The 144179-nt window shown below is 33.1% G+C and overlaps 1 non-coding gene and 1 pseudogene across 1 annotated transcript; one reads left to right on the top strand and one right to left on the bottom strand.

The window, feature by feature from the left end:
- Positions 1-27778: 27778 nt before the first annotated feature.
- LOC126025850 (dynamin-like 120 kDa protein, mitochondrial) lies at positions 27779-115975 on the top strand (annotated as a pseudogene).
- Positions 36376-36582, bottom strand: LOC126026544 (small nucleolar RNA U3). The gene has a single exon (XR_007501777.1). It is a non-coding gene; the product is annotated as a small nucleolar RNA U3 (small nucleolar RNA).
- Positions 115976-144179: the final 28204 nt, after the last annotated feature.

Here is a 144179-nt window from a genome sequence, read left to right as displayed (position 1 = left end):
TATACCCAAACTTTGGGTCTTTTCTTTTCTTTTTTTGAAATAGTGAATATGTCTGCTTTCCAAATTCTAAACTGTTTATACATACTCTGAATCTAGCATACATTAGAGAATTTTAAAACTTGAATAACATACATGAGCATTTATGCTTTAATTTGAAACACAGCTAGGAAATTTTGAAAGCAAAATCACCTTCTCTATTGCAGAATGATATATATGTAAAAAATATAAGATTTATATGCACTATTTTATCTTCTTTTTTATTAAATTCTCACAACAATTGTTGAGAAAATACAATGACTTTTAGACATTAATTCAAATAAAACTACTGGTTATATCTTCAGAGAAATTATATTTGAGGAAACAATGTTAAATATTCAATGTGGTGAACTATATTAAACAGCTTATAATTCAAATTAAAGTCTCATCAATGATCATAAAGTTAAATTCTATCTTTTTCTATACACTAAAATTTAGACATTCACAATATTAAAGGTGACGATAAATAATATTCTTCAGAATGCAAAAATTAAAGACATTATGATATTTATAATAATATTTTTTCATTTTAAAAAAGTATTTGCTTAAATTTAAAATTCTCTGAATATTTCTTTTGAGATAATTAATCATTTTTGTTCAATAATATGATTAGTTTATGCTTTTAATATATGGAAATTAGAAGACTAATAGTTTTTAAATTGTAATCACAAAATCGTATCTATAATTTTCTCTCTCCCTTTTTTAAACTTCCTACTGCTTTTTATTTTTAATTAAAATATTTATTTAAGCACCATGATGACAAACATGTTTGTAGTTAGGTTTTAGTCATAAAGTATACCCCTTCACAAGTGCAACCTTCTCACCACCAATGGCCCTCATCCCCCATTTCCCCCCAAACCCCTGTCTATCTTCGAGAAATGCATTCTATTTCTCTCACTAACTACCATTATTATGAATGTTATTGGTGGGGTTAATTTTTAAAATTTGGTGGGGGGCACACCCAGCGATGCTCAGGGGTTATTCTTGGCTCTGCACTCAGAAATCGGCCTGGTAGGCTCAAGGGACCAAATGGGATGCAGGAAATCAAACCCAGGGCAAATACCCTACACCTATGCTATCATTCACACCCCCCTCTATCATTTATTTTCACTTTAAAAAAATTGCTTTTGTAACGTGAGTTATAGTCTAGGGTTTAGGGTTCTTGCTTTAAATGCAGGGCCCCAGGTTTCTATCCCTAGCATCATATATTGTCCCCTGAGCACCTGAGGAGTAATTCCAGAATTTAGAGCCAGGATTAACCCTGAGCATTGTTGTATGTGGCCCATAAATTTTAAAAAAAAAGTATATTTACTCCTTTGGACCAGAGTGGTAATATAAATAAGCATATTGTTTGTCTTGCTTGTGCTGAACTCACATTTAAACCAGATTACACATATTGTCCCTGGAACTTGTCAGGAATGATTCCTGAGCATAGAGCAAGGCGTAAGCCCAGTGCACAGCCAGGTGCTGCCCTCCCTTTCCCAGTAAAAAAATGAGCCCCACCCAACTGTTCTCAGAGCTAACTTCTCTCTCTGGTTAGGTATCAATCCAAGAAATGATTACCATATAGAGTATAAAATGGGGTCCAGTAATGGGAAGCACCTTGCTCACAATATTATCTCTTAACTTCATTAAAATTAATTTTACGAACCATTAGATAGGAGTCTGAGCAATAGCACAAATTAGGTAGTTTGCCTTGCATATGGTCAACGGTCAGCCAAGTATCTACCTGGGTTTCATCCCATGCATCCCAAATGGTCTCCTGAGCCTGCCATGAATGATTTCTGAGTGCACAGCCAGAAGTAAACCCTGAGCACCACCGGATATGGCCAAAAACACTAAATAACAAAAACAAAACTACAAGAACATGAAATGATGTTCAGCATTAATCAGATATTTTAAGGATTTTACTGCACTAAATTTGATACCAACATAAAGTTACTCATTATCTCATATTTATAAACTTTAGATATTTTGAGCTGAAAATATATAATTTCATATCTATTTATCAAGAAGTCAATACAGATGTCTTGATTTATTTCATTCTATATATTCATTATAAATTGCAATGCTATTTTCTTAGTGATATATAATACTGCCAAATTAGTATCTTTTTCTATTTATTTTAGTGGTTATATAAAGATATGTGTGTGAATCCACCAACTATAAATCTCAAAAATAGATATGATATAATATACCTTATATCAGGACCATATTTATATTTAGGAATCTTCAAATAATAATAACATGAAGAAAAAAAGCAATAAAGTTGGGCAGAGTTCTTCCATTGACATTCCACAGACTAAACTATGCTCACAGATGCATGCTTTTGTTTGACTATACATTAAAAATGACTAAATTTAATTTGTCACTAAAGATACCCCATGTATCATAAGCTGAATGAAGACATGTATTTGCATTCTGCAGTTTCCAGCTTTCAGACAGTTGTCTTCATTTGATGGCTATTGTCCCCTTTCCAATGGACATATTTCCTAGAAACTTCTAATTAGTTTAATTTTTTAGAAATCTAAAATTAGACTTTCTACTAATGTTGCCTAATACTTTCTACTGCATAGATTGGTCTATGTCTTCTAGCCACTGTACTTCTTTTCAAACTCTGCCTAACAATTTCATGTTCATTTGGTGGTATGATTGACAAATTATCTATAAGTGAAGAAATTTCCTTTTCAATTTTCCTTTTTTAATTTTAGTCTTAACTCTTCCCCTTCCTTGTTTTTTGTACAAATATAAAAATCATATTTTATGATTTTATTTTATTTTATTTTATTTATATATTTTTATATTATAAAAACATCTTTAAGTATATGTTTTCTACCTTTGGGAGAAAATGAGAGAAGAATAGATCTCTATATCCATGTTGGTATTGGTTTTGAGGAAGAAGATTGTAGAATAAACAAAGAACAAGAAAGAATGAAGAGTGATAAATACTAGAAATTTTAAACTTCTCTACACAAAAATATACAAAGATTAGTGCAGTAGGACTGGTGAAGGAAGGGAGGGAGGAAGGGAGGGAGGGAGGAAAGGAGGAAAGGAGAAAAAGGGGGAGAGGGAAAAAAGTGGGAGAGGGAAAAAAGGGGAGAGGGAAAAGGGAAAAAAGGAGAAAAGGGAAAAGGGAAAAGGAAAAGGGAAAAAGGGAAAGGGGAAAAAGGAAAAAGGGAAGGGAAAGGGAAAAGGGGGAATGGAAAAAAGGAAAAAGGAAAGGAAAAAAGGAAAGGAAAGGAAAAAGGAAAGGAAAGGAAAACAAGGCACTTGCGTAAAATGTGGTTGACATGAATTGATCTCTGACAATCTAGATGTTAACCACCTACACCAGCAGACATTCCAAATAGCAGAACTTGGAATACTCTCTGAGCACTGCCAGATGTGACCTCCACTTCAAAAACAACTCAACAAAACAAAAGAGCTCAGCTGGTAGACTGTCTACCTTCCAGTTCAATGATAGAGTGTATTCCCTTTTATCATGCCCCTAATGAGTGTGAGATCAACTCACCATATCCAAGTGGAGGCATGAGCATTGCAACTTATTATGTGAATGATGCCATCTATGTGTAGAGACCCACATGAACACCACGAACAAAAGGCATGAGAACACTTCAATGTTTGCAGCTTCAGTCTTTAGAACAACAAAAGGAAGAAATGGATCACAGGGAACAATGGAATAAAATGTTGAAGAATACATTACATAACAAAACATATATACGCTTCAGATCTTTTTTAGGGAATAAAAGCAGAAAATGAAACAAGAAAAATGTCTAAAACCAACTAAATGTAAGGAATCTGTTGCAAATGTATCTTTCCAAGTTCTACAAAACAGCTAGTATATAAGTTTAGTAGGTACATTGACCTATAAATGGGACAAAGTGCCTTGTACTTTGGAGATCTAGGGTTTGATTCTCTGCACCCATTTCCCCAAGCACTGCAGCATATCTGGGTAAATGCAGGTTCCATCTCACCCGCCATAAAAAGAAAAAAGTATTCACAACACACAAGATTTAACTCAGTTTAAACCAGTTAGTACAAAGCACTGAGCGTGCCTTGCATGCAGCAAACCCTGTTTTATCTGTTACTACATTTGGTCCCCAAAGACCTACCAGGAGTGTCCGCTGAGTGCTGAGCCATTTGCCTTGCATGCAACTGACCAGGATAGATACAGGTTCGATTCCCAGCATCCCATATGGTCCCCTGAGCCAGGATTTATTTCTGAGCACAGAACCAGGAGTAATTCCTTAGCTCTGTCTAATGTGGCCCAAACAAACAAACAAACAAGAATCTATCTTTAAAGTTTGTATTTTCATATGCATTTATTTATGAAGATGACTGATCATTTGAAAATTTAAATACATATGTCTATTATTCAGGAATTAAACACATAATATTTGGTAGTACTTGGAGACAATTAAAACACATAAAATATATATTTAAATAGCCTAAGTACATTCACTTTTAATTATTAAAATAGAAAATGATTTTATTCTAGATAAATTAGTTTTCTGGTAATAAGTCTGCTGCTCACTACTGCATATGCTGAAATTAGTTTAATTGTTCATCCACTGTGTGAAAATGTTCTTAAAATATATTTTATTAGGATTTTAAATAGTGGCATGGTAGTTAAATATGTATTTTATAATGGAGAAAAATAATATATATTTTCATAGCACTGTTAATTTCAGCCATTTTATGCATTAAGTTAAAGCCAACCTAGTTTAAGAATAATTAGCGAATTAACATTAGCTTTTCTCTCTGATAAATTTTTATTAAAACCAAACATGTTTATAAAAAGGTCATTTATTCAACAATTTAAACTGTATAAGCACTATATAAGATACTATATATCAATCATTTAACTCAAAATAATAAAACTAAACAGTTTACTGATATGTAACTGGAATTTTATTTTTTTGCCACACTTATTACATATACAATTATATACATATATAGTTTATTTGGAACAATTTATTGTATTTTTTCTGCATTAAACTAACTTCAGTCTTCAATTTCAAAATTATGAGAAATTCCAGTGAACTCAGCATTCTTGAGAAAATTTGATTATTTTTCCCTCCAAATCCTAATAGTATCATCACCTCTATATGACTATTACCTGAACCATCCACAATGAGCCATAAATATCTGTCAATGCCCTAATGGTGTAAAATATTTCCAGACCACTATTCCTCTCTATTTCAGTATTTGCTTGTTTGTTCCCAATTTAACCATGCAAAAAATTCCAATAAATTTGTTAAAATACTTATTCCTAAACTTAATTCTTGGAATTTAATTCAGGTTATAATGCTCAGGTCACTAGTTCACAGAGCATATACTAAAATAGTTGCATTGGGGCTGGATTGATAGCACAGTGGTAGGACATTTGCCTTGCACTTGGCCAACCTGGGACCAACCCAGGTTTGATCACCAACTTTTCGTATGGTTCCCCAAGCTTGCCAGGAGAGACTTCTGAGTACAGTGCCAGGAGTGATCCCTGAGCATCACCAGTTGTGGCCCATAAAAACAAAAGCAGAATAGTTGCATCACCTTAAAGCTCTAACATTTAATTTATGTCCTCTGACATTCTGAATGTCTATTGATGTATCTTCTATCCTTTTTTGGAAATCAGTTTTTTTTTTTGACATTTGCAGTTTTGCTATTTTGAGATATAGTTTCAATGTTTTGCCTGATATCATTTTACTAACATCATTAATATTTTATTTAGGGGACCTGACCAATTGGTACTCTTAGGATCCATACACCACTACCTATGATACTAAGTCAACTGATACCCAGATATTTTACTGCTGGCATCCAAGAATGAAGTGCTGCTCAAACTTTTCAAGACCAGAGGCCACTGAAGCTTCCTCCCAAACTGGAAGAACTGCAAAACTGTAACTGGAAGTTCGAATTTAGATGCTTGTGAATGAACTATGATATCATAAGTGACTTGCAGCCCTACTCCTGTGCTATCTTTCCAATATTCCTGTGCTATCTTCCCAATATTCCTGCCTCATTGTATGATTTTAATAATATTGCATTGCTGCAGATGTGTTAGCATCCCTAAGCAAAAACTTAGTGGGTTAGATAAATCTCACTAGGAATAAGTGGGTACACAAGGCGGACAAATATGAAATATGAAAATGAAATAAATGAGACCACACAAAATGAATTGTATGGGGATCCCCGTCCAAGGGACGAGAGACAAATTTATTTTTCAGCTGATGACTTTTTAAGCATGAGCTTTGGTATGCAGTGTGTCGTCAGGGAGAACAAAAAGTAGAGCAGTACAATGGAAAACCAGGCCTAGAATCTACATATCAAATGACTGTCCTATAGGTGAGAAAGAGCCCTATTGGAGGTTTGTGGTGGAAGTGTTTTTGGATAAATAGAAAAACAGGTTTAACAAGGAAACAGGAGGAGAGAGATAGAAATATTTATGATGTTTATCTAGTTGCCGGAAAATAGAGTTTTTGGGGGACAGAAATAATTGTTTACCATCATAAAGCTAGATTCAGAAAAACAAGCTGCTGGCGCCAAGTTACACTAGAAGTAAGATTCACAAATAGACTAGCCAGCGAGGAACTATTGGCGGGCTTTGGTACCGACATTTCTTTGTCTGCAGGAAAGATGAGGCCGAATTTCTATAGTGGCCAAATAAAGAGAAAATGTAATGTTATAGAGTTATAGCCAATGATCCATGTAAAGGGTCAATAATTGACTTCTCTGAACAGGCCTGTTGTCAAATAATTCTTGGGAGGAAAAATTAGACACTGTACCAGGAAGGCAAAAGCTATGTCTGGTGCTGCCCCCCCTATGTGGGGGGTAACATTGCCACTAAATTATTTTTGCCCTTTTTTCTCTACTCTCAGAAATTACTATTATATGTGAATGCATTTCTTTTTGCCTCGTCCCACTAGTTGGTGTTTTTGGATCTTAAAAAAAATCAGTTGTAGGGGCTGGAAAGATAGTACAGTGAGTAAGGTAATTAATTGTCTTTCACCCAGCTTACTGAGGTTCAATGCCAGCACTACATATGTTCCTCCTTTACCTGCCAGGACTGATCCCTGAAACAAGGCTGAGAGTTCATCCTGAGTACTGCCAGGATACATGTTCAAAAAATTAAATTAAATCTCTTTAATTGCAATTTAATTAGCATATCACACATTTACCAATTTAAAATAGTTTTTTTTTTGTTTATCAATATTTGGGACCAGAGACCACAGTAAAGTGGTGGTGATTTCAAATCTTATAAAGAAACCTTATATTCTTCTGCATACTCCCTAAGATGTAATTCATTTGCTTTCCAAACATCAGGAAGTACTGTTTATTTTGTACAAAAATGTAGATGCTAAATCTCTGGATTTTCTGCACTATTCCCATTCTTCAGTATTATCACAACCTTCTTTCACTGTTCTAATTTAGTTCCATTTTGTCTATATAATTTTCAAAAATGGATTCTGCTTGAGAAGTGTATATGTGTGTATGTGTGTGTATGTGTGTGTGTGTATGTGTGTGCGTGTGTATGTGGATTTGTCTTAAGAAATAAAGAAATTGGGGCCAGATTGATAGCACAGTGTCAAGGGGGTGCCTTGCACACGGCCAATACAGGGCAGACTTCCAGTAGAATCCTGACATTTCATATGGTCCCTGAGCCTGCTAGGAGCTACTTATGAGCACAGAGCCAGAAGTAACCCCTGAGCGCCTTCGGGTATGACCCAAAAACCAAAAATCAAAAAAAAAAAAAAAAAGAAACTCAACTTCTGCTTCTTCAAAAACCTAGCCATTACCTCTTCATATAAAAATTACTCTACTTTTGGTGGACAAAAGCATTCCTTTTTTTTCCAAATGGGTGTTTTTGATATGGTGAGCAATGCTTTTCTGGGAACCCTCTTTTTATTGAGAATATATTGTTTTTAGTTCAGTTAGATGACCCATTGTTTTCCTGTGCTACTTCCTATCAGATCATTAAAATATATAGGCCTTAGGTTGGTATTGTTTGTTCTCCCTTATTATGGAGACTCATAGGTATATTATTTGAATGAATTTCATTGTGGATGTTTTACATGATTTGGATAAGTTATCCAGTTTCCCTTTCTGGATTAGTTGCATTTGGGGGGGGTTTGTTTGCTTGTTTGTTTTGTTTGTCTAGATCACATCATGGTCTGAGAATTATTAAAGATCTCACACCTTTCCAAATCCAAATGTAATTTTTATGTAGGAATAATTTATTTCAATAGGAACACAACCACATTTTCTAAAAGTTTAATTAATTTCTGATTTGATTCTGTTATTTTAAGTCTTAAAGTGTTTAAAGTGTGTAATATTCTTAATGGTAGGTATTTATTCATGAAGAATTCTACATCACTCTCCATTAGAGTGCCCACTACCCCTGTGTTCCCTCTGTTATACCCTATAATATTTTTCTTTTATGTATAATTAATCTGATTAGTCATCAAGTTTTATCACATTGCTAATTTGTTTAATTTTAATAACTGCCGATTTTGATCATGTTAATGGAATCTACTTAATGACTTCATCTTGCTGGAGTCCAATCCCCATGATTGGCTTGAAGCAGGGATGCAATGAGCATTAAGAAAACAAGGCAGAGGGCTAGAGCAATAGCACAACTGATAGGGTATTTGCCTTGTATGCTGCTGACTTATGTGTGATCCCTGGCATCCTATATGTTCCCCCAAGTCTACCAGAAGTAACTTCTGAGTGCAGAACCAAGAGTAACCTCCTAATGTCAATGCTTGTCCCCTGGAAGCAAGACAGCCATAATAAATAAAAGCATGGGTAAGGTGTCTCCCAGTTTTGTGAACTGTGAGTTCTGACTGCTTCACATAGTACATTTATTATTCAGGAATAATCAACATGGAAAGCAGGGAATATTATAGACAAATTTTTATTTGTCTATTAGAAATAAAGCATAAGGGCTGGTTTACATTTCATAAGAGAATGTGTGATGAAAGAAGAGCTAAGGTAAAATCTCAGAAGATTGTATTTCTAGGGGAGATGACAGATAAAAGACTGAATACAGGACTCCTGCCACAGTATATTTCTGGCAAGCAGATAAAACAGATAACTCAGAAATTAAGAGCCCTCAGATCTTTATCTTTTCTATTCTTCAGACTGTCAACTAGCTATACTTGGTTTATTTCTTGGATGACTTTATAACCAACAATCTCTGCTATATTTTTAACACATTATTTTTTTTCCCTCAATGTTATCCTATTATCACTTCACAATTTTATTTATAAAAAAAGCAAGAACTGGGGCTAAAGAAATAGCATGCTAGGTAGTGTGTTTGCCTTGCACACTGCCAACCCAGGTTCAATCCCTGACATCCATTATGGTCCCCTGTTCCCACCAAGAGTAATACCTTGGTGCAGATCCAGGAGGAAGTCCTTGGCTAATCTGGTTATGGTACAACAAAAGCAAAAATTTCAGGAAGTATTTTTTTTTAATTGTACAAAATAACATTTTTACACCACATTATACTTCTATTTGAGCAAGATTACTTTCCTCAAATAATTTAGCTATAAAATGCTGCTATAATTCTAGTTTTCAACCTTCCCCAATGTATCTTATGAAGAATAAAATTCCCATGAAGGACACAGTCCCTTTCTAGTGTTGAAAATATAAAAGGGATATTATTTATATATATCACCTTGACAAGTCAGTAATTCATAAAAGTAAATCATTCCAAACTGTAGTACCTTATATTGTTTGTAACCAATTACCTCTAGTACATCCATATGATTGATTACAAAACACCAATTTGTCGCTGTACTATAACTGAAAATTACTAGATAACAAGTTGACCTTTTCAATGGCTTTTCTAAAAGGTTTGTGCAAATCTTACATTTTAAAGGAAGCTCCTGTGTGTTATAAAATGTCATCATAATTTGTCTTCAAAGCTGTAGGTACTTTTGTGTTCTCAGGGGAATTACCATACCTCAGGAAGATTTTTGTCCCTGGCATTCTTTAAATGAACCAGAGAATAAGTTTTACACAATGCCCTTCTAGTAAATATAACTATAAAATTACAACATACACAACTTGATATTAGTTCGTTCATCTATTTATGATAGAGCTTTAAAAATTAGCGATACTGTAAATAGGTGAACTTTCCTAATACTGGTGTACTCTAATCTTAGTTAAACTTTTTTTAAATAGGGCCACATGCAGTTGTCCTTAGGGCTTACTCTTACACTTGTTTCACTCATGGTGATGCTCAAGGGACCATATGGTCTGCCAGAAATTGAAATTAATGCAAAACCAGTGTCATACCTGCTATATTACTGCTCACTGGAAGGTTTGAAACATGCATGGCTATATAACTAATATGTTATTCTGCTTTTTCATTATTCAACAAAATATTCTAAAATCAAAATAATGCTGATTTGAAATAAAATGAATGAATAAAATCTTATTTGGGAATTGAACAAAGTTTTACAAGTGGTGTAACTAGAAGGAAATCTAGCTGTGTTTATTTTACTTGTTTGGTTTTTTTTAATATTACATAACCTCACTTTCAAAATGTCATTTATTTTGTGTAAAACACTCTTCCAGTCTGATTATAGCCAGTTTATTTTCCTTTAAAAAAGCTGTCTTCATGTGATCAAGAATCATTTTTTTATTTGTCATAAGCAACACACCCACTCAGACTTTTCAAAATACATTTTAATATAATTTTGTGAAAATAGAACCATATCTATTATTTATTTAAGACACATATTGTTGGGGCCGGAGAGAGAGCACAGCGGTAAGGCATTCACCTTGCATGGAGAAGGACGGTGGTTCGAATCCTGACATCCCATAAGGTCCCCCGAGCCTGCAGGGGGCAATTAGTGAGCGTGGAGCCAGGAGTAACCCCTAAGCACTGCTGGGTGTGATCCCCCCCAAAAAAGACACATATTGTTATTTTCATTTTTTTAATAAAAACATCTACCTGTTGCTCATCTGGGCAACATAGTTAAGTAAAATTAGAATGAAAAGGAGATTAATATGATCCTATATAAAGAAGACACTCAAACTCTTAAAGTTTTTCATAGTAAATTATGTATCAAATTATTACTTAGCTTTAAAATATGAACATTTGAGATTAAATTAATGTTTTTGCTATATTTTTAATTTGAAAATTATAAAAATGTTATGGTATCTATTAATTACTAGAAATTATATATTTCAAAAGAATAATACACCACATAAATATTTTCTGAGTTTCTGAGAATATCAGCAAATAATATTCAGCATTATAATTAATTGAGCAAAACCTAGTATCATGCAATTGCCCCCATCCACACTGGATTCAAAATTCTATAACAGCCTGGTTTCCAGTATTTCCTGTGTAAACCATTTGCTGTTTTCACCACCTTATTTGGTGAAATTTGGAAGCAAGCTTACTGTCCATGTTCCACAGAATAGGAACTATTTTTGGTTCTTGCTGAAGAAAAAGTTAAACATATGCTTGCAGCCAGTTGCATAAGGATGTTATGGAAATGAATATTAATAATATTTTTTATTTTTTATTGCTGATTAACTCCTCTCATAAAATCATTTAATCATAAAAAATATCTAAGAAAATGTTAACATAGTGTCATTTTTTACAAATTTTAAAGGTTTTTTATAAAGCTTGTAAATACTAATTTCAGTGTGTGTTTGTCAAGACAAAACCTAAAATTATTTTTACAATCTGAATTAGTTTCATTCTCTCTATCCCTCATTGCCTCCCTATTTATCTCTTTTTCTCTCTCTTATACACACTCCTCTCTCCTTTTGTCAGGTATTTGTAGCATTCTTTAATGAGAAGGATCTCTTCATGAGTTTGCAACCTATAACAAATATAGAGAAAATACATTACCCTTTTCAAATTTATTTTTTGGGGGCAAAGCATAAGCACAGCTGGTAGACTGTCTTACACAGGGTTGACCTGAGTTTGATCTATGGGTTTGATCCCTGGCATCCCATACGGTTCCACAGCCAGCCAGGAGTGATTTCTAAATGCAGAGCCAGGAGTAACCCCTGAGAGCTGCTTAATATGGCCAAAAACAAACTAACAAATCAAATTTCTCTCCTGAAGTTGGTTTGAAATTCAAGAAATTTAGTTTTAAATTTGAGTTTCTCTTCTGAAAGTGTAAAAACACAATATTATTGATTTTTTCCCTTTATATTTTCTGCATTGCTTTCTAGATTAAATTTCTAACAATAACAGCTAATATCTTATTGAGACAGTTTATTAATGGTTCTAACACTTGGTGATAATTCTTGACTGTGTTTCGGTGTCAGTCTACTAGGTGATGTAAAAGTTCATATCTGGCCTTAGATCACAGTAAGCCTGTTTATACTCAAAAGAACTGAAAAATTCTGAAAAACAAAAATATGGGATTCAGTCAGTATAAAGTTTCTTTGGTAATAACTCATTCTTATGTGAGAGAACTCACTATAATAGTGAGTCACTGAATTTTACTTTTAAATTAAAACTTACTTTCTATTTTAAAAATATGGATATGTGTGCATCTTTTCAAAAATAATAAAATATTAATAGAAGTGCGGTTATATCAAAAACCAGAAGCAGATATTCAATAGTCCTATAAATCAATAATGTCAAAGTTAGTAAAATGAACATTAAACAGCAATAAGAATTAATGAACTGTTTCTACAGCAGCAAAAAATAGCATGTATGCTTTTAAACAAAGAGGCTAACACAGAGTAAATGCTGAAAGATTTATTTCCTTTTAGAAAACAGTGAACTTTTAAATGTAGTATAGACAATAACTATCTTTTACCAGTAATAGTAAGTACTGTCTTTGAGTAGGAAATGGCTATTAGAAGGTAATATTTCCAGACAGGATTTTAGTAAACAGGAATGTATTTTGTATTTGGGTGTTATCTTTATGAGGGTTTACTGTCGAAAGTTGCAGAGACAAACATATGATTTTATAACCTGGGTACAGATAAATTCTATTAAAATTACTAATTTAGGTAAATAAACTCTAAATCATTCACATTTACAAATTAATTTTGATTTTATTCTCAAAGATTTGATATTGCTTTCCAGACCAAAAAAGTTTGAGCTTGACTGCCCTGGCTATCATTTCCATCCTCTGATTTTTGGGCATTACACTTAATTTCTTTACTGGTTGTTTATCTCAAAATGTACTATAAGTAAGCCAGGTCTGTTGTGGCATTATTTGAAAAAATGATTATATATACCTGGCTAATGAAAACATCGAGGTTCTATTTAATATTCAAAAGTAGACTACTACCAAATTCACCTCTCCTATGTATAAGATCTTTATATATATTGTTACAATTTACCACAAAAATGATTAATGTAATACCAAATCCATATGAATACTAATTGCTTATATTTGTTACAATATGAAGAAAATTCAAATTCCTAATAAGTTTGCTTACAACATTAGTACCTATACAATTATACTGGTCACATCTTAGTTGGTTGTATTAATCCAACTAGAGTTTTTATTCAATTATATGTTCAAGAATATATTTCTGAATTTTTTGTTAATGATTTTTATTTTGACCAAAGTGGGTTACAAATCATTCACAGTAGTATTTCAGGTACATAGTGCCATTGAATCAGGGGCATTCCCACCACCAGTGTTGTCCTCCCTCCACCCCTGTTCCCAGCATGCATTCCATATCACCCCTCCTGTTGTAGATTGGGTATCATTTCTGGCTTTGGATTTGGTGTCACCTCTCATCATTTTTTATTTCTACTCGATGTTCTTTTTTTTTTTTTTCTTTTTTCTTTTTGGTTTTTGGGTCACACCCGGCTGCACTCAGAGGTTACTCCTGGCTCTATGCTCAGAAGTCACTCCTGGCACGCTTAGGGGACCATATGGGATGCCGGGATTTGAACCACTGACCTTCTGCATGCAAGGCAAACACCTTACCTCCATGCCATCTTCCCGGTCCCCTACTCAATGTTCTTACAACTGCTTGGTCTCTGAATTTATTGGAAACTTTTATGATAGTTTTAAAATACCAAATTCTTTTTACAAACAGTACACTGATTGAAATAAAATATTTTAAATAAAGTTAGGAGTGTTAAGTGCCTTTTCTTATATGAGCAAAGTGAATTACCAAGGCAAAGAAAACAGATACATCTAAAGTAACTCCTAGAATCAACAAAACATATGCTGCAGTTACTGTAAGAAATGGGGAGAGAAAAGGGAGAAATTGGAAGTTGTCTTTACTGTGATGTCATTATACTGGAACTTTGGTGCTGATATTTTTTTAAAATAATAGATATTAAGTTATAATAATGAGCCAAGGGAATTTGTTAAGAAAAACTTTGAAAACTATAATTAATAAACAAAAATTCACTTTGCAAACATTTTTGCTCCACCTCCACTTTTTAAACATTTTAAATATTCTTTAAGAATCAAAGCATATAGGGGCCAGAGAAATAGCACAGCGATAGAGCACTTGTCTGCATGCAGCCAATCCAGGACAGACGGTGGTTTGAATTCCAGCATCTATATGGTCTCCCATGCCTGCTAGGAGCAATTTTTGAGTGCAGAGGCAGGAGTAACCACTGATCGCAGCCTAGTGTGACCCCCCCAAAAACAAACAAACAAAAATAATCAAGACATATTTATCTACCTAAAGCCTACAAGTTTGAATAATTTTGTTACTAGCAAATTAAAAGGAAGAACAGGATAGTGTTACAGTATAAAATTCCAAAACTTTAATAACCGCATCACACAAAGAAAAGAATTGGTTACCACATAATTAGGCATATTTTTCATAACTGCTGACATATTAACATGTAAGTAGGTGTGTATATGAGTGATAAAGACAATTTGCTACTAATAGACATTTATGTAATTATTATGAATATTCAATATTGATACAAATACTACATACCATATTTCATACAATTTATCATTTAGTTATATATTGTTATTAAATATACAGAATTATATGCCTACATATTTGATAATTATATTACTAGTATATGTATTATTAAAATAGAAATCTTGATAAAATAAAATAAAAACCATATATGCTAGTACATGAATATTATTTGAAGCAGTGTCTTTATGCTATTAGTTCATCTTTCTAGATCACACAGATGGTTGATGAATTCAATACATGTTTTTCTTCTTTTGACTTAACTTTCCTTAACACAATAGCCATCAAGTCGGTGCATAATTTATGGGTCACAACTTCTTATTTTATTAATTGATTGCTGGACATTTTAGTTGTTTTAATATCCTGATTATTGCCATTGATTCTGCTGTAAAATTTTAAAGAATATTCTTTTTGAAAAAAGTTATAACATCTATGAAATATTATGGAACTGTACAACTTCTGTTGTTTCTTTAAAACAAGAGCAAAGGGGCTGTAGCAGTGCCACTAGAGGTAAGGAGTCTGCCTTGCAAGCGCTAGCCTAGGATGATCCAAGGTTCGATCCCCTGGCGTTCCATATGGTCCTCCCAAGCCAGGAGAGATTTCTGAGCACATATCCAGGTGTAACTCCTGAGCATCAATGGGTGTGACAACCTCCAAAACAAAACAAAACAAAACAAAACAAATAAAACAAGAGCAGAATATTTAAAATGATTGGCTTTAAATGACTAATTATAGAGTAGAAATAAAACATAGAAAATGTAGCAATATTTTTAGCAATTCATTATTTCCTATTTCCAACATCCTCTTTCTTTCTAATCTCTTTTTGTTTTTCTTCCTTATCTTTATGTATTTTGATTAGACATTTAACATGCATATACAAGAGTCTCTTAAAGTATACAAAAGTAAATATGCATCAGGTACATTTGGATAATTAAAAGTTTATTATATAGAAATAATCACTCTAGACAAAAACTGGGAATTGAAAGGAAGTAAAGTGATATGCATAATAACTCTTCAGTAACACTGTTACCTAAACAGAAATAAGAGGGAGAAAGAGAGACAGAGACAGGGAGAAAAAGTACCTGCCATAGGGCAGGCTGGTGTGGAAGTAGGGGTGGTGTGAGGTTTGGGTGGGAGGGTAGAGAGGAAATTGTTGGAATATGATTAATTTTTAAAAAGATTATTAGGACTATGAAGCACTTTTTCTTGCAAAGAATATCACAATGTTTAATATCCTAGGTAGAATGAGAAAAGAAATGAGAAAATTATCAAACTATGTTTTCATTTTATCTATATATTTCACTTGCCTAGACTGTGTAAAAATATAACTACTAATTATTTGACTTAATGTACCAGGTTTCCAAGTGCATAACAGAATTTATCATACAATGAAATCGTATTAAAGATAAACTAAATTTTATTTTTAAATATCTTATTTCAGCATTGCATTAGAACTGAATCCTTTTATTGAAATTGAAATTGAAATATTTTATCTAAATACATATTAAATGCCTATTAGGCTTATATGAGTCTTAGAAAACTTTTGAAGAGAGATTTAATCTTATTTGCACAAGCAGTCTCTGTCAGGCATTATTCCACAAGATCCTTGAAACTTCACCTAATAATATTGTTTGAATGTCATATTGTCTGCTGTGCTTAACTTTGTTATTTGCCATTTACTTACTGGATTGCTAAATTCAAAACCTGAATTTGGCTATTCAACCCTAAGAAGACAGGGTAAACAAAACACAGAGACATGTCACTAGTTTAAATAAAACATATCTGCCCTTTGAAAGCCCATTTCTCTTCACTAAACATGATAATCTCTTGAGCTGGAAAAGCAGTATTAACTCATGAATATAGGTTTCCATGTGAAAAGTAGATAAAGAAGTAGTACAGGATTTTCTAGAAAAAGAATCCAAGTAATACACACGATTCACTGAATTCAAAGTATGTCTTTTGTAGAACTTTTATTTAAAAATGTAAGAGATAATATACTGGAGTTTGAAAATATATCAATTAAACTTTGGCTTTTAATCCAGTGTTAATATACTGTACTGGTAGTCCTAAAATGGAAAATATGGTCTTCATGGTATTTAGTTAAATGAAGATTAAATTTGGACAATATAGTTAAAGAAATTAATTTCTGATATTTCAATCAACATATAGTTGTATCATATACTAAAAGGGATTATGTATCTATGTAAAGTTTGCAGGAGATTCCTATGATGCCTTATATATTTGAATGCCTACTTCTGGTGTGGGGTTTTAAAAGTGTTAGTTCGAGAATTAAAAAGTATAAATTCAAGCCATTCTAAGTATCATACAGTTCTGGTATCCTATTATAATGTATTTTCTGAATAGTCAATAGAGGCATAAATATAATTTAATTTTTATTATAGTCTCTAGATCTTCTTCCTTAGATCATGAATAAAGATTAACCCTGGACTAAATTACAGATTCACAGGCTTTGTCACATATTTCTATTCCTGTTAAAACTTTGGCATCTGTCCTGTGTTAAATCACAGAGCTTTATTGAAATAAGATTCCTGATTCCAATCTATTTCCTGATATATTTATACCTTTCCTGTTACAGCTGTCATGACTTCTTTATAAAGCAATCTCAATCAATATCTTATCATGACCTTTAGCTACTCTGAATGTTTCAGGTATTTCTTATCTAGAAACTACCCATGATAGTAAAAGCATGCACTTATTTATTTCCTTAGAAATATTTTAATACTAATTAACATCTAAAGGTGTTCTTTGTTTCGTTATGTTTTTTTGCTTTTTGAGCCACACCTCATGACACTCAAAAGTTAATCCTGGTTACGCACTCAGAAAACGCTCCTGGCTTGGGGACCATATGAGATGCTGGGGATCAAACTGCAATCTGACCTATGTTGCATGTGCAAGACAAACGCCTTACTGATTGCACCAGCACTCTGGCCACATCTAAATTATTTTTAATATTAGAGTATCTACAAGAATAATGAAGTTTTATTTTTTATTTAAACAAATTTATTACATACATGATTGTGTTTGGGTTTCAGTCATGTAAAGAACACCACCCATCACCAGTGCAACATTCCCATCACCAATGTCCCAAATCTCCCTCCTCCCCACCTAACCCCCGCCTGTACTCTAGACAGCTTTCTATTTCTCTCGTACATTATCATTATTAGGATAGTTTAAAATATAGTTATTTCTCTAACTAAACTCATCCCTGTTTGTGGTGAGCTTCATGAGGTGAGCTGTAACTTCCAGCTCTTTTTTATTTTGTGTCTGAAAGTTATTATTGCAAGAATGTCTTTCATTTTTCTTAAAAAACCATAGATGAATGAGACCATTCTGCATCTTTCTCTCAATCTCTGACTTATTTCACTCAGCATAATAGATTCCATGTACATCCATGTATAGGAAAATGTCATGACTTCATCTCTCCTGACAGCTGCATAATATTCTATTGTGTATATGTACCACCATTTCTTTAGCCATTCATCTGTTGAAGAGTATCTTGGCTGTTTTCAGAGTCCTGCTATGGTAAATAGTACTGCAATGAATATAGGTGTAAGGAAGGGATTTTTGTATTGTATTTTTGTGTTCCTAGGGTATATTCCTAGGAGTGGTATAGCTGGGTCGTAGGGGAGCTTGATTTCCAGTTTTTAGAGGAATCTCCATATTCCTTTCCATAAAGGTTGAACTAGAAGGCATTCCTACCAGCAGTGGATAAGAGCTCCTTTCTCTCCACATCCCCACCAACACTGCTTGTTCTCATTCTTTGTGATGCTTGCCAAGCTCTGGGGTGTGAGGTGGTCCCTCATCGTTGTTTTGATTTGCATCTCCCTGATGATTAGTGATGTGGAGCATTTTTTCATGTGTCTTTTGGCAACTTATATTACTTCTTTGTCAAAGGATCTGTCCATTTTTTCTCCCCATTTTTTGATGGGATTAGATGTTTTTTCTTGTATATTTCTGTCAGTGCCCATTCTTTGAGTAATTTTTCCATTGTTTGATCATTTGCTTTAAGGCTTTTTTCCAATTTCTTCTGCTGTATGGAATTGTTATTCATCTCATCTTCCAGTGTACTAATTATATCCTCAGCTACTGTTATCCCGTGGGAAAGCTCAACCATGTTTTTCTTCTATTTATTTACTGAGTTTTTCTGACCTGAAATTTCATTTTGGAGTTTTCTGATTTCTATCTCCATATTCTCTTGATTCTTATTAGTGTTCTCTTCTATACTTTCTTTGAGTTCTTTGAACATCTTCCATATTGCGACTCTAAACTTTTTATCTGAGAGACTGACTAGTTGGTTGGTCATGTTCAAGTCATCAGAGTTGCCATCGTCATTCTCTATGTCTGGTGCTAGCCTGCGTTGTTTCCCATTGTCACACTTGTATTATGGGTTTTTCTACGTGTTGTGGTTGTATTCATTGGCTAAATGATGTGCATGGCTGGGAAGCAAAGCGGAGTGGCCGTGCTCCTCTGGCTCCACCCTTTCTGGGTTTGTAAACTCACCTCCAGGGAAGGCTCCAAGGAAGGTGAGCCGTCCACAGATGAGCCACACACAGGATGAAATCAGGCCGAAGATGGAGCACAGCGCAGCGCAGAAGACAGGCAGATAGGGGTGCTGGCATCTGAGTTCCAGTAGAGTTCAGAGGCTTCCCCTTTCTGGGTTTGTAAAGTCAGCCATTTCTTACTCACTCACTCGCTCACTGGGTAGATTCAGAATGCAGTTTTTTGGGGGTTCAGTTCCTAGGGCTCTGAGGAGAGCTTCAAGGATTCAGAAAAGACAAAGAAGCATAGGACAGGGCTCCCTTGAGGTCTTCAGTTTCCTCAGAAGAAGAACAGCAGGGTCGAGACTCCGCAGGTGAAGCAATCAGCACTTTACCTGGCAGTCCCCACAGTCAACCATTTCTTACTCATGAAGTTTTTATTGCTATTTATATAAAGACTTGTTAAAAATAGAGTCCTTTTGGTGAATTTCTGATTAATTTAATCCTCATTTTAGTTTAACTTTTCTCCAAATGCTTTTTTTAAAAGGAAAATATATTATAGTTGTATTTTTTACATTACAAAAACGAATTTATGTAGATAGTGGTAAAAATACATAGAATTTAAACACTACTGGTTAGAGTTTTGATACTGAGTCCTGGTTAATGCTCTTTGCAAAAACATGATACAGACCACTTTAATATCTAGCCATTTACCAAAGTGAACAACACTGCTCCTGAGAATATGATGACATGATTCAGGGAATTAGTAACAGCCTGCTAGGAAACTGGGGAATAGTGTTGTTGGTTAAATAAGTCTGAAAACAGCTTTGTCCATAAAAACAATTTTCTCCTATGTGGATAAATCTGGATAGTATCATGCTGAGTGAAATTAATCAGCAGAAGAACAGATCCAGAATGATTTTACTTATATGTGGGACATAAGGAAACAAAACAAACACAAATGCAATAGAACGAAGGAATAGGCATTATCAGCAATCTAATTAATGAAGATAAAGTTAAGGTGTGGAAATAAAATATGGTGGCAGGGGTCTGGAGGACACAAGAAAAATGATGGAAAGAACCTGACACTGATGGATAGAGAAATAATATGTTTTATGAAGCATGCCATTATCAATGTTTTAAATCACAATGCTCATATATATATATATAAACTTATCAATGTTTTAAATCACAATGCTCAAATATATATATATAAACTTCACTATTTCTTCTGTTACCCAGAAATTGTGTAGATGGTATTAACCATAATAGAGACATAAAAATATCAAAGTTCATAAGAGAAAATTTTACTCTGCTCCTCCAAATTGGCATCTTGGAAGATATTGAACCAATATGATAAACAGATATGACTGAGAAATATAATTTTTATTTCTAATTTTAGAATTTGGATTTTTAGCCCTAATATATGTACTATGTGGGAAAAGGCAGGAAAATTATATATGAAAGCCTAGATGTTAAAAAGGTTGAAGTGCATTCCATCCATGTGTAAGGAAGGCTCCAAGTTTGAACTCACAATCCAGTGGCTCTCAAGTGACTTAAGTGGCCCCTAGCACTTTTGGGTTGAGCAGTTCTATTTTCTTGGCCAAAGAAATAACTAAGAAATATAAAATATCTACTGAGTCTTAAAACACTCTAATAACCAGAGACAGTGTGAAAGAGAAAAGAAATAGGAATGTTGCTCTTCATTTTTTTTTCTTTAGGTATTTGAATCACTCCTAGTTGCATTTATTCATGTTTACTAGGGATTACTTCTGATGGCTCAGGGGACCATCTGAGATGTCAGAGATGAACCTGGCATGTCCAGTTGGAAGATAAGTGTCTTCCCTGCTTTATTATTGCAGTGGCCCAGCATTATATGCCTGTCTTCAAATTATATTATTGCAATATGATTTAAAGTGTATGGTATTGAATAAGAACAGGTGTACAGATCAATGACATAGACTTGAAAATAAATTACATATCTGACCAATAAATAAATGGAGTTCATGCCATTCAAATTAAGAAAATAAAAAAGTATCTAAATCAACTGGTTATGATAGCTACATAAAATATTCATACTTGATGACAACATCATTTTTGGTTTTGGGGCCACATCCTGTGATGCTCAGGGGTTACTCCTGGCTCTTCACTCAGAAACTGCTCCTGGCTTGAGGGACCATAAAGTAAGCTGAGGATCAAACCACAGTCCATCATAGTTCAGCCATGTGCAAGGCAGTCAGTCACCCTACCTCTGCGCCACCACTCTAGCCCCTAGATGACAACTTATTAATATAAACAAAAATTAATCCAAATACAAGTAATACATTCAAGATAATCAACATAGTTTTTAAAATTTATTGCCAAAATAATGAAAAATAAGAAAGTATAACAATGTAATTACATTAAATTCTAAAATTATATTATGTAAGAAATGACATAAAACAAAAAAAGCACAAAAAACAGACACAAAAACAGAAAGACAACCTAGCAAATAGGAAATTTCATTAGCACATCTTATATCTGATTGTATATATATATACATTTGTAAAGCATTATAAAAATGTTTAACAAATATAAAATATATTACATTTTAAAATTTAGATGTCACAATAAATACAGCAAACAACTAAATTAAAATTTGGGTAGTACAGCTACCTATACATTCGCGTATAAGCCAACCCAATTATAATTCGACCCTATCAATTTTACCCTAAAAACTGGGAAAACTTTGTGACTCGAGTATAAGCTGAGGTGGAAAATGCAGCAGCCACTGGTAAATTTTAAAAATAAAAATATATACCCAAAACAATTACAATAATTGAGGAATCATTAGGTTAAAAGTTTTTCCATATTTATCGCTAAGAAAAACTGTAAACTAGCTACAATAACTTTAAAACTTTAAATAAAGGGCAGAAAACTGTAGCTTAGTGGTATGCAAGCTAAATCACAATTCCTTCTCCTCCTCATCTGTATGTCAAACAGCTTCAGCTGTGTCTGATGTAAGGGTATCAGTATAGACATTGTCATTATCACTGAGTTCGCAGATATTACCATCACTGCTGTTGGACTCATACAAAGTGCAAAATATTATGGGTTAAATAGTTCAGTGGCATACAGTTCAGTTCTTCAGCTTTGCCTCGACTTGTGCACTGAGCTGAAGTACCACCCCCTCCAGAAGATGGCAAAAGGTGACTGGAGACTCCATGCATTTGATTCGGTGGGCACTCATTGAATCAAAAGATCTGTATGACCCAAGCATAAGCCCAGTTCAGGGTTTAGGGGCAAAGATTTTGAGCCTAAAAACTCAGCTTATACTATGATAAATATCCTGTAAAGAAGATATGTGTATATTAATATAATGAATAATTTTAGAAATATTAAGTAAAAATAAATTACTAAAATGAAAATACTCATCCAAGAATTTAGAAATAAGTGTTTGTCAGAATGTTGAAAAAAATTAAAGTACACTAAATGGTAGTACAAATTTCTGCATTCTCTTTAGAAAATTATACAGTTTTATTAAGAATGTAAATATGTGGGTGAGAGTGACAGGATGGCACCACAAATGGTCCCCTTTGTCCACTAGTGCTTATTCCTGAACACAAAGCCAGTAATAAACCATCAGCACTGCTGAGTATAAATAATGCCAACATACATGTGTATAAATACATATATGTATATATAGATATATGTATGTACATTTATATATATACATGTAAATATATGGAAGTGCGATATTATTCAGCAATAATACTTATCCAAATTTTATACAAAGTATATGAAATCACTTACTTTGATTGATGGATATTTCTAACTCTGAGTACATACCGTCTTTTGCATACCATAAGAAGCACTCACCCCCTGATTCCAAAGTGCATCTTATGGAGCGAGTGCTGTCTGGAATTGAAGCCTGAATGCAGGGGAGGAGAACATATAAAAACTGTGCATCTTATGGTCAGGTGTGTATTATAGAGCAAAAAATACAGTAATCATTTTGTGACAGTAATATAGCATACAGGTTGCCTAATTGCTAATCAAGAGATAACAATAAAGAATTATGATATCCATCCTCACCGTTGTACATCTGTGCCATTAACAAAACATAAAACTTTACTTCTGGGTCAAAATAAAAGTGTACCAAAATAGTTTAAGTGGAGGACCTATACAAAGAAACCCATAAAACTTTGCTCCAAGAAATAAGAGAGGACATGCAGAAATAGAAACACATACCCTGCTCAGGGATTGGCAGGATTAACATCATTAAAATGGCAATACTCCCCAAAGCATTGCACAGATTTAATGCGATTCCTCTAAAGATACCCATGACATTCATTTTTTAAAAGAGTGGTTCAGGCACTTTTGAAATTCGTTTGGAGCAATAAACACCCTCGAATAGCTAAAGCAATTATTGGGAAAAAGAATATGGGAGGAATTACTTTCCCCAACTTTAAACTTTACTACAAAGTGATAGTTATCAAAACAGCATGGTATTCGAATAAAGACAGGCCCTCAGATCAGTGGAATAGCCTTGAATACTCTGAGAATGTTCCCCAGACATACAATCACCTAATTTTTGATAAAGGAGCAAGAAATCCTAAATGGAGCAAAGAAAGCCTCTTCAACAAGTGGTGTTGGCATAACTGGCTAGACACTTGCAAAAAATTGAACTTAGACCCCCAGTTAACCGCATGTATGAAGGTAAAATTTAAATGGATTAAAGACCTCAATATCAGACCTGAAACCATTAGATATATAGAACAGCACGTAGGTAAAACACTCCAGGACATTGAGACTACAGGCATCTTCAAGGAGAAAACTGCACTCTCCAAACAAATGAAAGCAGAGATTAACAGAGGGGATTATATTAAGCTGAGAAGTTTCTGCTCCTCAAAGGAAATAGCGCCCAGGATACAAGAGCCACTTACTGAGTGGAAGAAAGTATTCACCGAATACCCATCAGATAAGGAGCTAATCTTCAAAATATACAAGGCACTGACAGAACTTTACAAGAAAAAAACATCTAATTCCATCAAAAAATTGGGAGAAGAAATGGACAGACACTTTGACAAAGAAGAAATACAAATGACCAAAAGACACATGAAAAAATGTTCCACATCACTAATCATCAGGGAGATGCAAATCAAAACAACGATGAGATACCACCTCACACTCCAGAGATTGGCACACATCACAAAGAATGAGAACAGTGTTGCTGGGATGTGGAGAGAAAGGAATTCTTATCCATTGCTGGTGGGAATACCATCTAGTTCAACCTTTATAGAAAGCAATATGGAGATTCCTCCAAAAACTGGAAATCGAGCTCCCATATGACCCAGCTATACCACTCCTAGGAATATACCCTAGGAACAATAAAATACAATACAAAAATCCCTATCTTACACCTATATTCATTGCAGCACTATTTACCATAGCAAGACTCTGGAAATAACCAAGATATCCTTCAACAGACGAATGGCTAAAAAAACTGTGGTACATATACACAATGGAATATTATGCAGCCATCAGGAGAGATGAAGTCATGAAATTTTCCTATATATGGATGTACATGGAATCTATTATGCTGAGTAAAATAAGTCAGAGAGAAAGAGAAAAACACAGAATGGTCTCAGTCATCCATGGGTTTGAGGAAAAATGAAAGACATTCTTGAAATAAAATTTTCAGACACAAAAGAGAGAAGGGCTGGAAGTTACAGCTCACCTCATGAAGCTCACCACAAACAGGGATGAGTTTAGTTAGAGAATAACTACATTTCAAACTATCCTAATAATGAGAATGTATGAAGGAAATAGAAAGCCTGTCTAGAGTACAGGTGGAGGTTGGGTGGGGAGCAGGGAGACTTGGGACATTGGTGATGGGAATGTTGCACTGTTGATGGGGGGTGTTCTTTACATGACTGAAACCCTAATAACACAATCGTGTATGTAGTCTAGGTGTTTAAATAAAAATTATATTAAAAAAATTGAAGACAACTAATAGGGAACAGGGAGACAGTTTAATAGGATGGAATGCATGTCTGGAATGCACAACATCTCAAATTCTGTCTATATTACCACCTTGCAGCCCTGATTACTAAGAGTGTGATCTTTGTGACTCACAGCTTTGTTATGCCTGAGAGACATTTCACAGACTAGAGCGACCAGAATGTTGCAGCCTCTAGTTCATGTTATCTCAAGTGAATGTCACTGGCAATGGCTCTAAGGCCCCATAAATAGGGTCTTCCTATACATTTTTGACAATTTATGAATATTTTCACTTTATGTATATTAAAAACCAACAAAGAAACTACAAACATCCACAATGACATTAATACATAGACTTTGTGAAAATTATATTACTAGAGAGAAAGAGGAGGAGGGATGGGAGTAAATCATATTTTTATAAAAAATTTTTAATTATTTTTTAAAAATTTTTAATAAATTATTTTTATTTAAACACTGTGATTACAAATATAATTATAGTTGTATGATTACAGTCATGTAAAGAACACCCCCCTTTACCAGTGCAGGATTCCCACCACCAATTTCCCGGATCTACCTACTCCCCACCCCACCCACACCTGTACTCGAGACAGGCTTTTTTTCCCCCTCATTCATTCACATTGTTATGATAGTTTTCAGTGTAGTTATTTCTCTAACTGCACTTATCACTCTATGTGGTGAGCTTCATGTCATGAGCGGCACCTACATGGGAAGATGGGGGGAAGTAAGGATTGGGACTGAGGCAGTAAAATATTAGAAATGAGATTTGTAGGGCAGTATCAAGGTCACAATACAAGATGGATGTTATGGATATATAAAATATAAGCATAAAATACTATCAATAGGAAAACAAAGAGAAAAAATTTCCAGTGACTGTCCCAACATAAACCAGTGCTAGAACGGCCCACCCTCCTCCCAAAGTGCATTTCTCTTAGTGTAGGGAGAGGTAGGGGGGAAGCCTGAGGACCACTAAGAGTCCACCTGAACCCATTTCTGGCCATATGAGCTGGCACCCAGGGAAGCATATTTTTAATAGTTTGATGGTCCTGGAAATTTTCTGTTGCATGTGATAAATTTCATTTATATTTATGAGTGTAAGTTAGAATACCAAAAAACCAAATATGGCAAATTAACAAAATTAGAAATTAAATAAATATTTAAATTTTGACCTCTGAAGCCTATCATTTCATAGTATGTTAAAATGCTCTAAAAATGTGCTAGAAATTCTATATTATCTTGTTACTAATGAAGATGCTAAAACATGTAGGAAGAATAAATAACTGTCAAATTATGCTTTAGTGTAAATAAAATCCCCACTCCTATCCTAAAGACCCAATCTAATAATGAAAATTAAATGCACCTGCCCCCCCAAAAAAAGATTTTTTTTTTTTTTTTTGGTTTTTGGGCCACACCCGGTAACGCTCAGGGGTTACTCCTGGCTATGCGCTCAGAGGTCGCTCCTGGCTTGGGGGACCATATGGGACGCCGGGGGATCGAACCGCGGTCCGTCTCCTAGGCTAGCGCAGGTAAGGCAGGCACCTTACCTCCAGCGCCACCGCCCGGCCCCAAAAGATTTGTTTTTAAATGCATAGGATAATCTAAATATAAGGAGAGCTAGAATCTATGATAGAGTGATCCATATGACTTTTTATTAATATATTCATTACTAAATCCTGTTTATTAGTCTGTTAATTCCATTCATTTTTATTTTCTGTATCACATCTAGAGATGCTAAATGTCCTCTCCTTGGTACTTGGTCGCCATTTGTGGTGGTGCTTTGTAAACCATGGCAGTAATCGATCTTTCTGACCTTCATGATTGCAAAGTATGCACTTCACCCTGCTAGGCTCCAAGACCATCTTTTTGGGGGTGTGGATGAAGAGTGAGATGGAATACTGTGATAAATTCAAGACAAATGTTCTGATGCTGATCTAAATGCTATATTGTCCCAGTTGTGCCTTTATAGTACAAAATATAGAAAGGCAGGTAGAATATATCATTTGAGTCAAATTTACCTTATTATTAGTTTAGAAGTTAGATTGTGTAACTTTTCCGAAGTAGAAGTGTCAACTTGGGCATAATTGACAACAAAAATGTATAACTATGTATAAAAAATTGAAATGGGTCTCAGAGAAAGTAAGGGACTAAAAAAGCCCCAAAGCAAATATACCCAAACCATAGTATTTATGCTAGTAGATTTGATTAAAAGATCTCTAGGAGAACAGTACAAGAGATCCAAGATAACCATGTTTTTCCTTTAGTAAAGAACTAAAGTCTTGGGGGGGCAAGTAAGAAAATGGCTTGCTTTGCCACATTCATAACATGCCACATGCTGGTGCCACATTCATAACATGGAGGTAAAAAAACAAAACAGACAAACAAAAAAAGTATAACCTAAGTATACTTAGGCTGGGAGCATCCCCACAGTACTTTTTACTACTACTGAAGAGATCCCATCCTCAGCAAAATGCTAAGAATTTAGATATACAGTTGTCCTTTGTTTTGTTTATTCAGCATTACTGCTGTTTTTACACTGCTGTACCTCTTAAGAAAATATTCACAGCAGGAATAATAACGGGGAAGCTGTGCAAAAGTTCCTTTCATTAATTTTATTAAAAATGTATTAGTATTCTTAGGGTCCAGGAGAAAGCACAGTGATTGGGCTTTTGCTTTGCACACAAAGCCCATTCAGACAGACCTTAATTCAATCCCAGAGTCCCATATGGTCCTCCAAGCCAGGAGTAATTTCAGAGCACATAGTCAAGAGTAACCCCTGAGGGTCACAGGGTGTGATTCAAAAAGCAAAAACATACAAACAAAATATGTATTAGAATTCTTTCTGGGCCACACCTAGTGATGCTCAGGGGTAACTCCTAGCTCTACACTAAGAAATCACTCTTGGCATGTTGTTTCTGGCTCTGCCTAAAATCATTCCTGGCAGGCTTGGGGAGCAGATAGGATACCTGTAATTGAACCTGGGTCTGTTGCATGCAAGGCAAATGCCCTACTTACTGAATTCCTTGTTTTTATAATCTATTCTATTTTCTGGTCTACTTGACTAGATCCAGGTGTTTATTGACTAGGATTGTTAATTAGAAGGACTGATAAAGAAGGGGAAAAAATCTAGATGTTTCTGGTGCAAGGAGCCAAATATTAGCATAAGGAAACCAAGTGTGTTTGTCTAGTTGTAATGATTTTATTGGGAGATAATTGGTCTTTTTGGGCACTTGTGCCAGGCTCCATGTCATTTCAGCAGTAAGTTGTTTCTAAGGCCTTCGTCTTATTTTCCGGAGCATTCTCACAAATGGCCATACCAGGAATGCTAGGTTTGATAATAATCATGCCTGTTCTCTAACATAAAATATTTATATTTTTATGATGGTTATTTTCATAATAAATCATCATAAATTTCTCCAGTGTTGGTTCCATTATTTTCATTGGTCTTTGAAGGTGTTCCTTTCTATTTTATAGAGAACTTATTCTTCCTCACCACCATCCTCTGCCTTTGTCTCTGTCTCTGTCTCTGTCTCTCTCTGTCTCTTTCAAGTCATAAAATTTTTGAAACTAATATTATTGTAGAAATGAATGTTGGAGCATTTGATGAGTCAATGTATTATAGATGTCATGCAGATTCTGCAACAGTTTGTCCAAGGTTCCCAGGTTTTTCAATATTTTCAAAAATAAAAATATTGAGTTTGAGCCAGAGAGATAGCATGGAGGTAAGGCATTTGCCTTACAGGTCAGTTGTTCGAATCCCCTTCCCATATGGTCCCCTGTGCTTGCCAGGAGTGATTTCTGAGCCTAAAGCCAGGAGTAACCCCTGAGCGCTGCCGGGTGTGACCCAAAAACAAAAAACAAAAACAAAAACAAAATAAATTAAAAAAATCGAGTACTATGTCCAGCCTCATTTAGAAGGTAAAAAGTTCATTAGAAAGTAGAGAAAGAAGAAATTACTTTTGTGGGGAGAAACTAGCATAGGACTAACTAAATATGCTCATTTTGGTAGGGGTGTATTGGGGAGTTATGGGCAAACTTCAATCTTTGTACAGGCTTTTAAACGCTGTTGGCATTACTTATCAATGGGTAAGAATGATACAAATGTACCGGGGACAAGCAGTCTCATGAACAATGAGTGGAAATTAAAAAAATGATCAGACCTAAATATCCAACCCAAAGTCAGCAACAATAGAATCAAGAGATACAAACTACAACAAACTACACACAAAAGGGACCTTTTACACTAGCAATTCAGGGGGCTAAAGGTGGATGCTAGGAACAGGGGCGGAGGGAGGTCAACACTGGTGGTGAGGAATGGCCCTAATTCACTGTTGCTATTTACCTTAAATATAACTGTGAAAGACTTAGAAAAGAAAGAAGAAATGCAAGGATCCTATGGAGTGGTCTGACTGATTGAGACTTTTGGGTTTTCCTTAGGCATTGATTATTATATTAATCTCCCAATGAGCCTAAAAAAGAGGTAGAATTCTATGGCCTCTGGGAATTAAAGAACAGTTTTAAAAATGTGACTATCACAGCAGCTGGCAAGGGGAAACTGAGTCTTCCTCTTCCTGTGATACATCTGGCATTGCCTTTCTTGTTTTTAATGGAATTCTAATTAGACTAATCAGTTTTAATTAGTATGCTGTCATGTAGCAATCTAATAAAAAACTGTGTCTATAAAAATCGATCTGGCCTTGATGCTAATTACTCTCCTAGATGCTAAGAAGCTGAACTATATGAAACAGGAATTAATTGCTTCCCAGCAACTTGATGCTGTCTCATTTTTTTTGTTTCCTCAGTTCTCAACACCTAACATCTACTTGTCTCCTAAGGGCATTTAATTTGTCCTTTTTCAATTTCTTGAACTCATCTTGTTTGCTTTTGTAACCAGAATAGGGTATAGCATTCATTGAAAGAAAAACGATTCAGTTATTATTGTTATAACTTTTATTAATATACCTATTTATTTTTCCCTTAAACTAAGGACTAGTTTAAATTAAGCCACAAATTTTTTTTCAGACTGATCTGTCTTCACATAAATCAAAGTAAGAACTGGGATATGAATAGTATCAGATTTACTAAGCTCAATATTAGTATTATAAAATAATTATTTTAATTCTCATATAGATTTATCTATATATTTTTTCAGGGCAATGTAACCTTTAAAGGTCCAATAGATGAATTGTTCTAAGAATCAAAGAAGCATGTTTCATTTGCTACATTTTACAATCTAATCATTTAGAAGCTTATTTTATTTGGATTGTAAATAATTAAATTATAAATTGAATAGACTGACAACATTGAGGTCAAGTTTAAATGCCTTAACAGTAGATTCTGACTTTTGATTAAATATTTATTGGAAACAAAATTAATGCATATATCCATGTCTAATATATGTTGAATAACTTTTTTCCATTGGCTATTTAAAGTAAATTTATTTTAATGGTATTTCCCATGTAAGAGCAGGTAGAAATTTACTCAAGCAAGAGATTTCTGGATCTTAATACAAATAAATTCTTTCTTGTGGTGGGGGCACACTCTGTGGCACTCAATATTACTCCTGTCTGCTCTCAGAATTCACTCCTCACTAGGGACCATATTGGATGCCCAGGATCTAACCCACATCCATCATGGATCAGCCACATTCAAGGCAAAAGCCCTACTGCTGTACTCTGGCCCACAATTTCATTATTGATTATTAACCTTTGTTTAAGATTTTGGTAATTTTTAATTGTTGAATTTTTGTTCCTTCCAACCCCTCTGCCATGCTCCTGAAGGAGGTATTACCTTCAAACACATCTAAATTTTTACAAGATATCCCATAAGAATATTTGGAACATTTTAATAGATGTATTCATGTTTGTTTCTTGATGTCAACCAGTGTAAGAGATTAAGAGAAAGTTAAGATAATTTGAATGGTATCACTGATATAGTTCTTATTTCAGTTCTTCTCACAGTATAGTGGTACAGCTAATAACTTCATAAACTATTTGTTACCTGTGGGAAAAAAAATCAAAGAAAATAAAAAGATCAAATACTAGAATGGATTTCACTTAAACAAGTGAACACTTCACTTGAATCATATTATATTTATGTTTTTCATAATTTAACTTTATCAACATCTTTAACAGGTAAATTATCAAAGAAAATGTATTAAATATAAATGTTTTTACAGGTTATATAATAAGGTTGGGAAAAAAACTCAAATTGTTCTATTATCATCTCAACATTTCACTACATTTTAAGCATTTCAGGTAAAGAGTAGTTTTATTCCAGGGCTGGAGAGATGGCATGGAGGTGGGGCGTTTGCCTTGTATGCAGAAGGACAGTGGTTGGAATCCTGACATCCCATGTGGTTCCCCTGAGCCTGCCAGAAGTGATTTCTGAGCATAGAGCCATGAGTAACCCCTGAGCACTGCCAGGTGTGACCAAAAAAACAAAACAAACAAACAAAATAAATGAGTAGTTTTTTTCCACTATAATCACTGACTAATAATTAATATACTTATTATTTTATATAATTACTCAATTTATTGAAATATAATGAATGAATCTGATGGTATGATGGTATGAAAAAATGTTACTTTTTATGAAGGAGCCTGTTGACAGTGATTACAGTTATTCTGAATACAGATAAATACCTAAGTAAAAATTTGAGAGAATTTTTGAAATATGTATCAAATCCTGCAGTCAACAAGTCTACAAGTTGATCTAAGATAAATTCAGAACATTTAATCATTTAACACGAGCTGTCTTTAATCCCTAAACGTTAAATTCATGCCTTATTTATTAATATTCCCCCTCTGTGATTCCCTAGACTAACATCGACACTGCAGCTTTTCCAGTGATGACTTGGAGAGCAAATAGGGACAATGGTAGTGGAAAATATGCAGTGGTGAAGAAATGGGTGTTGTTGGATATTGTATTACTAAAAATCAATTATAAACAACTTTGTAACTATCTCATGGTGATTTAAATAAATAATTTTATTAAAAATAAAATAAATGCCTGGCCCAGAGAAATAGCACAGCGGTGTTTGCCTTGCAAGCATCCGATCCAGGACTAAAGGTGGTTGGTTTGATTCCCGGTATCCCATATGGTCCCCTGTGCCTGCCAGGAGCTATTTCTGAGCAGACAGCCAGCAGTGACCCTGCGCACTGCTGGGTGTGGCCAAAAAGCCAAATAAATAAATAAATAAATAAAATGTAACTTTGAGATAAAATAATCACTTAATATAATAAAGGAAAATGTATTTATTTAGTAGAGGTCAAATTTTGCTTCTGTAAGAAATGATTAAATTTAAGGAGTTTGGGTAATTATTGTAATGCATACTGGCTTTCTTCTTTCCAGAAGATTAACAAAATGTTGAAATGTTATAGGAAAAACATTGAAGGTAAATAAGTATGTTTTAAGATGACTAATGGAGTGTTAAAGGAGGCAAACTAGAAAATTTGTAGTGAAAAAAATGATTGTTAAGAACATTGTTCTTATTTTATTTTATTTTATTTTAATTAATTATTTATTTTGGTTTTTGGGCCATACCCGGTGATGTTCAGGGGTTACTCCTGGCTATGCACACAGAAATCGCTCCAGCTGTGGGGACCATATGGGACACCAGGGTATCAAACCATTGCCCTACTGCTTGCGCTACCACTCCGGCCCCCAACATATTGCTTATAATAAATAAAATTAAACAGAGTTATGAAAAATTTGAAAAAAGGTGCATTGTGGTGTATGACTTCATGGTACATTTGTATTTTGGGTTTGCTGTAAGTTTTAAGACAAGAATCCTGCAAACTTTATATTACTACTTTTGGGAAGTTATTCTCATATGTAAGTTTCTGAATACAAATTACATTTCACTAAATAATGTTGCACATGTGATTATTTTTAGACAAAATTAAAGTGGATGTTTTCGTCAAGGTATAGATAAACATTTTGTTTATCTTTAAGAATTTTAATTGCTAAAAATGTTTCAATAACAAGTGATAACTAGACCAAGATTTTAGTATCTATTTTTCTCACAGTTCCAAGAGTAACTGCAGATGAGACAAAAATGTAATTTATAAATTTCAATTAGATGTAACAATTAGGGACCAGTGAATTGGCGCTAAAGGTACGATGTCTGCCTTGCAAGCACTAGCCAAGCAAGGACCGCGGTTTGATCCTCTGGCGTCCCAAAAGGTTTCCCCAAGCCAGGGGCAATTTCTGAGCGCTTAGCCAGGAGTAACCCCTGAGCATCAAACGGGTGTGATCCCCAGCATCCAATATGTTTCCAGATCCTGCCAGGAGTGATTTCTGAGCTCAGATCAAGGAGTTCTCTAGGTGATGTCCTGGAGAAAAAAAAAAAAAAAAAAAACACAAACCTGGGGATCAAACCATTTTCAGTCACATATAAACCTTACCCATTTTATTATCTCTCTGGCTGAATATCTATTAAGTTGGCAAACATAGTTTGTATGTCATAAGTATAAAAATTTAACAAGCATATTACTACTTTCTAAAAATGTTCTATTTTTGGTGGTAGAAAACGTTAATGTGACTTGGGACATCTGTTTTCTTAATATTGCTAACAAGATAGATCAAAAGAGCCTTGGATATTTTCACTGTCAATGTAGAGTTTATAATAATATTTTTGATAATACTATGAGATATTTTACTTCTAAATTTGTGTGAAAAATGGAAATAGATTGAAAAGGAAAATAAAATTACTTCAGTAATAAAATTGTAATTTAAATAAATGATAGATTATATGATGGATAGAACATAAACATGTCTTCTAAAGGAAGACATGACTAAAAATAGGTATTTTGGTTAGAAATAAATTTAATATTTTTGAAGGTAAAACTAATTTGATGCACTGTAAGTATATACTGATTGCACTTTTAAGTTTATACTTTTTCTATGATAACAGTAAATACATGAAAATGCTGATTTTGAGAAAGAAATTTATTATGATTACCATGAGTCAATAAAAAATTAAATTGTTTTTAATTAGTTACTATATCCAGAGTTATGAAAAAATTAATGACATTGAAACTAAAGCAATATCCATTATTTTATAAATTAAATATAAATGTGGATGATGATATCAACAGGATACCAACTAGTCAGTTTGAGAACACAGCCCATAAAATGTGTAATTCTCCCTTAGGTATTGTAAATTGACCACATAACATCATGAGTTACACTTGTAAGAAAAATGAGGTAACACATTCAGGCCAGTTGCTCAGATGAAAAACCATAAAACAAGGCAAAAAATACATTATTTAAGATTTGCAATACTGAAGGATTTTTATATTTTGAAATTTCACACATGTTTACAAAGGTCATGTCTTGGATATCTATTTAATCATAACAAGTTTAAACAATGAATATTTTAATTTTTAGTATCACACATACTCTTCTCTATACTTATAATGTGTAATTGGATAATTGAGAGATTCATATATAACTTATGAAATAAGAGACCTAGTTTAGTAAATTAATTCTTGCAGATGTGGGCTCAGAAATCCCAAATCCTCAAAGTAGATAGGCAAACCAGAAATCCAAAGAAGAACCTCATTTAAGGTACTCTGGAAGCAAAATCCCATCTTATGGAAATGGATTCATTTATGTCTTAAGATATCCAACTAATTGAATGAGGGTATATATACACATTATAAAAATAATTCATTATAGTAAAAAATTTACCAATTTAAATGCCATATTTACTAATTGGCTAATTACTAAATAACTATTATTTTTACAGAAATATGTTTGCTTAAAGTGCCATTGTTTTGTCAAAATGGTAATATTCCCTAAAGTGTTTAACAGATATAATGAAATCCCTATATACTTAATCATTTTCAAAGTAATGCATCAAATACTCCTGAAATTAATATATTTCAATAATACCACTCTCCTCAAATAACCAAAGCAATCCTCGGGAAAAAGATGTGAGGTATCACTTTCTTAACTATACTACAAAGCAATAGTATTTAAAATAGCAAAATACTGAATTACGGTCATAAATTCAATGGAATAGAAGTGTAAATTCAGAGACAGACCTTCAGGGATATATTCAATTAATCTTAAATAAAGGAGCAAAACAATATGAAGTGGAGCAAGAGAAGCCTCATCAACAATGGTGCTGGAATAAAAGGTTGGACAGATAAAAAACAAAAACAAAACAAAAACCAGACTTCTTTCTAATGCCATGCACAAAAGCTAAAATCTAACTAGATTATAATCCTCAATGTCAGAGCTAAATCCACAGGTACATAAAATAAAACATAGATAGTATGTCTCTATGAAATTGAAGCTAAGCAAGTGGAAATAAAGCATTTAAAGGGACTACAATGAACTAAAAATTTTCTGAACATCAGAAGAAACAGTGGCCAGAATATAAAGACAACCCATATGGTAAAATTATTTGCCTACTACTCATTCAATAAAAGATCATAATCCAAGTTATATAAGCACTGATAGCATTTTAAAGAAGCCCATGAGAAATGAAGAATTTTTGAAGGAATAGAAATAGCCAAATAGCGTATGAAAATTATACCATTTTTCCCTTAAACCCAATATTTCCTTGTTTAACTTTAATCTAATTGATCTATCAATGGGTGATTGAGCAGTACTAGTCTCCAACTACTACTATTTGCTATCATTGTCTTTATTCAAGTCTATTAGTTTGTTTTTAAGCTTTTCTTGTTCCTCATTAGATACATGTGTATTTAGAAATTTGATCTGTTACAAATGTACATATTCTGTGATTACTGAGAAATGACACTTTCTGTATCGTTTATTTGTAAGCATGAATCAATGTTAGTTGACACAAATATAGACATCTTAGCCTTTTTGTGAGGGTTGTTTGCTTCAAATATTGTCTTCTAATCACTTCTCTTTTGAGCCAGTGTCTGCCTTACTGTCCAAATGCATTTCTTGTAGGCAATAGAAGTTTGATTCTATTTTCTTTTTCTTTCTTTCTTTTTTTTTTTTAAAGGAGAACAATCATTGATGGCAAGAGGCAGGTGCAGAAGCGACACCTAGAGCTAGCTTCACGGTCCGGAGAGGGCGCTCTGGTTCCTCCTCATGGCTGTGGGTGCTCTACATGATGAGAGAAACTTCTCTAGTCACATACCATTGAAATGATCCCTGAAAGTATAGTCTTTGATTTTATTTTCTAATACATCCTTCCACTCCCTTTAAATTAGTGATTTAAAGCCATTGACATAGAATGAAATTATAATATTGGTTTTATAACATCTTTCTGCAGATGTTTGGCATGTCTATAATATTTGTCCTGTTTTAAAAAAGCCCCTGCAGATTTTGTAGAGTTGGTTTTGAGTCTATAAAGTTCCTGAACTGTGGTTTATCTGTAAAAATTCATGAAGTTCTATATTGTTCTTTCAAACCTGAATGAGAAATGAATTTGATTTAATTAAATAGTTTTTTTCCTGAATATTTTTTAATATTCCATCATTTTCTCTGGCCATTTCTCATTTGATAAATCTATTCTAAATCCTAAGAATGCTCCTTTGTGTGTGATTTCCTTCATTGATCTTGCAGCTTGTGATATGCTATGTCTGTAAATGGCTCTTTTTTAGCTAGTTCCCTTTGGGCCTCTTAAATCTAGGTGAATGTACTCTTTACTCTGAAAATTCTTAGTGTTGAATTTTTTGACTAACTATTCTTCATTGAAATTGCCTTCTGGGTTTCTGGGACCATGGTAAATTATTTAAGTTGTTTTTCTTGAATTCATCTCACATGTCTCTTGACTGCTATTCATTTATTTTGAGACAATCTTCCCAGTATGTTTTCGTGTGGTCTGACAACTTTCTGCAACTAACTGGAGTTTACCCATTTTTTTTATCAGTTCCTGTTACTCTTCTACTAAGGCCTTCAGAGATATATTTCATTTCACCTCTGTAGTTTTCTCATTTCATTTTGTAATCTTTACATTTCTTCACTCATATCTTCCTGTATTTTATTGGCTATCCAATTCATTGTTTCTTTGAACTCCTTAAATAACCTTCATGACTCTTCCCTATACTCCATTTAGAGATGTTTAGTAGTTGGTTATTATTAAGGGAGTCTTCAGAGAGACCATGTTCAGCCATGATTCATGGTAGGATACATACTCCTTTCCTTAGGGCTTTAATTTTATCACCAGATTTTAACTGTGTTCAGCATTTGTTCAAGAGGTTGAAATATTCTTCACTTTGTAGGAGGACAAATATGCTACTCTACTCTTACAGGCTTGGTTTAATAAGGTTGGGAAGTGGCTTGGCAGTGCTGCAGGTGGTCGCCATTTTTTGCTGCTTCTTTCCCTTTTACTTATCTTATATCAATCTGTTCCAAAACCTATGACACAATTTATATTAAGATTATGCCCTCCCCCAATTGCATCTCCATGGCTTCTGGTGCCTGCTGACAGTAGGAGACCTTGCCCTGTCTCTAGCACTCCCCCGACCACTTCTCCGAGACTTCCGGTGCCTGTTGAAGTAGGGGAACTTCCCCTGCGCCCCTGGGATAGGATAGGAACTACAGGTGGGAGGGGCTTCCAGCAGAGGCCTGGAAGGGGCGGAGCTCCACTGACTTCCACATAGGGCAGGAGGACAAGGGAGCCAGGCACAACAGTGCCCTCCACTATTGTGGCCAGGTGTGATACTGCACTGGCTGGCAACAAGAGGAGGCAGCAACAAATCAGGCTCTGCTAGAGGGCACTCAAGAGGCCAAACCTCAGCCAGCTCACCCAACAGTTCCACCCAGAGCTGCAATCCAGAGAAGGGACCCAGCCTCACACAATAGGGAGCAAAAACAGGCCGAAATCAGAAGGCACTGCTCTCCAAGCCACACTAATAAATGCAAAAAAACATGGGTAGACTGAGGAGGACCCTAACAGCTGGAGATACTGAGAGAAGCCCAAGTAAGTTCCCAAGTCCACCAAAATGCACAGATTCAAGAGATAAAGATTTAAAAGCAGCCATGACAAAGAAAATGTAAGCCATGGTGAAGAAAATGAGAGAATTGCTAGCCACTGAGTACAAGAAATCCATGAAGGAACAAATTAGCCAAATTAAAGAAGATCTGATACAAAACATGAGAGACACCATACAAAAGGAAAGAAAGGAATTAAAAGACACAGTTAAAACAAGGGCCAGCTCTAACATGATATCCTGACAATGAGGAAAATGCGAACAACTTGTCCTGAGAGCAGATTAGCATACCTTACCAGATAACGACAAGACAAAACCAGAAGACGCGGCACCATTTGGTAGGCCCAAAAGCCAAGATCGTGACTTACAGATGACTGGCTACTAGAACCACGACCAGACAGTATACACCTTGGGCCCAATATAAAAGCCCTAGTTCAGGGTTTGCACTATGACTTGCACAATAATCATGATCCCTAGTCCCAAAGGTCTGACAGAGACAACTGCAACAGAATGGGGCTTCTGGAAGCACAAAGAAAGATGCTATCCTAGGAGCCATCCTAGGTTCAGTGCAAAGACCAAGATCACCAACCACAGAAGATGGATTAAAATGACACTGAGGCAACAGAACCTCTAGAACCACAAAGACTGACTTCATCATAAGTCCCACCTCAGGATCTGTGCAGATACGGAGACCTCTACACACAGAGCTCTGATTGTATCACCCTGGACAGAGCAGAAGTCTTCCACACACACAAAAAAAAAAACACCACCGGGAGAATAAATGATCCTGAGCAAAGTCTAGAGCTGATCCCATGACAGTATACTCCAAGGACGGAGAAACCCCATATTTCTTAGGCCAAGTGAATTCCTTTTAGAATGACCCCAATATTTACTGTGCCAGGGCAGGAGGGAAAAAAAACAAAAATACAAAAACCACAAAACCTTGGTTATTTCATATATACATATATTTTTCCCTTCATTTATTATTGTTATTATTATTTTTATATACCTATCTATTTTGGTCGATTTCTCTGTTTGGGTGTGACTACTGAAATCGTGGTCCCCAATTATACTTATTTTTTTTTCTCTCTTCTTTTCTCTTCTTTCGTTATGTGCTATGCCATGTTTCTTATTTCAAGACCATGGCGTGTTTTTGGTTTGTTTGTTTGGTTTTTGGTTGTTTGTTTTGTTTTGTTTTGCTTTGTTTTTCATCTGTTTTTTTTTTTTTTTTTTTTTTTTTTTTTGTGGTGCTTACCGATATAGATGGAGTCCCCACTGGATAATTGACTCTTTTTTTTTGGACTGGTGGAGTGTTTCAACTTCTTTTTCTCCTTCATCTCCCAAATCGATGATGAGAGCCTCTAGAAGGATTCCATCCATTTTTGGAGTATTAGACTCTTACCCCAGTTTATTTATCTTCTCTTTTTCAGGCAAAATCATGCAACTTGAATTAGCTAGTCCTGCCTACAATTAGAGGGGGAGATAAGGGAGGCATTAAGACCAAACAGGGGCAAGACTACTAAGTAGTGGGTTGGATACAGAGGGGACCACATATTCTAGCCGCCCTGGGGGTGAGGGAAGAGGAAATGGGAGGTAGGACAAAAACGGAGGTGTAGGGAGGACAAATTGGTGATGGGAATCCCCCCTGATTTTATGTAAATATGTACCTAAAATGTTATTGTCAACAATATGTAAGACACTATGATCAAAATAAAAATTATATATATTATAAAAAAAAAAAAAAAAAAAAAAAAAAAAAAAGACACAGTTAAAAGCTATATGAGCAGAATCACAGAGTTGGAGAAGCACATAGAAGTGCTCGAAGGAAAACTGCAAACCAAAAACGACCAAAAAACCTACAAGGAAATAAGAGGCAAGGTACTGAAAGGAAAAGTCCAGTACTTAATGAACAAAGACAAAAGAAATAATCTAAGAATTGTAAGTATACCAGAAGGGGAGGAAATAGGGAAAGGAGAAGAACAAGTAGTCAGGGAAGTAATAGCAGAAAACTTTCCCACCCTCTGGAAAGAAGCTTCAGTGCAAATCCAGGAAGTAAAAAGAGTCCCCAATAAAATAGACCTTAATAAACCAACATCAAGACATATAGTAATCCAAATGGCAAAAAAAAAAAAAAACAAAGAGAAAGATGAACTCCTTAAAGCAATAAGGGAAAAATAACTCTCAAGTACAAAGGAAGGGACATAAGAATCACACCAGATCTCCCATTTGAAATAATTCAAGCAAGAAGATAGTGGAATGAAATGTTTAATCGACTGAGTGAAAGAAATTCAATGCAATCTCTATACAAATTCAGACATCATTCTTTAAAGAATTAGAGCAATCAATCACAAAATTTATCTGGAACCGCAAAAGACCCAGGATAGCCAAACACATATAAAAAACAAGGAGCTGGGTGGCATCTCTTTACCTAACTTGCAACTATACTATAAAGTCATAGTGATCAAAACAGCATGGTACTGGAACAAAGAAAGGACCTCAGACCAATGGGTCAAAACAGAATTTCCAGACATAAACCTCCAAATATACAGCCAACTAATATTTGACAAAAGAACCAAGAACTTGAAATGAAACAAAGAAAGTCTCTTCAACAAATAGTGTTGTTACAACTGGGAAACCACATGTAAGAAATTGAAAATTGACCCATACCTCACTTCTTATACAAAAGTCAATTCAAAATGGATTAAAGACCTTGAAATCAGACCCGAATCTATAAGAATAAAATAGGCAGAACACTAGAAGACCTATATATCAGAAAGGTCTTCGAGAATGGAGCACCAATGGCAAGAACTTTAGCATCAAACATAAACAAATGGGACTATATCAAACTAAAAACCTTCTGCATGGCAAAAGAAACCCTACTTAACACAAGAAGACAGTTAACTGAATGGGAAAATATCTTTGCACTCAACATGTCAGATAGAGGGCTGATATCTAGAATATACAAAGCACTCAGAAAGCTGAGCCCCCCCCCCCCCAAAAAAAACAAAATAAAGCCATAATAAATGGGGATATAAAATTAATAGAAAATTCTCTGAGGAAAACCTTCACTCATCATTAGGAAAATTCAAATCAAGACAACAGTGAGGTACCACCTTACACCAGTGAGGATGGCTCACATCAAAAATTATAAAACCAATATCTGTTGGCAGGGTTGTGGTATGAAAGGCACCTCTCATCCACTGCTGGTGGGAATGCCCCTAGTCCAACACCTATGGAAAGCAGTCTGGAGAGTGCTAAAGGAACTCAGAATTGAGCTGCCATTTGATCCAGCAATTGCTCTTCAAGGTATCTACCCCCAAGTCAGAAGGACATTCATTCCAAAGTATTGTGCACCCTCTATTTATTGCAGCACTCAGTATAATAGCCAAGTCTTGGAACCAACCTTGATATCCAAAAACAGATGAGTGGATCATTAAGATGTGGTATTTATACACAATGAAATACTACATGCCAGTCAGAAATGATTGCAGCAATGTGGATGGACCTAGAACATATTATGTTAAACGAAGCAAGCCAGAATACAAAAGATAAAAACAGAATGATAGCACTATTCTGAATTACCTAGAATAGGTACCAGATATATAACCTAACCCCACAATTAAATAACAGGGTGTAACAGGATAGAAACCTCAAACACTGTAATAATCACCATATACTGGGAAGTAGAGCCCAAAACAAAGGGAAGAGAAACAACACGAAGCCTGACTAAAGAAAGCAGCAACAGCGTAAACAGCAGAGTAGAGAGAACAGGTATGTAATTATCATTTTACTACAAAGGCCCATAATAATTTACTAGGGATCTTACAGGTAAAAATTATGATGGGAAATTATTGACTCCAATGGTAACATTTCAAAACATTATGGTTGAATGCCTTAACCTTACCACATTTAAAATGACCTCTCAGTTTTTCTGCCTATAGTGGTTCCTGGATACAAAGTGTGAACATCCTATGGTGGCACCTCAGTGCTGAGTCACAGGAGGCACCATACTCATCTTGCATCATGAAAATGTCCGGATATAAATCTTTAACATGCCCTTTATCTCTAGATTATGCCTTCTTTTAGGACCTGAAGTGCATGACCAGCCAAACCACCAAAGCAACAACCGTGACCTACAGATTTTTACTACAGGGCCTAAGCATTAAACACGTTCAAGCAAACTAACATGCCCTTGCTCTTTTACCCTCTTTTCTCATTACTTCATATTTTTGTTGGTATTGTTATTTGATTGTTGGTTTGTTTTGTTCTGTTTTCCCTTTTATCTCTTCCTGTTTCCCACTTCTTCCACCTTCTTCTCATTACCATCAATTCAATCCATGTCAAATAAAAACCACACAGTTACCTCTTCTATAGGAAAGGAAAGAAAGCTGATATAGAGTGCTGCGGACAATACTGCAAAGGGTAAACACCTATACAGATAACCTAACTAACACAATGGTTAGTACTAGAGACACAAAACCTATACATATCCAAAAGTTGAACTATTTGTTTCCTTTCCTTACAAGTACTATACCTACCTATCTTTCTGTACTCAGCGAATCTCTTGCCGTCCCCACCTCTCTACATTAATATATACCTAAGCTAACTTCTATATGTTTATATGGGGGCAGGAGCACACAGAGATAAGAATCCTCCTTAAGATACAAACCTAAACCACAAACAATCCATATCTATACCCTATATAACCCCTCCCATGTACTAACCCCTCTCCCCTCCTCAGAAACCTGACTATCCCTTCACCCCTTAATCCAATCCCCGATATCCCCACCGTGTTATAACTCTTTACCATCGGTTATTTACCCATTAGGCATCAAGACCAACATGCTACAGCAACGAACCAGTACCCAGTTCCCAAATGAAGAGACAGCCACTCAAACTCACACCTCATTCCTGGCAAGAAAATAAAACCAACACCCCGACTGACTCATGCAGTGTGGCCCTCCTAATCACCTCTCCCTATTGTGGACTGTGGCTTAATACCGGATTAGCTCCAAAAGGACTCCCATTGCAAGAACTCTACCCAACACCTCCCTGCGTGGAGCCCACACCTTATGAGAAAATCTCAAAAGATAATAGGGAAGCCTATACTATCATCATAAGTATAGACCTATATAACACTACCTCTTATACTGTTTCTCCCCAAATGTAAAGTAATCTCCTGTATCACTTTCTCCCTTTATCTTTGTTTTTTTTCTTTTTCCCCATTGTTAGTTTTTTATTTATTATTTGTTTTGTTCTACTTTTTGTTTTTTGATTTGATTTGTTTTGTGCTTCTTTTAGGTCACAGCTGGCGGTGCTCGGAGGGTGCTCCTGGCTTTGTGCTCAGAAGTTGCCCCTGGTAGGCATGGGGGACAATGTGTGATGCTGAGATGTGAGCCACCGTCCTTCTGCAGGAAGGACAGACACCTTGCCTCCATGCTATCCCTCCTGGTCCCACTTTATTCCTTTAATTATGTTTATTTAATTCTTTTATTTTCTTTAAGAAACTTTTTTCTTTAGATATGTCTGAGAAAATATATATTTTTAGTTTTTTGTCATGGGTCTGTTTTCTTCTCTCTTCACCCCCAAATCCACCAGCAATATAATGTAGCACCACTTCTTCCTGCAAAGGCATATTAAAAATAGGGGAAATTTTACCTGCAAAAACAAGCTCTTATCTACTAGGGATAAGAACTTATACTTTTTTACAACACAGGGACATCTCTCACCCTGAATGTATGTCATGGGGAACCAACCTAGACTCCAGGGAAATAGGCACCGACCGCTCAGCCTCAAATCCTGGATCCCAGACATAGAAACGACAGAGTTCTCCACAACAGCTCCAGGAACTAAGTCCCCTCCAGGGCATTCATAATGCTGCTCTGACACCAACATACGCCAGTTCTAAATTGATAACCTGACAACTAGGAAAGGGGAACAACTAGATCTAAGAGCAAGTTATCCTTCCTCACCAGCCAACAATAAGACAAAATCGAGATATGTCACCCTTTGATCTGTGCAAAAACCAAGATTGCTATATACAGATGACTGGTTGTTACAACCAGGACTAGACAGTACTCATCCTGGGACCAACAACAACAGCAACAAAAAGCTCTAACCTAGCTTTTGGTCTACAATCTGTTCAACAAACAAGATCTCCAATTGCAGAGGTCTGACTGAGACAACCACAAGTGAATTGGTCTTCCAGAAACATAACAAAAGACTCTGTCCCAGGCTCCATCCAAGGAGCAACATAATGACCAAAAACTTCAACTACAGAAGATGAATTAAAACGACACTGAAGAAGCAGAACTGCTAGAACCACAAAGAAAGCCTTCATCATTAGCTTCATTCCTTGAGCTGCACAGTCACCAAGATCTCTAGATACAGAGGACTGATTTTACCATCCATGACGAAGCAGAAGTCTTCCATACTCCACAAAAGCACCGAGGGGAGAATAAATGATCATGCATAGAGTCTATAGTTAATCCCAAGACAGTATACTTCAGGGATGGAGAAACCCTGCATCTCCTAGGCCATGGGAATTCCCTCTATAATATCCCCAATAGTTACTGTGCCTATGGAGGGGGAAAAAGGAAAAAAAAAAGGGAAAAAAGCACAAAATAATTATTTTTCCACACACACACACTCACACACACACAAGCACACACACGCACACACACGCACACACACGCACACACACATATATATATATATTGTTTTTTTTTTTGACGTCCTTATTTTGGTGTAGATATTGAAGTTGATGTCTCCTTTTTATTTTATATTATTTTATCTTATTTTTCTCTTTCTTTTTGCACTACAGCATAATTTGAATTCAGAACCAAGACTATTGTGTGGTGCTACTCTTTATTGCTGTAGGGCTCACTGGATATTTAATTTGACTTTTTTTTTTTATTGTTATGGTGTTTCAATTACCTTTTTCAAGTCCTCTCACAAACTGAGGCTGATAGCCACTAGAAAGTCTCCGCCCATTTTCAGCATATTTTTATTATATTTTTTTAAAATTTTTTGCTTAATCTTTACCCCATTCTATTGCTTTTCTTCCCCTCAAACAAAACCACATAACTCGAGTTATCTAGCTTAGCCTCTCAAATAGAGGGAGAAACAAGGGAGGGCACCAGGACCAAACAGATGTATGATCACTGATAGTAAGCTAGACAAAGAGGGGACCACCTACTCTAGCTGCCCAGGGGGTGATGGTGGGGGATATGGGTTGCAGAAAGGGAATGGGGAAGGGGGGAGAACAAATTTGGTGGTGGGTATTCCCCTGATTCAATGTTAATATGTACCTAAAATACTATAAGCCACTATGATCAAAATAAAAATTAAAAAAAAAGATTAGAACAACACTTTAACATTTATTCTATATCTGAACATTTAATTTATTGATAAATAAAGTTTCTAAGTTAAAAAGATTAAACACTGAATGTATACTTTTATTTTACTTTGTTAAAAATGTTTATTATTTTGACTAAATACTTATTTTGTTTATTCTTTCTAACACAGGATCATTTCTGTGTTTTACATGGACATAAGAATCGTATTTTCTTTAAGCATTAAGACCTTGACTTCTTTTGTTCCAATCAATTAACCTCAATAACACAGATTAAGGATTTACCCTGAGATAGGTTTATGCTAGACTGAAGGTAAAAATATATAATCAAATGCAGTTATTTATAACTTGGCTTATTTATAAAATGTCACAGTATGATATATTTTAGTTTTTTTTTTTTTCAAAAAGTTACCTACCATTTTTCTATCTTTTCAAACAGGCTATTCAACATAATTTTGCTTAAAAATAAAGTCACCAAAATGGACTTTCACTATTTTACTTTGCTGTAACTTACAGCATTGTTTATTTGGGAGCTTATTTTCTTTTCTTGCTTTTGGTGAATGCTTTCAGCCAAAGTAATAGACCTATTTAGTGAAGATTTTCCATAATTTTTAGTTTCTTTTTTCTGAGGGTGGATTAGGAAATCATAGCAAAGTCACAAAGTGGTAGACTTGAGGTGAGTACAAAATGTATAAGCAAGAGTCATGTGGTGTTCTCTATGGGGAAAAGTATAAAAGATACTTTTGTATTGAGATTTGAAATAAGGTACATGTGTATATATACACATTGAAAAAAATATTCGCAAACTTTATTTCATAACAATTAATTAATTATATTAGAATTATATTTGAATTCAGATTGACTGTAGTCTAATTATAGATAAAATTTGTGCTTTATATATAAAAATGTTTGAGTATATCTTCAACAATATAATACAATCATATAATAATATAATAATAATGGAAATGCACATCTTGGATACCTCTTTGATCCATAGATTCAGTTTGTTCTGCCACTTGTGTTCTTTTTACTCCAACTTAATTTTTCTTTGTTCATTCATTTTTCACTAAGTGAAAGAGATAACTAGACTATGGATATATTTATTCAGCTGAAATATTGCTCATAGCATTAAACAATGATTATGAAAACAAAGACCACTTTTTCTAACATCGATAATTCCAAAAATGGAAGGAAAATTATAAAAATAAAGAACAAAATATATCATTGTAATAATTACAGTTTTGATAGCATGGAGTCCCTAAGGTCCACTACTTTCTATATACTTAGTGTATGATGTGCAGAAATAGGCTTTTGTAAGTAACTATCTTTGATAATAGTTATCAAATTAACAAAATATTCAGTTATCTCAATTTAAATATTATATGGGGTCAACAAGTTAGTTATGGGTTAAGGCACTTGCCTTTTAGATCTCAGTCTGCTTTTTGCTATTGTTATTATTTAGTTATTGATCCACACTTGACTGTGCTCAGAGATCTGAACTCAGAGATCACTCTTTTTAGGGCTCAAGGACCATCTTGGAAGCTGGGAATAAAACCCAGGTCTGACACAGATAAGGCATGTGTCTTACATGCTGTACTATTTCTATGACCCCTTGCCAACCTAAGTTAGATCTGTTAAACCACACATTATTCTCAAGCAGTGTCTCCTGAGCACAGTACACCCTGAGCACTGTCAAGTTTGTGTTAAAACCCAAAAGGAAACATCATACCAAAGGATACAACAAAAGCATACAACTAATGTACTTTTTGGTGTAGTTTTATTTTTTGATATAACTTGTGTGCTTAGAGGTTATTTCTGGAGGGGCTCAGAGAGGCATATGTGCTTCCAGGAAGCAAATCCAGACTGGATGCATGCCAGGCAAGCACTCTATCTGTTGTGCTATCTCTCCAACCGAGGATATTTTTAATACACTATAAATTTATAAATAAAATAAAATATTAATTTATTGTTTAAAAATATAACAAGTGTCATACATAATACGTGTATGATGACATACATCTTAGAGACATTTATAATTTTATTATACCAGTTACATATATATTTACTATACTACCCATTAAACTATTAATATTGTTTTAACATATATTTTGTAATTTATTTATTTATTCATTTATTTATTTTTTTGTCTTTGGGTCACACCTGGTGCCGCTCAGGGGTTACTCCTGGCTCTATGCTCAGAAATCGCTCCTGGCAGGTTCAGGGGATCATATGGGATGCTAGGATTCACACCACTGACCTTCTGCATGCAAGGCAAATGTCTTACCTCCATGTATCTCTCTGGCCCCAATATTTTGTAATTTATTAATTTAATAAAAAATAAGCCAATAAAATAAGATATTACAATGTTTAAGTATAAATTTAACCTGCTATATCTTTAGAGTGAATATAATTTTTATCAGTATAACTTTACATAAAGTGATTTATTATTTTTATCTGTATAATAGATATAAGAGTAAGCTGCTTTTAGAATTTATCTGAATATCAAATATAAGGCATTATATATAGATGCAATAGTACTGATAAGTTAAATAATAACGAAAAATATTTACTATATTTAAAAATTGTATTCCAGTAGAAATGACAGATTCTTATTCTGCATCTCACTTAAAACATCCTAGATGTATAGTGGCCATAAGATCATTATACATAGGAATATAACATTTTTAAAAGTAAATGAGATAAGAGTATAAAAAGTACCAAAATGTATAAAAAGTAATTGCTAGATATTGTTATTTTTTACACTTATATAGTAGGTGTTATTTCAATGTTCTCTTTCTTTTTTCTTCTCTACCCCTTGCCTAGTCATACTTTTGTGTTATTTTTTGTGACTCCATTGATATTATGTTTTTCATAATATGCATGAAGTGATGACTTTTTTCAGAAGACTATTGTTTTAAGTCTCAAATATTCCTAATTTTTGGAAAACTGTTCAGAAGTGGATTTAAAAATAAAAGAAAGTCTACCTTTCTAATGTTACTCAATTAACAAACAGGAATGTAAATTAGTACTCAAATATTCTCAAAATTTGTACATCACATACTTGTTTTTAAGCCGTCCAATGTTCTACATCAAACCCAACACTAGTGTCAGTTTTTCTCAAATAATAACCCAGGCTGTCCTCCCTTCCTACCACCCTGCTTCCTTAGCAAACTCATGCTTTGACTCTTATAGTTTTGATATATTTATATCCTCACTCCTATACCTTCATTATATCAAAGATCCTTGACAATGGTCATGTCACCATTCCTTTGCTTCACCAATCTTCCCTTCACCTATGTGTTCTTACTTGTAATTCAATCCAAGAGTTTGCCATTTTTTGTTATCTTCTGTTTTCTTGGATACATTATATTATTGTTAGTTGATAAATAAAGGTATACTGTATTTAATAGAGTGAAACAGACTGCACATCTGCTTTATCTTGGAATATATTCTCTTATGTTAGAACTATATCACAACATAAACTTATAATATATATATATATATATATATATGTTTAATGGCTCCAGAGCACTATAATTTGTTAAAATAATGTTTAAAATATAATCTACAGCTTAAAATTAAAAATAACTTAGAATTATATTGATAATAATGTGAGGCAGTATTCACAGCAGACAGCAAGATTAAGATAAATATTAAAAAAAATGAGATATTTTAGTCACATTATGTCCTTTAAGTTTCAGCATAAAAATTGTTTCCCACAGATTTAGGAGTTGAGAAAAAGCTAAAAATATATCATTTATATTAAGTATATGTAAAACACATGTAATAAAAAAGCATACTTAAGTTTTAAATAGAAATTGTCACAGAACATTACTTATTGTTATTAATATTTCTTCAAGTGTTGGTTAGAATATATTCAATGATGTTTATACATGGGGGAATGAACCAGTCTCTTCTGAATAAAGGCAAAGGTAACAAGAAAATGACTTGTAATGTCTCTTTGGGTTTTGTTGTTGTTGTTGGGGGGGGGGGTTATGAGCCACACTAGGAGCACTTAAGTGTTACTCCTGTCTCTGCACTCAGAAATCACTCCTGGCAGGTTCAGGAGGCAATATGGCATGAGAAGGATCAAACTCAGATCTGGGGCCAGAGAGATAGCATGGAGGTAAGGCGTTTGCCTTGCATGCAGAAGACAGTGGTTTGAATCCTGGCATCCCATATGGTCCCCCGAGCCTGCCGGAGCCAGGAGGAACCCCTGAGCCCTACCCGGTGTGACCCAAAAACAAACAAACAAACAAACAAACAAACACCAGATCAGCTGTGTGTAAGACAAATGCCTATTTGCTATACTATCACTCCGGTCCTTTCATTAGTTTCATTAGTGTTCTTAATACATCTCTTTAGACAATCTCCTGTTTTTATTTTGAGAGGTGTCCCGATACATGAAGCAAGAATAGAGAATTGACTCTGGAAAAAAAAATCAGCATTAAGGCTTTGAGCCTAATGATAATAGTTAGGGTAGCCCACGGATGACACATATTGATCTCGGGATCCCAAAAGGTCTCTGGAGCACCAATAGGAGGGAGGGAAGGAGGGAGGGAAAGAGGGTGGGAGGGAAAGAATGAGGGAGGGAAGGAGAGGAGGAGGGAGGGAATGAGAAGGGAGGAAGGGAGGTAAAAGGGGGGGGGAACAAAACCAAACAACAAAAATAGAGCCGTATAAATTAGAAATTATTGCATGAGGTGAAATTCCTCTTGCATGTCATTCTGGATTGGAAAACATATAGTGTCATCACCATAAAACAAAACTGTTGTTTACAAGAGAAAAACAAAGGGCCGTGAAGTATATTGCACAAGGTTATGGTCCAAAAGATAAACTTTGAACAGAGGATATGAATAGAAAATATGATCACACCATTGCAAACAAAATAAGGAATAATCCTTAAATAAAATACTGATTTTTCTTCATCCCCTATCATAGCTCCAACAAAACGTTTTGTTTTAGAAGCCGGATTTATAGTTCAGCAGTAGAGCTTTTGCCTTGCACGCTGCTGACCCAGAGCTGACTGGGTTCGAAACCCCGACATACCATATGGCCCCCCAAGCCAGAATCAATTTCTTAGTGGAAAGTCAAGAGTAACCCCTGAGTGTGGCCTCCTCAAAACTTTTTGTTTTAAATAAAAGCAGCAATTTATAAATTAATTAAAAGTTAGCTGAATGACAAAATTAATCCATAAATAGGAACAGTGTCATTTAAGTTTTACATTGCTAAGGTAATTTGCCAATTGTAGAACGTTTAAAAAGTATTTACACTTGAATAAAGAAAAAATATTTTTACTTGACTCTTACAGCTTTGTTCTCACAATGTCTTATATTCATTTTTAGTAAATAGCATAACATTTATGACTATACAAGAAATAATTTTATAAACGTTATAAGCAAAACTAATGTGATTTACTTGTTTGAAAATGTCAACATTTCAAATATTAAACTTAAATGAAATTTCTTTTTTGGAACATCAAATATCATGCATCCATCCTCATGAAGTAAAATTACATACAATATTTACATGTTTAAACTGATGATTGCTCAAGAGATTATAATTGAGAATCAACTTTGTATATAGCATATTTCTAGAATAAAACTTCAGGTAAATTAAAATGTTAATATTTGATGTTTTAACTGCTTTTTGTGCATGAAATGATAAATACTACTAAAGACTTAGTGATACATTAATTTCTCAACAAAATCACAAGTCTTAAAGCCTATGAGCATATCTTTTTATAAGTATAATAAATTATTTTCTCATATTGTCTAGAGAAAAATATTATTTTTCTATAAAGAAAACATACCTAGTTTTGGCATACTTATAAAAGATTTGCATGGAATGATACTCAACTTTAAGTGTACTGCTTGCTATTATTGTATGATATTATGTTGTTCACCTGTTTCTTAATTTCCCTATAAACTTAATTTATCTCAATTTGTAGGTATGAATATGAACACAAAACTTTCTTTTTCTTACAAAAAAAGTTATTGATGAGGTGTTATGAAATTATCATCTTACATTGCAGATTAATAACAAAATATTTTTATATAGCACAAATATCTTTTCATACTTTTATCTTCAGTTAATAAGGTGGAATTTTTGTCAGAATGGCTAAAATATTTTACATCTCATGCATACCACTCTACTTAGTTCTAGTCAACTCTTCGTGTCTTTCTTTATGTTGATAATACATAATATATATTATGGTGTAGCTACACACCTCTTCATATATAATTAGATGTCTAAATTTACAATAAACACTTACTGTTCCTGTACTAAATTATAGACTTAGTCCCCATTACTAGATTTTTGCTTGCCATAATGGGAATTTCCATCGGTTTCTTTCTTACTGTCTAGTTGAACAATTTTATGGTATTAATATCCTTTGAAATAATTTACTTGCTTACTTTAGGGAAGGTACAGAGATTGGCTAGTTGGAGCAGCCTGAGAGCATTTTACTAAGACAAATTTAAGTGTTAGAAAGATTTAGTGGTGAGTAATGAGTGTTGTTCAAGATCGATTGCAGTAAAAATGGGGGTGCTCAGTAGTGTTCACCACTATTCGGAATAAATTTCTTTAGCTTTCAGACATTATCTTAGCTTTCTCAGTGACTTACTTCTTAATATAATTCGACTCTCATTCACAAATAATTGTAGTCTTTAATAATCATTTTTCTTTTCAGGATAAAGTTGCAGCACTTGCTCTTGAATAGTTTTAATTGTTTACCCCTTTCACTCATGCATGACTTTAGATGGTTCTTCAAATATATATGTACAACATGCAATTACCATGTCCTATGAGGCTGGTGGTTAAAATAACTTATAAATCCTATATTCACATTGTTTCTTCTGCATGTATTTGACTGAAAAATATTCCCTTATTATTAATGGTCAAGCATCTCCTCTCTTCCAAGACCCAGCAGCATGCAAGTAGTAGCTTTTAAAAACTATGTAATTCTCTGCTAGAGATGTATGGCCTGAATCCAGAAGCCCAGCAGCCTGTTTGTGATTTTTTTCCATTGATGCTTGCCATAAAGTCCACATTCATTTTCTTTTCACCACTGAAATCTCTAACACAATATGGTGTATTGGATCTGAGTGGCAAGGCTGCATACACTATATTGTGTTTCTAATGCCAAGACTACTTAGTCAAGGCCTCATTCAAATTGGCGGTCTCTCTTATCACTGATTATGGGCCAGACACACTTCACAGCATATGTAATTTAGCTAGATCATCTAGCTATCACTTAGCTTCTCATGCACTCATCAGAATAATAATGATAACAATAAATCAACATGATATTCTGTAAAGTTTGGGGGTAGTATATATCCTTTCTTTTGTATATATTTAGATAAAGAATAGGATAGTAAAACTGAGGAAATCTCAATATATATGATTGTGTGTTCTATTTTAATCATAACTATTTTTAGATTTCTTTACAAGTTTTGTGAAGAATAGAAAGTACAATATCACTAGTTGCATATAATAATGTACCTTAGTTTCTGTTAGTTTTCTCTAGTATCTGACAAAAGTGATTGCAGCTACTATTTAATTGGTCTTGTTTAAACTGATTCTTAAAGGTCTATTCAAATTAACACAAGCTAGAATAGTAAATTATAAAAAAGCAATTCACTTTGTTAGCATTCCTGAGATATTAAGAGGTAGGATTAATCTCTACTTTTTTTTCAGAAGACACGCATTTTCAGAAATTTATGTCTGGCATTCCCACTATAATAGCTCTGTGATAGCTAGTTCCAATGATGATAGCTCATTATAACTATCACTTCCCAAAGAATAAATGTGGGCATTACTAAAACTGCCAAATTTGTCAGTCCCATAAATTGTGTTTGGAGGTCATGCTTGGATGTAACTGTCCTAGATTACCTACTAGAAATGTATTGTTTGATACTGACATTATTTCAAGAGGGCTCTATAATAATTTTAATATCAATGTCATCTGAACCCTATGTCCAATGTCCTTAAAATATTCATATATACCTCTCAATTCCATGTTTACTATTGAATTAGATTATTCAATATTATTATTGAATTAGTCATGGATCTGTTTGAAGACTGGTAGAATCAGTTTTGAGTCTTTCTGAGTCTTTGTTCTTCCTCAACGTTATTTGTTAAGGCAGTAAGTGTTGACTAAGAATAATTGAAATGTACTAATATTTATTTTTGGCTTGGTTATCATCATTTGCTACAATTCTCCACTTAGCAATGCTGTGGTCTTTGAAAAGTCTCTAAGAAACTATATAAGAAACCCTTAGAAAGAGGTACACTTTAAACTTACCTTTCAAAGTGAAATGATTGTCTTTTTGGACATAAAACTTCCACCTGATTTTATTGCTTTGGGGACATATCATTTCAGTTGCTTTAATCAAGCCAAGTTCATGATAGTCTCTCCATTACCAGCCCTGACCTAATGAGAAGTTCTGCAACCTAAGGTCTTAATGAAACTACTAAGCCTTTGTTTCACTGGTGTAGTTCTGACTGTTTTATTGAATAGTGTCTCAGAGGTCACTGAATATAATTCTCTGAAAGATCTCTTACTTTTATACTACACTGTATTTGTCCAAGAAAGCTGTTTCCCCTGGACTTTTGTACCTTTGCTATTTCCTCATTATTTGAGCATCTTAATCTTATAATAGGACATATGTTTTTGTAAATTTCTAGATTTAATCTTAGAATTAAGTTTACAGTAAACTCCCAGGACCCTGTAAAACATTAAGATGGCACCACTACCAATACACTGCCTTTTTATGTTGTTTTTCTTGTTCTTCAATCAAGTGCCCTCATACTTCTATTAGTATGAACCTATGATTAATTCTTTTTTATTCCAACTGCTGCTTTAAAATACAATCTTTTTGCTTCGTGTTAGTCTCAGCAGGCATTAGCTGTGCTATGTGACAATTTAATAGAACTACCATATAGTTTGCAGGAGAGTTGAGGGGGCCATAGTGTGCTTTATGTGGCATAACTTTTAAGATAAAGTTATATTTTAACACAAGAATGGGATACTGGGCCACATCTTCAGGCTAAAGTAGTTAAAATGTGGTTAGTAAACTTGTCACATAAATGCCTCTTAGACATATATCAAGGGCTTGTGTTTGAAATTTTAGAGTAGAGATTTGGACTAAATAGATCTATCTCAGTTGAACATTCAATGAAGCTTGAAATATCTGTGATTAGGATAGAGTATTTTTTTTCTGGCTTTCTAATCAATGAGTAGGAGCTATCCCAACTGTTTTACTGTGTTTTATTTGTTTGTTTGTTTTGTTTTGTTTTTTACTGGCTCCATGATATAACCTTTTATATGTTTGTCTGCCTCATGAAATGAATTGCTTTTATCACACTAGTTGCCCGTACTTAGTTACTTCCATTGCAATCAATTTAGTAATAGAACTCAATTCGTATGTTTCAACATCTGAATAATGGCACTGACCTAAACTGTCTTTTCCATCATGCCTAATAGACATGTTTCAGAGAGTATTTGACTAACCCACTCTGATTTTAATCAGTGGAACATCTTAGATGAAAAGCCTTAAGACAACAGCATCTGAAATACCCATGTTCTTATGTGACATCAAAGTTTTAAAATATTATATATTTTAATTCCTTTTCATTTCCATTTATTTTTGTGAGAAGTGGAGAAAAAGTTAGAAAAATTATCTTGTTTGTTTGTTTTGGCCACACCCGGTGATGCTCAGGGGTTACTCCTGGCTATATGCTCAAAAATCCCTCCTGGCTTGGGGGACCATATGAGACGCTGGGGATCAAACCGCAGTCCATCCTAGGCTAGTACAGGCAAGGCAGACACCTTATTGCTTTGCCCCACCACTCCGCCCCCCCCCCACTTTTTTTTAAAAATTTTGGTAACCCTTGAATTATCATGTCCCCAGCCATAGACTTAGAAAACAAACATGTTGTACTGGTTTTCAATGATTTCTAAAACCCAATAACACAAAATATGTGACTTAAAACAGCATTTTTAAAAAAGCATATAGTCTGGAAGACAAATTTCTACAACAGAAGTATCGATGTGTTTTATTTAGAAGCTCTAGTTAGAATCTATGTTGCTGCTTTATTTTTCTTTTAGCTTTTGAGGTCGCATCTGTTTCTTACATTATGCTTCATCTTGCATTTTGAACGTGATGATCAACCTGACAAACACTTTAGTTCTGTTATTCTCATGATTCTATAAATTTTAGTCTTAAACCTTCCACTTAAGAATACTGTGTGACATTTTGGATTCATTCAGAGAATCCAAGATAACCTTTCCATCACAAGCAACATTTATATTTAATAAAAGAAAAAGAATATTCTCTTTTTCCTCTTTTTCTTTTCTTTTTTTGTGCACCTGTTGCATTAAATAATTAACGATGGGGCTGGATGGCGGTGGATTTCTTTTCGTGCCATCCCAGTTCACGTGGCTCTGCAACCTCCATGCAGTCGGCGAGTCCCAGGCCCAGGTGAAATCACTCACTCACAGTCAGGCGTCAGGAAGCAACAACTTTATTCAAGCCCTAGCCACCACGTGTGTGTGGCCTATTTCCTAACCTTTCAAGCACAGCCATTCTTAGCTAGCCCTGCATCTTATCTTCTGTTAGCCATCTTCCCTTTGGGTTCCATGCTGGTCAAAGACCAGAACACAGAAACCCAGAAGCCAGAGCGCACAGCAGCGCAAAAAGGGCAAAGAGCCAAAAGGGGCAAAAAGCCAAAAAGGGCCGAATTCCCTTGGTTCAAGCCTTATCTAACATTTCCATGACCCCTCCCAGGAATGGGAGGGTCTCGCAGGTAAGGTTACACCTACTATCCGGTTCCCAAGACCCCTCCCAGAAATGGGTGGTTCTCAGGGTTTAAAATAGGTACACCCACATGCACCCAGTAGTTCTAGGGTTTTATTCTTGAATCTGTGATCCCGGATTATTACTTTTGGTAGATTTGCAGGACTAGTTGGGGTTCTTGGAATTTAACCCAGGCCGTCTGCATGCAAGGCTATACTATAATTCTAAACTACCCAATATACTACTTCAGATCCCCCAATTCTTTTATATTATTCTTAAAGTAATATATATTCTTTTATATATATTCTCACAGAATTAATTTTAAGGTCTTCTTGAGGAGCACTTAAGTGGTTCAAATGAAGGTGTTAAAGCTTTAACAATGATTTTTAATTCAAGTTCTTTAAGTTGTAGCAAATTTAGTAACAATAAAATCTTATTCCCAAATCTTTTAAGCAAAAAAATACCCTCTATTTTCTTTTGGGGACTAATTCTAAAATTTGAGCAGTTCTAAAGATCAGAAAAAGGGTGATAGTTTCTCAACTGGGATGGATAAGCAACATGATTTTCTATCAAAAAAACATGGGGATGGAAATAATTCAGTAAAACCATAGTGATCACATTCAGGAAATCTTATACAACTTTCAAATGCTGTAGTATGTAGATATTAGTCATGACCCTGGACTTAGGTCAGATCTAAGAAAAAGTGGAAAAGAAATATCAATTTTTTGTTGTGTTTTGTTTTGGGGCCACATCCGGTGTCTCTCAGGCTCTGCACTCAGAAATTGTTCCTCACTTGGGGGACCATATGGACGCCCAGGATCGAACCAAGGCTGTCCTGGATCAGCTGCGTGCAAGGCAAATGCGCTTACGTGGCTCTATCACTCCAGCCACTGGAAAATGAATTTTTAACTGATAAAGTCTTAATGCATTATAAATATGAAAGTAAATATTTTCTAAGACACATACACAGGTTTCAAAGGCACAGACAACATCAAATAGATAATATCTGTTAGAAATGATTTTGTTCATTAGAACAGGAATATTTGAGTGGAGATTTTGGTCTCTCTGTGTGATTTCACATAACGTAACTTCCTCTAGTATCACTCAAATTATAGAAAGGTGAGATTTCAATTTTTTTATTGACTTAGAGGTATTAAATTGTGTGTACATATCACAATTATTGGGTGGGTAGGACACACCTGTTAGTGATCAGGGCTTGCCATATACTCTGTGCTCAAGTATCACTCCTGGCTGACCCAGAGACCATATAGAGGTTGAAATTCGAACCTAGTTGGCATTGTGGACCAAATTTCTGGTCCCTATCAATTTTTTTACATACTCACCTGTTATTCGGAACTTGGGTAGACCCCAAGTCTTGGATACTTTAAAGTCCACTGCAAAGAACATGCATATAAATATTTTCAAGTCTAATCCTTGATGGTACATGAGGAACCATATATGGTATTGGGAATTGAACCAGGATGAGACATATGCAGAGCAACACTGACTTTTTGTTAAATTTTGCAAAAGTTTTGGCCTGAGTAGTAGGTAGAGTGCTTGCTTTAAACACAGCCAACATGGGTTTGATCCCCAGCATCCCATTCGATCCCTTAAATACCTCTAGGAGTAATTCCTGGGTGTAAAAACAGGAGTAATCCCTGAATGTTGTCAGGTATGATCCAAAAACCAAAAGCTATGATAATATTACTAATATTCAACAATTATTTGCAAAACTCCATACATATTGAAGGGTATAATTTTTTGTTTTTGTTTTTGGGTCATACCCAGTGACATTCAGGGCTTACTCCTGGCTATGTGCTCAGAAATCGCTCCTGGCTTGGGGGGCCATATGGGATGCCGGGGATCAAACCGGGTCCTTCCTTGGCTAGCGCTTGCAAGGCAGACACCTTACCTCTAGCGCCACCTCACCGGACCTGCATTTACTGAATTTTTGTAGCATCCCTAGAATACATCCCACAGGATCGTAGTATTTGATCATTTTTATGCATAACAGGGGTCTCAAACTCAATTTACCTGGGGGCCACAGGAGGCAAAGTCGGGGTGAGGCAGGGCCGCATAAGGGATTTCGCTTACTGAATATTCACAATAAAAAATCGCATTAGTAGGGAAAAAATGCAAAAAATCGCATTAAACATTTGCATACCCTGAACGGAACTGCTCGGGGTATGCAAATGTTTAATGCGATTTTTTCTTACTAATGTGATTTTTATTGCAATTATTCGGTAAGTGAATAATCGCGAATACTGCTATATTTGAAGGCTGGCCACGGGCCACAAAATGTTGTACGGAGGGCTGCAAACGGCCCATGAGCTGCGAGTTTGAGACCCCTGATGCATAATAAAATTAGTTCACTAAGATTTTAAAAATTGTTTAATCTATACTACTCAATTAAATTGGTCTATGATTTTCTATTTTTAGTAATATTTATAGTAATAATTTGGAATTAAATAAGTTAGTTCCTGTTAGGAAGAATTTCCTCTTTGATTTTTTTTTTTCATCAACTGTTAGGAAGAATTTCCTCTTTGATTTTTTTTTTCCTCTTTGATTTCTGAGGAGCTAGAAAGAACAGGTAACACTTCCGTTTTATGAATTGAAAGCTCTCAATAAACTGAGCTACATCATATTCCAACTTATAGGGAAGGCTTGATTACTGCTTCAATTTCTTTTCTTGAAATTGATCTACTCTAATTATTTCTAATTATTATGAGTATCATCTAATTTCTAATTTTAGGTATTTTACCCATTTTGATTATAATGAGCCTTGGTGTTAACTCTAAATTTATATAGTTAGTAGTAATTCTTCAAGATTCCTGATTATGGACTATATGTATAGCTATCTCTTTAAATTAAAATAATCCTCAAATACTTAGTTCTTTTTTGACACATGTCATTCTGAATGGCAGGAGGTGAAATCTCACTGACATTTTTACTTGCATTTTCCTGATGATAAGTGATCTCAGTGATTTTCACATACTGCTGGACATTCGCATGTATTCTTTCAGGAAATTTCTATCTATCTCTTCTCTCCAATATTGATGGGATTGATTTTTTTTGTGTGTGTTAAATTTTATAATGTTTTATATCTTACATACTAACTCAAAAACATTTTATGCCAGTCTCTGAGGATATTTATTTTCTGCTAATTATTTCCTTTTAAGAAATAAAAGAAAAACCATTTAATAACTTACTATTGTCCCATTTATTTATATTTGCTTCTGTTTTCCTGACCAATAACACTGACTCATTGAAGATATCCCTAGATTCCATCCCATGAAAGATTCTACCTTTGTTTTTCTTAATATAATGTCTGGTTTCAGATCTTTAATAGAGGTCTTTAATCCATTTTAAATTGAATTTACTCATGTGAAATGCTTTTAAATAACAGAATGACTCATAGGGGAAAAAATCACAAAAGCATTTAATTGAATGAAATGTTACTTACCAAAAAGTTATGAAATGTACAAAACACAGAGTTTAGAGGAAATTTTATAACACTGGAAATACATTTTAAGAAGTAACAAAGATCTAAATTCAGACATGTAAGCTGATACTTTGGGATAATATTTTAAAAGAAGAGTAAATTTATTCTAAATTAAGCAGAAGAATAAAATTAAAACTAAAATTGTTTAAAATAAAAACAATCTTCAAATAATGTAAATAACTATATTTATAATCCAATCATTTTAAATGATTAGTAAAATAAGTCTATAACTAGAATAATAAAAATACCAGAATAAATATATAGAATTAGAAAATACACAAATTACAAAATATTAATGTAAGAAATTAGAACAACAAATAATTTTGATTTCCATAGAAATATTAACTCGAATGTAAAAGTGACTAGTTCCTTACAAGAAAATAACCTATCAAAGAAATAATTATAGTATCTAAATAGGCATGTACATTTAATGTAATTAAATGAAAAATTATTAAACTTCCAAAATATGGTTATATATAGTCATTATGAATCTACTAAATTTTAAGAAAGATTTTCACAGATTCTTTACAGTCTAAGAAGATGAAGATACATATTCTTTTTCTAAGAAGTAAATGTTACCAAATACAAAATGTAGTCATATATATATTAAGCAGTGGTAAAGACTATTGTAAGATATTTTCATGTTTATGAAGCCTAATATAAGATAGTCTAGACAAAGGAAATATGTAATTGTATGGAGGCAATGTAAGTGTTTGTAATCAACTAGAAAGCATGTTAAGTACAAAGAGAAATACACAGGCTGCATATAGAAGGATTTAGAGTAGCAACTACTCTTTATATATATATAAATAAAATGAAATATACATAATATTATGTGTTTTCTAAAACCATAGAATATGCATCATAGTTAAAATGAGCACTAACATAAAGTACAGAGATTAATTTATAAAATATGTGTGTATTCATTACCTGTAACTTATGTACCACTCTCTTGAGACATATTGATATTGATGAGTCAGAAAATGTTGTCTGCAGGAGCAGGAATAGATGAGCGCCTATAAACCTCCCGGTCAGTTTTGCCAAATAGCCAAAATTTCTATAAAATTAAAGTATCTTAAAATAATGCGACTCCAAAGATTTCTGTTTTTAATCTCAAAAACAACAGATATCATCAGTAAAGTATTTTTATATTTGACTTATAATTAGACTTTAAGATACTTTATAACAGTATAGGTATATAAATATACCTATATTGAACATATGTTTGTATTATATAGCATATATTGAGAAATTATATAACATACCTAAGTTTATATTAATCTAGCAGACTAAATATTATGGAATAAATAATAAATTAATGAATTCTATTTGGGCTACACAAATATTGCCATTAATAATCTATAAAATTAGTTTTTGGACAATAGCAAGAATAACAAGGATTAAAATTCTACAACTTTTAAACTTGGAAATATATTTAAACTATGTCATATATTAAAACATATAAAAATTAGCCAAATTTTGTTTCTTTTTAGCTTTTTTCTGTTTAGTCTACAGCCTGAAACAAAAATAGTAGAATCAATGACCTCTTTCAGAAGAAGTACATTTATAGAGACAATTTTGAAACAAATTTCTATTGTACTCATGTAGTGAAGACAAATGCTTTATTCAATATTAAATGATAGTATGCTTGCAAATCTTACTCAACTCAATAGGTAAAGAATAAATTTGAAAACAGATAAAACATTCTATTGGCACAACAATCTAGCAATCTATTAGCTATTTTTATCTAAATTTTGCTTATATCTAAGTGCTAATATACATTTCAAATATCTAGTGTAAGTTATCAGTATTCCTTATTGGTCATATTTATGTTTATCTAATATCTAGTGTAAGTTATCAGTATTCCTTATTGGTCATATTTATGTTTATCTAATATATTGGTCTATCCCCGCTTTAAAAAATGTTTGATAATTTGATTGAATAAATCTTTTCTCTGTTCTATTATTCTTAGCTCAGGTTCATGTCCATTCTGACTGATATCTTATTGCCTGCATTTTGTAGGTAAACGTGACCTTGAATCCCTCTACTACTTGAAAGCTACTGTCTACTCTAGTCCAGCCAACAAATGTTATCTCCAATTTCTTCCCTTTTTTTTTCTCTTAAGTAGCCCTCTTCTTTCTGTGCACCATCCTCACTAAGTTAAAATGTCTTTTACAACTATGAAGCTCAACTGTGGTAGCTATCTATTTTTTCTCCTACATCAATATTAAGCCCACACAGAGAACTATAAAGAGCTTGAAGTGAATATATTTACTCTATTGTTCTTTCTGAATAGGCCTGCTGCTAACAGGTCTCTGGAAAGATAGACGTGATTTGCATAGTCATAAAAGAAAGAAACAAAAGCCAGGCACACAGCTTCAAGCTGAGAAACCAAATGTTAACCAAGGACAATGAAAGGGCCATGTTTATAAGGTAGCAATCATCCCTTGATATTTAGATTATTAAGCTTTCTAAGTAATATCAGCATTGTTATTCCCAAATAATGAAGATGATTAGCATCAGTGTTAACATAATAATCAAATTGTAGATACTAATTTAAGGATAAGATAAAATTTTATAGACTGTTAAAGAAATTATAATAAATTAGTACAGATTGCATTTTAGTTCTTCCACCCTGTTATAAAGCAATCATAATTCAATCAATAACATTTATACAAAATATAGCACATGCATATTAATAAAAAAATGTGTTTTGTTGAAAGTGATGTGAGATTACCAAAAGTCTAAACATTATTGCTCTTTGGTTATTAGGTAGTCTAAAATTTCAGGTAAATTCTATTTCAAGTAAGAAGGGGGTGCTTATTTCTATGACTGGACATATATGCATTTTTATATGTAATGGGACTGCTGTATTTAAGGAACTTTTGGTGATTGCTCAGAAATGTTTTCCATAGTAAAGTAGTTTACCTCTAGCTTAGAAACTAGAGTCCCAATTGCAGGAAAGAACTGCCTTCTGTATCAGCTACATTTTTTCCTATAAATCCAAAAAAATCTCATGAACTGGAACAGCCAGTCTTTCCCGTCTCCTACAAAACAGTGAACATATTAAGAGCTGATTGCTTCATCTTCCTTTACCTTCAGGCTTGCATCTTTCCTTTAACCTGCAGTTGTTTTTTTTAAAGTCATTTGCACCACAGAAATTATCATTACAATTTAGCATTTACAGTAAAATGGTCATTTCTTAACAAGATCCCTCTGAGCTGCAGGGCTTATAATAAACATATGTCAAGTCAAGGTCAGTCTATTCTAATGAAAAATAAATATAAAGTGAAAATATTACTTCTCTCTAAACTATAAAGACTTAAGTATATCTTATGCACTTTCATGTTTATTTTTCTTTGAGTTCATGGAAGGTATTCTAGAAATATCTTAAAACCATAGTCAGTAGAAGTCTGGAACAAAATATACCTATACCAAGATTAACAGTCCAGGACTAATTTTTGTATGAACAATAATTTTTAATATTGTTTGAGTCATCATTTATTTAGCCAGTATCTATTTTAGTAGTTTGTTAATACAATTTCTTACAAAATGTAATCTCAACAAGTATTGGAATTTTTGTCTACTGTTTCCTATTTTATCATATTTTATTGTTAGTATCAAAAATGTCTCTGATTTGGTCAAGAGCTGCTTAGTGATCAATGGCAATTATAATATATTAATTAGTGTAATCTTAAATTAAATTTACTTGAGAAAGTTACTCCAATAATATTAAAATCCATCTCCAGCAGTTTGCTAATAGAGATGGGAAGAACATGGAAAAATAAGAGAAATATACCACTTAATATGTTCAAGACTATCAACAAAGACAAGTATTTAGTAGATTTAGAACCTGGATTGTGTAAATGAGTCCAATTGATGTTGGATGTCGGGCAAGTCGCACACTTACAGATTCAAACCATCCAGGAGCCACTTTGGGAATATAACTTGATTTATTTAGGAGAAAATTGGATACTTACAGTGTGCCTCAACCAATTAGTTTACAGGAAAGCAGGGTGTATTCTCTGTTTGTTTAGGGAATTAGTAGAAAGCAGAGAAGGCTCTGTGTGTTTAGCTACAGGGTTGAAAAAATAGGGTTTAGCTACAGGGTTGAATAACATATTGGCTTTTTGCTGTCTTGCACAAGACCAATCCTCAGTACTATATAAGGTTCCTATTAGGAGTAAGTGGAGAGATAGGATGATTCCAATGCAAAACAAAACTAACTTAAAGTTTAGGCCACAATATCTAACCTCAGAACAATACTGAGGAACATATAAAGTGTATTATTTCATGGTCAAGAGAACTGGGTAGGCTATATTACTTTGAGAACACCTTAATGACTGAAAATGAAGGGTGAAAAAGTCAGAAAGTAGTACAGCTTATCATAGTGCAGTAAGACCTAATCTATATTGTTGGGAGCCAGTGCTTCCTTGCAGAAGCTTGACATGAGCACAGCCATTTTAGACTACAGCAGCCATTATGCTGCAAGCCTGTCCTCTAGTTGAACTGTAACTTGAATACATGTCAGATGGCCATGAAACAATGCAGACCACTAATTGCAAGCCTGAGAAATTCTCTGATGGCATCTAGGTACTCCCTAATGGGATGTTCTGGACAACTTCAACACAGGAGCTGTTAAGGTTGTGCTAGGTACGGGCTAACATGGAATGTTTGGAAAGAATGTAAAGCATTGCACACGTGACCTTCCCTTTGTGATTTCTTACTATATAAGCTTTGTTAGTTCTGAAAATAAATGCCACCTTGATCAGAATTTTTGCCTTGATGGTCCCTCTTTCTCTCCCATTCTCTTCACAGGTGAATGCCCTTTCCACGACCCGCGAATAGCGGGTCGGTTCACTATATAAAATTATCTCATTTCTAACTTTGAAGAAAGTAAAATATATATTAAAGACTTACTGCATATCAGATAATTGTGGTTAATGCTCTACAGTAGCATTAGTTGAGGCCTGGAGAGAGAGCTTCAATGTATTGAGCACATAATTTGCATGTAGCTTTTTTCCCTGGTAACACATGGTTCCTTAAGTAACATTAGAGGTTAAGCCTGAGCCCAGAAGCTGGTGAAGACTCAGAGAAATTGTAAGGTATTAAAACCAAAAACAAAACAGGAGCTGACACTTTTATCACAGCCTCATTACATAAGTTTATTTTAGTTTTTTATTTAAATCAGAAAGATTAATATTACTGAATGTATAATGATGCTTGGTAGAAAAATTAATTTGATTGTAATTAGAAATTATCAGTTGTACTGATAAATATCAGTTGTACTTAAAAACAAAGTAGAATTGCTGAGAATTATTTAAAGCAAATCAGATTCTTTTCTAATAGGGCTCGGTCCAGTTTGATCTCTTTGCTGTTCCTAAATTGTCTCATTGTATTATTTGTCCTGGTCAAACAGCCTTCTATTTTGACAAACAACTATTTCTTTTTTTTGTTTTTTTGTTTGTTTGTTTTTTGGGGGGGGCACACCTATTTGATGCTCAGGGGTTACTCCTGGCTAAGCACTCAGAAATTGCTTCTGGCTTGGGGGGACCATATGGGACACCGGGGGATCGAACCACAGTCCTTCCTTGGCTAGTGCTTGCGAGGCAGGCACCTTACCTCTAGTGCCACCTCACCGGCCCCGACAAACAACTATTTCTAAAACTGAACACAGCAATGTAATCTACTTTAATTTATTCCTAAACAAGTGTCCAAAACATTAATGCTTTGAGTATCAATAACAAGCAAGAAGAAGAGACAGTTAAAATTAAGAATAGAAAAGATTGTAGATACTCCACATTTTTCTCATAATTTTATATACATATATAAAAATCCATTTAAGGATTAGAAAATTGAATATATTTTTAAATTATATTATAATCATAGCATGGAAATAAAGAGTTGAAACTCTGAATCAAACTGAGTAACTTTTCTTTTTTTGGTCAGAACAGGCAGTTAGACCACATTGGCTTACTTGTGACTCTACACTCAGATTATATTTGGCAGAAATCTAGGCCATATGTAATGCAGGGGATCAAGGCTAAGGTTAGGCATGTGATGAAATTATTTTCTAAAATAAAAAAATGTGTCAAGTTACTCTTTTATTAGTAATTGACTGTACACTCATTTCGATTTTTTTTCTGGCAGCCAAAAATGGAGAAAGAAATATCTTTTCAATAAATGATTGAGGAAAACTCAAAAGTCACATGCAAAAGAATTGGGGTGGCATAAACATAGTTCAATGGTCAGACATTATCTTGGAAATAGTCAATCAAGGTTTAAACCCTAGCATACAATGTTACCTCAAGCCTCACAAAGAGTGATTCCCAAATAAAGAAAGCTTGTGGCCCAAAGAATTTCAATCCAAAATTGAATGAATATGGATCAATATTTCACACCACGCAAAAAGTTTACTCAAGATGTTTTTCTTAGACACCCAAACAATAAAACAAATGCAAGATATCGAACACCAATAGTCAGGAAGATAAAACAGTGCAATGGATTTTCTTTAAACTGAATATTTTTTCCAAAAGAGATAATGTATCCTAAATTCCCAAAACCCCTAAGAAATGAGCTGTGGAGATGTGAAGAAAACCTTTAAACACAATATAGCTGACAAATGATTAATATAAATGGTATTTATAAATGGTATTCACCAAACTCAAATACATAAAAATAGAGAAAGTTGTAAAAAAATTGTAAGAGATTAGGATATATTTTTTAAAAAGGCATAAAAATGGTAATGTGGTTAAAGGCAAAATTAAAGAGTTTGGGGCCAGAGCAAAGGTAAGCAGTAAGGCCTTTCACATGGCTGACCCAGGACAGAACTTGGTTCAATCCCATAGTGTCCCAGATGTTCCCCCAAGTCAGGAGCAATTTCTGAGCACATAGCCAGAAGTAACCCTTGAGAGCCACTGGGTGTTGCCCCTCCACCAAAATCTAAAGAGCTTTCATGCAAAAGCAAAAGGCCTGTGTGTATATTAGGTTAAATCCTAATATTGAAGAAAACCTACTAGACACAGAGTCAGCAAAGTAAAAAATATTCATTAATTATTATCATCAGGAAATAGAAATCAACATGACAATACATTCTGATCTGTATGAGAAAAAAATATAATGATCTCCCAAAATCTTAAAAATGTTCAAAAATTAATCAAGCAATTTCACTCCTACAGCTTTATAAAAATAATGTCATAAGAGATTCACAGTTGCATATTTATTGTGATTCTATTTACAAAAGATAAGTTGTATAAGCAAATTATGTACTCAAGAACTGGTGATTAGGTACTAATTGTACAGTGATGTTATGGAAATTCAGTAACAAGATAAAAGTAAATATTTTGCAACAACTTAGATGGAACTTTATCTGCTAAGTGAAATAAATCAGGAAGAGAAAGATATGGTAAAACACTATTACATATAATATTATATGATATATAGAAAATTAAAAATAGAGGAACAAGCAAACATCATGAAATAAGTCTATGAACTCAAAAAGTAGACGGAGATTACAAGAGAGTTTTGGAGGACTAAAATGGGAAGAGAGGTGATAGATTGAGAAAATAAAATACTGTGAAGGAAATAAAATTATATCTATAATACATTAATACATAGTCCTATAAACTAATGTCACAAAAACAAATCAATAAACTATAATTATATTCATATTTTACATATATAATTATTATCAATAGATTTGTATATATTTGTGTTTTTCTAATTAATTTTTTATGACCTTAGATTAATTAAATACTGTACCTGAGAAGTATAGAACTTAGATTGACAAGTCTTTTTAAACTATATCATCATGGTGATGTTCAATTCTATTGGATATAATTGGCCTCACAAAACACTGTGAGACAAGGGCACTCAGACATTTCTGAAGTAAAACAAAATAAGAAAATGACTTTTTCTGGAAAAACTCTCCCAATAAATGCATAGAGGATTTTCTCTACATCCAAGCAGCTTGGATGACTTCCACTCCTTTACAAAATTCAACCTTAGCTTTACCCTCTTTTTCCTCTGTTATATTTAAAATACAAATGGAATTGCATTCATTGATCCCATTTTCTGATTGTGTCATTCCTTTTCTGCTTCTTTGAACTTTCCTCAAATTATCCAGCTATAGTACACATTCTGTATAAGCACTTTCTAAAATCCTCTTTATGAGAAACCTTGTTAAAGAAAAAGGAGTATATGGTTAGACAATAAGAATGCTTTCCCAAAATAAAACCACATTTATATAATACATATAAATATTTTGTTCAATTTTACGGATATAAATATTTTGTTCAATTTTATGGATATTCCTTTACATGGGACATAATTAGATAATAGAAACATCTTAGGTCAGTGATAATGCATATGAATATAAAGTTAATCATAGCAGAAGAGATCAGTTGATAAAACTGACAGTGAGAAGGTGATAAGAACAATACAGATTGTTCAGATAGCACTGATTAAATTGCCATGACCAAGTTGTCAAGAAAAATGAAGAAAAGGAGATGAGCAGAGACAGGGTTTTCTATACTGAATGTAGAGGTTCCTGTTTTAAAGCTTCTGCAGCTTACAGAGATATACATACATGAGTAGCAAAATAAAGAGATGTTAGTTAAAAAAATCACTGAAGATATTTGATGTTTGACACACTAATCTTACATGTCATTCAGAAGAATATAAATTTACAGCAACAATGGCACCATTGTAAAAATGGTGCATTACTGTAACTTGATAAGTTGAGTTAGAAAATATTATTGGTACCTTTGACATGGAATCACTGATGAAGGTATACATATAAATGACCCATATATTTTCACATAATATTTTTTTACTTTAAGTAAAATGCAACATACAGTTTACATAGTTGAACATAATACATTTGTTTCCAGATAAGTGAGATTAATGCCATTAAAAATATAAAGAAAAAATGATAAAGAGAAAGGAAGAGAAGAAAGAAAATATTTAAAATAGTACAGTGACAAGCAAGTTTGTGAAGATTATTTAACCTCTAATAAGGTCATTATGAAATACATTTGTTTAGATATAAGTGAGGGCAAAGTTGTTAAAAAATAAATAGAAAAAAACTAAAAGAAAGAATTTAAAGAAAAAGAAAAAGGAAAGAAAGAAAAAAATACAGTGGCAAGTAAATTTGTGAGAATTATTGTATCTCTAACCTATGGTCATATGACCCTGAATGTGTTCAGTCTCATCTGATCTCAAAAAGAATTACTGTATCTTCAATAAAATCACTAAGACAATGAAAGAAAGTTTAGTAAACTCTTTTTGTTAGATTTCTAAACTATTATTTTATTTGTTTCTGAGCAATAAGTGACCTCGACTACACATTGGCATCTAAATTGATGTGTTCCTCTGGAGATGGCAATATCAAACAAATGAAGCTGTCCAGAAATGCAAAGCACTATTACGAATAAGGTGGCTTTTGAGGGGCATGTTCTCAGATTCCAGGCCTCCCAGTACAAAAAGAATGTGGTGGGGAGTACCTGCACATGTTCCAAAAAAAGCCCGAATACCAGCATATCCGAAGTTTGGTCAGAATGCTGAGTCTTAAGAGAATTGTAGAGGAATGGTAAGGCAGGGCCACTGGCAAATGATTATTATTTAGAATATATTTTTAATATTAATAACATTAACACTTAGCTATTTGAAGGTTTTGAAATCTTTTAAGTTGTCTGATGATCAGTTTTATGATAATAAGTTTTATGATAATCTTAATCATAGAAGATATATGAGAAAACCTAAAAGCTCTATGGTTAAGTATAATTTTAAGCCATTAGCAAGATTTTATGTATTTCATGTAATATTACCTTATTCACCTCATATTTCAGTTTCAAACAAAAAGGAATCATTTATTTTATTCCTCAGACATATGAGTCTGGCAAGTTTATGTTGACTATTGCACCATGTATAAAAATTCCAGCAAGTCATTTATTACAGATTTTCTTCAAGAATATTATTTCTCCCTTCAAACAAATCGTTCTTTAAGCCATCTTTCCGGATCTAAGTAGTGGTTTTATAATGTCAGTACTCATTTCCATAAAAGAGAAAAAAATAAAGCTGAGAAGATTTTGATATAGATAGATAGATAGATAGATAGATAGATAGATAGATAGATAGATAGATAGATAGATAGATAGATAGATAGATAGATAGATAGATAGATAGATGATAGATAAAATAGTGCTGAAAAGATCCTGAATTTTCTGTTATAATCACAAATTTTTTGGTCAGGTATAAAATTTTACTTTTAAATGCTTGAATTACCTTTTGTTTTCTGGGGTTTTTTTGTTTGTTTGTTTTCATCCTTGTCTCAACTATTTTTGGTAGAAACCTTTGGATTAGTCTTCATATTGCCTTCTAATTAGATGTCTCTCTATTGGTTCCTTTGGTTTACATGTTAAAAAGGTGTTTCCCCATTGCCTCCTCATCTGGCTTTTTCCCCCTGCCCTTGGGGCTGGGCTTTGTTTTTCCTAATAAAGACTACTCAGGCACCCTGGCGGGGAGGCTTACTTCTTGGCTAGTTGTTCCACTTGGTGTAGACTAGATTGGTTTGTGGATGAACAGCTTGCTGTGTGAGTTTATGGCCTGCTCTACCTTCTCAAATATATGTGTATTATTTATGTGTCGGAATTACTGCCGTATCTCTGTCTCTTGTCTTACCAGGAAACCGGTCATGAGAATCCCTCTCATTCTCTGGGGATTGTGGAATGCACAACCCACCATGACACAAACAATTAAAAAAATACGTGCATTTCAGTTTGAGCAGCAATAATTAGAATAAGGGGCTCTGATTTCATTAATTCAATCTTATATTTTGAAAAAGGACATTTTTCTTGGCTTACCTGAATGACTATCTGTACTAATTTCTCTAGGTATATAATTTTATTGACAGAGTTATATTCTTTTTACTCATTCTATTTTAGATATTAAAACTTATTTTATTTCAAATTAATTAATCCCATTTTCCATAGTTTTATTTTGAGTGTGAGGAGTGAGGTTTTGTGTAATTCATTCTCCTTGATATAAAATAACTCAATGGTAGTCATGCTTAAAATAGTTTTTTTTCCTTTAAAATTCGACAAAGAACATAATTTTTCAACCTTTCATTCTAAAAAGAAACCATACTTAAATAAATGACTAGTGAGACCTTGACCATAACCCAAAGCAACTTGACAAAAACACACATTTATCATTTCTTTCTGAAGGTCTCACATTAAACCTTGTGATACTAACATCTCATAGTCAGTGAATATTTTTTTTAAATTCTCTTCCTTTTTTTTTAATGTCCTAGTCATACTTTATTCTACTTTGACTTGAGTAAATTGGGAATAAATTCCTGAATTGTTGAACAGGCAGAGAAAAGTCTCAATTTACCTTCTCTGTTGTCAAAAGAAATGTTCTCAAGCTTATATTTTGTAATGTTTATAAGAACCAGGGACTGGTTTATATGAAGGTGAAAATTAAATGGATTCAGAAGAACTTGCTGTTACATTTTTGTTAGCTAAGAAAGAGAATTTTTTAACTAGAATATATAATCAGAACTGCTCTAGGTTAGTTTTGCAACAGTAAAAATTATATTGATCATTGATTCATTATGAGTAACCACGGCAAAGTTATTCAGTTTTTCTGCTTTATTTTTTCTAAAAATAGAAAATGTTTACTTCTCTTTAACTCACATACATCTTTTGTTGATATGGAGCTGAGCATTCCCATTCTATCAACTTCTAAGGAATAGTTTAATATTGCATGTGGGGATAGTTTTCAACTTTAAAAAGAAAGGGAATATTTTATTCTGCAACATTTCCAAAAAGTCAAGGTATCATTTTTTTAACAAACATAAAAATAAAATACTGTATCACTGAGTTTGATAAATTGCTATATTTTGATATAGTTATATATCAGAAAAAATTTGTATTTGTTAGTAAATACACATTCTCACTTGATTACATATTTATTATCTTTTTAGTATGTTTTATTTTATTTTGACATTTGAAAACTATAAAATTTCTCATAAACATTGAGTTTAAAATAAATCTTCATATCATTAAGATTAGCTTTGACAAGTATGTCTTTTTAATAGTAAACCAAGTTTACAGATAAATCTCAGTAATGTGGGGCTGGAAAGATAACCTAGGGTTAAGTTATATGCCTTGTCTGATGCTGTACTTTGAATGCAGGCCTGAAGATTGTACTGGGTATGGAAACAAAAATACAAAATATTTTATTTATGTTGTATTTGAACAAAACATTTTATTTACTTTGAGCCTTAAAATATTCTTGAGAATGTATATTCCAAGCTTTTATTAATTTTTTATATTACTAGTTAATTTTTGGAGTATTCTACAAATTAATTTGTGACTATTTATAGAATATTTTCTTAAAAATACCCTCTACAAATCATTGTGTTAACAAAAATGTGCCTTATATATTTTCTTTCTAGATAGGTCTTTGATCTAATCAGGTGCGTCACCTTTATAAGTTATTCATATTTTCATTTACTTTTGATTTAAAGGAAATGGAAATGTTTGTTATAATATTTGAGTTTAAATAGGTTAAAGTTTATTGGTAGATTAATACATTATGTTTATATATTGTGCCACTAGAAAAAAAGCATTACTTTAATAAAAAGATTTACATTTATAGTTTCTTAATTAGATACAATTATGAATTACATAGTGATTGTAATAACAATATGCCATTAAACTACTCACAGCTAAATAAGTCCAATTGCTTCTGTTCCTGCATTACATGATCTAATTTTTTTTTGTTTGGATTATTTGGCCTAGAATGCTTTACATGTGATGTAATTATCACAGTGAAGGAAGTTTTAAATTCACACAAAATAGAACAAAATTATTTCTTGAAGCTTTGGTAAGGATGATGTATCTTTTTCTGTCTAGGATATAACATAAAACCAAGAAATTTCAATCAAAAGTAATCTTATGACATAAAATATATATTACTAGTTTAGAAGGAAAAACATTTCACTCCCATTGTAAAGTCATATTAAAATTATAGCAGTATATTCAGTGACATGAAAATATGCTCTTAATCAGCCTACTCTTTTATACAATAATGAACATTAATTTTTTAATTAAATTTGTCCTGGTATGAGCCAGCACAATAGTAATAGTGGAAGGGTATTTGCCTTATACATAATCAAGCATAGTTTGGTCTCTGGCATCTCCTTTAGTCTTCTCAATACCATCCGAAGAGAACCATGAGCATATAACCATGAGTCAGTCCTGAAAACTGCTGGGTATAGCTCTCCAAAAAAGAACAAAGTAAATTTAGTCTTATATTTGCTACCACTAACATACAGAATAAATTTATTATTCCACAGTAATTTCTTAAATTACATCAGTTCAGATATTTTCTGAACCAAATAATTGTTTTTAACATAATTAAGCTTTATTCAGTATGTTACAAAACAGTGAGTATATGTTTATTTGATATCATGTGTTACATTATCACATTGTTATACAATCTTGAATTGGACTGACCTTAATCTGAAATTACAAACCTACTATGTAGTATATCAGACAGACCATAAGCAAATATTTTCATTTTTCTCACTAACCTTATCTCAGTTTTCTAAATATTCTCTCAAATTCCTTTCACTATATTTTCAAATATCCTTCCAACATGAAGAAATATTGCTATTTAAGTATTACAATTTAACTATGACCTGACAATTCATGAGTTTAGGAAAAATGTGGTGTATCACTTTTCAGTTTCCTAAATTTTGAAAAAATTGGGAAAAACTTCCATCTTTAATTATGGGCTTTAAATTAAATGACAGATATAACGACGGTAGTTTAATGCTTATCACTTAGCAAGTGTTCCATAAATGTTAGCAATTATGACATTCAGAGAAGTCATCATTGCTATCTTTATCCAAAATGTTGCTAAAATCACATTAATAATAATGTTATGTTGTGTTACTACTAGGTTTGTCATTCATCCTTTTTCTTTAAATTATGGCCCAATCATCCTGTAAAATTATCACACCTGAAGTTAACCAGGGAATAATCCTGGACCTGTAACCTGGAGTCACTTCTGATTGTTTTGGGGGTACGTTAAGAAGTGCTGGTGATTGAGCTGGGTTGGCTGTATGCAGCAAATGTGTATTACATTCTGTTCTATCACACTGATAACTTGAATGCTTGATTTTTTAAATATAATCTTCTTTTACTTAAACATAATCTTTATTGAAAAACTCACAATTTCATGTATTCTTTATTTTTAAATCCCAATTAGGACACAACTTTTCTCATACCTCTTTTGTGATTTATGCATGTAATTAACATGGCTGCCATGTTGTCTATGGGACAGTGTATGTCCAAAGGTAAAATATTATAACATCATTAACCCAGTTAGAGAGCAAACAGAGCAAGTAGAATTATTATAATTTTATTACTATGAGATAAGACTTTATATTATTTACAAAGAAGATATGACTTCAACATTTATCTGGTAAACACAAGCAAACTGCATGCTTTTAAGTGTTATATTAATTAGATGGAAGTGCTAATTTAGCTGTAACTACCCTTGTGTTTTTCTTTGAGTGATGCCAAGAATGAGATTTACTTTATAAATGATGAGATTAAGTTAACAAAATGACAATTTTGAAGATCAGTGGAGATGACTTATTAGCAATAGTAATTATAATTATATCTATAACTATTATTAGAGTAGTAATATATGAATGGGTAATTGAGATTTACTATAACCCCTAACAAAAAAGATAGAACATAAAAGAAAGAAAAGAAAAAGAAGGTGAGAGATGAAAAGTCATATTTTAACAAAGCAGCAGATGCATTTATTTCAGCTGACAAGAGACACAAGTTCTTTTCAGTCACCATATGAAATTTACTGTAAAACTTTAGTTGGCTGAAAACTACACACACCTAGCAGCCATTCTGTGAAAGGAGAAGTGCCATCTCTTTTACATAAATGATACAATGCCCAGAACAAGTCAGCTGTGGAATAATGGCATCATTTTTGATATCCCTGAATATGGTATCAAATACTGGCAGGCAGATTTATTTCACTTGTAAATGGGTATTTGTCTAGCACACATTCATATTGGTATTTGTATAAAAGCTTGTCACTTATGTTCGTAAGTACTATAGAGACTTTTAGTATCATCTTGAGAAAAAAGAATGAAATTGTCACTGTTTCAAAAGAGGCTCAATAGCTGGATATTCAGATAAGAGAATTGGGGCGGGGACTGCATTTCAAGTGTGCTAAATTATAATAAAATCAGTTGGTTATGGTTATGTAGCAAGTCAGCTATAGTTGCAACTTCTGAATAAAATCTATCTAATTTTCCGTAATTTTCTTAAAATAATTTTTGCTCTTTTTAAACAATTTCTTTTTTTTTTACTTTTCTAGTTGCTTAAATATGAAATACAAATTTTTCATTTTAGTTATTTGTAAAGAATAGATTTCATCACTTCTTTTTAAGACCAAAACTCAATAAAACTCTGTTGTCTTTAATAATAATATATCAAGAAAAATAGGATACATGCTAATTGGGCATGCAGTGGCAGAGCAAACTGATATGCTATTTTGACATCTAGTTAATCAAAAGTGCAGCCACACAGCTGAGGGTCTTAACCCCCTGAATACTATAATTGGAAGCAGTATGTATGTGTGTATGTGTTTATGTGTGTTGGGATTACACATACCGACTACCAGGTTACCAGTATACATATACATTCTTATCACTTTCAGCCTTGCACATCTCTTTGACACTCATCACTGACTCATTTGAAACCTCTATCATGTATGATCTTGATTATTGAAGCAGAAAAACAAATGATCAAATTACCTTTAACGAATTTAATCAGTTCTAAAAAATTATCAAAGGAGACATGGCAGGAATGAGGCCTTTAATATAATAGAAATTAGTCAAAGCAAGGCCCCTGGAGTCAAAAATTATTGATTTACAAGGACAAAAAGTGCTCAACATTTGTAGGGGCCATTAAAAGGATCTTATGTCAGGTTGACAATAAAGGTGAATCTAGTGTTCAGAGTCTCAATATCATCCACCTCTGTCCTTCTATTGTGCATGCTTCCATCACTTATTCTAGGAGCCACTTCAAAACTTGAGAATAATGTTTTACTAGGACCACCTGGACTGTAAATGTAAGTGAATCTATTTAAATCTCAATATCAACTTAAAATGTCAGTGGAAAGATGTTAAGATATAAACATTTTTCCATTCAAGACAAAATTTATATATGTAAATATTTCACTATGATTTTTATTTCCCACATCCCTCACTCTACTATACCCTGTATAGGACAAACTTTCAGTTCTACAAGAAAACTTCTCAGGTTGCAAACATTATCAGTGAGAACCAATGGCAATACTATTAAAGGAATTATTTTTTCAGGTCTTAATAGAAGTACAGCACAGTTTATGCTTAAAGGGACATATCAAAAAATGTACAAAGGGGGGGCCGGGCGGTGGCGCTAGAGGTAAGGTGCCTGCCTTGCCTACACTAGCCTTGGACGGACCGCGGTTCGATCCCCCGGTGTCCCATATGGTCCCCCAAGCCAGGAGCGACTTCTGAACGCATAGCCAGGAGTAACCCTGAGCATCACTGGGTGTGGCCCAAAAAAATCAAAAAAAAAAAAAAAAAAAAAAAAAAAGGAAAATACAGAGCTAGCAGTGGTAAACAGTCTCTGAGACAAAAAGGACTTTATTTGGGGCCGGGAAGGTGGCGCTAGAGGTAAGGTGTCTGCCTTACTAGCCAAGGAATGGACCGCGGTTCAATCCCCAGGAGTCCCATATGGTCCCCCCAAGCCAGGGGCGATTTCTGAGCACATAGCCAGGAGTAACCCCTGAGCGTCAAACGGGTGTGGCCCAAAAACAAACAAAAAAAAATGTACAAAGGTGGCACAACATTCCACTAAGCCAATATATTTATATTATTAACTGATGATGATAGCTTTTAAAAAAAAAGACACTAGTTGCAAGTTAATATAAAAAGAAAGTCTATGCATTTCTTATTTATTTTAGTATTGTTTTAGTCAGTTTGTAATATCCAAACAGCAACGATTATGCAACTGAGAAATTTACTTCTCACAGCTCTATATATTTGATTGGGTATTTAAATTGAGTCTGCTGGGATGTCTCAGGATTTTTCAAGTTGGCAACTTCTCCTGTAGTCTCATATAGTGAAAACAGAAAAAAATGTTGAGTTTTATTCTAAGAATACAATTCCATTAATATGAGCACCACCTTTAAAACCTAATCATTTACCAAAGGCACCAGATACTATTAATATTATTACACTGAGACAAAAATTTACTATATTAATTTTGAGATAATACTATATATGTATGTTTGAAAACCACAGTCAATGGAATTCAGGATATATTCCTTGTTTTGTGCTCAGAAGTTATTTCTGACAATGATCAGTTATTGAGGATTGAACTAGGATAGTCACATGCAAAACAAATACTGTAAAATCTGTTCTATCATGTAGGCTCAACAAATGCTTTTTTGAGGTAAAACAATAAGATAATAATTTTAATATATTTACTAGCAAAAATAGAAAGATACAAGTAGTTATTTTCAAGCTAATACTTTTTATATACCTTGCATGTACAAGAAAATAAGTTAGTCTAGAAAAATTTTATTCCGGAAGAAAGGGATCAGGTAGAGTCCTACGATAAATGATTTCTATTTTAAAGTAGTGTTTTATACTTTATTTAGTAATGTTAAGTGATTTCTTATGAGATTTTGAGTATTTTGAGTTAAAAGAGCAGGAGGATTGTGAAAATTTGTCAATTTTTGGTTTTTGCAGTCTTGGATAAAATCCAGTTATCGTGAAGGTAGGTCCTTTGTCATTGAGACAGCTTCTTGCACTAAATATTAATATGTGCAAAATGAACAGGTTAAAGAAGGTTTTTAGAAATAAATAATTAAATAATCATGCTGAATAAAATTATTGCTGATATTTTAAAAATAAATGTACACAACTTAATTAATACAGCATAAGCATATGGCTGTGAAATATAGTTTTCTTTATAACCAATACATGTAAACTTTCTTATGTAAAGAGGAATCTAAAATTAGGATTTTCTAACTATCAAATATAATTTTTATAGTTTCAGATACCATAGTATTTGAGACATATATTGGTATTTAATATGTATTATTATATAGTATATTAGTAAGGTACTAAAATTTCTTCACAAAAAGTGATTTCTAATTAAAATTATATCCTATTGCTGGAGTAAAACTCTTTGATACATGATCAGAAATAACAAAATATACTAACTTAGATATTCAAAAGAAAATACACATGAAAAGAACTCATTTTCTAATTCAATTTCTACAGAGATGCAAGTTAAAAATGCATATTTATGTTTATAGTTATAATGGAATACATATTCAAGTCATGAATACATATTTTATCTATTATTTTATTCCTTTATCTCAAATAGTGAAAGAAAAAAATCTAATTTCAGTTGTTCTGATTCACTTACATTTAAGGAATCAAGTTTTTATATTTGTAAAATGTTTTTAATGCAGAGGCTGTAATGATATCCTTAATAGTGTTTTCATTTTTTCTGCTTATAGAGAGATCTTTTATCAATGTCTTTTGAATATTTTTTAATAAGAAAGCAATAGAAAAGTGAAAGTGAAGAGAAAGTTTTACATGACTTGAACTATTTGTGTATAATATTTTTAAATTGATGCTACAGTGAGAAAGTCATAAAATATTGTTAGATTTTTCATCTATACAATGGCACATAATCAGTCTTTTCTAAGTGCCAGATATGTACTTTAATACCTATGTATGAGTAGGTAAATAGTAGGTGGCTTTTAAAATTCATAATATAATTGGGGCTTGAGAGTTAGTACAGTGGGTAGGGTGTTTGCTTTGCATGCAGCCAACTAGGTTTGAATACTGTGTTTTACATGATCCCCTGAGCCTATCAGGTATAATTCCTAAATGCAGTGTCAAGAATATTCCCTGATCATCACAGTCTTATTGATTATTTTTTGAATAATTCCATTTAACATTTTGTTGTCATTAGCAACATACAATAAAATTGGTGGTACCTGTTCAGGAATTAGGCTTGGGGCTAGGACAGAGACTTTGGGTTATGGTGTGGCCTCATGAGAAAACCAACCAAACAAACAAAAATTAAAAAAATTAAAAATATTTTATTGAAAACACTGTGATTTAGAAAGTTTATTATAGTTGAGTTTTAGGCATACTTTGTGGCAGGGCTAATCACACCACTGAGATTGACCTCCCTCCACTAATGTTCCCGGAGTATATCCCATGTCACTGCCCAGCCTACCAACAAAAGAGAGACACTGTAAGTTTTGATTGTTAAAGTTTGTGTCTCATAATTTCACTGTTGACTTTGGCTGGGGTATTTAGATCTGTTCTTTTTCCCCCACCATCAATATAGTTGATATTATTTGGCCCCTAGACCCCCTTTATTTTATATGTGTATTTGTGTTTTTCTACTATACCACTCAGTTTCTTTCCTTCTCCTTGCTATACTCTGGAGCAAAGAGTGTTTGAGATTACTCCCATTGCATTTCTTCATGCAGTTTTTTTTTTAAATACCATATATAAGTGATAACATTCTGTATGTTCCTTTTTCTTCTGGCTTACTTCATTTAACATCGTATCTTCCAGCTCCATCCATGTTGATGCAAATTGCATGGTTGCATCATTCCTTAGAACTATGTAGTATTCCATAGAATATGTGTGTCTCATCTTCATAATCCACTCATCTGTTTTTGGACATCTAGGTTTCTTTCAACTCTTAGCTATTTTTCTGAATGCTTCAATAAGTAATGATGTGCATACACTCTTTGTGGATCAGTAGTTTTATGTCTCGGGCATATATATATACCCAAATAAGAGATTGATGGGTCATATGGCAGATCAATTCTTATTTTATTAAGAACCCTACATACCAAACATCTATTTTGTTATTGGAGCACTGACAGTTCAACTTTAATTTTGTGATGGCATGCTTTAATAGCAAGAAGAGTTTATTTCTTATTTTCTTATTAATAGTTCAAAGGAAAGTACTGAACTGAAATTTGTACAAGACATGATACAAAGTACTTGTATCATATTTCACTTGTTCCTAAAAGAGATTAAATATGAATGATCACCAACCAGTTCAATAAACAAAGCTAAATGTGACACCAAAATAGTGAATAACAGCAACAAGAACAATAAGAACAACAACAAAATAAGGGCTTTCATCTCAATGTAGCAATTTAAGTTGGGAAAGATGTTTTCACCAAGTTCAATAAATCCTCAATGATGTTAATAACACCATTGTCAGATTTAACAATTTTCACAAAATATCTTATTGATCATCTTTTTAAATAATGCCATTTGAAATTTTTTGTCACTAGCAATATGAAGAAAAATTGACGGTGCCTGTTAAGGAGAAAGCTTGGGGGTAGAACAGAACTGTAAATTTTGGTGAAGTGAAGGTCATGCTGATTGGTGTTGCAACATTTAATCCTTAAATGCCTGAAACAACTGTATTATTAACAAAATTGTAAATAATATTTTTTAAACCTAAAGAGTTCAAAAATGACCATAGATATTAATAATTCTGGTGAGACTTCTGCAGTTACCCTAAAGTCTTTTGTGATACATTTAAACATGCATTAAAACAAATAAAAACTAAAGATAATTTCCCTCACCTTACAACTAGAATAAACATATTGTATTATTAGTTTCATTAATAGCATGACCTAAAGGAGATTAAATGAAAGTGTTTAATTTGGAAGTTTCATCCTTGCACTGGATCAACTGAATAGAGATGAGGATTTTGGCCAAAAATGTAGTACCATGAGTGGGCACTTCCCTTGCTCATGGCAGACTTGTGCCTTGGGTTTAATTCTCTGTGCCATGTATATTCCTCAGAGCCTCACAAGGAATTATCACTGAGGCAGAGTCAAGAGCAAACCTAAACAAAGCTAAATGTGACACCAAAATAGAGTAACAGCAACAAGAACAGTAAGAACAACAACAAAATAAGGGCTTTAATCTCACTGTAGCAATTTAAATTGGGAAAGATGTTTTTACCAAGTCTCATCAGCTCAGACTGTCCAGAGAGCAGCATCAGAAGAAAGTACTACCAGGTTTGGTTTTGTCTTGCAGAGATAGTTTATAAATAACCCAGCAGTAGTTTTTCTGGATATACTATTTTTTTTCTAATTTTCTCCCACAATATTGAGGGAGAAAAATAGCATGCTTTGCAATTGAGGATAATACAAAGAATGTACATTGAAATATACAGAAAATAATAGATATCTGACATTAGAGATTTTTAATCATAATGAAGATGATGGAGGCTAGACACAGAAGAAAAAACGTTAGCTGTACTCTCGACAGTTTTTACTTTCTAGTCAAGTGCTTGGGGTACTTACCAATGCAACATTATTCCAAAATTGTTATTTTGGTTAGGTTAGAACCAAAAAATTGCCACAGAGTAGCTTTTCCCAGATGGAACTATTCAAACTATAAGCAGTATACCCTACGTAACAATTTCGAGAAGCACAGTATCTAAAAACACAGTATCAAGGGAGGGAAGGAGGTAAAATTATAAGAAAAAAAAAAAGTGCCTGCCATCAAGGTAGGCTGAGGAGCAGGAGAGAAGTTATTAAGGACTTTGGTGGAGGAAGTGAACACTATGAAAGAAATGGCATTGGAACATTGCCCTCGTCAACCATGAATAACTTTGTAATTTACAGATTTGACTTAAATATTTAATACAAATCCAAGAAAATCTATAAATCTCCTGTCAGTCCTTTTAGATATTCTTAATACCAGAGAATTCTAAATATTTTTGGGTGAACATAAGGAAAAAAGTTGCACAAGCTTTGTTGCCAGAGCGATGGCGAAGTGGTAGGGTATTTGTCTTGCATGCAGCTGACCTAGGACGGACTGTGGTTCGATCTCTTGGCGTCCCATATTGTTCCACAACCCAGGAGCGAATTCTGAGAGCATAGGGAGGAATAACCCCTGAGCATCACCGGGTATGGCCCAAAATAAAAAAAAGAAAGCTTTGACACAGATAAACTTTTTTTTTTTGACAGATAAACTTTGATTGAAGATGATTTAATGAGGGCAGGATACTACAGCAGGTTGTTTTTATGCTTATGGCCTGAGTTTTATCTCTGTTATTAAACATGATACCTGAGCACAGAGCTAGGAGTAATTCCTAAGAGTATTAGGTGTGGCAAAAACAATAAAGAATAAAAAGAATAAAAGAAATCTGAACATTCAATGATTGATTATTTTATCTTTATTTACTCAGCAAGTGTTTATTTTTTTTTATTTAAACACCTTGATTACATACATGATTGTATTTGGGTTTCAGTCATGTAAAGAACGCCACCCATCACCAGTGCAACATTCCCACCACCAATGTCCCAAGTCTCCCTCCTCCCCACCTAACCCCTGCCTGTACTCTAAACAGGCTCTCCATTTCCCTCATACATTCTCATTATTAGGAAAGTTCAGAATGTAGTTATTTCTCTAGTTAAACTCATCACTCTTTGTGGTGAGCTTCCTGTGGTGAGCTGGAACTTCCAGCTCTTTTCTCTTTTGTGTCTAAAAATTATTATTGCAAGAATGGCTTTCATTTTTCTTAAAACCCATAGATGAGTGAGACCATTCTGTGTTTTTCTCTCTCTCTCTGGCTTATTTCACTCAGCATAATAGATTCCGTGTACATCCATGTACAGGAAAATTTCATGACTTCATCTCTCCTGACAGCTGCATAATATTCCATTGTGTATATGTACCACAGTTTCTTTAGCCATTCATCTGTTGAAGGGCATCTTGGTTGTTTCCAGAGTCTTGCTATGGTAAATAGTGCTGCAATGAATATGGGAGTAAGGAAGGGGTTTTTGTACTGTATTTTTGTGTTCTTAGGGTATATTCCTAGGAGTGGTATAGCTGGATCATATGGGAGCTCGATTTCAAGTTTTTGGAGGAATCTCCATATCGCTTTCCATAAAGGTTGAACTAGACGGCATTCCCACCAGCAGTGGATAAGAGTTCCTTTCTCTCCACATCCCCGCCAACACTGTTTATTCTCATTCTTTGTGATGTGTGCCATTCTCTGTGGTGTGAGGTGGTATCTCATCGTTGTTTTGATTTGCATCTCCCTGATGATTAGTGATGTGGAGCACTTTTTCGTGTGTCTTTTGGCCATTTGTATTTCTTTTTTGTCAAAGTGTCTGTTCATTTCTTCTCCCCATTTTTTGATGGGATTAGATGTTTTTTTCTTGTAAAGTTCTGTCAGTGCCTTGTACATTTTGGAGATTAGCCCCTTATCTGATGGGTATTGGGTGAATAGTTTCTCCCACTCAGTGGGTGGCTCTTGTATCCTGGGCACTATTTCCTTTGAGGTGCAGAAGCTTCTCAGCTTAATATATTCCCATCTGTTAATCTCTGCTTTCACTTGCTTGGAGAGTTCAGTTTCCTCCTTGAAGATGCCTGTAATGTCCTGGAGTGTCTTGCCTATGTGCTGTTCTATATATCTTATGGTTTTGGGGCTGATATCGAGGTCTTTAATCCATTTGGATTTTACCTTCGTACATGATGATAGCTGGGGGTCTAAGTTCAATTTTTTGCAAGCAGCTATCCAATTGTGCCAACACCACTTGTTGAAGAGGCTTTCCCTGCTCCATTTAGGGTTTCCTGCTCCTTTATCAAAAATTAGTTGATTGTATGTCTGGGGAAAATTTTCTGAGTATTCAAGCCTATTCCACTGATCTGAGGGCCTGTCCTTATTCCAATATCATGCTGTTTTGATAACTATTGCTTTGTAGTACAGTTTAAAGTTGGGGAAAGTAATTCCTCCCATATTCTTTTTCCCAATGATTGCTTTGGCTATTCGAGGGTGTTTATTGTTCCAAATGAATTTTAAAAGTATCTGATCCACTTCTTTGAAGAATGTCATGGGTATCTTTAGAGGGATAGCATTAAATCTGTATAATGCCTTGGGGAGTATTGCCATTTTGATGATGTTAATCCTGCCAATCCACGAGCAGGGTATGCATTTCCATTTCCGCGTGTCCTCTCTTATTTCTTGAAGCAGAATTTTATAGTTTTCTCTGTATAGGTCCTTCACATTTTTAGTCAAGTTGATTCCAAGATATTTGAGTTTGTGTGGTACTATTGTGAAAGGGGTTGTTTTCTTAATGTCCAATTCTTCCTTTTTACTGTTGGTGTATAGAAAGGCCATTGATTTTTGTGTGTTAATTTTGTAGCCTGCCACCTTGCTATATGAGTCTATTGTTTCTAGAAGCTTTTTGGTAGAGTCTTTAGGGTTTTCTAAGTAGAGTATCATGTCATCTGCAAACAGTGAGAGCTTGACTTCTTCCTTTCCTATCTGGATTCCCTTGATATCTTTTTCTTGCCTAATCGCTATAGCAAGTACTTCCAGTGCTATGTTGAATAGGAGTGGTGAGAGAGGACAGCCTTGTCTTGTACCAGAATTTAGAGGGAAGGCTTTTAGTTTTTATCCATTGAGGATAATATTTGCCGTTGGCTTGTGGTAGATGGCTTCAACTAGATTGAGAAAGGTTCCTTCCATTCCCATCTTGCTGAGAGTTTTGATCAAGAATGGGTGTTGGACCTTGTCAAATGCTTTCTCTGCATCTATTGATATGATCATGTGGTTTTTATTTTTCTTGTTATTGATGTTGTGTATGATGTTGATAGATTTACGGATGTTAAACCAGCCTTGCATTCCTGGGATGAAACCTACTTGATCATAGTGGATGATCTTCTTAATGAGGCATTGAATCCTATTTGCCAGGATTTTGTTGAGGATCTTTGCATCTGCATTCATCAGCGATATTGGTCTGTAATTTTCTTTTTTTGTAGCATCTCTGTCTGGTTTAGGTATCAAGGTGATGTTGGCTTCATAAAAGCTATTTGGAAGTGTTTCCGTTTGTTCAATTTCATGAAAGAGTCTTGCCAGGATTGGTAGTAGTTCCTCTTGGAAAGTTTGAAAGAATTCATTAGTGAATCCATCTGGGCCTGGGCTTTTGTTTTTCGGCAGACCTTTGATTACCATTTTAATTTCATCTATGGTGATGGGGGTGTTTAGATATGCTACATCCTCTTCCTTCAACCGTGGAAGATTATAGGAGTCCAAGAATTTATCCATTTCTTCCAGGTTCTCATTTTTAGTGGCGTAGAGTTTCTCAAAGTAGTTTCTGATTACCCTTTGAATCTCTCTCATATCAGTAGTGATCTCTCCTTTTTCATTCCTAATACGAGTTATCAAGTTTCTCTCTCTCTCTTTCTTTGTTAGGTTTGCCAGTGGTCTATCAATCTTGTTTATTTTTTCAAAGAACCAACTTCTGCTTTCGTTGATCTTTCGGATTGTTTTTTGGGTTTCCACCTCGTTGATTTCTGCTCTCAGCTTCGTTATTTTCTTCTGTCTTCCTATTTTTGGGTCCTTTTGTTGAGCATTTTCTAGTTCTATTAGCTGTGTCATTAGGCTACTCAGGTAAGCTCCTTCTTCCTTCCTGATGTGTGCTTGCAAAGCTATAAATTTTCCTCTCAGTACTGCTTTTGCTGTGTCCCATAAGTTCTGAGAGTTTGTGTCTTGATTGTCATTTGTTTCCAGGAACCTTTTTATTTCCTCCTTGATTTCATCTCGGACCCACTGGTTATTGAGTATGAGGCTGTTTAACTTCCAGGTGTTAAGGTTTTTCTTTTGAGTCCCTTTGGAGTTCACTAAATAATTTTAGAGCCTTGTGGTCAGCAAAGGCAGTCTGCAAAATTTCTATCTTCTTGATCTTATGGAGGTATGTTTTATGTGCCAGCATGTAGTCTATCCTGGAGAATGTCCCATGTACATTGGAGAAGAATGTGTATCCAGGTTTCTGGGGGTGGAGTGTCCTATATATATCCACTAAGCCTCTTTCTTCCATTTCTCTCCTCAGGTCTAGTATATTCTTGTTGGGTTTCAGTCTGGTTGACCTATCCAGTGTTGACAAAGCCGTGTTAAAGTCCCCCACAATTATTGTGTTGTTATTGATATTATTTTTCAGATTTGTCAACAGTTGTATTAAATATTTTGCTGGCCCCTCATTCGGTGCATATATGTTTAGGAGAGTTATTTCTTCCTGCTCTACATACCCCTTGAGTAATATAAAATGTCCATCTTTGTCCCTTACAACCTTCCTGAGTATAAAGTTTGCATTATCTGATATTAGTATGGCCACTGCAGCTTTTTTATGGGTGTTGTTTGCTTGGATAATTTTTCTCCAGCCTTTTATTTTGAGTCTATGTTTGTTCTGACTATTCAGGTGCATTTCTTGTAGGCAGCAGAAGGTTGGATTGAGTTTTTTGATCCATTTAGCCACTCTGTGTCTCTTAACTGGTGCATTTAGTCCATTGACGTTGAGAGAAAGAATTGTCCTGGGATTTAACGCCATCTTTATTTCAAAATTTGGTGTGTCTTTTGGGTAGTCTTGTCTTAGATTAGGTCTTTAAGTTTTTCTCTTAAGACTGGTTTTGTGTCTGTGAAGTTTCTGAGCTGTTTTTTGTCTGTGAAACCATGTATTCTTCCGTCAAACCGGAAAGTGAGTTTTGCTGGGTATAGTATTCTGGGTGAAGCATTCATTTCATTCAGTCTTGTCACAATATCCCACCACTGCTTTCTGGCATTGAGTGTTTCTGGTGACAGGTCTGCTGTAAATCTCAGGGAAGCTTGCTTGAACGTAATTTCCCCTTTTGATCTTGCTGTTTTCAGAATTCTGTCTCTATCTGTGGGATTTGTCATTGTGACTAGGATGTGTCTTGGGGTGTTTTTTCTGAGGTCTCTTTTGGTTGGTACTCTTCGAGCATGTAGGATTTGATCACCTATATTCTTTAGCTCTGGAAGTTTCTCTTTAATGATGTTCTTGACCATTGATTCTTCCTGGGAATTTTCTTCCTGGGTCTCTGGGACTCCAATGATTCTTAAGTTGTTTCTGTTGATCTTATCATAGACTTCTATTTTCATCTGTTCCCATTCTTTGACTAATTTTTCCGTTGTCTGCTCATTTGCTTTAAGTTTTTTGTCCAATCTCTCCTGCTGTATGGAATTGTTATGTATCTCATCTTCCACAGCACCAAGTCTATTCTCAGCTTCTGATACCCTGTCCCAGAGCTTATCCATTTTGTCATTCACTTCGTTTACTGACTTTTTCAGGCTTGTTAATTGATATGTTATTTCAGTTTGGAGTTTTGTGATTTCTGTCTTCATATTTTCTTGGTTCTTATTAGTGTTCTGTTCAACTCGATTCATGGTTTCTTTGAGTTCTTTGAACATATTCCATATTGCTACTCTAATGTCCTTATCTGAGAGGTTGATTAGTTGGTTGGCCATTATCTGGTCATCAGAATTGTCCTCTTCATTCTCTATGTCTGATGCTGGCCTGCGTTGTTTCCCCATTGTCACACTTGTATTTTGGGTTTTTCTACGTGTTGTGGTGGTATTCATTGGCTATATGATGTAGGCAGCACACTTCTCTGGCTCCGCCCTTTCTGGATGGGCTGACTTGTCTCTAAGGGAGGGGTGTCCTCTGTGGGTGAAGCCTCACACTGGATCAAATCTTAGGCCCAAGCATTCAACGGAGAAGACAGTTCGAAGAGGAATGCTTGCTTCTGTGTTATAGCTCAGTTCTTAGTGTGATTTTTTCTTCTTGGTACGATGGTGTTCTTTTCTTAGAGAGAGCGCACGGCCGCTCTGCTTCGCTACGCGGCCGTGCTCTGCTGGAGCCTCTTTTGCCCCACTCCCAAGAGTTTCACGCAAGAGGACAGTAGAGAAACATTTACAAGGAGCACTCACAGTTAGGATCCACTGGGCGGGCGCAGATTCGTGGCTTTTCCTTGCCTGATGTCCCAAACAGGGCAGCTGGCTTCTGCGAAAGCCCACCAATTTTCACGTTCTGGAGACCCACCCTGGAAATGGCGTCTGGGAGAGCAGATTTCTGGAGCCTCTTTTGCCCCACTCCCAAGAGTTTCGCGCAAGAGGACAGTAGAGAAACATTTACAAGGAGCACTCACAGTTAGGCTCCACTGGGCGGGCGCAGATTCGTGGCTTTTCCCTGCCTGATGTCCCAAACAGGGCAGCTGGCTTCTGCAAAAGCCCACCAGTTTTCACGTTCTGGAGACCCACCCTGGAAATGGCGTCTGGGAGAGCAGATTTCTGGAGCCTCTTTTGCCCCACTCCCAAGAGTTTCACGCAAGAGGACAGTAGAGAAACATTTACAAGGAGCACTCACAGTTAGGCTCCACTGGGTGGGCGCAGATTCGTGGCTTTTCCCTGCCTGATGTCCCAAACAGGGCAGCTGGCTTCTGCGACAGCCCGCCGGTTTTCACGTTCTGGATCAGCAAGTGTTTATTAAATGCCAACTATCTAGCAGGTTTGGTCACTTTATCAAGTACTTATGATAATACAGTATTGAAACAGCAAAAGTCTTCATAGAAAAAAATTTTTAGTAGGGAGAAATGGTTAATAATTCTATTTATTATATAGTAAAACTTAACATGAATAAAATTCACAAAATATTTATAAATCAACTTTAAATGGAACATTAGACAGCTTCCCTGAGAATATGGTGATTTTATGGCCATGTGTGTACAAAACATCTGTGATAGACAGAAAAAATTATAATAGCAATGAGCTGGAAAAAGGATTGTGCTTAACAGATACAAGAATGAAATCAACATGGTTAGAACTAAGTGGGAAAGGGATAGTAATAAAACAACAACTGAAAACTATCTTTCAACAATGTCCTATCAGTATGTCTTCTATACATTCACCATTGGAAATCCTTTAAGGAGAATAGAATTAAAACTGTTTTGAATTTTATAGAATTTTTCTGTTTAGTTTACATAAAACAACATAATACTTAACCAAATAAGGCATTGTGACCTACATATGTTATATTACAGCTAGTTAAAATTTTCTGAATATTAGGAGTTGTATTAACTTAAAATTATCTGCAAGAATTTTTATTTGGTAATAAATGGAACATTCTAAAAAGTAATGTCAAAAGTATATAGTCTTACACAAGTATACAGAGAAATATACAAATTAAAGTACTAATTTAGACAAGAGTTTAGGTACAAAATAAATTTGCCTAATAGATGATGATTTGGATGCTTGTGGATAAAGATATGTAAGTGATACTCTTGGCAAAGGAAGCTGTGTTTATGAAGCTTCTCTAATTCCAAGATCATTGAGCAAAAATATTGAAAAGAGAAGTATAAATATAACAAAAAAAGAAAAAAGTTATTATAGGAGGTAAGAAGGGATTAAGTGATATAGGACACTGCTGGACATGCAATTATTTTAGATTCTGTCAAATTACCCTGGAGTTATTAAAATATGTTTTGCAATATAACAAAAGAAAGCAATGAAAACTGGAATATATCTTATAAGTTAATATCCCCTAAACACTTATTTGCTTTTTATAGCATTTATTATTTCAGAATATGATCTTGTGTGAAAGTATATTCATATCAAGTATAGTTAAGATGACATTACACTGACTAGAGTCAGGGAGAAAACTTACTGTAAGTGGAGGTAAGAAGATGATATCCAGAAGAAAATGCACAAAAAAACATGTGAAGATGAGAAAAAAGTTCTGAGTGATGTTGTGGAAGTTAAGGGTTTGGGCCTTCAAAAACAGAAGCACGGATAAATTTCCCTCTCAAAGACCTCAGCAAGTATTAACGTTAGCGAGGACTCTTTCCAAAAACCACTATTCAATATGTGTTGTATTAAATATTAATCATAACCTAGGTGTTCATGGAGTAGATGGATGGTGAGGCCTTTTTCGGCCAGCCTGGCTCCTGTAAGTAAGTGGGTCTGAGGGTTCCTGAACCCTCAGATAAGAAAAGGAAATGATCCACAGCAGTCAGATTTCAGGAAACCTGAAGTTAATTATTAAGCCCTAGCTACCAAGTGTGGCTTCTAAGCTAAACAGCCACTGCATCCATGCTGTCTCTGATCTATCCTCCTCTTTGTCTTCTTCCTACTCCTCTTACTGAGTCTCTTTCAACCCTTCCCAGGCCACTGTAATTGGCAACCACAGATCCTGGATTGGTCTGACCATCAGTAAGATTAGCATTTAGCCTTGGGGAGGGGTAACAAATAGGCTTTTCTTATTTGTATAGCTCTTAGTTACAGCAATGAGAGGTAAGTGTCATAATCAGATCTTTCTAAAATTTATAAATTTATAGTAATAATAAATATAAAAATGTGAAACTAAGTCCAGGTCAGATAATCTTTATTTGGGTTAAAACACTTTGTTTTACAAATAAATTATTAAAAATATATTGTTTAGTAGTTATACAGTACAATATTAAAATATTATACACTTATATTCTTAATCCATTTATATTTAATTTCAAGAACACTAAAAATTGTTATAATATGAAGTAATTCAACTCCACATCTAACTTTATTAAATTATTATGTGTAATATGGTGTATCTTAAAATATTTAAAATATGCTTTTTGGGGGTTTGGGCTACACCCAGGGTGTTTAGATGTTTCTCAGATATATGTATGTGAGCTGTACTATTGTTAAATAGAAGAATTATAGGGTCTGAAAAAGAGAACAACAAGTAGAGGGCTTGCACAGGGCTCCAACATCCTACATATGGTCCATACAGTTCGTTGAGTGTGCCAGGAGTAATATCTGACCACAGATCCAGGAGTAAGACCTAAGCACTGCTCGGTGTGACCCTCAAAAAAAAATATCACATAATCACATACTCAGAGAAACAGGTAGACCAATATAAGACAAATGCCCTACTCATAGGACTATTTTCCTGTCCTTAAATATGCTTTCCATATACTTTATTTTTCATTCTTTCCTACAGAACTCAAGAACATATAAATTGTGATGAGCATAACAAAATTTTGTGATGAGACTAAAATAATATAACAAAAAATTATACAGCAATTGCAGTAGTGAAGGTAAAAGATGCCTTTAAACCTAAAATATGCTCTATAATGTCTCTTTACATCAGATAGCTTTGACATGAAAATCCATTTATTTACAATAATAACTAGGGATTTTTCTGTTGTGTTTTTTTATGTTCTCTTTTTATTATTTTTTTCTTAGTAAAGAACTACAGAAAGTGTCAAAAGGAAAGATGTCATTTTGTGATCTACGTCTGTGATCTTATAACCGAACATTTTTAAGGAACCTGTTCTTTGTATAATTTCCCATTTTTCTACTTGTTTTTGAAGGTAGACTTCTAGAACATTGATTGATAGTATCTTTAAAAAGGCATTTAACTTGAGGAGATTATGCTAAGTGAAATAAATCAGACTGAGAAAAATAAAAACTCCGATCTGCGGGGTATGTAAAAGCACAAAATTAACATTCAAACAAAACAAAAATAAATCCCTGGAATATGATAGTAGAACCTATGTCATCAAAATAATAGAAGATAAGGATAGAGAAGGGTCAAGGGACTGCAGTGGAAAGTTTTTGTTACTTTGGTGGTGACATGGAGTGGTATTGTATATTTATACTTCTAAAAGGTATATTATGTTACAGATAAATGCTACAGAGATCAAATAATAAAGTAAACTAGTAAAAGTCTTAGATGACATTTATTTTAACATGAGCATCCAACACTTTATTGCTTATTTTGATGTGTTTGGGTTTTGCTTTTATTTTCATTCAGTTCAAAATATTTGCAAATTTTGTTTCAGAGGTTTTCATGCTTTAATTTACTTACAAGTCCATTTTGTTGGCTTCATATATTTGGAAGATTTTCCAAAATCCTCAGGTTAAATTTTACTCTGGTCAGAAAGCAGACTTTGTAATTGTTAACTAAAATAAAATATAACTGAGGACAATTTTTTTAGACTTTAGGGTTACCCAAAGACTGAAGCTAATACAGAGTTTTTAGGAGCTATATCCCTATCAACTACCCCACTAAAATTTTCCAGTTTATACACAATAGCAGAAAGAGCTATCCTCAATAGAGAAATCAAATTTATATTAAACAATCATTAAAGTGGTTGGGGCCAGAGCTGTGGCTCAATGCAGTAAGGCCCATGTGAGCCTAGGACAGACTGTGATTAAATCTCCTGGCATCCCATATGGTTCCCAAGCCAGGAGTGATTTCTTAGCTCATAGTTAGGAGTAACCCCTGAGTGTCACACTGGATGTGACACCCTCCCAAAAATATTTAAAAAGAAAAAAAAATAAAGTGGCAAAGCATTTATCTTCCATGGGCAAACAAAAACTTCTATCATGTTAGTTTACCTAGAAATTGTGTACTGTAGGGGCCAGAGCGGTAGCACAGTGTAGGGCTTTTGCCATGCACACAGTCAACCTGGATGTACCTGATTTGATCCCTGGCATCTCATATGGTTCCCCTAGATGCCCAGGAGTAATTTCTTTTTTTTTTTTAATTTTTATTGTGACCAAAGTGCATTACAAATATTTCACTGCATCATTTGTGGTACATAGTGACAATGAATGAGGGGCATTCCACCACCAGTGCTGTCCTCCCTCCGCCCCTGTTCCCAGCATGTATCCCATATATTTCTCCTCTACCCCCCAGAATGCTAGTGCAACTGGTCTCAACTTTACAGCTTGTTGTAGATTGAGCATCCATTCCACCGTCATTGGAGATAAAAAGGATAAAAAAAAAAAAAGCGGAGAAAAAATTTGGTAACAACTACCAAAAAAGAAAGAAGAGAGGAAAAAAAGAAAAATGGAAGAAAAAAGAAAAAATGCACCCGGTAAATAAAAATAAAAATAAATCACCAAATAATAACCACAAGAGTGAAAAAGTAAGAGAAAAGTGGAAGAAGAAAGAGAAGGAAAATAAAGTAATAAAACTAACAAATCAAAACAAAACAAGAAAAAGTAGGGGTGCTGGAGTGGCAGGGATTGGCGTTCCCCTGTGGGGTCCTAAAGCCCCCCGGAGGGGCCCGGCCAGCGGGGAAATGGCTGGGAGGCTCTTGGACTTCCACACTTTTATTTGGCTGGGTTAAAAGAACAACCACACCTGTAAAAAATCTGAGAGAGGTTAGTAAATGAAGACCTCAGGCGAAATATCCGATCAGAGGTAAAAATTTATTGGTCCAGCATCTCTTATATAGAGGAGGAGAAATGGGCAGGAAAAAAGACACTTTTTTTTTTTTTTTTTTGCATAGGCACAGTAAGGGAAGAAAGGGAATTCCCGTGGTCTAAGTGATTCAGGGTTTCTCCACCCTTGAAGCATACCATTATGGGATCAACCTCTGGCTCGATATATACTCATTACCCATTCCCAAAGGCTTTTTTTGTGATGCAGGAAACTTTCCTCTCAGTTGTGTGTGAGAAAATCAAGCCACTATAGCTAGCGATCTTGCTATTTGTGCAGGTTTTAGGTCAGGGTCTAGGATAAAGTATTTATGATTCTACAGGTTCCTATCCATCATTGTTGTTGTGTTCAGACTTCTGTAACACTTGCTCCCTGTTTTCGTTTAGTCCCTAAGTCAAAGCCTAGGATATTATGGATCCAAAGGTTCTGCTCAGTCTCTGTTGTCCAAGTTGGGCCTCTGCAATAGGACATCTTGTTGTTGTTTTATTTTTATTTTTATGAGTCCTGGGCTACAGCCTAGGGTAGGGTTTTCCTTATTGGTCCCAAGGTAGGTTCTGCTCAGTCACGTGTATCAAAGTCAGTTTTCTATTGTTGGTGCTCTTATTTTTCACAGTTCAAAGGACGATACCTCTTCTGATTTCCATTTAGTGTTAAGTGATGTGATAGGACAACCTGGTCTTAGGTCAAGTTGTCCTTTCCTCATTGTCATATCAAAACTGGCACAAATTGGTGCCAGAGCACTGTTATAAATCTCCCAATGGAGCTTAGTTCCTGGTGGTGTTGCCCGGAGCTGTATCAGTTTTAAGTCTGGGATCTGGGGTTTGGGATTAGACCAACACTGTCGAATCTCTTGGAGACTGCGTTGTATCCATATGACACATGTTCAGGATGGGAGGCACCCTTCTGCTATAAAAAGTGTGTGTTTTTATCCCTAGAAGATAAGATCTTGTTTCTCTGTCTATGGTTTCCCTTTTTTTTTACTGTGCCCATACAAAAGCGTATGGTGTCATACTGTGTTGCTGGTGCTATTCTGGGTAAGGATGACAGGCTGCACACACAGTCTCTGTGGTCTGGTTTTGATCTGAGCTTTTATCCCAGTCAAGCCTTTTTGTACCAAGCAGCACCAAAAATGGTAAGGATAGAGAAAAAATGTATATATATTAAAATAGAACAAATAAATAAAACTGAGTTAAAAAGAAAAGTATTCGAATAAAACAAGTGGTGGAGGAGGCTACCTTTATATTTAGGAATACATATCATAAGATGTATGATACAGGTATAGAGCTTCCAGAGGCAATATAACACTCCAATTAGGTCTTTGTGGGGAGTAAAAGACAAGGTACTTTTAGTATCACAGGCCTTGGAATTGAGTTTGAGACATGCTTTGCGGCATTACGAAACTCTATAGTGTCCTTGAGTTGGGGGTTTTGCTGAAGCTGATTCCTGTATCATACAACAGTCCACAATTTGGTGGGGGTGAGAGGGGTCATCAAGCATGAGTTAGCAGGCGTGCTGGTTGTAATTCTTTGCCAAGGCATGAGAACGGGGACCCAGATGGTGTCTTTTACTGAGGAGCTGGAAGGTGGTCTGTTGGGGCAGGAGGTCAGTCTTGGTGCCTACGGAGTTAGGAACTGAGGGTAAAGAGGATTAAATTAGGGGAAGATAATGGATAAGGATTGGGAGATGAGGGGATAGAAGAGACACAGGGGTAGGGGAGAGGCAATATATGATAGGGGCTATATACTATATATATATATATATATATATATATATATATATATATATATATATATATACATATGTATACATATGAATTGTTTGGTTTAGGCTTGGAGTCAGTACAGAAAGTCACGTCCACATAAAGACTAAATTTAAAGACCTATTTGAGTGTTATCATCCAAATCTTTGGCATTGTTTCCTTTCCTAGGGACCGTCTAGAATAAAGAACATTTTAAAATAATGCTTTAAAAGTATATTTGCCATGCAGGCGCAAATTGAAAATGAGTATTAGTCAGAAAAGACACTGCTGCAGGGGGTCCAGTATGCATAGGGGAGGAGAATGAAATTAAGATAAAAATTCAGGGCTGGAGAGACAAAATACAGGTAGGGCATTTGCCTGCTTTTGACTTGCATGCAGCCAACCCAATTGTGATTCCTGCATCACATATGGTCCCCCAAACATGCCAGGAGTAATTTTGGAGAGCAGAGCCAGGATTATCATATGAGCCTTGGTTAAATGGGTATTGAATCTGATCTTTATGGCAACTACGCTCAATCTAATGCCTTCAAGTAGTCACTGATACTTGGAATGCAGGTAGTCTGGGTCCTGAAATTTTTCACAGTCTAAATAGTTTTTTTTTTTTAAATAAAAACTAGGGCCAGAGAGATAATATAGTGGAAAAGGTGCTTGCTTTGCATGTGGCCAAATCTATTTCGAATCCTGATATCACATGTTTCCAGCAGCACCATCTTGGAGCATAGTCAAATCACTGAGCAGTAAGAGCTCTTATCAAAGCCAGGTGTGAAACTCCAATCTTCCCTTTTACAAAACAAAATACAAAAAACAAAACAAACAAACAAAAAAAACCTACAGAATATTTTCTTATTTGTGTATAATATTATTCCATGTTACCAATTCACAATATATATATATATTTCTGAAAGAAAATGTATGAATTTCACTCTGAATAAATAATCCAGGTAAAATATAAACTTGATGACTTAAAATTATGTGTTTCCTACTTACAGATTAACTATTGAGAGTTGTTTTTAATATACTTAGGTTTTTGTCTTTATTCATTTGTCTATTTACTATTAGCACATTCTATTCTAGAATTTATTGAAAGTATATCTCATAGTGTCTTTAACAATAGTTAAAACAATGACCTGTTATGATAAATAAAAATAATATACCTACTTTGAATCTTATTTGTTTATCTGCAATATCTATTTAGAATGTATTATTGGTGCAAAAATGAGGTAAAAGTTAAATGAAAATCCAATTACCGAAAGAGCAATCTGAATGTTTTTAATTTATAATAATAGAATAATATCTTGATTTTACGTTAGATTAGTTAGGGTTACCCAGGGAAACAAAGTAAATCATATGTGTAGCTATATCTGCAAGATTTACTATTAATAATTGCCTCATTTGAGTATAAAGGTTGGGAAATTCAAATTTGCATGGTAGATTAATATCCAAAGGATCAATTGCTAATGCAGTTTCAGATGGAAAAATATTGGTTAATAAATATCCTCTTGCTTAGAGAGGCATATATATATATATATATATATATATATATTTCAGGCTCAGGGGACTATATGGTATGCTGGGTTTCAAACCAGGATCCCTCCTGTGTTGGCCGCATGCAAGCCAACACAGTGTGCTATCACTCCAGCCCCTATTTTATATTTTTTAAGTTTATATTCTTTTTATTAAACACCATGTTTACAAGATTGTTCAGATTACAGGTTTTTTTTTTTTACACAGATAAAGCTGTTCATGATTAACATGTATAACAATCTTCACCAGTGAGCATTTCCCATCACCAAGTCCTGATGCCCTATTCCTTTCTATCCAACCTCCCCAACTTGATTCTGGGACAGACATTCTATTTCACTCTGAGAGGCTTATTTTTGTGCTCTTCAAATGGTCAGATAATTAGATGAAGCTCATTTACAATTATGAAGTGCACATGGTATTAAGCAAAATTCTTGACTGTAATTTTAATATATGAAATAAATCATTTGCTATTATACTCCTCTTATCTTAAATATGAAGTTTTAAAGAATATTTACTCCAATTTTAATATGTACAATAATTTATATACTAATATATCACATGATATATTACACTGTACTATAATTAATGCATATAATATAATTTATATAATAATATAAATAATCTGAATAATATACTCTAATTTTAGGTCTAAGAATAATATGAAATATATTTACAGTGTTCTCAATATTGAATTTGTAATATTACTAAAAGTTACAAGTTTCATCATAAGAAGTTTTATTTAAGAACAGCTGTGAAACAGATTTTAATTAGTTGTTTTTTTTAATCACTGTTATGTTTATTTATTTAAAGAAGTAAAGTGAATGTTATGCATCCCTACTTTAAGGAAAAAAAATATTAATTTCTCCTTTTGCTTGATTTGCTCCTGCTGACACCCACTGCTGTGTTTCATCCAGAAATTATTCTATATTTAAGATTGCTGTGAGGATTAGGACCCCCTCCTCAAGGCAAGTACATCAAAAACCTTGTGAAAAATGAAGTTATAATATTCAGGCTGCTTGCCTCAAGGCAGTAGGATGGAACTATTTACAATCACCTATCTAGCTTCTAGGACACTGATAAAATTCCCTCAGGTTTTTGTTGCAAATATTTCACCTTTCAAGTTCTCTTAGCACCCAATCCTGCTAACTCGTCCACTATTTTTTTATACTAAGGATCCTCCCTAGGCAACCATGTGCATACAATTTTTATAACTGAGTTTATTTATGATCTACATAAAAGTAGCATTTTCCAGAAAATGTCACTGAGTGTGTCAGTGACAAAGTGGTGATTACATTAATTTGATAAACTAGTGATATGCAATTTTTCTGTTCTTGTCTATTTTTAACTGAGAGATAGATTCATAAGAATTCCTCTTATTATTATATTCATTATTAACTCAATCTTTACTTATTTTGCTCTTACATAATTAATTTTAATTGATTTCAATTATTAAAAATAACTTGTTGACTCAATATAAATTTTTCTGTTTTTGTCTATTTTTAACTGAAAGATAGACTCATAGGAACTTTTATTATATTAATCATTAACTCAATTTTTACTTATTTTTAATTAATTATACCTTTAGTACTCTTACATAATTATTAATTTATTTCAATTATTAAAAAATACTTGTTGACTCAATGTAACATCCTATTATAAGAATATTTCTCTTATTCTTACTTTTAAGAATAAAAGAATAAAATAAAAGGTGAAATTTTAGGTCTGAGATGCATGTTGTTTTATTTCTCTCTTTTTTTTAAATGCTTTCACAGAAAATCTTGCTTGTTGACCTTGTATTTGCACACTTGCCATTTTAAAATGAGACATAGAACTTATTTTCCTGAATTGCAAATAAGAAGCTCTAATTTTTATGGAGCTGTCCAGATAAAGAATATGTATCCATGACAATTGAACATAAAATCTTAAAAAGGAAAAAAATTAGAAATACTATAGAAAAACAGATTTATCTGAAGAATCGAGAATCATTCCAGTGTCGACAGCTCAGTAATAGGATTTTTGTTGTGTAATCCCGTAAAACAAGAAAACAATTATTAATGAATTATTTAATTCAATTATTATTTCAATTTATTTAACTTCAATTATTTATTCAATTATTGATGAATCCAAATCAAGACACTGTAAAGAAGTTGCCAGTGCCATATGTTTTGTTTTGTTTTGGGGCCACATCCGGGAATTACTCCTGACTATTCACTCAGAAATCACTCCTGGCTTGGGGGACCATATGGAACATTGTGGGTTTGAACTGCAGTCCATCCTAGGTCAGCTACATGCAAGGCAAATGCCCTACTGTTGTGCCAACACTCCAGCCCTATCATAGGTATTTTATATCGGTATTAGAAAAAAAGAAATATATTTCGGAAATAGGCAAATGCTCTTATAAATAATTTCCTTTCTTTTCCCACACCATTATTTTCCACTGTGATGTTTTAAGTACTAAAATAAACCGACCATTATTTTGATGATTTACTTCCCCTACATCCCACATGGTTCTGAGTCCCTGTCAGCATTGAGCACTGAACATGTGTGATTCTGAACCAAAATTGAGCCCCCCAAAAAGATATGCAGGGCTTTTATTGGTGCAAAGCACACCTAGCAGTGCTCATTGCTTATTGTTGACTCTGTGCTCAGGAGACATAGTGATGTTTAGGGCAACATATTTGTTCTGGTGCTGAAGTCTCCTTGACCAAGCGCTTGCAAGCAATTTATCGTCTGTACTACCTATCAGGCAGAAAATCACCTCTTATAGTCTGTTTTCTCCATGTGATTGTGTTAATAACAGCTTTGTAAGCAGTATTTCCCACAAATACTGCAAATTTCTTAACAGAGCTATATTAAATATGTACTTACGTGCTAAAAATAAAAAACGAATAATTTATAATGAATTTGTATAATATCATATAATAACATAATATGTATGTATATGTCCTTATATCAAAAGGGTTGTCATTTGAAATCTTGACTCCAGTAGAAAAATATAAATAATTTTGGTCAACACAATATGTTTAAAACAGGTCTTTGATTAAACTTTTTCTTTTTATTGTTTGTTTGTTTGTTTGATTTTGGGGGCAAATCTGGTGACACTCAGGATTTACTCCACACTCTGCACTCAAAAATTACCCTGGGCAGGCTCTGGAGATATTATGGGATGCCTGGGAGGGAATATCCCTTGGTCGTGAACATGGCGAATACTCTTATCTGCTGTGCTATCACTCCAGGCCCTGATTATAATTTTAATGATATTTATTTTATTAGCTTTATATTTTTTGAAGAAAATTACTATTTTACATAAATATATTTAATAGTTTCTATGCTTTTTAAATTTAATTATGAATATGATATGAATACAGTGAAAATATAGGAAAATTTAACAAATCTAGTGACCTTTATATCTTTATTCTCTAACTGATTTAAAATTTCAGGAAGGTCTAAAATTTTTTTCATAAAAAGGACACATAAGAATCTTGCATATTTGCTCAGCAAATAGGTTTTAATAAAAGTAAGAAAAGGTGAAAATACCCTTTTATATCAATTTTCCCACCCCTCCTTTTATATCAATTTTAAGTTTTTTTTTTTTTTTTTTTTTTTGGTTTTTGGGCCACACCCGCTTGACACTCAGGGGTTACTCCTGGCTATGTGCTCAGAAATCGCCCCTGGCTTGGGGGGACCATATGGGACGCCGGGGGATCGAACCGCGGTCCTTCCTTGGCTAGCGCTTGCAAGGCAGACACCTTACCTCCAGCGCCACCTACCCGGCCCCAATTTTAAGTTTTTTTAAAGGTTTTTAAAGATTTCACTTGAAAATAGTAAAGGTTGTAATGACAAAATTGAGAGCAGATGTCTCTTAAATATGAAGAGGTGTTTTCTTCTTCAATTCAATATAAAAATGAAGCTATTCGAAATAAACTATGTTTTATTCAGCACTTTCTTTATGAATTATATTATTTTATAGAAAATCCTACAGCAGTAAATATGTTTTTACCTTCAGCAGTTGTAAAATTAGTTTTCAACAAATAAAATTATTTCCATCTCCAACTAACCTTGAAAATATTGGGGCCGGGAAGGTGGCGCTGGAGATAAGGTGTCTGCCTTGTAAGCGCTACCAAGGAATGGACAGCAGTTCGATCCCCCGGGCGTCCCATATGGTCCCCCCAAGCCAGGGGCGATTTCTGAGCACATAGCCAGGAGTAACCCCTGAGCGTCAAACGGGTGTGGCCCAAAAACCAAAAAAAAAAAAAAAAAAAAGAAAATATTACCCATAGAAATAAAGAACTTTTCTATGATTCTAAAACCCTTATTCAGGACACATTATGTCAAAGACATATTTAAGTATATAATTTTCTCAACTGTAAATGTGGTATTTTACTGTTATACTAATGCTTCCTTTTCTTTTATATAAAATAGAGGCATTTTATTTTAATGATTGTTGCCTATTACTATCCTCATGTAACTAAAGAGGTAATAAGAATGTTGCATTTATCTCACACAAATTAAGCTCAGGATATAAAATATGCACTCACAGTAATAGCTATGGCACTGAAATTTGTTCTAATTTTCTTTATTAAAACACAATATAATATGTGTGTTATTGAATGAATTCATCTAAGTCATAAGTCAAATTATTTTCTCAATGTACATAGTGATTATAATTAATGAGTCTGAATTTATGGTCCAGAAAATGAAAACCACTTTGAAAAACCACTTTTACTAAAATAATATTAATATGTAGCAAAAATTGAACATAAGTCAGAAATTTTATCAAATTTTCCTTGTCACCAGTCATTCTTTGTCAACAATCTTTCTTACTAGAAGTGTAATTGAATTGTTATATGTAACCAGGGATTTAATTATATGTGTTTGTACATTATCTTATGCACATATGTAAATGGACATTTAGATGTGATATTCTAATCTGAATCAACAATATAATATGATATTATAAAAATTAATATCGTTAAATAGTATATTATATCATGTTGACCTTTTAGAAAATTAAAGAGAAGTGAAAAATTCAATGTATTTTAAAATATATTCATGAAATAAAAACACAAATTAATTTTTATAAAAAATGAAAGGGTATATTGTCCTAAATGGGAAATTTCAAAGATTACAAAAAGCAGAAGTATGTGTTGAGTAAATAAAAATAATTAATTAGATATTGGTTTACATCACTTTTGTTATTTTCTTCAATTTTCAATTAATCATAAAATAATAAAAAATTTTCACAAACATATTCTTGTTAGCTTTACAAACTACATACATCTTTGTGCTAAAAATTTGGATAAGAGCTAAAATAGAAAGAATAAACTAAAAATTTATTCCTTTCAATTTCAGTAATGATTTTTTATTTACATGAATAGTAATGACTTACCTTGGCTTTAACATCAATTAGTTTATGCTTATGCAACTAATGAATGATAAAATTATATTAGTATTTAAATAATATCTGATTTCTTTTGCACAACAAATAATTGTGAAATCATATATTTGTGATTTGGTTATAAAGATTATTACATGTAATAATACAAATTGTGAACATTTAAATAAAATATAATAGCTTCATTGTGAAAATTTGTTTTTTTATAGTTTTTAACTGGAAACTATTAAGCTCAATGTATATAAAAATAAAAATAATATTTTTGTTTTTCTAAAATTGTTTTATTAATTTAGTTTTTAGTAGATTTCATACCTGTAAGCCTCACATATATGACATTTGTTAGCTTCCATTATTTTGATCTACTTTTTTGTATTTTGTGTTATGCACTCTTTCTCATAGAGATTGGTATCCTTTTAAAAATGTATTTGAGCTCTCTTAATGAAAATATATTAATTTTTTATTATTTTATTTTAAAAATTAAACAAATTTGCTCATTGAATCACAAGGAGATAGTTAAAACTTGTTCATAATTTCAATTATATTTAAATTCTTTATGTATATTTATTAGTAATTTGATATGCTAGTTTTAAAATACATCTCCAAGATTTTAATTGTCTATTTTCTTTTTGTTATATTTTTTGTTTTTTTTCTCTCAATTATTTAGATATATCCCTCACCATACAGTTCTGTAACAAGAGCTTTCTTTCTTTTATGATATAAATTGCCAGTTTAGAGATTTGATGATTTTTATATTTGAATATCTAGTTGAGAATTTACTTGGTTATTTATCCCCTGACTGTGAGAAAAAATATTCTTATTTTCCAAAATCACACGATTAATTACTAAAGTTTCTTTAAATCTTAGCTTCCATGTAAAACATATGTGAGAAACCTGTAACTACATATGGTGTATGGATAATGAAAATTGTATTTTCCTCAAATGAACATTCAACTGACATGGAATCGATCACTAGAAAGCACAACCATTTATACCCTACCACACTGAAAAGCTTTCTGTTGTAATTAATAAGCTGTAAGTACTAATTACAAAGTTAATGAATGATACAATTTAGAAATCAACACAAATTAAGGAACTTATTAGAACAATGATGAAATAGATAAAGGACTAAAGAATAAATCCAATGTGATTAATTTATACCAATAAATGAAAAATATAAAGAAGATAGGTGTATCAGACCACAATCAATTTTCTTTAGCAATGTTTAAGCTTAAGAATAAAAATTATGGTTATCTGTCATTCATTGATTCTTTTTTCATGTTTGTTTGTTCTTTGTTTTTTTCTCAGTTGTAGGTGACACTTGAGCTTACGCTGTCTGCACAGAGATCACTCCTAATAGGGTTTGCAGGAATCCCATGTGGCCCTGTTTCTGGAGACTAAAACTGGGCTAAACACATGCATGATAAGCACCCAACCTGCTATACTGTCACATCAACCCTCAAAATAGTTTATATACAAATAGTGAAGAAGTGCAAGAGAAAATGGGTCTTATATCTGGATTTTATTATAGGCAAAATTATCAACTTCAGAAATTCAATGGTAAGACGAACAAAGAAGCTGAAGTTGATGGTTATCATTGATGGTGTGAAGAATTGCTGAAGACGGAAAAATTATAATTACAGCAAAAATATAGAAATATGGAAGTTTGTTGTTCCCTGTATTTAATTTCTAATAGTTCTTTAAATCTTTTAATTGTCAGAATGCAAATTAATGACCAATTGAAGGGAGAATTACCATAGGTAGGCTTCTCATCTTCAACATGAAAAGCTGAGTGTGGATTTCCAAGGAACAAAAGACAAGTTAATAGAGAATAATGATACAATTGAATTGAATATTGAAGAGAATGGCATTATTTCATTCACATTTTGATTGAGATTTAATACCTATTGATATGGATTAAGACATAAATCAAATACTAAATTAATCCAGTCAAATTTTCTAAAGTTACATTATTGAATAGGCTATTTTTCATCTTTTAAATCTTATCGATTTCTGTAACTGAAATTTATCACTGAAGTATGATGAAGTGCCTAGGTAATATTTATAATCTAAATCTTTTTCAATTTTCTAGGCACATTATTTTTCATTTTAAAATATTTTAGCCTGCATCTTTCAGTGTAATATTTATGATATAAATATAATACTTATATTTCAATGTTATGTAAAGAGTTGGAATTTTGTGAATTTATAACAGCACCAATTCAATGCGTCTAAATAATTTTAGAGACTTTCACTAAAATTACTTCTTTACAATTATATTACTACATTCATTTTTCATATTAAACAAAAAACTTCTGAAATTTGCAAATTAAACTTTTTAAATTTCTTAGAGACTATAGAAGAGTCAAAAGCATTCATCTGTGTTGCATTATTTGGTTGTTTGTACAACCTTAAATTTTATCTATCATTTACTTTTAAAACATGTTATAGCTTTACGGAGAGTGTGCATAATTCTTAAACACACAACAAAGAAAACACTATTTTCCCTAAAAATATGCCCCAACATATTTAAAAATCTATAAAATTAAGTATTTGACATCAAGTGGCCAAAAAATGTGATGAAAGGACTACAATACCACTTATACATGTTAGTTCTCTGTGTAATAGAAATGTATAAGCACAAATTAAACTTTATAAAAATGATAAAAAAAGAAAATAGAACAACAAATTATATAGAAAAGTTTATTTCCAAGATCCATTCATAAAAAATATTAGAAGGTCATAACTAGATTTAGTTCTATCAAATTAGACTAATTTTATGTCTATATTATTTCATAAACTATCGAAATTGATACTTGATCATAGCCGTGTGAGGCCCCAAGACAAAATAAGACAAAAAAATCAAAAGCAAAATACAGAATAGGTCACTGCAAACATGACACCATCATATGTGAATTACTTTAGACTAAACTCAGTTGAGTACATTTGTACGAAAGGCAAATGATCTCTTGCGAAACAATCTAGATGAATAAAAATTGAAGTTTGGTTTGAACTGAAGCTTGTAATAGAGGTAATGCAAATATACCACCTCAAATAATATCTACGCAACAACATTTTATGTGAGAGATTCTAAAGGGCATTTTGAAATAAAGTTTCATATCAACTTATTTACTTTAGAACTTATTCAAATATATATGCTCAAATACTTAAGATGTGAAATGTGTTCATTTCTTCTTATTAACCTGTCTGTTTGTTTGCTTTTACTTTTATTTAATACAATATCACTCCAGAGCCTGACTCCAAACCTGCAAGAGCTATTAAGCATATCAAGTATATCAGCATTAAACCAGTTACATAAAGTGGTTGCATATTGTAAATAGCAAACTCTTTAAAATATAATGTATTTCAAATGTGTGCTCAGTAAATAATAGAATAGCAGAAAATAATAGAATAGAGGACAAATAGGTGATAGTCTGCAAGTCTGTACTCAATAGACAATAGAATAGAACACTTTGATTTTTTTCTTTGTTAGATATAGAGTGCAGTATAGGAAAAATATTATAGAAAATCGTCTTGGCTTTACTTTATACTTCAATGGTGCCTTAGTCTGCATGATTTTCATAGAGTTATTTATCTGGTTTCAGAAAAGCATGAATACAAGGAAGAATATTCTTTTTTGCTTCTACAGTTATAACGAAAAATTAAATTTGCAGAAAAAAGTCATTGTAAATATTTTTAAATTGGCTAATTAAATTAATACACTTAATGATAAGAATAATTATACAATAATGATGATAACAAAAGGCATATATTAATGTGTTAGGTACTTTTCTGTCTGCTATTTGACCCTTTAACAGACTTTTATTTTTATTTTGGGCCACAATTCGTGATACTCAGGGACTACTTCTGGCTATGCATTCAGAAATCGCTCCTAGCTTGGGAAACCATATGAGACAACAGAGGATAGAAGCGCTGTCCATCCTGGGTTTAGGATGTCCATTCAGGGCAAACACCCTACCACTGCACCATTTCTCTGGCCCCAAGATTTTGTAATATTTAAAAGGACATACAAATTTTCCCTCAAATAATCCTAGATCATTATGACTATTATGTGAAAATTATTAAAAATCTTATTTTCATTTAGGAAAAAAATATAAGTAAAATTTACATAAATTTACATGATTGTATTGCTTAAAAGTAGAAAAATAAGGCCATAAATTAAGAGGATTTGAAAGACACAATATCTAAGTTGTATAATAAACTAGAGAAATAAACGTATTAAAATACAGATTTTTGTTATTTTTTTCAGAAAACTTGATTAAAATATCACTTATTTTACAAGGCAAGTAATTTTGTTTTACTAATTGAAATTGTACAAGTAAGTAACCCTGAAATTCTGTATCATTTATAGAATCGGAGCTCATAGTCATAACATTAGATATACTTAATTAGAGCTTCGGAACTCATTTTTGATACCTTTATAAATATCGTTATTTTGAAAAATATATCAGTATATACTAGTTTGGTATATTTTGCTTATTTTTAATATATATTTTTTGTTTTTTTCTCTTAACATAGATTGTTTTCCAAGGGTTGGATATTTATCCATTTAAAAAATTCCATACCCGGGGCTGGAGAGATAGCATGGAGGTAAAGCGTTTGCCTTTCATGCAAGAGGTCATCGGTTCGAATCCCAGCACCCCATATGGTCCCCTGTGCCTGCCAGGAGCAATTTCTGAGCATGGAGCCAGGAGTAACCCCTGAGCACTGCCGGGTGTGACCCAAAAACCACAAAAAAAAAAAAAAAAAAATTCCATACCCTAAGTTACATCTACTGTATATATATATACATATATATATATACATACATATATATACTGTTATATTTATGTATATGTACATACATATATATACTGTTATATATATGTATATATATACATACACAGGCATCATTAGTTGGGTTCCATATGAAAAAAACTTCTACTTACTAAAGTCTTTTTTTTAATTTAAAATTTATAAATATTTGTTGCAGCTTTCAGAACTTGAAGATGCCTCAAAAAACATTATTATGTATCATGAAAAAGTATAAGACATTGGCTCCCACTATTATGTGACTAAAATTTAATAATATACTTTTATTGAATAAAATAAAAACAACTTGACAATAAGTTACATTTTATTTCATCTAGCATTAGTTGCAAGTTATTTTACTATATTTTTACTTATGAACTGGATGAATATGTTAAAAGAAACAAATTGCAGCCAAAATTATACAACCAGAGTACCTAATCCAATTTTCTAAAAATCACAGTAAATTTTCTATTTAAGGCTGGATATGACACAATTTTATTATACTTGAACTGTATTCTGGGTAATTGTCCAGTAATAACCTTTGCTAAATTATATGAAATCTTTACTTTATTTAACAGAGAACACAGACTCCCCAGCCTCTAATATTATCATCATTCAAGATAATGAGCAACACAAACCATTCTATTACCAATCTAAAAGCAATAAATGTCAAAGTAAAGAAGTATGCAATATTCTGGCTTGAAAGAACAAAGGACAAAAGTAATGATAATACCTCTTTATATTTTCAGTCTATTATGTCATGCATAACAAATGATGCTGTAATTGTAGACAGTATTATTTCAAAGGGTTATAAGGAGAAGATAGTGGGGAGGTGATAGAGTATTTTGACTACTGTCATGAATAATGTTTCAAGCTTCTTAATTTAAAGGAGACAGCAAGCAAGAAGAGGATGTCATCATAAGCTGCATTTTATTTTAATCTTTTTTGAGTTTTATGAAATAAAAAATTCATATTTTTAATAGCACTTCACTCACTCTTTTGCTACTCAAACACTGATAAAATGTAAGACTTAATGCTATATGTATGTTTTCAACTAAATCAGCATTCAAATGAACAGACTGATAAATTATTTTTTTTGACTTGGTCCTTTCAATTAGTATAGTGAAAACCAATATTCAAAAGGCAAATGTCTGTTAAGAAAACAAACTGGCAGTTTCTATAATAAATACTGAATAATAATGATGATGTCCTATCTTGCAGTTCATATGTGTCTTGGTGAGATGCAGTGTAAAGATAGTGGAGTTCTAATTAAGGTGTGAATTCAAGTTCTGACTTAATTATTTTCAAATATGTACACATATATTTGAATATATAATACAGAAACACATATTAGTAAAATGTCTTATACCTTTACTTTATATACCAGGACCACTAGAAAAAATTTAATTATGTGGAGGTTTTTATACGAACTTTTATTATTTAAATTTATGCTCTCAAATTTATCCAATCCCTAGATACTGTGGTGTATTTGTTGATAAAATATGCTGAAAATTGACAGATATCTCACTTCTTACTAAGGCTTCAATGTACCTTTTACTGTTTATTCTTTCTATGAGAGTTTTCCTGACTTCTTTAAAATTATTTACCTCTGGACATGACACAATAAAAATACATTTTTTAAAATCTGAATCATATAAAGAAATTGGAATTATTTTTTATGATTTTTACTCTTTAGTCCAGAAATACAATTTTCTTTGTAATCCATGCTCATAAAGATATGACACAAATAGTTTTTTTGTTTTTTGTTTTGTTTTGTTTTGGGGTCACACCCGGCAGCGCTAAGGGGTCACTCCTGGCTCTATGCTCAGAAATCTCTCCGGGCAGGCTCTGGGGACCGTATGGGATGCCCGAATTTGAACCACCATCCTTCTGCATGAAAGGCAAATGCCCAACCTCCATGCCATCTCTCCAGCCCCTACACAAATTATTTTAATAGCAGTCAAGCAAAACCTGCTTTCCCTTTCAAAGCATGTACAGGTGGTTATAAATTATTTGAGACTGATTTTGTTTATGAATTGATTAGTATTTATAACTGGGAAATCAGATAAGGAAACTATTTGACTTACATTAGTTGCATTTGCTCTCTCATATTGGTTCAAGAATCTCTTAGATAACTTCTATTGCTAAATATGAATGTAAGGCCATACTCAAGATTTGAAAATGTTAGGTTATCAGTTAGTTAATTCTTATCTACTATGGTAAGGTGCATTTCTATACAGATATGATAATTCTCTCCAGAAAGACCTTTATACAGATATGATATCTATACTGATTTCTCTATACAGATATTTGTGGTATTTTTGTTTTTTTTCTGTGAATTCATCTCAACATGAGCATAAATATTTTAAAATTCATAAATAAATATCTTTTTTTTTTTTGTTTTTGGGCCACACCCGTTTGACGCTCAGGGGTTACTCCTGGCTATGAGCTCAGAAATCGCCCCTGGCTTGGGGAGACCATATGGGACGCCGGGGGACCGAACCGCGGTCCGTCCTATGCTAACGCTTGTAAGGCAGACACCTTACCTCTAGCGCCACCTTCCCGGCCCCAAAAAATTCATAAATAAATATCTTCATAGTGTTTCTATACAACAGAACAACATTCTAAAGATATGGTAATTTCAGAGTCAATATTGTTTATATGGGAATATATATTTACACTTACAAAGCAAATGTTTGATTCTTTATTTGAGCCATTTCAATGTAATGCCTCGAGTTCTCGCACATATTGAATGCTTTAAAGATTATAATTATTTTCTGATCAGAATGCTACAAATTTATTAATTTTTGTTTTTCCAATTTTACTACTTTTAACAAAAAATTTAATAGATATTAATTTCATCAAATAACTACACATTTAAGCTGATATTTATCTTCATAGACATTTGAGACTCCTGTTCTATTAAATTTTATTAGTTTAACTTTGACCAGAGTAAAACCTAGCAAACTTCCTTAGAGAACTATGATTGCAATACTGCCTAAAATTTTATTCAATTAAATTTCATTAATAAAATTTATTCAATGCTGCTTGTTAAAATATTAAAATATTGAAGAATTTAAAAATGATATAGGAAGATTTTATAAGTCCATCTTTTCAGAAAGCCATCTTTGTGGTGAATTGTTAGCTCTCTGTTATAGTCCAATGCATTGACTCTGATTTCTGCAATTATAATTTAGGTGTCAGTAAGATATTTACATATAGTTTTTGATAAAATGTGCTTTTATCTTCCTATAATCTTGGGCTATGAGTGTTCAGATTACTAGTATAAGCAGTACTTAAGTACTTCATAATCTAAGTATTACCTAAAATTCTATATTGATTTAGATCTCAAACTTTGTTTTAATTTTTGTTCAAATTCTAGGAAGATCTTCAGTTTGGAATAGACTTTTAAGTCACTCTATGTGACGACTATAACCTACCTTCATGTCAGATATTTTAAAATGGAAAGCACAATTGTAATGCTGTCTCTTCTAAGCCTAGACATTCTTCTAAATCTGTCTGCAATTCTGTACACTTCAATGACTTTAGATATCAGTAATTTTTGTTTCCATTATGTACAATATATAGTTCTCCTGCAGAGTGCTAACATCATCTGAATATTTTATTATTAAAAGGTGCTGTCAATTAAAATGTGTAGAGTTTATTATGATAAATAAAACTATCAGAATCTGATTTCTGTCTATTTTAAGACATCTATTACATCCTTCCCTCTACTTATAACTCACAGACCTCAACAGACTTCTTTAGACATCATAAATTAATTCTTCTTCAGAAGATTTTTGTTTTATCTTTTTCTGCTTTATTGATCTCTATTAGTAAGTCTTATTTGACTGATGACTTTCATTACTATTATTTTATATATTACAATCACTTAATTTTTTTTCTTTTTTTCCACAAATACTGGTGGTCAGGACTTAATCCCTTTAGCTCTCTGCTCAGGACTCACTCCTTGAGAGGCCTAGGGATCATATAGAGTTTTGGAAATGAATTCAGTAGGGCATGTCCAAGACAAGTGCTTCATCTACTGTACTCTGTATATGACTCATGAAATAAATTTGCAACCACAAAGCAAAGTCTAAAAGATATTTTGGGTTGCAAATAAGTTTTTTTTTTCCTTTTAAGGCCCTAACGTTATACCATGTATGCCATCTGTGTATGGTTCATAAATATTTATTTACTGGATAAATTCACTGGATTCTAAGTACCTTAATGTGAAATTTCTGTATTTTTTAGATATTCTATCCTGTACTTGGAATCAATCAATATGTGTATGTGCCTTATACAATAAAATGAAAGAAAACCCCTAGTTATTCCAGACTACCAGAATCAGACAAATTAACAATTCCAAGATTAATAACAATATATTTGTTTGAAAAATTAAATGTCTCATTTTAACTTTATTAGCCTAGATAAGATTCAATCAAGTAAAATATTGATGATACTTTGAGCCACCCTAGAATTATATGATTCAATACTTTGTTGTTACAAGAGTAACAATTTATAGACTACAATCACAAAGGGTACATCCTAATGTTAAATATTCAGGAAAATTTATTGTTGTTACTAGTGAATTATGAATAATTTCTTGAGAGCAATATTTAAACCTGAGTTTAATTAAAATTAACTGTCCATTGTGATAGAGTCATTACTTAGAAGGAAGTAAAATTATAGTTCCAGATGGTAGTAAGATAGTAAAATGAGTGCAGAATACACTTTGTAATAAAATAATTCACTGATGATGCTCTTTTGAGTTATTTTTAAATTAGCCCTTAACATTTTTAAAGAAAATAGAATGTTATTGTTTCTTTTATCCACGAGGCTACCAATTAATATGGTATTTGTAGTTTGGATAAGCATAAATCTTTGCTAATTTGACTTAAATAATTAAAGACTAACGATTTACTATGTAGTAGTAACATCTTAAAAAAGATTGTTCTCATGCTTATGCTCTTTTTCATTTATGTTTATGATTTGTTCATGATGAAAAAATCAGTTTCATTTGGATTGTTATTTTCCATGGCATTCAAAATAACACTAAAATATAGTGGTTTCAAAAAAAAAACAAATAAAAATAACTTATTTTATAATCCCTAAAATAAACTGCAATGCATGACAGTCAGAAAGAGAGTGCCAAGGGGTAAAGTGAGTACCTTGTGGTTGTTCCTGGTTTGATAACTGGCACAAAACCAACTGGGAATTCACTAGTATAATTCTGAAGGCCCCAAGGACTACTATTTGTAGCCATAGGAGCTTCCAAGAACTACATGGGTGATATTAGAGTCCTGAGAATCATCACAATATCTAGAAAGCACTAAATCCTCTAATTTTTACCAGCCAGTTGCCTGAAATTTTCCAGGAGGGTTATCCAGGCTTCCTGAACACTGTTTAGTAAAGAATTTTGTGTGTTTATAAGGAATATGAAGACTCTGGATGGATGTTACTAACATATTCCTTATAAACTAAAAGCAATAAAGATATATACTTTTTCCTTTAGTTCTTTCCAACAAGCTCTAGAGAGTTTAATAAAGTTTTTCACAAGTGCTCTCATGGGAAACTCTCTAATCTTAATATCAGTTAAAACTTGCTAATGTGGAACACATACACCAAAATTAAAACCTATCTCAATTGGTCTGTTTTTGGTCCTTCTTTCTAAGCCTACTGTCATCAAGCTTCTTTGACTTATGAGCTGAATCCATTGCACGTGATTAAAGAGGCAGAGACTGTAGAGATACTATGCTATACAGAGGGATTATGATGGGACTTTTAGTTTGGATGACTCCTTATTATTGGAGGCTGAGAACTCATGTGTTACCCTTTTGAAATATCTCTTCCAGAATAAAACTCTCTTTGAATCTATATTAACATCTCAATTCTAAATTATGACCAATTTGATGACTATCTCAGAATTGGACCCACTTTCCACTACCTTCCCCTAACAATATAAAAGGATGCTTGTCCTAAGTTACCTATGAGAAATCAGCATCTCCTCTCAGATAAAGAGTTTAGAATAAAAATATGGGGAATGTTCATAGAACCCAAAGAAAGCATAGATCGATCTGAACAGACCACAAATACAGAAATCATAAAACTCCAAACTGAAATAAAGGGAGTGAAAAATGCAGTAGAGGAAATGAAAAACTCTATGGAAAGCCTCTCCAATAGAATAACAGCAGCTGAAGGCAGAATTAGTAAGCTGGAAGATGAGATGAATAATAACTCCATACAGCAGAAGAGATTGGAAAAGAACCTCAAAGCAAATGATCAGACAATGGAAAAAATACTCAATGATTTTGAACAGATGAAAATAGAAATTTTTGATAAATTGAACAGAAACAACATAAGAATCATTGGAGTCCAAAAACTCAGGAAGAAAATCCTCAGGAATAATCAACAATCAAGAACATCATTACAGAGAAACTTCAGAGATAAAAACTGCATGCATCCAAGTCCTGCATGCCAGAAGAGTACCAGCTAAAAGAGACCCGGAGAAAAACATCCTAAGACACATCCTAGTCACAATTACAAATCCCACAAATAGGGATAGAATACTAAAAGCAGCAAGATTCAAAAGGGAAATTACATTCAAAGGAGCATCTTTAACATTTACAGCAGACATGTTACAAGAAACTCTCAAGGCCAGACGATAGTGGTGCGACAGTGGTGGGATATTGTGACAAGACTAAATGAAGTGGATGCTTCACCTAGAATACTGCACGCAGCCCAATTCACCTTCAGCTTCATGGATAAGCAAAAGCTCAGAAACTTTACAGATGCAAAATCAGACTTAAAGGAAAAATTGAAAGGTCTACTTTAAGACAAGACAGACTAAGAGACACACCAAACTTATACACAAAGATTATATTAAATCCCATGACAATCATCTTCAATGTCAATGGACTGAATGCACCAATTAAGAGACAGAGTGGCTAAGCGGATCAGAAACATGAATCCAACATTCTGTTGCCTACAAGAAACACACCTGAATACTCAGAACAAACATAGACTCAAAATCAAAAGCTGGAGGAAAATCATCCAAGCAATCATCCTTAAAAAAGCTGAATTGGCCATATTAATATCAGATGACACAAACTTTAGACTCAGAAAGTTATAAGAAACAAAGGGCCTTCGTACTAATCAAGGGATGTGTGCAACAGGAAGAAATTGCACTACTAAACATATATACACCCAATAAGAGACCAGCAAAATGTCTAATACAGTTAAGTGACAAATTTGAAAGAGGTCATCAATAGTAACTCAATAATTGTGGGAGACCTCAGCATGGCATATCAACACTTGGTTGATAGGTCAACCAGACTGAAAAATCAGCATCTCTTTTTAGCAAGAAGTATATTAATAAGTTAAACCTTCACTACATCTATATTAGATAATTTTTGGAGGGTTTTCTGCCAGACTTGGTTGTATGTAGGCCATTTCCTGGCTCTGCACTCAGATATCACCACTGGCATTTGCAAGGACCATTTGGATTTCAAGTGAATTAAATGGATTGGTTGCATGTAATGGAAGCACCCTACACACTATACTATTTTTTAGCCTCCTAAAATATATCTTTTTAAGATACTTATTCCCAGAGTGTTAATAGTAACTAAAAAGGGAGGCTGAGGACCAGATAATTAAGACATTTTATTGATTGTATTAAAACCTTTATTTTCATAACTAAAACAGTAATATAAAATAAAAAAGCTAAATCTAGAGCTAGATAAAACACAGGTCAATACATAGAGATTGGGAGACTGAAGACAAATGGCTAAAATCAAATCATGTAAACAATACAGATGATGAAAGCGAGGCCCAAAAGAGATGCATAGATACATAGAAGACAAGGAAAAATGATGATGCTAATAAAGATCACAAATATTTTGTAATATGAGACAAAGTGAACAGATATAGCGAAGAAAGCAAAAAATATGAGGAAGAATGAAAATGTTGGTTGCTGACCTTTCATACAAAAGCTCCTATTCCTGAGACTAGAATGATGTTTACAGCCATCAGAGATTACTTACATGCTATGCCATTTTTGAACAGAAGAATAGGTGTCTGAGCAATTACAAAACAGTAGGGCATTTTCCTTGCATGCTGCTGATTTGTGTTAGATCCCAGGAGACAAATGGTCCTCTGAGGCTGCCAGCAGTGATCTGAGCACAGATCCAGGATTAACTTCTGAGTGCCTCTGACTGTGACCCAAAAACCAAAAAAAAAAAAAAAAAAATAGGAGGATAGTAATGAAGACATTAATTTGGTTATCATCCAGGGAATTTTTTTATACTTTCCTCAGAAACATGTAAGTTGACTAGTTCAGCTGTCATACGGTGCCTATTCCTGGTTTAGTGCTGAGAAGTTGTAAAGAAGCTATTCCTTATTTATGCCCAGGTGTGGTTCTGAAGAGAGCATGCTAGATGGGATCACTTGCGTGCAAGTATCACAGTCGTCACTCTATTTGTCCAAACTTCAAGTATCTTAATTATAAATTAAAAATTAGGTATTAATATAAATAGCTTTCAACAAAAACTTACAAAGCAACAAGTTCCAGATGAATAATACTGAAAAAATACAGTAATTGATATGACAGTGTGAAAGCAGGATAATTTACATAAACATTTCATCACTCTTTTACTTCTCTATCATAGTTTTAGTATCCCAACACAAATGCAATTTCATGACCCTCTTTAAATAAGCCACTTAAATTTTAGAATCCTCCCCACCCTGCTTACCTTGCCAATGATGAGATCACTACAGTCTGAAAGAACCTTGAATCCCGAGGAGTTGATGTCAATCCAAGTTTGATTAAGGACACTTGGCACCAAGTTTATAGAAGACATTACTTAAAAACAGCTCTCAACCACTGTAACCTTTATCGCAGGGGATTTTATTATTACCAAAGGCATTTTGTAGATTCTGAGGTGGAATGCAATGATGTGGTTCTGTTTTGGCGAATACAACGCATGCTTTCCATCACTGCAAATACTTTAAGACAACAGCTTACAAACACTGAAGTCAGACAACTAGAGAAAAATGTTAAAGAGGTTTTGGAATATTTTGCAGAAGTCGGTGACAAGAAAGTTAAATTGCTTACTGACAAACGAGTTCAATTGGCTGAAGACCTTAAGAAAGAGAAATCCAAGAAAAACGTGATGCTTTCGTTGAAGCTCTTCATCAGGAGAAATAAATTGTAATTAAAATACTGCTCATAATTGCTCCTGTTGACACCTGTAGAGAGAAAACTGAAGTCCTAACTTTTTTCTTCTGCTATTCTTCCTTTCTAAACATAAAATAAAGCCATGCGATAAAAATAATTTAAAAAAAATTTAGAAACCTCCCATGACATTTAGACTTTTTTTGTTTTGTTTTGTTTTGTTTTTGGGCCACACCTGGCGGTGCTCAGGGGTTACTCCTGACTGTCTGCTCAGAAATAGCTCCTGGCAGGCACGGGGGGACCATATGGGACACCAGGATTCGAACCAACCACTTTTGGTCCTGGATCGGCTGCTTGCAAGGCAAACACCGCTGTGCTATCTCTCCGGGCCCGACATTTAGACTTTTAATTTATCCCAATTGATAAACTACTACCAAATTTAGTTTCCATTCAAATTAACACAGTATATTGTGTTATTTTCCCAAGAAGTGCCCTCAAAAGAATCAGAAAAATTAGAACTCAGTTTGCATGGTCACAACTTAATGTCAATTCACCTATATTTTGGATATCAGAAATACATAATTTTTAAGGTAGAAAAATATGAATATATTCAAACTAACACTATCCTTCTTTAAAAAATGTTATGAATTGATTGATAAGTTTATCCGTTAGTAAACAGGTTAATTAATAAGATTCTGTAAACTTATTATGACAGATATTTAATCTAAAATGGTTTGTCAACAATGAAAATTCATTGTAAATATAAATAGACACAAAATAGGTAAAGAAAAAAATCGCAAATTATTTAAAAATAGTGAATTTTATTTTAAAGTAAATCTTTGTTTTATTTTAAAATAAAAATGTTTTTAATCATTGATTGTTTTGTAGTTCTATCATCAGTAGATAAAAAGTTCATAGCTTGTATATTGCCTAAAACCATAATTTCAACTGTGAGTAAAATAAAATTTATATAGTCACTTGCTTATTCACATTCTACAATTTTGATTTCTCTTAAAAGAGAGATGGAGCTGTCTCTATTGCCAGGGATTTTCAGCCCAGAAGGAAGTTAAATTGCTAGTGACCAGGAAGTTTATAGAATTTCTGTCTATTATACTGACATATCCTCTCTACTACAACCAGTTTTTCTCTCAGGGCAGACTAAAATTTACAATTTTGTTATGAGGCAGGTATGAAGGTGTTCCCGTATGCTTTCTTTTTTACTACTAGCCATATATAACGTCATCATTACCTCTTTGTTCCATAACTCCAAATATTGAAAACATTATCACCAGAATAAAAGGTTTGGCAGCAGTATAATGGCTCAAAATATTTAACTCATAAAATTGAATTAACGTGTCCTTAAATTCAAAGTGCTTGCAGATAAGCCAGGGTCAGTGCTTAAAGAGAAAGGCCTTCATTTAGAAAACAATAAGAGAACAGTTAAAATGATATTTTTGATTAACTGCATAACTATCGGTCTTTCCTTTTAAATTAAATATGCAATAGTAAAATATTATAGGCTGTGGTGCTACTTTAATTATATTAAATTTTATATTTTGAAAACTTTTCATATTTTAACCACAATATCTTGAAACAGAAGATAAAACATTATTCCTTTTGCAAATAATTAAAACATTTTTTATCTTCTGTAATATTTTCTAAGAAAATTCTTTTGTTTTATATCAATCAGAAATATGTCTACATATTTAGAATTGTATTTATCTTATACTTAGACACAATCCTTAACAGCACATGTATGTAAAGCAATGGGCTACATGGGGGAATCCCTTTAACTCAGAAATGAGTCAATGTAGCCAAGGCCCTTCATAGACAGATTTGAGCTGCTCTGAGATTGCCACTCTAGCAGGGTAGATGGATTCTCTCGCACCCACTATGTGGAGCCTTGAAAGGAGGCACAATGCAGGCCTAGGTTCCTCCTCCACTGTGTTTTCCCTTGTCACATAAGTCACGTCCACAGACTTATTCCTCTGAATATGCATCTGACCAGTCAGGACCTTCCATTCCCTTTGTTCAAACATTCCTGGTAGGTAAATCCTGTTGGTTGTTTAAAAATTCATTCTCCTTTGGTAATAAAGAGTAGTCTCACCACAGTTGCTCCAGGAGGTTTGATTCAGTTAACTCCCATCTACCATTTATTTTAGAATAGCCTATATCCTAAGCTGGCCTGGGCAAGGTTGTGAATTTGCCCTGGATCTGACATCACCAGTATCTACTACAAGTCAAGATATTTAGCATTTCAATTTTACAAATGTGTGTCTTAAGCAGTGGAATGACTTCTTTGAACCTTAGGAGACTCACCTATAAATTAATAGCGTTAGTGTTTTCCAATTTACTTAAAATTCATTATTCAATGTTTGAAAATTAAAAATGGTGTGAAAATATACACACAATTGAGGTAAATATATTGAACTGTAAGTTTATGTATAGATGTAGCTGTTAATAATTTAAAAATTATTTTGATGACTCATAATTCTCTCTTTTAGCATACAGCTATATGAAAAATAACCTGAAACTAAAGCTTCTGGAGCAATACTTTTCACCAAAAAAGGAATACTTAACCAAGAAAACCTAATTGTCATGTGAGATTAATTTACATTAATTTCTTTCCTAATTTAATAGACTTACCACTTCTTTCTTTGTATATTTTACCAGGATTTTTTTTTCCTATTTCTTGGCAGAGAAATCTTAACAAAAAAGTTGGGCTATGACAGAACATAAAGTGGTGAGGCACAGGCTTTGCATTTATTTGATCTTGATTTAAACAATTTGTACCATATGTTCTCATCTTCTTTTTTTTTTTTTTTTTTTTTTTTGGTTTTTCGGGCCACACCCGTTAGATGCTCAGGGGTTACTCCTGGCTACGCGCTCAGAAATTGCCCCTGGCTTGGGGGGACCATATGGGACGCCGGGGGATCGAACCGTGGTCCTTTCCTTGGCTAGCCCTTGGAAGGCAGACACCTTACCTCTAGCGCCACCTCGCCGGCCCCAAGTTCTCATCTTCTTATTCAGTACAAAAAGCATAGCCTCTGATAAACAGATGAATGGATAAAGAAAATATGGCACAACTACACAATGGAATACTGTGAATCTGTTAGGAAAAATGAAATTATGACATTTGCTTATACTTGGATGAATATGGAGAGAGTGATACTAAAAAATGAGTCAGAGAGAAAGGGAAGGACATAAAATTATCATACACATTTGTGGGATATATAAAAAAAGATAATATGTTAATAATATCCAAAGACAATAGAGACAGGGCCAGGAGGACTTATGCATGTTTGCCACAAATCTGTGGGGAGTACAGTTAGGGCAGAGAAAAGACCATTATGATAATAATAGTTGGAAATGATCACTCTGTACAAGAACTGGGCTGAAAGGTGATAAAGTGATTAGCATGATACCCTTACTAACAATATTGCAGACCACAGCATTTAAAGGGTGGGAGTATGGAGAACGGAAGTAAGAGTGAGAAAGAAAAAGAGAGAGGTGTCTTTCACAGAGGCAGGCAAAGGGGATGGCAGGTGGATTGGTTAGAAGGAAATTGGCATTTTGGGGCTTAAATATGCATTGATGAAGAATGTTGGACTTTTAATAACTAAAACTTAATCATGAACAACTTTGTAACAGTTTATTTATTGTTTATTCAGTTAACTTAATTTACTTTTTAAAGTGTGACCTCTATCAAGAGAGTAAGAAGAAAGCAACTTTTTAAAAATCATTTTATAATTCAAAAAAAGTCTCAATATTAGGAAGCTTTGTCTGAAAATCTAATTATCAGAGTAGATGACATAGTAAGGCAGTTATCTACACTATGATATTGCTTTCTCTGTGGCTGTGATATTACCTCTTCATGAAGAAAGAGGCACATTTACAAATGTATGGTGACCAGTTATTAAATACCAGAGACCTGTGATCTCTCCATCTCAGCTTTGAACTAAAAATAAATGTAATTTTTATTATTTTTTTATTTTTCTAAGAACTATCTACTGCTTTATCAATGAGGCTTTCATATATAAATTAACACTGATTCCACTTCTGCGCTATTCAAAAAAGTAGAGAACTCACATTAAATATGTTTAGAATACCCTAAGGACACAACAAATTTGATAGAAATTTTAATAGAAAAACGTACTTATTAAATTAAGAACAATCAATGACATGCCATTTCAGTTCCTGATATTAATTATTCTACATATTGAAATGTGAACTATTTTTCTACAAGATAGTATCTACACTTAGAAATTATGTATGCTAAAAAAGAAGAAAAAAAGAAATTATGTATGCTCTCTATACCCATATACATTATATATATTTATATACATTGTATATCTTCTGTATAGATCACATTTATTCAGGTTTATTCATTGTGTGATAGTAGTTCTGGGTTGTGATGAGAGGAATGAAGAATATTTTCAACCTTTGTATTTCTGAAACATTGTTATTGTCAAAATTCATATTCTATATTAAAAATAACTAGTCTTTGCAACAGTGAAAATTGTACCATTGTACAATGTGTTGTTATATTACCAGTACAGATTTATGAACAAAGTAGCTTTAAATAAAATTCTCACACTTAAACAGAAGCAAATGACATTTTAAAAAACAGTAGTTGAGAAACAGGCTATGATTTCAGTGTAATCATCTTTCCCTATTATTTAGCTCAGCATGTTTTTTTTCAAACATTTTATTATTTGTCCACTTCCTTAATAAGCAAGCCAAGTAAAAAAAACAAATATTCAGTATGTTTGTTCTGATCTAATAGTTTAGGAAAGAAGTTCTCCGCATCAGGGTATTGGTAACTATTATTGAGCTTCTATTTTTATAATAAAACATGGCAAACCAGAATGAAAAGATATATTTATAGAGTTTGAAAAAGTGAAACTTCATTTTATTTAAAGAGTCAATTAAACAAGTATCCTAGTTTTAATGTTAATGATACATCCCTAATTATTTTTTGCTATTCTTACACTCCATTATGTTTGTCTTGCTCTTTGCTTATGGATCATTTCATTATCATTTTGTTTCTAGTTTTCCTCCAAAGTCAGATTTTTGCCTAGCTAAATATACTTAATCAAACTTTTTGTTGTGCAAGAGACCAAACCAAGGTCTCATGCAGGCAAAGCAAGTGCTCTACCACTGAGCATATTTTCATCAACTTAATTAAATATATTAAAATTAATTAGAAAGAAAAAGAGATAAAGAGATATTGCATTAGTTATTTTTGGTTATAAATTATCAAATTTTCTAAGATGTTCCACATACTAATATTGAAACTTTATACACTGCTCTCAAAGAAGTGTTGTATTTTCTTTACTGTGCTCTTCTCAGTTCTTACTTTTGTATGTGTAATCAGAAATCACTGCTAGAAAAAGCCATTCACCTTTAATTTTTCAAATTTAAAGTATTATTATGGTTATTTTTTAAACTATGTGATGCATTCTTACAAAGGTGTTTATGATAAAAGTTAGAGTTTGTTACATACAATGTCCAACACCCATTTAGGGCAGGAGAGATAACTCAAATGAATGGGGTTTATGTTTGGCATGTTCAGACCCTGAATTAGGTTCCCTATTTTTTATCTCACATACAAGTACACTACCCTATGCATAACAATAGCTTGATTAACACCACTGCAGAGGACCACTTTCCTCCTTTTCCAGAAAACCCTTATCATCTCCAATTGACATGGTTACAATTTATTGCAGAAGTGGAACTAGATGGTATGGAGCTAGTATTTTTTCAGGCTAAAATAATATCATTTCCTACTAATTTTTCTGCTGTGATATATTTATATTATCATATATACATATATATAAAAGAAAATTCTAGAAATTTGGATTCTCAAAGGATCTTTTCTCCTGATTGTCATATTACATTTTTACTACTCACATTCTTTCCTTAACTTAAGCTTAAAATGTCATTGTATAGTCCATATATATAATTTTCAGGTTTATTTTTTTTCTCTATTTTTATTTTCAGGAATGCTGCTAAAAATAAAAGAAAAAAGTAAATGTATAGAAATATCCATAAAAAATAACAACAAAAGATCAGGAATAGTGTAAGTTATAAAAAAAGAAGTATCTTAGATAAATCTTATTAATATAGAAATTTCATTTGTTTCACGGATGAAAAATTTGAAGCTTTGATAAGTTAAATGCCATGTTCAAATTAGCACAACAGAGTAGAAGGCAAACAGACTTAAAGGTCAATGTTCTTCAATATATTCATATTATCTTCATAAAATATAATAAAGATGAAATACACAATAAATTGTGGGAAAGGTATTAAAACCTTTGCTGTTCAGTGCTGTTTGATAAGTCAGCAAAATTTTAATAGCACTGTTATAGGTCTGAAAAACACCTTATAAATTTACCTTCAATTGATTAATATTAGCACATTTGGATGATTAATATCATGATACTTTCACAGCTGTTCATATCAATATTTGTTTTATAGAGTCTACTTTGGATATTCTTATAAGCTATATAGTTCATGTCCTGGCCACTCATTTTTTTCTAGGCTTGTGGCTTCTTATTTATTTATATATAGCCTGCCTACTTTTTTTTGAACTTACATTTACTATGTCACAGTGCATGATATGATTGCGCAATATTTAAAGCCCAAAGCCAAAAATACTAGTTCTGTAATTACATAACCTCTAATCTTCATATCTAGAAAAGTGGCAGAAACTGAAATAGCTGGAGATTTATATATATGCAGCATGTTACTTCTTAATATTATTTATAAGGCATAAACATCAGAATTTATGCCACTAGAATTGTTAGATTTAGAATGGTTGAAGGATATTTACTAAAAACAAAACTTGATGAATGTTTAATTAATATATTCATAAAGATAATGATTATAATGATTATACTCTAGGCATATAAGAACTTATTCAACCTCAAAAGTAAATTAATGTGCATTATTACTATATTTACTAACAAATAGGGATTTTCAGCCTCAAAAAGCAAAATACATATTATCTTGTATGTGTGTATAATAAATGTATCTTCAGAATACAAATCCTCATGTGTATTCTCCAATACACATGGGACATTCTCCAAGAAAGATCATATACTTAGACACAAACTATACTTCCACTAAAACAAGAGGATAGAAATTGTATTAACTATCTTCTCAGGTCATTATTCACTGTAAATGTAAGTGAAAACAAATATAAAAGAGAAATATATTTAACACCTGAAAATTAAACATCTCACTACTAAACAACCATTGCATCAGAGAGGAAAAGATCACTGGAAAAAATGAGATTGAGAGCATAAATAATCAGAATTTGTGAGATAATGCAAAGACATTATTAAGAAAAAATCATAGCTTTACAATAAACCATCAATTGAAAGAAAGAACCTACATAAATAACTTAAGGGCACAGATTAAGAAATTGAGGAAGGAAGTAATAAAATTTAGACCAGAAATTAATGAACTGGAAGTTCAAAAAACAATCCAAAAGATCAATTAAAGCAAGAATGGCTTCTTTGAAAGATAAAAAAATTGATAAACTATAAGAAAAATTTACAAAGAAAAAAAATCAAACCTAATAATCGAAACAAGAAATTTAATGAAGATGTTACAATAGACAGAACAGAAAGTCAAAGAATAATCAGAATTATTTTGAGAGTCTTAGCCTTTAAGGTTAAACTAAGATGATCTCGAATATCTGAAGATACCTAACATTACTGAGGATTTTGTAATGGTAATCAAAAGTGCTCTCAAGAGCAGAAGCCAAGGACCTGATGTATTCACAGAGAATTTTTTCAGACCCTTATAAAGGACACACTACTGACAGTTTTCTGGCTCTTCCAGGCAATTGGAGAAACAGAATCACTCCAAATCAGTTCCTATAAATCTAACATTACCCTGATCAAAAGCAGACACATACAAAAAAAAAGGAACACATACCAAAAAAGAGAGAATTACATACTAATATCCTTGATGTCCACAGACACAAAGATCCTGAACAAAATGCTAGCTAATAGATTCCAATATTTTATCAAAAAGATCATATACCAAGACCACAATTCATAACAGGGATGCAAGTTTGATTTAACATATTAAAATCAATCAACATATATGTCATCATATCAATAAAAGAAAAAAAAAACTTATAAAATAGTATCATTGGTTACAGAGAAAGCACTCGACAATATCATGATAAAAACTCTCAATAAGATGGGAATTGAAAAAATTTTTTTCAATATAGTAAAAACCACCTATTGCAAGCTCATAGCAAACATTATACTCAATAGGGAAAAGCTAAAACACTTTAATCAAGGTCTGACAAAAGACAACATTTCCGACTTTTGCCAATTCTATTATATAGTATATTAATAACATATACTATATACTATTATATAGTATATATAGTTTTTATTTATATATATAATGAAAGGATCTAACAAATCTATTAGGCAAGAAAAAGATATCAAGTGCTTCCTGATACAGAAGAAATAATACAAATTTTACTATCTTTAGGTAACATATACTGCATTTTGACTATCTTAAAAATTAATAGAGTGCTTCTAGAGATAATAAATTTATATACTATAGTATATTTATAAAGTAGCAGATTATAAGATAAAAATGCAAAAAATTCAATAGGTTTTCTAAGTACACAAAATGAAAGAGAAATATAGATATTTAAAAAATCCCATTTACAATTGTGCTTCAGAAAATCAAGTACCTTGTAATCAACTTAACTAAAGTGGTAAAATATCTATAAAAAACATCAAAATAATTCAGGAAATAAAAGACAACACAATGAAATTGATTGGGAATATTAACATCATTAAAGTGACAATAATTTCCAAAACATTGTAATATTTAATGAACCCCCATAAGAATAATCATCACATATTTCAAAGAAATACGTCAAACACTTCTGAAATTATAAGGGACAAAGCACCTCTATGAATAGCTACTTTACTATAAAGTAATAGTAATAAATACGGCATGGTGCTAAATAATGTAATATAAGTGAAATAAACTTGAATATCAGGAGAAAAATCCACAGATATCTGGTCTATTTATATTTAATAAAGGTGCAAAATAGAAGCTTTTTAACAAGTTCTCTTGAGATAACTTGTTGTCTACATGCCCCCCCACAAATTAACTCAACCTTTGTTTAACATTGTGAACAAAAGTCATAGACAATGGAATAAGTACTTTGATATTAGAGATGGAACCATGGTACCTTGAGAAAACATATGTGGAACTTTCCATGACATTGAAGCTAATGGTATCTTCAAGAATAAAATTTATCAACCAAGCAAATGAAAGCAAAGACAAGCAAATAAAATTTTAAACTAAGAAGCTTCTGCACCTCAAATGAAATACTCGACAAGATACAAACAGAGTCCACAGATTGTGAGAAACTATTCACCCAATACCCATCTGATACAGGTTACAATGTAAGATATATAAGACACTTATAGAGCTGAAAACAAGAAAAAATATCCAAACCCTCAAAAAATGGGAAGTAATGATGGACAGACATTTTTCTGAGATGAAACACAGCTGGTCAAAAAGCATATAAAATATGTACATGTTATCAGGGAGATGCAAATCAAAACAATGAGATATCTCATTCCAAAGAGAATGGTACACATCAAAAAGAACAAGAGGAAGCAGGAGGAAGATAGGAAGATAGGGTGGGGTGGGATTTGGAGTGACACTGGGGATGTTGGTGGCAGAAAATTTGCACTGATACAGGGATGGTTGTTGGACAATTTTGACTGAAACTCAACCATGAACAACTTTGTAACTATCCTATGGTGATTCAATTAAAATGTATTAATAAAATAAAAAAAATAAATAATTATATTCCTTGGGGAGAGAGAGGTAGTAGAATGAGTTAGGACCTAGAAATAGTCACTAGCTATACATATGGCTCCCTATGACACCAGGAGCTATTTCAGAGCCAGGAGTAAATTCTAATCACAACTGGCTTGCCCCAAAAGCAAAGAAAAAAAAAGTTTAAATTTTGTAATTAATGATGATAATGTGTGGATGCTTGGCTGCTAAATGTACTTTCTTTCCATTGTACATTACTCTTTCTGTAGTGCTTGTCAGTACAAATGTTATGTTAATTTTTAAAAAAGGGCATCTTGATACTAATGTTTTTTGTTAAATACAATTTATATCAATCAAAAATATATAGTTTTACATACTTAAGAAGTGTTTTCAGTTTATTTTTGGCATATATTAATGTGTACTATATACATTTTTTATCGAAAACCTTTGGTCCTATATATTATCATTTTTATCTTCTACCTTAGTTACATTTTAGTGTGTTTATATCCCCCATAATGCTCTCAGATTTTCCTACTCTCTTCCCTACCTCAGGAAAACTATTTTAAAGAATTTAAGCCCGAGAAGGATTTTAAGTCTCTATTCTGGGAACTTTGGAGATAAAGAAAAAAGCTCATATATTACTGGAAATCTGTAATAAAATTCATATAGTGGAAGTTCTTAATATATACCACTAAAATTTCTTTAAAAGTCATGCATTTTATCAGGAGCAGTTTAGTATGCTTTTAATTTGTTGTTTTCATGCTTTAGTGAATGATATTGAGTTAATTACTGACCTGTGTTGTTTTGTTGCTTTCATTTTTCTTGTTTGCTAAAATGGAAAACCAAAACTGAAATATATGATATATTATTTATAAAAAGACAGAAAATATTTTTATGAATTGTCACTTTCTTTTTGTTATAGAGGCTCACTTGTTTCTGGTTAATCATAATCAGAAAAATTTAAAACTAGGTTTTAGAATCTGGATAAAAATAGTTTATACATGATTACCTTACTAGTTCCAAGTAAAGTAAAATTTCTCTTAAAATTAATATTTTGGTAAATCAAGGTATACTGTTAATGATAATAAACATTTATTTTTTGGTCTCCAAAGAGTGCATAGGAAATCTAAGAACATTTCTCAGTCATTCTCAGCTTTCCTGGATATGGTTCAACTCATGAACCCTTAGATTCAGTTGCTAATTGTATTAAGAGTTTTAAGAAATTACCTATGTCACCCAGAAATAGATTAGAAACCTTCAAGAACAACCAGCTGAGGGGGACACCTCCAGAACTGCATCCAGAGGATAAGTGAGGGACAGGACGATGTGATGCTAAGAATTAAAATGCATCTGCATACATTTTATGTGCACCTCCAATCTTTCTGTGATTCCATAATGAGTCTTCGTATTTATTTAATTTAATGAATTTTTCATGGTATTGTTTATTTTCTGTATATCATTAATATTGTGTAATTCTAAGTTAATAACACATTCACTATTGTGTTATTGTATCAAGCAATGAATATATTCTTCAGATAAATATATTGCCTCTAAAATTTAATGTTTGTCATTCTTTTGACACTTTTTTTACTTTTTATATTTTTACATTTTTTAGTCTTTTTATGAATTTTGTTGCTTTTGATTTTTTCTATAAAAGTGCTTGATGAATATAAGCTATCAATTACTAAAATAAGATTAATATTTATTCATTTGCAATTCAAAGACACTGTTGGGTATCTAGGAGGTCACAAACTCTCACCTATTTTCAAAAGCCTACATATTAGAGATTACAAGTCTTTTTTCTTTGCTGTTGTTGTTGCCATTTTTTTTATAACATGAAGCCTTTCCAGCTGCAATGACCTAATAACTTAATAAATAATACATTTAATTAATGACATGACGCTACTAAATTTTTATAAATAGTAAAAAATTTACTTCTGAGGTCAAATAAAATGATTAAATCTAAATAAACACTGCCTTGTTAAATTCTATGTCACCTAGTAGTATGTACATCTACTTTAGTATTGTATGTAGCCTATTATAGTACATCTTTTATTATTATATTATTCTATACTAGTAAAATTATAGGTATATATTGCTTTAAAATGTAAAAATATTAATCTTCAATAACTAAATATTTTCCATGTTTTAGTGTCATGTCTGTGATATTTTGTAAAACAAATCAAAATTTTTATACAAACAAATTAAAGATATTAAAAACTTTGTAATTCATAAATAAGCACTGGTATTCAGAGGTGGATAATATTTGGCTTTTATTTTCCATATGTGTTAGCTTATTTTTCAGATGGAGAGTATATTGTCCCAGTGACTGGAAAAGTTACTGCACAGCACTCTTTTGCTAAGGTTTGTGTTTTCTTAGAAATGTTACCATCAATTTATCCATCATCATTATCTATGTAAAGACCAACATTGATTACAGCAGTCTGTTTAGATCTAAAAGGATTAGATCTAAAAGGATTCACTTCTTTCTGAGTTAAAGGATTTGACTTTCCCATATATTCAGAAGGGAATTCGATCCAAATCGAAGTATATTTCATAGAACCTCAGTGGACTGTTTATTAAGTATTTGAAATTTCTCTGAATACAATACGCCATTGAAATGTTTTAGGAAAAATAGAGAATAACCATCATTAAAGAAGACTGCAAAAATGAGAGGTTATTCTTTCCTACTAAAGTTATTTTGAGCTTTCTCAGACTCTTTAAAATAGAAAGTTTGGAGTAATAATACAAAAGGGAGGGCTTTTGCCATACATGTGTCTTACACAGGTTTTATCCTCAATATACCTTATGATCCCAAGAGCACTGCAAATAATTTCTGTATGCAGAACTAGAAGTAACCCCCAATCATCTCAAAGTGTTGTTCTAAAGCAAAATTAAAAAAAATTTTGAACCTTTTTCTAATATATCACCTAATAATTTCATATAAGTAAATAGAGACTGAAGAGAAAGTGAAAGAGAGGGAAAGCAGCTAATCTGAATTCAATCCCTGATTCTCTATATGGTGCCCCCCGTAGTACCAGTATAGTAGATACAGAGAGGAATTTTTATACCCCAAAAGCTGACTACACATTCATCTTCTGTGCACATGGGATATTCTTCAAAATGGACCACCTGATAGGAAAAATTACCTCCATCTATACAAAACATAAAAATTGCATCAATTATCTATTCAGATTATAATGCATTGAAAAAGAAGTTTTTCTTGTATTGTCTTCAAATATAAATGAAATGACTAACTTTTGGAAAGTAAACTGCTCACTCTTTAAACAAACACTTGGTAAAACAGGATATAAAAGTGAAACTCAAGATATTTCTGGAAACAAATAAGAGAAACAAATAAGTGGAAATCAAAGTGGGAGTCAAAATAATCCTGGAAACAAATAAGAATGAAAATTATGAACTATCAGAACTTGTGAGACACAGCAAAAGCAATGTTAAGAGAAATGTTTATGGCTGTACAAGATTTATCAGAAAGGAAGAAATGCACACATCTATAACTGGATAGCACAAATTTATAAATTGAAAAATGACCAACAAAAGGAATCCAAATAAGGCAGGATGAAGAAAATAATAAAACTCAACAAATAAATTGTAATCACCCTCATATATCTAAAAGATCAATGAAATCATAAGCTCTCCCAAACAGCTTTTATAAAGCCAACATCACCTTGATACCAAAACCAGACAGAGATGCTGCCAAAAAAGAAAATTACAGACCAATATCCCTGATGAATGCTGATGCAAAGATCTTCAACAAAACCCTGCAAATAGGATCCAATGCATCATCAAGAAAATCATACACTATGACCAAGTAGGTTTCGTCGCGGGAATGCAAGCATGGTTTAACATCCGTAAATCTATCAACATCATACACACATCAACAACAAGAAAAATAAAGATCACATGATCATATCAATAGACCCAGAGAAAGCATTTGATAAGATCCAACACCCATTCTTGATCAAAATTCTCAGCAAGATGAGAATGGAAGGAACATTTCTCAATCTAGTTGAAGCCATCTACCACAAGCCAATGGCAAATATTATCCTCAATGGAGAAAAACTGAAAGCCTTTCCTCTAAATTCTGGTACAATACAAGGTTGTCTGCTCTCATCACTTCTCTTCAACATAGTACTGGAAGTTCTTGCTATAGTTATCAGGCAAGAAAAAGATAGCAAGGGAATCCAGCTAGGAAAGGAAGAAGTCAAGCTCTCATTGTTTGCAGACGACATGATACTCTACTTAGAAAACCCTAAAGACTCTACCAAAAAGCTTTTAGAAACAATAGATTCATAGAGCAAGGTGGCATGCTACAAAATCAACCTACAGATATCAATGGCCTTTTTATACACCAATAATGATAGGGAAGAGATGGAAGTCAGGAAGGCAATCCCATTCACAATAGTGCCACACAAACTCAAATATCTTGGAGTCAACTTGACCAAAGACGTGAAGGAACTATACAAAGAAAATTATAAAGCCCTGCTCCAAGAAATAAGAGAGGACAAACGGAAATGAATACACATACCCTGATCATGGATTGACAGGATTAACATTATTAAAATGGCAATACTCCCCAAAGCATTGTACAGATTTAATGAGACCCCTCTAAAGATACCCATGACATTCTTCAAAGAAGTGGATCAAACACTTATGAAGTTCATCGAACAATAAACACCCTCAAATAGCTAAAGCACTCCTAGGGAAAAGGAAAATGGGAGGCATTACTTTCCCCAACTTTAAACTGTACTACAAAGCAATAGTTATCAAAGCAGCATGGTATTGGAATAAAGACAGACCCTCAGATCAGTGGAATAGGCTTGAGTTCTCAGACATTATCCCCCAGACATACAATCACTTTATTTTCGACAAAGAAGCAAGAAATCCTAAGTGGAGCAGGGAAAACCTCTTCAACAAGTAGTTCTGGCAGAACTGGTTAGCCACTTGCATAAAAGAGAACATAGACCCCCAGTTAACATCATGTACAAAGATAAAATCTAAATGGATTAAAGACCTCGATATCAGACCTGATACCATAAGGTATATAGAACAACACATAGTTAAAATATTCCATGAAATTGAAACTAAAGGCATCTTCAAGGAGGAAACTGAACTCTCCAAGCAAGTGGAAGCAAAGATCAACAGCTGGGAATACATTAAACTGAGAAGCTATTGCACCTCAAAAGAAATAGTGCCCAGGATATAAGAGTCACCCACCGAATTGGAGAAACTATTCACCCAACACCCTTCAGATAAGGGCTAATATCCAAAATATATAGGGCACTGACAGAACTTTACAAGAAAAAACATCTAATCCCATAAAAAAAAAATGGGGAGAAGAAATGAACAGACACTTTGATAAAAAATAAATACAAATGGCCAAAAGGCACTTGAAAAAATGCTCCTCATCACTAATCATCAGGGAGATGCAAATCAAAACAACAATGAGATACCATCTCTCACCACAGAGATTGGTGCACATCACAAAGAATGAGAACAATCAGATGTGGAGAGAAAGGAACTCTAATCCACTGCTGGTGGAAATGCCATCTAGTCCAACCTCTATGGAAAGCGATATGGAGATTCCTCCAAAATCTGAAAATTGAGCTCCCATTCGACCCAGCTATTTCACTCCTAGGAATATACCCTAAGAACACAAGAATGCAATACAAAAACCCCTTCCTCACACCTCTATTTATTTCAGCACTATTCACAATAGACAGGCTCTGTAAACAACCAAGATGCCCTTCAACAGACGAATGGCTAAAGAAACTATGGTATATATACACAATGGAATATTATGCAGCCATCAGGAGAGATGAAGTCATGAAATTTTCCTATACATGGATGTACATGGAATCTATCATGCTGAGTGAAATAAGTCAGAGGGAGAAAGAGAGAGAGACACAGAATAGTCTCACTCATCTATGGGTTTTAAGAAAAATAAAAGTCATTTTTGCAACAATCCTCAGAGACAATGAGAGGAGGGCTGGAACACCAGCTCACTTCATGAAGCTCACCACAAAGCGTGGTGAGTGCAGTTATAGAAATAACTACACAGAGAAGTACCATAATCATGTGAATGAATGAGGGAACTGGAAAGCCTGTCTGGAGTACAGGTGGGGCGGTGGGATGGAGGGAGATTTGGGACATTGGTGGTGGGAATGTTGCACTGGTGAAGAGGGTGTTCTTTACATGACTGAAACCTAATCACAATCATTTATGTAATCAAGATGTTTAAATAAAGAAAAAAATGGGAAAAAAAGAAAAAAAAAGAAAATAACATTGCAGGCATAATTAGCACCTAACATCTCAGTAAATTTTCAATGACTTTTATAATATGATTGTAAGGTACATACTGTAACAAGAAATATAAATCAAATTCTTTTGTGCCTGTTAAATGGGGTAGACTTGATAGGGAGGGTGGAAAGGGGGGAAAAAAGCTCTGAAAAAAATATACAGATTAATAAAACACTAGCATGACACAAGTAGAAGAGAAACCCAATATTCCAAATCAGAAATAAAAGGAAGGTATCACAATAGACAGCAAGGAACTCAATAATCAACAGAGATTACTTTGAGAATCTTTATTTTATTTAATTAGTGAACTTAAATGATGGACAAGTTATTAGACTCCTATGACCACAGAAGCTGAACCATGATGATTTAGAATACCTAAAAAGATTTATCACTACTAAAGAAACAGAAATTGTAATCAAAACCAAAACTCTAAGCCTAGGTAGATTCACTATAAAATCTATCAAATCTGTATAAGGGCTTACTGTGAAACCTTTTCAGGATTCAATTCTCAACATATTGAAGACACAAAAACACACCCATATTCTATGACCAATCATCACATTTATAACAAAAAAGACAGAGAAACCACACACACACACACACACTCATGAATTACAGACCATTATTCTTGTTAAAGAATGGTGTACAATTCTTCAACAGATATTAGCAAACAGAATTCAACAATTCATCCAAAAATCTATTCCCCATGACCAAGTAGAACTCCTACTAGGAATGCAAGGATGGTTTAACACACAAAGGTGAAGCAACATAATTAATTTTATGATCATATCAATATATGAAGAAACATATTTGACAAAACTAGCACTTAAAAATGAGAAAACTCTAAAAACTGAGTAGTTAGGGAACTTTTATCAAAATAGTTAAAGCTATTTACCAGAAAATCACAGAAACTATTATACTCAATGAGTAAATACTATAAATTGTTTTACTAAGATTAGACACAACACAGGATTTTTCAACCTTGCTACTTCTATTTATTATTTTACTAGAAGTACTTGCCATAGGAATTAGATGATAAAAGGATATAAAATGCATTCAGATAAAATGGAAGGGTTTATTTGTTGATATTTGTGAATGACATAATATTCTATTTAGAAAACACTAAAGACCCTATTAATAGAGTAATAGATTTGTACAGTAAATTTAGAAGCTAATATTTAATTTCAAAAAGTCTATGGTTGTCCTATATGTAAATAATAAAAGAGAAAGTAGATATCTCTAAAATTTTCTATTCAGAACTGTGCCTCAGAACATTAATTACCACAAAATTATCCTAATTAAAGAGGTAAAAGACCTGTACAAAGAAACTAGAAAGTTCTATCCAAAGAAATAAAAATTGCCCAAAGAAATGAGAACATATTTTCCACTCATATATTGGGATTATTTACCTCATTAAAATGGCAACAATAACCAGAGTATCGTATAGATTTGTATCCTCTTGGATATGAGGATGTCCAGGAAAATTTTCAAAGAAATAGATTAAATGAAATACTCCCGAACTTCATATGAATAATACCATGTACCCCCACAAATAATGAATAAGTAAAGAAATCCTTGAGAAAGTAGAAGGTATCCCCAACTTAAAATGTTACTGCACAGTGGTATGTATTTAAACTGTGTTACATTGAAAGAAAGGCAGACACCCAGAAATATGTAATAAAGTGTAATATCATTGGAGAGATCCTCTGGTATTTCAAGTGGTAATACTCAATACAGAAGCAAAATATATAAAATAAAACAAGGAGAGTCTTTTCAACAAGTGGTTATGGTAAACTTGTTGACTCCATGAAAAACAACAAAACAGGCCTCATTCTAATCCTATGCACAAAAGTCCAATCAAAATGGATTAATGACCATGTTGTCAGACCTGAATTAGTAAATCATAGAGAAAGCAATGTGGGCAGAAATCTCTATGACACTGAAGCTAAATGTATCTTCAAACATGAAATGCTGACTAAGCAAATGGAAGCAAAGCTAAACAAATGGTTTTATATTAAAATAAGAAGCTTGTGCATTTCAAAGGAAAGGATGACTAGAATACAAGAACTGCCCATAGAATGAGATTACTGACTCAACACCCGTCAATAAAAAGATTAAAATCCAAATTATAAAAAGAACTTAACAAGAAAAAAACACCTGACCCCATCAAAAAAATGAGAAGAGATGAACAGAAAATCCCTCAAGAAATACAAATGGCATGAAAGCAGATAAAAAATGTTCCATGATCTTTCATATGACATAATAATACTACACTGGGAGTATAATTAGGAGCCACAAACCCAATACAGAAAAGTCATCTTATGTTTGAACAAATGTTATAACATATATAACATATATTTATATATATTTATTTATATATAAGTATATAGAAAATTAAATGTTTATATATAAGATATATTTATATGTAAATATATGTTATATACGATATATAACATATAAAATAACATTTATAAAATATGTTATTATGTTCATCATCTTATATTAATGATTGAACTATTCACAATAGTGAGTATCTGAAAACAACCCAAGTTCACCAGAACAGATGAGTGGATAAAAAAAAACTTACCATATCTTCACAATGGAGTACTATGAAGCCATTAGAAAAAATGAAGTCATGGGGGCCTGTGAGGTGGCGCTAAAGGTAAGGTGTCTGCCTTGCAAGCGCTAGCCAAGGAAGGACCGCAGGTTTGATCCCCCAGCGTCCCATATGGTCCCCCCAAGCCAGGGGCGATTTCTGAGCGCTTAACCAGGAGTAACCCCTGAGCATCAAACGGGTGTGGCCCAAAAAACAAACAACCAAAAAAAAAAAAATGAAGTCATGGAATTTGCTCATCCAAGAGGACTGGTCCACAAATGAAGCTTGCCTCAAAGGGAAAAGAAGTGCAGTTAGGAAAAAGAGACCACTATGATGATAGACAGATGTGATCATTCAGGATAAGAACTGGGAGCTGAAAGGAGTTAAAGGGGTACTCATGATACACTTTCAGTAACTCTGTTGCAAAAAAACATGAATCTAAACCATTCAAAGTGGCTTAAGAGAGAGAAAAAAAAATTCTGTCACAGATACATGTCGGTTAGAGGGAGGTAACTGAAGGCATTGATTTAAGGTATGTACACTGGTGAAGGTTTGAATACTGAAACAACGTATGACTGAAACTCAACAAATTTTAAGCTTTGTAACTCACGATGATTCAATTTTTAAAAGCCTGCAGTCCTAAGCAGCAGGTATATAAATTGGACTGTTTTATGTTTAAACTGACTTATTAAACTGGAAAGGAGGGTAATGTTTTCCAATACCTATCACTTAAGAATATTTTAGAGGCAACTAACATAATGGTAAATAAATATACTTGTAATGGGTTAATGTTCTACAATTTTCTTTGTTTTTGTTATTGTATTTTCTTCTGTCCCACGAAGTGATTTTTTTGTTTGCTTATTTGTTTGGGCCACACCCAGCAGCACTGAGGGGTTACTCCTGGCTCTGCATATGGAAATCATTCCTGGCAGGTTCTGGAGCCATATGGGATCCTGGAGATCAAACCTGGAGAGTCTACAAGGCTATTGCCCAACCTGCTGTGCTATCAATGTCCAGCAAAATTTACTTTGATTTAATAATCACTCTTCTCCAAAGACTGTAAAGCTTAAATATAATCAACCTAACAATAATAAATTTGTTGATCAGATTTATTAGCTACAAACATCAGTTTGAAATTAGCAATCCTAATGAGAATTTTGTGTGTGGTGATACAAGTGGCATTCTGATTTTGTGCTGTTACTGGTTGTCTGTCAGGGTTGGTGTTAGAAACATTAAGGATAATAATTTCAGTACTAGGTGTTTCAAATTTAACAGTCTATTTTGTTCTAGTACTATAATAAAATCCCACATCTCTATCAAAGGAAAAAGTAAACCAAAGGGAATAAGAATAAAAATTTATTGCTAAATATAAACTTACATAGTGTCGTATTCAGTAATTTCAGGAATTACAGTACTGCTGCCATAATATATACTGGGTCATTTCACTAAGTTTTAATAAAATTTGGAGTGGTATTTAGTAGGATATTGTCAAGGTGCTTAAAATATGTAATTTTAAATTATGTATTTTAAAATACATACAGATGAACTCACTCATTTGTACACATATATGCACTTTTTGTTTACTTTGATACCAACTATTTTATAATAAAGATTTAACTTTCTTTTTCTCTAGTTTCACTGGCAATGCAAATAACATTAGTAAATTCCAGTTTAAGTTTCCATCTATAACCTTAAAATAAAAATTTACATTGGTAGGTCAAAATATGTTCTTCAATTTAATTCAATATTTTCTTAAATATTCAGTTTCTCTTAATTTTTTCATTTTTATCTGACCTTTATTTTTACCACTCTGTACTAAATAACTTTATTACTTATTTAATCAGTGAGATTTATCTGCAGAACTGATATTTGGTAAAATTTTTCTACTGTAACTTAATACAATAGCTACAATTATAATTATACAATTATATATTATATAAATAATTATAAAATTGTAATTACAAATTTAGGTATTGAGTTAATTATGATATATTATGATGTTGCAAGTCTTAAACTACATTATTGTATGACTGTACCAAAAAATATAAACTGCTAGCATAACTTGTAATAGGGCATTTCAGTTGATAGTGAGTGTAAAATTATTAATATTAAAAACATGAACATTACTTTTGTTGATGTTCTTTGGATCCAATTGCTAATTCCATAAAAGAAGGCATGTAGAGAGAGACATAGGAGTACATTGAGGAGGAAAAGAGAAGAAAGAAAAAAGAAAATGGTTGAAGGAAGACAAAAGATCTAAGAAGAGTTATTCTTCTCAAAGTTAAAACAAGTTGAACTCATCGTAGAATTAATTCTGAACAGCAAGCCTAGTCTGATTTTGCTCTAATCCATGTTCATCCAAGGAAAGCTAAAGTGAATGTGAAGTAGATTTAGAATGATTTGGAGTAACTACACGTTAAAAAAAAAAAAAAAAAACATAATAAAGCTCTTGCCAGGACTCATGCAAGTTGGTTATTTTGACAAAAGCCAAGCTATCGCTGTACTTGACTTCCAATCAGTTTAACATTTAGAGATCACTGAAGCTTAGGGTATACCTTTATTTCTACAGCATCCTCAGAATGTTAAGCAGCACAAAGACAATTTTCTTTTAATTTTCATTCTTACTCTACATTCGCCTTTCACCTGATGGTAGTCCAATGCTCTCTGTCACTGCCAGTGTTCACTGATGTCAAGTTACCAATTTTAAACTCCTCACTTAAGGATTATTGAAGGACTAGAATGTAGCTAAGGAAAAGTGTATTTATCTCTGCACTATCTCTGCTGCCCTAATTTTCTTGTCTTTGCTTCAAAATACTCCACATAAGACTACTTTATTTTTACATTTTCTTAAGAATAAATATTTTCTTAAGAGAAGGAGGACCGGGCCCGGAGAGATAGCACAGCGGCATTTGCCTTGCAAGCAGCCGATCCAGGACCAAAGGTGTTTGGTTCGAATCCCGGTGTCCCATATGGTCCCCTGTGCCTGCCAGGAGCTATTTCTGAGCAGACAGCCAGGAGTAACCACTGAGCAACGCCGGGTGTGGCCCAAAAAACAAAAAACAAAAAAAAAAAAAAAGAGAGAGAGAGAGAAGGAGGACTATTGGGACAACTATTTTAAAAATAAGAAATACACTCTTTCTGATCCACAAAATGATTAATATTTTAATTTGGTATGATGTTTTTTAGAGACCTTTGTTAGAAAATTCATCAAATGTTATGAGCTAAAATATTGGATTATTGTTAACGTGATTGAAAGACATTTGTAACGGGACATTTTTTTCTTCAGACTAATGCATGCAAACTGGATGCTCAAGATATAAATCTCATTTAGTTATCTTCCTTCAATATTTTTACACAAATCCTTTTTATGTTTACTATTTCCACCATGTTCTGCTACCAAGGTTTATTAATTTTTTCAAAATATCAATTATTGTAACTCCAATAAAATTTTTATCATATTTATCTTCAGATATTTGATAAACAATTTATTTGAGCAAAATGGTATTAACTTTATAAATTTTAAATACAAATATTAAGTTTTATCTAGAAACTAATCAAATGTTATTTTACTATGCATAGAATGTATTACTTTTGGCAAAGAGTACCCAAAAGAAATATCACAAATATAGATTTACTTCAATGTGTATATTGAATTTTTTAAATTTTTTATTACAAAATATATTAAGATGTTATTTTATTTAAATATAGGAGTAACACCTAAGCACAGATGGGTATAGGACAAAACCCAAAATAAAATAAAATTTAAAATAAAATCTGCAGGTGCCGGAGAGATAGCATAGAGGTAAGGCATTTGCCTTGCATGCAAAAGGTCAGTGGTTTGAATCCCGGCATCCCATATGGTCACCCGAGACTGCCTGGAGTAATTTCTGAGCATAGAGCCAGGAGTAACCCTTGAGCACTGCCAGGTGTATCCCAAAAACCAAATAAATAAATAAATAATAAATAAATATAAAATCTGCAGATAATAGAATTGTTGTCTATAAATAGGTACACAAAACATAGTAGCTATTTTTATCATATTTATTTTTGAGGTACAGGTAAGTTTTAGCAAACTAGTCTCAGCTATCCATTATATTTTCAATAGTATATGTTTGCTTTAAGCTTCTATTTTTTTTTTTTGCATTGTAATTTTCTTTCATGCATGGAGACTTAGTGCTAGTTTTGTTTGTTTGGTAGTAACAATAATTCTGCATAAGTTCGTCTTAGAATTTAAAAATTATTGTTCTCAGTAAAAGTTCTTCCATATTCAAATTAGGATATACTACACAGTTTGTACCCTCTTGTTTTTCCTACTTCCCAGTTTTTGTCTCAAATACTAAGATATACTACTAGTTAATGTACTCAAATTTAAAATAGAATACAAATTAAAATACAATGTATTCAAATATATCATTCTAATTAAATATAAAATAAACTATATTAATTTTGGATGTGTAGACAACAATTTTTCTCTAAACATATTTCAGCTTTCTGTAAGGTGTACTCCTTGCTTAAGTCCTAAAATGGCACTAAGAACTATATGGTGTGTATACTATATATTAATTATCTTATCAATCTAAACAAGTAACAGAAGTCAAACAGTTATTTTATTTTGGGACACTTAATCTGAGTTTTCTATTGGAGAATTAATGTCTTCAAGTGATCTAAGCAAATAAAAATACTTTCCCTCCATTCCTCAATTTTTTTTCAGTGAAAATTTTTGTTTTTACTCATGTTATTGCTTTACATTTTTACTACATTAGTCTCTGAAAAATGTGAATATTTGATCAATACATATTTAATATAATAATCAAAACTAGCCATGCTATGTTGAATTGAAAATAATTTTCTATTCAAAACTAGTATATGATTTTAAATATTAATTTTCTTTTCTGTGTTGATATAGGAAACTATGTTTAACCATCATTGCTAGGAACTCAATTTAAATTTTTCTAACAGGAAAACTTCACACATCAGAATAAATTCACCATCCCCTGGGATATAAAGTTCTTATTTGTACCCCTTTTATTTTGCTGAAAAAATTTTTTGATAAAAAGAACTTTCTTTCATCCCACCTTTTTTTTTCTATTTCTACTCTACCTCAGAGCAAAACTATAATAGCATATGAAGCATACCTAAAAGTTTTTTTATAAGCTCTAAAAGTATATTTTTATACACTTTTCTTTTTTGTTGAGTTATATTATTTGTTTATAGACTATAAATATATTAAATATATTTACCCCAGTTTACTACTATTCCCTACTTCAAACAAAACCACGTAACTTGAACTAGCTAGTCCTGCCCCCCAGTTAGAGGGGGAAATAAGGGAGGCACCAGGACCAAACAGGTGCAAGACTACTAAGTATTAGGCTAGATACAGAGGGAACAACATATTCTGGCGGCCCTAGGGGTGAGGGAAGAGCATATGGGAAGTAGGACAAAAACGGAGGTGTAGAGAAGACAAATTGGTGATGGAAACCCCCCCCCTGATTTTATGTAAATATGTACCTAAAATATTATTGTCAACAATATGTAAGCCACTATGATCAAAATAAAAATTAAATTAAAAATATTTTAGATATAAATTTACATAGTATTTCAAAATATATTCTACCCTAATAAACTCAAGACCTAAGAAACTATGTAAATTTACCAGAATACATTAGCCTTCTTCATTCTTCATCTGAATAATTTTCTCTTTCCCTTCACTAAGGATATGATTTCATTTGCTATGTCTTTCTTCTTTCTTAACATTTTTATAACCTATATATGAGATCAACTAGAAATTATCTTTATCCTTCTGATGAATATTTCTTAGCATGATTTTCAAAGTATGTATATATGTATATATATATATATATATATATAAATCATGGGAAAGGCAATTTTCATTTGTCTTAGAGTTCAATTGTACTACATTATGTTTGGATATATCAATATATGTATAGAAATTTTGTCTACCTATATAATATTTTGACACATAGATATTTTCCATATATTGGATATTGTAAAAACACTTTAAGAAATATGTATTCAAATTAGTATCTTGTGTTCTCTCTATAAATGCCTATGTGTACATCTGCTAGATTATATGGTAGTTGTGCTTTACATTTCTTTTCAACTTCTTTTAAAGTTTATTCATGCATATGCCTATATATTTTGGGTTTTATTTTTTTGTTAATCTTTTTCTAGTTTTTGGTTCACACCTAGTGATGCTTAGGTCTGGTTTCTGGCTCTGCATTTAGGAATAACTACAGGCAGTGCTCAGGGGAACATATGAAATGCAAGGGATCCAAACCAGGTTATCCACATAAAAGACAAGTGCCCTACCTATTCTATTATAGCTATGGCCCCAAATTTGTAAGTAATAATTATTAAAAGATACTTTATGTTAGAGTAAATATAAAGTGAAATTTCAGAAAGGATAAGAAATACTTTACATAGGTTGACATGAATTTTCTGACGTAATAAAATTTATAAAGCACCTTTATGGAAATTAATATGCCCAATGATGACTGAAAACTCTAAATGGCTCCTAAACCTTCTAAAAATTATAGAAAGAAAATGACAAATATTGGATAATTTCCCTCTTTGTGGAATGTGGAAAGGCAAGTTTGAGAACAAACAAATTCAAATGGAAACAAATTATTAACCTTTAACCATAGACTCTAAGAGGGGAGGAAAAAAAGGTAACAATTGAGGATAGATCAAATAAATTTTATTGAAGGAATATTGGTAATATGGTGGTAAGTGCAGTAGTATTCAGAAGGGGTATAAACTAAAACACACATATATCTAAATTGTTTCTTTAAATTTAAAAAAAATTATGGTTAGAAAATTGCTTGCCTATGGGAGTTTCAAATGTGGAGTCTAGGCTGCAGATATTAGGTTCCTCTTAGAAACGATTACTGAAGTTATGAGAATTCAGTACATGGCCTGAGGAGTTGCTGGGGTATGTCAGATGGTCTTAACAAAACATTGAAGTCTAACCAGCAGTTAGGTTTTCTTGACAAGCAGAACACAAACTGAACAAGAGAATATATTCGAGGAGAGAATGGAATATAAGGTTCACTAAAGGCAAACTGTCAACTAGATCAATGTAAAACATAATGTTTAGTTTTGGTTGACAAGTTGCCGAAACAATTTTTAAAGCATATTTTAGGCATTTTCAGTTGTTACAGCTCACAGAAACAGCTTTTGCATTTGAAAAACTGGGAACACTTTTTTTTGTCTACAAAGGTATTGTACATTTCTTATGTAGATTTTCTGATAGCTTTGTGAAAACTAAAATAGACTGAAAGCTGGTGTATTTTAACAACTTAATAAAATGTAAATTTGAATATATCATTTATTATATCAAAAGTTAGGTTTTCTAGGGGTTTACTTTTTAATTATTTTAAGGGGGAGTTAATGATATCTAAGACAATTTAGAGTAATTTAGACATGCAAGATAAAAATCTTATGAATTACAAGTGTGATGATCATGACTTCTTACTACATATGTGCTAAGTATATTAGTTTTTGAAAAGGAAAGTAATATAGAAACACATGCACTTTTTATGATTTTTTATTAACCTTCACAACTATTAAGTTCTCTGTAGAACAGTCCTATTCCATCCAGTTGATGAAGTAAATCTCTCTGTCCTTGTACTCACATTATAACTTTGGCACAATGAGCATAAATTTTGCCAATATTTTAGATGATGGTGCCTATTAACTAGATATTATGCCTTAAGTTTTATTCTACTCTGTCACCAGTGCCAAATTTTATGAGCAGCTCAAAGCACACTTATATATTTCCAAAACAATCTTCTTGGGAAATAAAATTACAGAAATAAAGGTTATCCTAAATTCTTTTAGCTTAATACTTTTATGTTTCAGATTAAAATACTGATAATCTATTGTTTATATATATTACTCTGAAAATTAATTTTATTCATATAAAAGTTTTAAATAGTATATATTTTTAGGAAATATATATGCAAAAGTATATATAGTAGTTTGATTACAGCTATTTATCTCTCAATAGCAAAACTGACCACCACAGAATTTTCATAAGAGTGGAAAGTAGAATCCTAGAAACAACAAATGTCCCTAAAATTAAAGCAAACTTTTAAAATGATATGGGTACATACAGTTTACTGTTAATAATCTCAATATGCTTGTACTCCATGAAAATATTTGAAAATATATTCACTAAATACATATATTATTGGCTGGTTGATATAAAAATATATTCAGATACAAAATAATAATTCACAGAATCTAAAGGAAGATAGGCTTTATAAACAAATCTTAAATAATATTTTTATTTTTATAAATGCTGTCCTATTATTGTGGTATGATTTCTCAAAACCAAATTAAGCAGCATACTTATGAATATATTCAAATTTTTGTTCTTCTACATTTAATTGAAGAATTTGACTTATAAGTAAAAGAGTTCATAATACTGTTCATAATACTATTTATATGTGCATATGTGTATATAATAACAGGCATTGCATATATATATTTGATCAGCTGTAATGGTTGTATCTCTCTGAAAATTAAATTGTATAACAGTACAACCTAAAGATTGCAAAAAACTTTGGTATTACATATCTTCCTTACACTGATTAACATTTGAATGTGTATAATGTTTTGAATTAAGTTCATATTATTAGTTAAGTAAATGATAGAGGATTTGGGGGGTTGTTGTAGAATTTTCTGAAATTAATGAAGTTTTTTCAAAATAGGTCAATTAACTCAAATTTTTACAGTATAATCTCTTTGTTTCAACTTCTTAGTCATAATGAATAAGGTATTTCTCTCAAATAAGGTAGTTGCCAATTTAACCATAAGTTTCCACTTTTACAAGAAATATATTCTCATTATTTTCAAAATCCGTATTATAAACTATTGTCATCAACTATTTTATAACCTCTGTATTATTTTTTAAAATGTGTTTATATTCAATTTGAAATTCAAAATTTAAGTAACTTTAAATGTACTCCTAGAAGCTCAGAAATTTGTATAATCTGTTTGGGATTGCTACTTATTTAGCAACTATTTGTAGAATACATTTACATGAGAAGCAATTTACAGGTGTCAGGACAGTAAGTGGTATTTCCATTAGCTTATTGTCTATAAAAGTAGATACTTAGGAATGTTTCTGCTCACCCAAGGATTCCTTCCAACCCAAATGAAAATATGTAGTCCCAAATATTTATTTATTTGTCATGTTCTGCTGGTAGCTTGAAATTGATCACAAAAAGAAAACTTAACTATGGTTATCATTTAATATCACAAATGGAAACATATAGATATTTTGTGCTATTTTTATCTTGTAAAGCTGGTTACTTAACACAGAATAGACCATGTGTGTTTGTGTATATGTGTGTGTGTTGTTTAGCATACTTCGCTCTAAATTTTACAGTTATGGCAGTAAGATTTTACCAAATAACTTGATTTTATGCTATTGCTAATTGGACTATTAAAAATATAAATGTCATTCATAAAAATCAATGCACATTTGGTCTTACTAGAATAGAATGTTAATTTGGATCTTTAGTGGTTATATAATCTTGATTCTCTCTTTTTAATTAGTA

This window comes from Suncus etruscus, chromosome 13 (genome assembly GCF_024139225.1).
Source record: "Suncus etruscus isolate mSunEtr1 chromosome 13, mSunEtr1.pri.cur, whole genome shotgun sequence".
Classification (NCBI taxonomy): Eukaryota; Metazoa; Chordata; class Mammalia; order Eulipotyphla; family Soricidae; genus Suncus; species Suncus etruscus.
This window is presented reverse-complemented; position numbering and strand designations above follow the sequence as displayed.